Genomic DNA, 144,179 nt, shown 5'->3' on the forward strand with positions numbered 1-144,179 from the left:
TTTTAGAGACGAGGACCAGTGGATTGGAATCCACTCCAGTTTAAACATTGATGAAGAAACAAGTCAAATTTTTTACTTTCAAAATTGGGGTCATCTTGGTGTTACTGAATTATACTGCACTACATCTTTATTTTGACAGTGATACAACATTTTTAAATGTCTCAAGTCTCCAGAATTTCGGATTTGAGATCAAATGTTTGATATGAGGTTACAGTACAGAATGTCACCTTTTTATTTCAGGGTATTTTCAGATTTTTCTGATTTACCGTTTCGAAATGAAAGCACTTTATGTCTAGTTGCAAGTTTTATTAGTCGTATGTACAGGATACTGATGTTAACACGATCCAACGAAATGCTTACTTGCAGGTAGCTTCTCGACAAAGAAAATAAATGCTGGAGTGTAGAGAAAAATTCAACATTTTAGCATCACTGTCCAAATACTTCTGTAGGGGAGTGCAATAACATCCTGGCAGAGCTTTTTCCTCCACATTTCCTTTAATATTAAGCAATCTGCCATTCCACATTATGGAATTAGTCTTACTTGAATTCATTCAAATCCACTATTGGAATGTTTACACATTGTCGTTCCTTTTGTAACCGCCGTCTAATTGTGGAAACTGGAAGCATTTGCCTTTGAGGAGAGTTTACTCTGTAGGCAAAATACACTGTGTACAAAATATTCCTAATATTGACTTGCCCCCCTTAAGCCCTCAGAACAGCCTCAATTTGTCAGGGCATGGACTCCACAAGGTGTCGAAAGCATTCCACAGGGATGCTGGCCCATGTTGACTCAAATGTTTCTCACAGTTGTGTCAATTTGGCTGGATGTCCTTTGGGTGGTGGACCATTCTTGATACACACGACTAAATGTGGATCGTGAAAAACCCAGCCGCGTTGCAGTTCTTGACACAAACCGTTGGACCTGGCACTTACTACCATACCCCTTTCAAAGGCACTTAAATATTTTGTCTTGCCCATTCCCCCTCTGAATGGCACACATACACAATCTGTCTCAATTGTCTCAAGGCTTAAACATCCTCCTTTAAAAATGGCCATACCCGAGCGTCAAACAGAAAACTGCACATTACTAGTGCCTCCCCCGCGTTCAAACCGCCATAAAAAAATATCAAATGAAACGCAGCCTAACGTGATCATTGACAGCTGCCTTGAAGGACACAAATAAAACATGCTTTCTGCTACTAAGATCAGTGAAATGTAGGCTAAACTGACAATGGAGTGAAGAGCAGAAATCTCAGCTAGCAATCGAGTCACAGCAATGAAGAATCGAGTGTGTGCGCATTCACGAGAAGTGGGGATTCTGGCAGGTGGGAGATTTTCGGCACAACAGGCAAGGAGTCGTATAACAGTTAATACTAAAACGAATTGATTAGGTTATACTAATATTAACTCATCTGATGTAATTATTTGATCAGATAAGTTGGCTAATGTTGCTCAACATTTCTCTGGCTAGCTAACGGAGAATTCTATCCAGTTATGCTAACAATACTTGTTCCACCACACTTTCTCCCTCACCTCAAACTTTCCAAATGCCAGTAGTTTTTCGGTTACAGCACATGAAATATGCTTCATCACCTACCGTTAACTATTCGTTATCGTTCAGGCAGTGTTGCCAACTCCTCAGTAAGGATAGTAACTATTGGCTGTCCTAAAAGTCGCTAAATTATGTCATCACCCAATTTGCATAATTGGCCATGTGCATGTAATTGTGATGGACGCTGTAGGAGAGAAGAATAACGTCGTGGGAGAGACAAAAAGTGAGTAAAAAACACCCTAAATATGTTTAGAACTACAAATGAACTTTCTTCTGTCGATTCTTGTTTTTTTTTAATGTCACAATTCCAACCCCCCCCTCCTTTATCCGGCCTTGGGACCGGCGAAAGTGACCCAAAAGAGACACTCTGGCGGAGTAATTTGGTTTGGTTTTTAACCTTATGGTCCACTTAGGAGCCTACAACAAGTCACAGTAAAACACATTTTTAATCATAACATATTTTTGTATACAATCTAAATGGACCAAAAAGAGAAAATAGAAAACTGTCAATGGCAATGTGAGAACTATGGTGACTAGTCTGGCCCTAATTCAGGTTCAAAATATACTTTTTATGTAAGCCAGGGCGGGTTCAGCCAGCTGATTCATTTGCAGTCGGGACACGGAACACGGAGGGGTGAACATCTCCTGCTCTGACTGCAGCTGGGAGGGACTGCTGCACAAGGACTGGGCCGCCTGTGAGTGCTTTGGGACGGGGGTGGGGCCCGCTGCTTGTTGAGAAGAGTAAGAACACGTGCTTTCACGTCAGTCCCCAAAAGTATCCGATAACACCAGAAAAAGTCATTACATTTGTTGCTAGTCGCTTTTTTGAAAATGTGTCATTAGAGGGGTCTGAATACTTACTAAATATAGCGACAAAGTCGCTAACATGGCAACACTGTTCAGGGGACGCGCTGCTGTAACTGAAAATCTGCCTTTCCAGAGCGAGCACTGATGCTGTAAATTGGTTGTCTCTTCAACACCCCCCCCCCCCCCTTTTCTCATCGGATCTCCACGAATCACGTAGAATCATCCTATTTTGGATTCAAAAGGGCGAATTTCACCGAAAGGTGACTAGTTTGCATCCCTGTCCATTGGATTGTTGCAGTGAATTTAAGGCATTCACGGAATTCCAGACAAAATCCACAGTAAGTCTGTGTCAAAATGTAAACTTTAATTCCATGTAAAATGACACGAATATAATTTTTATACATTTCAACTATTGTTCAAAATATGCATGTTGTAAACCTCCAGAATGTATTAAGTCAATTACTGTTTTTTGTCCCCCAGATGACTAAAATCATACCCATTTTAAGTCAGTTAATTTGATTGGCAATCTTTTGTGCATTGTGCATTTGTGCAGAGGTCAGCCATGTAAAAGGCTAGCTGCATTTTTTTTATATTACCTTGGTCCTTGAATGGACTACCGTAACTCCAAAACCAGCATTGAGTCCATTTGAAATTCTTGTTAAGATTCAAGTAAAAATAAATCACATAAAAATTTAAACTTCACATTTGTTGTAGAGTTAAGACAAAAGTTGAAAAAAAAACAACTGATGCTGTCATTGACCACTGTGGTTAATCCAGCATGAAAGTGACCAGATGCTGGATATATACTGAAGAAATACCCTTTGAAATGTAAACATTGGCACAAGTCTCTTAAAGCACCATCTTGAAATGTTTGTATTTCTGAAATGTAAAAAAATAAAACTCCAAGATGAAAAAGGGAAGCCACTCTAAACTCCAGAATACATTAATCTCTCATGCATTTCTTAAATTAGATTTTTCTTCAGGGCTTTCTAAGGGCCAAATCATAACTTGAGATCTGCCTTCAACACTCACATATCCCCCAATGACATCAATGCAAGGTGCACATAGTGTGAGTTATGAGCATGTACCTCAATTTGGGATTTGGCCCAAGCACAGTAGTGAAATCAACTACATAAGGGGGGTGAATCCAGACAAAATGTACAACCTTTTCCACCAAACAAGCCTTCAGCAGCCAGAGTGCTGAAGGCAGGCTTACTGCAATTCAGCCAGATCCAAATATAACCACTGCAGTCTAACCCAAGATCCTCTCTAGCACTCAACAATGACCTACTGCTCCAAGCCACCAAGCAATACCACACCAAACTTACCACAAAACAGTTTGTCAAATGGGAGGAACTGCATATTTTAGCATGGTGTTCAGCAACCATTTATTTAGGCTTGGAGGAGGAATGTTGGGAGAGTTCATTCAGGATCCTGGGGGTGGCTGCTGGAGAGCTCCCCCCATTATCGGACCGTGGAAGGAGTCTGGAACGCATTTGGCATACTCTACGAGCTGGTACGACTCCCTGATGTCTGAGAGGCCGAACCAAAAGACAATCCAGCTGCCGTTGACAAAGCTTCCGTCGCAATGCTTGAAGTACCTGAGGATAGGTGGAGAAAAAGGAAAAATAAATTTAAAAAAAAGAGACAACCCTGTACACAGCAGTGAGTCTTGGTGTTGGTTCAGGCAGGGACAACTAGTACCCAAAACATCTACATTAGAAAGACAGAGCTTGACTTATTTTTAATTCATAGTAAAACAAAAAAACTTTACATAAATTGCCCCGCAGAATTGGAGAGAATCTTCTAGATACTCTCAACTTGACTCTGATACTTCAGCCATTATGTCAGACCAAAACAGCCATAAGTCATGTTTGTGTCCATTGTCATGTTCTTCTCACCAGGGGTTGATGCGGTTGGTGGCGCGGGACCTCCAGAAGAGCTTGCCCAGGTCCTGCCTGATGCACTCCCACAGGATCTGGCTGGTGCCCTCACCCTGCTTGCTGCTGCTCACCACAAACTTGTCCAGATAGGGCGTATCACTGCTCAGAGGCTCCCTGGTGATGATGGCTGCTGCACTGTACCTGCAGGTGATAGAACATTCCATGTTCCATGTTGTGGTTTCTTTGAGACACAGGCTAGGTTCCCGTTCTTTTACCTACCCTTCTCCAGTAGCGTGAACTCGTTCACTCCTCCTCACGCATTGAAAATCAATGAGTTGGTGTAAGCATGGCTGGAGGGAGTTTCCTTCCACCACCATATTCCTCACAAAAAATGTTTTGTTAATCTATGAGAGCGGATTGTACAAGTTTTCACATCTGGAGAAGGGTAGAGAAATCGGAATGTTGCCACAGATCAGGAAAAGACATAAAGGAAAAAAGGATGCCACACAGGAAGATGTGTGTGTGTGTGTGTGGGGCTACCCTTCAGAGAGGTAGATGGAGTGGAGGCGTCCTTTGAGTGACTCAATGTAATCCTCCCTCAGGTTCTTTTCGAAAGACTTGTTTATCAGGGCCAGTAGGCGGTCTAGGTCTATGTCATCCAGAGTGCTGTACCTAGCCAAACAAAAGGAGAGAGAGATGGTAGTTGCACACAGTAGTTGTAGTTGTGATTAACTTTGCATCACTTTTGACACCTGACAAGCTCAACTATCTGTGACAAGATCCTTGGGATTTTATTTATTTATTTATTTCACCTTTATTTAACCAGGTAGGCAAATTGAGAACACGTTCTCATTTACAATTGCGACCTGGCCAAGATAAAGCAAAGCAGTTCGACACATACAACAACACATAGTTACACATGGAGTAAAACAAACATACAGTCAATAATACAGTGAAAAATAAGTCTATATACAATATGAGCAAGTGAGTGACAGGCACACCTGACAAACCCGTCTCAAAGTCAGAATTAATTCAAGACAATTGGCTGACTGGAAAAAGTCACTTTTCCCCATGCCTAATTGCACACATGCAGGGCACAAAAGACTCAAGTCAGAATTGATCTAATCAAACACTATAAATCTGTAGTTGATCTTTTTCTTCCTGCGCAAGTCTTAACTTGCTAATTCTACATTTAGTTAAGGAGTTGTGGTTGTTGGAGCAGTATTTGTTCCAATGTCCTTGTTTCACATCTGATAGCACAACGGCCATCTGCACGGGCTCGTCATGAGGGAGTACTTTGTGCACAGCTTGTGTGCGATTAGAAGTGTTAAATACCACCTGTGATGTGTGAACAGACACTTGTCTCCCTAGACTTGTTGTTCCAGAGCTATCACTGTGACAGGTGAAATTGTTATGGTGCCGATACGAAAGGCTTAATGAGGAAACTAAGCGATATAACGTCAGAAATAAATGGCATGAGCAAGTAGCCTAACTGTTCCTAAATTTCACACACAAATCTTGCACTGACGTCAATGGAAGATTTTTTTTCTCGTAATAGTCAGGTTAAACATGCATGACTCAAGTTAGGACGCTCCGCTCAGTGAACAACACATCCAAGTTGAAAGCAAAATTGCAAGCTAACAGAAGAGTATGATAGAGAACTTACATATTTAGCTGGTTTATTTGATATTAATGGTTAACAATTAATGGTTAACAAATAGTAACACTTTCCTGTTAGTGTCTTGTCTTTTCATAGGCTCCACTAGTTCCCTGCAGCTAATCTGGACGTATGGTCACTAGAGACGGCTTGAGCTGACAAATGAGTTAAAGACCGCATTACATAGACAAGATGTGGTGGGTGTAACAGAGATAGCCAGGAGGAGTTTAGAACAATTCCTCGTTGTCTCTAAATCATCCTTGCACCTGGGAAATAAGCCAGGGAGGGATTAAGACAACAACACAAGTGCAGATAACAACTGGATGAACCCAGAGTGGCTTATGATGCTCCTTGGTCTGCATGAGAGGGGATTGAACCAACCATGGCTGAGCATTGTTAGTGTCAGCTATATATAGTACTCTGCATTTGTGTAAAGGTTAGGTTACCCGGTCAACCAGCCTCATTGCAATAATTATATCGATATTAAATAGACGATTGTTCGAAGAAATGACCAAATCTCTCAGTACTGAAGTTCCACAACAAGAGACTGAAATACTCACTTGTGAATGGGGTCTCCATTCTTGAACAGAGTACCAGAACCTATGAAAACAGAAGGGGTGAAAATGAACAATTGTGTACACAAAGCATGTCAAATCAGGAAGCACACATATCACAATACAATGTTGAGGGCAAGGTGAACTAGCTTGAAAAATGAAATACCCAAGGACTGTTGAGTCTGTCATTTCCTTGTGTCAGTACTTTGAGTGTACAGAATGGGATAAATCTGACCAGTTAGGTCAGTGAAGGATTAATTACCTATCGTGTAGACTTTGCATGCAGTGACTCACATTACATATCGGTGCTGTATGATAAAGAAATGGAGCCACCCAGATCAATGAGTGCATCTTTAAAACCTCTGCTCTGCTAAGGTCACTTCTCAAAATACACATCCTAGGACCTTAACATGACCCTTGGTTGGATTTCAGGTGTCACAGATACACATAGATGCCGTGCACAACATGAGCCACATGCATGGACATGAGGGGGAGGACGGCTCATAATAATGGCCGGAACGGAGCGAATGGAATTAAACTATGCATTTGATACTACAGTGATCCCTCGCCACTTCGCGGTTCACTTATCGCGGATTCGCTATTTCGCGGATTTTCATAATGCATTTTTTTTTTTTTTTGGTGCATTGTGCTCTGCATTCTGATTCGCTAAAAACTCACTCCCGCTTCTTGTATCAAAACATGCTACGAATTGTGCTATCATTTTGTCGTCTCGTGCAGTTATGTGTACGTACATAAAACAGCTTGGCAAATTTACATTAAGTTGGCCAAATTATCTTGTAATTTCGAACATCTCCTAAACCCATAATGGCCACTGAACTTAAGCGAGTAGCTGAGGAATGGGACCCTTTGATGAGCCGTTCATTACAGTTCTCCAACGTAATCGATGGTGGCATGTCGGTGTACAAGGATCTTTTTGCAAAGAAGAAAAAAGAGCGACAACAGCTGCCTATCACTATGTTCTTCTCCCGAACAAACACACCTGCACCGCGGGCTTCAGAAGAAGAGAACACTGCAGAGCGCAGTCAGGATGCAGCGGCCCAGTCTGAAGAGCAGTGAAACGGCCTACACGTGAGTCACTGTATTTGTATACATGTAATAGTTGCTAATTGTAAAAAAAAAAAAAAAGTTTTCTATTTCGCGGATTTCACTTATCGCGGGTCATTTTCGGAACGTAACCCCCGCGATAAACGAGGGATTACTGTATTCATCTCATTCTGCTCCAGCCATTACCGCGTTTCCGTCCTCCCCAATTAAGGTGCCACCAACCTCCTGTGGTCCACTACACCTCGAGGGCCAGAGTGTCTGCTGGGGTCTGTTCTTTACTTCAATTCAGCGAGTGATTAAGAACTGGGACACCGGGAGCCGTATGAAGTGTTTTGGAGCATAATTAATACGATTATATCGACAGGAAGGACCTGATCCTAGATCAGCACTTACACTCTGAGATGTTTGATACATAAAAAGGTCCTGGGAGATAAAAGGGAAGCAGCAGAAAGGGAGAGAGCAGAAACTGACTCCAGAGGACTGAAGTTGCAGAACGCCTATGCCTGCCTTAAGGGGCCCCAAACTCTGCTCAGCAACATGAGAGGTGAGCCCCACGTGCCATCAACAGCAGCGACAGGTGCAGTGTGAGTGAGAGCATCGGTTAGTCAGTGGTGGGGTAACACACATACAGGTCTCCCTCACCCTTGTGGCTGAACAGCTCTGTGAGCAGTGTGCTGGCAGAGGTGATAACTGCAGAGGACTCGCAGGGAAGCTGGTTCAGGAGCTGGGCGATGGTGCCCACCCTCCGACGCTCGGCCAAGCTCAGCCACGGCGCCCCTGACAGGCTGGGAAGATCACCGGGCAGAGACACTAAATCCAGCACCTGATATGTGGACAGGAGAGTGGGACAGAAACACATCAAGGTGAACAACCTTGATAAGGAAGTAAATGAATAACAAATAATACTTGATATACAGGTAACTGACAATATAAAGGGAACACTTGAGTAAATGAAGGTTCTGGTGGCTCGGTTAAGGAGTGGGGTGCATTTTCCTGGCATGGTTTAGGTCCACTCATCCCCTTAAAGGGAAAGGTAAACACCAATAAATACACAGCCAGCCCTTCTGAGTGATCACCTTCAGCCTATGGTGAAGCACTTCTATCCAGATGGGAGTGGCCTCTTCCAGGATGACAATGCCCCCATCCACAGAGCACATGTGGTCACTGAATGGTTTGATGAGCATGAAAACGATATGCCTTGGCCGTCTCAGTCAGCAGATCTCAACCCAATTGAACACTTATGGGAGATTCTGGAGCAGCACCTGAGACAGTGTTTTCCACCACCATCAACAAAACACCAAATTATGGATTTCTCATGTATCCCTCCAATAGAGTTCCAGACACTTGTACAATCTATGCCAAGGCGCATTGAAGATGTTCTGGTGTTCGTGATGGCCCAATGTCTTATTAAGACACTATGTTGGTGTTACCTTTTATTTTGGCAGTTCCCTGTAGTCCTATACTGGAGAGCAGGCAGGTGTTAGGCCTCTTCTTTGATTGGGAGTAAATAGCCTCCTGCTTCTAATGTATAGGAAATGTACGGACTTATCTGCTGTGAAAAGTCTGATGGGCCTACCTTCAAAGAGCAAAGAAGACAGCGACAAGCTCCTTAACTACATAATGTAGGTCAAATACTCGGAATGCACGTGCACTGAGAAAATACTTAACCTCTAGCAATCTGCCACCCAAATAACCCCACCTTGTGACTCTGATTGCGGAGGCCTCCCCAGCTGTTGAGGAACATGACTTTGAGTGGCTGCAGGACTTTGGAGATGGCGGCCGTGACATCCACCGAGTCCAGGGCCACCGAGCGGCCCGTGGTGTCCCGCCCCACAGGGCACACTAGGGGGATGGCCCCGCAGTTCAGGCTCCACTGGAGTAGGCCTTTGTCCACTGCAATGGAAGACCCTGCACTGACAACACATAGGGCTGTTATTCCTCTTAAAAAGAACTCAAAACAAACTAGTAATATCGTAATGCAAAGGAGGATAGGGTAAGTGTGGTAGGGGAAACCTGCTTCCTTGGGGGGGATCCTGCACCAGCAGCAAGGCCTCTGCACTGAAGAAAGGTATGACACTGGCTGAGTGGTGCTGTAGGACCTCTGTTAGGGTCTGGCACCGCTGAACGATATCAGCCCTGGAGTTGTAAGTAAACCCGTCTGGGGCATCGTCATTCTCAGGCCGTGACAGTCCCATCACCACCACTGGCTTCATGTCCATTCGCTGCAGGAACGAGAGCCCAAACGCCAGACTCTGCAGCATCTCTCGGCTCTCGAATACAGATTTGTCCACCTGACATGAAGATAGATTTCAAATGACAGTGAACAAGTGCTAAATATCAATAATTTATCAAAACTTATAAGGGGCCAACCATGACGAGTTTCTTCTTCTTTCGGATTGGCTGATCGCATCCAACTTTTAAGCGCATACACCGCCACCTACTGTATTGGTGTGTGAGGCCTGTCACAGCCCATCTACATTACATTATTGATACAGTAATAATAAAATATGGGAAAAGGTCAATCTTTGCAATCCCAAGTACTTCTCTGCCGCCTCAATCTTTATTTTCTGTGAATCCCAATCCATTTCTGCAGTACAATTGACAATCGTGGCTATGAATGCTAAGAAACCCACCTTACTGAAACACATTATTCCCATTCCTCTCTATTGGTCTCTGCCTACTCACAAGAATCCTCTCAGGATCCCTCACCCTGTAACCATCTTCCTCTACTACTTCTGCATACCACACTTTCTGTACTACTATGACCATGGCAACCTCAACGGACACCTCCGATCTCCAACCCCATGGGCACCCCCACAACTAACCAGTTTCTCCAACGATACTTTACATTCCTCCTGCACACTTCTCACATCAAGGAATCTCCCTCCTACACACTGCTGCAACACGCCCATAAATTTGACACCTAAAACACTGTAGTATTTTCAGAACAGAACCTCTCACGGGATACCTTACACTTCCTAACTTGACCTTATCTGGCAAAGACTGCATCAAAACTCAGCAAGACTGAGTCTTCTCTGTTTCCCCACGCTCTCCTCTGGATCTGCGTCGCACCTGGCATCGCAGACAACAGGAATCTTCCATTTCAACTGATCCCCCTTAACACTTAATGCCTCCCCGTTATCACTCCTTTCAACGGCACCCTGCTCTGGAGAGCAAAGCAAGTCACATTTCTTGTCCCTAATCGCGTGATCCGGAGCACCCGCTCCCTGAAGAAACACAAATCACCACTAGTCCACTCAGTTAATCTCAGCAACTCAACAGTCCCCAACCTCTTCCCCACCCAACCCGACACCACATATGGATCAGCCAAAATGCAATGATCCATTCTCTCCACAAATCTCACTCCCACTGGGCCAGAATCATCCTTTTCGTCCTCGGGATAACGCACAAACTCTGCAGTCCTCACTGCAGGTACTATATCCATACTCTCGTCAGGTTCCATCTCTGACCTACTAGAGCACGTATCCCTCTTTTTGCACTTGACACCAACCTCCCTCACCACACTGCTTCCCTCTACACTCAGCTCCTTCTCGGTGGTCATCACTGCACCTGCCACCACAATTAATTCACCCTCACTCCCTTCATGTTCACTTTCCTTCTCTAGCAAAACTTGTGCGATCCTCAATTCTATATTCCCTCAAAACAATCCAATTTCCTCCTGATCCGCTATCTTCTCCTTTACCAGATCTTCCAGAAGGCTTGTGCAATCCCCCCACTCCATATTTACCCAGAATATGCTCCACTTTCTTCATTTGTGCCATCTTCCCATGGAAGGATTACCAAGCGTTTGCTTGTCTTTTATTAAATATTTATAATAATAATAATAATAATAATAATAATAATAAGGCTCTCGAACTGCCCCACAACCTTCCATGATGAGAGCTACTGGGCGTGTAGCAGGGCCGGACTGCTCATTAGGCAGGATAAGGCAGCAGATTAACTATGGCGGCATTTTCTGAGCCTAACTGACCAAGACGCACCTCCAACAACACATAAAACATTACATAATTCTGCCCAAAAACAATGAAAATTTCTCTCAAGTGGCATATGGGCTTTTTAAGTGAGCGCTGTGATAAGCAGTGCCTACTTTGTCAAAGGCAGGGACGCAAAATATTTATCTTGTCCATTCCCAGTGCACCTCTCCAGGGTGCTGTTGGAGAGACGCATTACTGCGTCGCACCACCAACATTGTGTCCCTAAAAATGATCTAACACAAATCATGTAACAGATATAGCCTGTGGTAGAAAGAGTATGTGGCCTTTTCTGTAGCCTACAGGCTGGAGATAAAAAAATGTATGGCAATGTAATGAGATGGAAACTTTTTACATCATGCAGGTTTCTCCGATCAAATAGCCCAACCTAAATGGTACCCACTCAAAAAATAAAATGCTCTGACATGTTAAACATATCCTAAAAACAGGACAGGTCAAAGTAAAATGGACACTATGGAATCAACAATCAAATGGTTTTATAAAGCCCTTTTTACATCTGCAGATGTCACAAAGTGCTATACAGAAACCCAGCCTAAAACCTCAAACAGCAAGCAATGCAGATGTAGAAGTATGGTGGCTAGGAAAAACTCCCAGCTACTCACAACTGCTATCCAGGAGTTGCATCCAGTGGGCTAAATTGTCATGATCAGTGGCTTCAAGTTTCTAGCCTTACATTTTTTACGAGCTGATCATAGTGAAAAATAAAATTATTCTGCATTTCCCGCTGTGTAAACACATTGCAAATAGGCTCAGAATAACTCCTCCTGATAAAGTTGGGTAGCTGATATAAATTACATATTTTAAACTTTCATTCAGAACCGAAAATGAACCCGATTTCAACATCTGGAAAACACATTTTAGACATCATTTTGATTATTGGGACTATTCTAGTAGAGGCATTTTGATTATTATTGGCAGAATGTCCAGTACCCGCTCTGATGCGCAGTCTTATTCCAGATATACTCTAAAACTGAATCAGTAATCAAGGTCCTGATGTGTGGCTGATTAGAATAAGGTGTTCAAGCAGGGCTAGAACAAAAGCCTGCAGACAGCACACCCCCAGCACTTCAGGAGGAGGGTTGGCCACGCCTGCTCTAAAAGTGGCTGACTGGTGAACCTATCCTGTTCTTGATCTACAGTCACCTCACAATGTCAAGAATTAGATGCAAGCGATACACTCCTCCTGCCCATAAAGCTATGCAGCTCCAGCGATTTTTGTTAGCGACTATTGTTTCTACGGGCTGTGTGTAACACATGAGCATTGCGCAGACCGTAAAACAAAAGTGTTGATATTTGCCTATGAGCCACACGCTACTAGTAACAGTTAGCTATAGCATAATTAGAATACGCAATTGGATAGGTTATCATGAGCTATTTAGCAAAGCTTGTTGGACTGATACCAGGCAGTAGCTAGCTATAAAGATTCTGACAACTGTACACAGCAATGATTAGTTCGCTTCAATCACTTGGTAACGAACGAGTTATTCGGTTTGACAGTTCATTTCATTCATTGTTCCCCTATAATTTTTTTGCAAGTTACGCTGTCATTAGCCTAGCTTGTTAGCCACTTACCTCGAGCACTGCAAACGCTGGCGCTTGTGCCAAACTGGCTCTCTGAAATTGGGTCAACCAGTACCGAGCTTCTCGAGGGTCTCCACCAATTTCATTGAGAAACGCTTTCACATCCCGATAAATTAATGTGCGGTTTGACAGAACGTGGCGGTCAGAGGCTGAGAAAGAGTTAGGGAACTCTTGCTGGGCCAACGCCGGGGTTTTGCCTCCCTGGCCGGCCGCCTTTGAACTCGCCAAGCGTCGCTGAAGTTTTAACATTCGCTGGTGACATGTGCTCGGGACAAGCCCCGGTGAGGGGTTCGTCAAGTATTTACCAGCCATTACCATGACTCTACAACTGGAGGTACCACTGTTAACTTTAGCCATGTTTGCTGGCTAATACAGGTCGTTTAACTAGCTAAGTAACTTAACTGCTTCTACACTTCCAACACGCCTAAAAAATATTACTGACAGACAGGTTTCAGGCAGAGGGAATTAACTAGTGTAGACGACGGAAGGAGGGTACTCAAAAGGCGTGGTTACTCTCGTCAATGTGGTTGCCATAGACACCACTCAGATTCATAAAATGAGGGTCCATTCCAGTTTATCACCCCAACTCCAGTTGTAACGGTGATTCACCGAGGTAAAGTACGTTTTATATCAGACATTCAACGTTAGCTTATTTAAACGTTGACAATGTCCATGCCTCTCTGATCACTACGAAGAATATATATATTTTTTTTTTGACTGGGGTGAATGTTTTTTATTTTTTTAAATGTATTTTATTCATAATACAAAAATCAACTTACATTGCTACATCAAACATGTCTAGCAAGCCAAAGAGAGGTACTCAAACATACAAAAAATATAAAAATAAAATACAAAAAATAAACAATTTAAGTGCAATTATATTCACTCTGAAAATATCTTATTATGATCCATGAAGGTGTTATTCTTGTTGTTATTCACTAGGGTTAGTGTTTTAATAAGATAATTAAATTCAATCAGAAAAATTGGTATAGGATTTTGGAATTTTTGTTTGTGTATAAAGTATTTGGCAACAAGAATTAAAAAAAATAACAACAATTTCAGTGGTTTTGTTATCATTGCAAAAGTAACATATTATATATTTTATGTAAAAATTATAGGCAGTGTTCATAATGGTAAATAAGTACTTTGCATGTTTTTCCCAAAATTCTGACACAAATTTACATTCAAAGAACAAGTGAATGTGCGATCGCTAGGGTCCTTGAGTTTCCCAGTGACGTGGTTAATTCCACCAACTAAATTGTTTATATTTTGTATTTTAAAACAATTATAACCTTTTAACTGAAGTTCATCCTAATTTATTTAATATGTACCGTAGCCTAATAAACTGCATGGTTTCCCGAGTCGTAGTGGGAAGACCACACAACATATCATCGCGTGACTCCAAGTTTACGTCGATATGATGGCTACTATATCAATGTTTGCGCATAAAGGAGTTTCCACCGCAATTGTTTCGCATAATTAATTTTACGACACAAAAAAAATCCCACCCTGTCGAAAGAACAAATTGTCAGTCTGCATTCATCAAATTGTACCGGCATGTCCTATTTCCATCAGCCCAGTCGTGACTTTTTTCAATCAGGTAATTAATCCGCATGAAGTGGTTGGATGGAAACCTCGTTATTTAAACATCAAAACAATTGCACATTATTCTAAAAACATCTGGCCTACTTCTACAACCTTTGATTTGCCTAAAAAGTGAAGTATTCATTTTATAGAAATAATTGATCACAAATTGCATTTAAACCTCTTATCTGCTATAACTTTTCCATGGATTATCATAGAAACATCAAACTAAATCCATATGATTAAAACCAGACACTCAATGGAACTGACCAAAGCCATCACCACCATACACATTTCGGCTGTACAAATTGTGCTACAGAATTACCTGCCGATGACTCTTGGCACACCATCTCACAGCCATCTCTCAGAGACAAACTCTGTAGATTGTTTGCTAGGGACCAGGTGCCTTATTAAGGGACGTTGGGGTCAGCCAATCAAGGGCAGTCATCTTGGGTTCCAGATCCCCAATTCCTTTCCGTCGAATCCAAGCAGTTGCAGAGACCTACATCTCTGCCTTGCCCAACACAACTGGTGTCATTCAGATACAGTGCCTTTCACATGTTGTTGTGTTACAACGTTTTTCCCAATAAAAGACTGGGAGTTTATATATGGACTGTGCGACTCTCTTTATTTTATAGCTTATAGTTTATTCGCCGTTAGTCAGCACCTCTACATAAAATATTTTTTTTCTGGGTGTGTGCCAGCTCATGTTTTTTATTTAAAAGTTGGATTGAAATAGATTTAATTGTAATAGAAATCACATAATACGTTATATAGACTCACTCTGTGTGAAATAATAGTGGTTGACATGATTTTTGAATGTCTACCCCTTCCTCTTTCCCCCATACATACAACATCTGTAAGGTCCCTCAGTCAAGTACTGAAAATCAAGCACAGATTTAACTACAAAGACCAGGGACGGCCTTTGCTGCCTACATACAGACTTGAAATTATTGGCCACTTTAATAAATGGATAACTAGTCACTTTAATAATGGTACTTTAATAATGTTTACATATCTTGCATTACTCATCTCATATGTATATACTGTGTTTTAGGTAGTTGTCGTGGAATTGTTAGATTACATGTTAGATATTGCTGCACTGTCGGAAACAAGAGGCACAAGCATTTCGCTACAGTCGCAATAACATCTGCTAACTATGTGTATGTGACCAATAAAATTTGATTTGATTTTTACAGTGCATTCGGAAAGTATTCAGACCCCTTCCCTTTTCCCACATTTTGTTAAGTTACAGGCTTATTCTAAAATGGATACAATTATTGTTTCCCCGCATCAATCTACACACAGTACCTCATAATGACAAAGCGAAAACACGTCTTTAGGTTATTATTATTATTATTATTATTTTTAAATACCTTATATACGTATAATTTTTTAAATCTAAATAACTGCTTTTGCTTAGTCATTATGGGGTATTGTGTGTAGATTGACGAGGGGGGAAACAATTTAATACATTTTAGAATAAGGCTGTAAGGTAACAAAATGTGTAAAAAGTCAAGGGGTCTGAATACTTTCCGAATGCACTGTATATCAATATTTACGCATAAAGGCGTTTCCACCGCCGTTAACTGCATAATTAATTTTACCGACACAAAAATATCCTACCATGTTGAACGAACAAATTATCTGTTGGCATGTCAAAAATTACACCGAAACTTACTGTTTCCATCACAGCAGTTGTGATTTAATAACAAATATATGATATGACTTTACTTGCATAAAAACTGTGTTTGGAAACGTCTGATTGAAATTTAAAGGCAATGTTCCCCGTTAGTGGAGACTGCATTCACGGTAAATGCTGTAGATTTTTACTCAATTGGACATTACCTTTACATTTCTAGCGCGCTGTCTGTAACGCTTCAGCAATACATATTGAATTGTGGACTTAAACTAATTGGAAAAATAATTATTTTATTTTATAAAACGAATTTACTGAGTTCCAAATTGCACCTCATAGCCCCTAATGCCATGCAGATCTGAAAAGGGTTGAATAGGTTGAAGGAATATGGTAATAGAAAAGGAAGAATATTTTATTGATCCATAATCCTTGCAGTCCACAGAAATACATCTTCTGCTTTGATCCCAACTAACCCGAAAGACACAAGCACACAGGTTGGAGAGTTAGGTCGTTTTCCCATATTGGATAGGCCTACATTTAACCAATCCTCTACCTACATATTGATTTGCAACGTGTGTATCCCTTTCCTCATACAGTACCTGAATCACTGCGTCTAGCCTACAGCTGTTATTTCGGTTTGATGGAGATATCCAAAATCAGGAGTTTGCCTTTCTGTCCCAACCTGTTTGACAAGCATGACAATAAGGTATGAATTACTATGATTTTGTTATACTCTTTGGTGTGGTGAGGGGAAAGGCTCGTGTACTACAGTAGGCCTAGCAGCAAAACATCACTGCAAGGGGCATTACTTTCTTAAATGGTTTATTTTTTAAATTGTATGCACTCAATTTAGTTCTGAAAGATTAGATGCCATTCATCATCAAAATGAATCCCTTTACATATATTTGAAAAATAAGCTGTTGTAACGGTTGTCCTCCTCCTCTTCGTCCGAAGAGGAGGAGTAGGGATTGGACCAAAGCGCAGCGTTGTTATACGACATGATGATATTTATTAAAGTAAAGACGAAACACGAAAATACTTCAACAAACTACAAAACAAATAAACGATGAAGACAGACCTGAACTAGAGAACTTACATATACACGAAGAACGCATGAACAGGTACAGACTACACAAACGAACGAACAAACAAAACAGTCCCGTGTGGTGCACAGACACAGACATGGAAGACAACCACCCACAAACAAACAGTGTGAACAACCTACCTTAATATGGTTCTCAATCCAATTTGTAAGTCGCTCTGGATAAGAGCGTCTGCTAAATGACTTAAATGTAAATGTAAATGCAATCAGAGGAAACGTAAAACACCTGTCCCTGATTGAGAACCATATCAGGCTAAATGACAATGAACCTAAACATAGAAACACATAACATAGAATGCCCACCCCAACTCGCGCCCTGACCAACTAAACACATACAAAAACAAGAGAAAACAGGTCAGGAATGTGACATACCCACCCCCCCCCCCCTCAAGGTGCGAACTCCGGACGCACCACCAAAAGTCTAGGGGAGGGTCTGGGTGGGCATCTGTCCACGGTGGCGGCTCAGGCTCTGGGCGTGGTCCCCATCCCACCATAATCAATCCCCGCTTTTTAGCCTCCTCCCAATGACCACCCGCCAAATTAACCCCACTGGATTTTTTATTTATTTTTATTTTACCGTTATTTTACCAGGTAAGTTGACTGAGAACACGTTCTCATTTGCAGCAACGACCTGGGGAATAGTTACAGGGGAGAGGAGGGGGATGAATGAGCCAATTGTAAACTGACAAGGGATTAAGGGGCAGCACCGGACTAAGGGGCAATACCAGAATGAGGGGCAACACCGGAATGAGGGGCAACACCGGATTGAGGGGCAACACCGGATTGAGGGGCAACACCGGATTGAGGGGCAACACCGGATTGAGGGGCAACACCGGATTGAGGGGCAACACCGGATTGAGGGGCAACTCCGAAGTGAAGGGCAGCTCCGGACTGAGGGGCAGCTCCGGACTGGCTGACGGCTCTGGCTGGTCATGGCTGGCTGACGGCTCTGGCTGGTCATGGCTGGCTGACGGCTCTGGCTGGTCATGGCTGGCGGACGGCTCTGGCTGGTCATGGCTGGCGGACGGCTCTGGCTGGTCATGGCTGGCGGACGGCTCTGGCTGGTCCTGGCTGGCGGACGGCTCTGGCTGATCCTGGCTGGCGGACGGCTCTGGCTGATCCTGTCTGGCGGACGGCTCTGGCTGGTCCTGGCTGGCGGGCGGCTTTGCAGGCTCAGTACAGACGGGCGGCTTTGAAGGCTCAGTACAGACGGGCGGCTTTGAAGGCTCAGTACAGACGGGCAGTTCATGCGGCGCTTGGCAGACGGACAGTTCAGACGGCGTTGGGCAGACGGGCAGTTCAGGCGCCGTTGGGCAGACGGGCATTTCAGGCGCCGTTGGGCAGACGGGCAGTTCAGGCGCCGCTGGGCAGACGGGCAGTTCAGGCGCCGCTGGGCAGACGACAGACTCTGGCCGGCTGAAACGCACTGTAGGCCTGGTGCGTGGTGCCGGAACTGGAGGTACCGGGCTAAAGACACGCACCTTCAGGCTAGTGCGGGGAGCAGCAACAGGGCACACTGGACTCTCAAGGCGTACTATAGGCCTGGTGCGTGGTACCGGCACTGGTGGTACCGGGCTGAGGGCACGCACATCAGGGCGAGTACGGGGAGAAGGAACAGTGCGTACAGGGCTCTGGAGACGCACAGGAGGCTTGATGCGTGGTGCCGGAACTGGAGGCACTGGGCTGGAGACACGCACCACAGGGAGAGTGCGTGGAGGAGGAACAGGGCTCTGGAGACGCACTGGAAGTCTGGTGCGTGGTGTAGGCACTGGTGGTACTGGCCTGGAGCGGGGAGGTGGTGCCGGAAATACCGGACCGTGCAGGCGTACTGGCTCCCTTGAGCACTGAGCCTGCCCAACCTTACCTGGTTGTATGCTCCCCGTCGCCCGACCAGTGCGGGGTGGTGGAATAACCCGCACCGGGCTATGTAGGCGAACCGGGGACACCATGCGTAAGGCTGGTGCCATGTAAGCCAGCCCGAGGAGACGCACTGGTGGCCAGATATGTAGAGCCGGCTTCATGGCACTTGGCTCAATGCTCAAGCTGGCCCGGGAGATACGAGGAGCTGGTATGTACCGCACCGGGCTATGCACACGTACAGGAGACACCATGCGCTCTACTGCGTAACACGGTGTCTGCCCGTACTCTCGCTCTCCACGGTAAGTATAGGGAGTAGGCGCAGGTCTCCTACCTGACTTCGCCACTCTCCCTTTTAGCCTCCCCCCAATACATTTTTGGGGTTAACTTCCGGGTTTCCAGCCACGTCTCCTACCTGCCTCCTCATACCACCGATCCTGGGCTTTCGCTGACTCCATCGCCTCCCGAGAGCGGCGATTCTCTCCCACCTTAGCCCAGGGTCCTTCTCCATTCAATATTTCCTCCCAAGTCCACGAGTCCTGGTTTTTTGGCCGCTGTTGCTTGTTCCTCTCACGCTGCTTGATCCTTGTTAGGTGGGTGGTTCTGTAGCGGTTGTCCTCCTCCTCTTCGTCCGAAGAGGAGGAGTAGGGATTGGACCAAAGCGCAGCGTTGTTATACGACATGATGATATTTATTAAAGTAAAGACGAAACACGAAAATACTTCAACAAACTACAAAACAAATAAACGATGAAGACAGACCTGAACTAGAGAACTTACATATACACGAAGAACGCATGAACAGGTACAGACTACACAAACGAACGAACAAACAAAACAGTCCCGTGTGGTGCACAGACACAGACATGGAAGACAACCACCCACAAACAAACAGTGTGAACAACCTACCTTAATATGGTTCTCAATCAGAGGAAACGTAAAACACCTGTCCCTGATTGAGAACCATATCAGGCTAAATGACAATGAACCTAAACATAGAAACACATAACATAGAATGCCCACCCCAACTCGCGCCCTGACCAACTAAACACATACAAAAACAAGAGAAAACAGGTCAGGAATGTGACATACCCCCCCCCCCCCCTCAAGGTGCGAACTCCGGACGCACCACCAAAAGTCTAGGGGAGGGTCTGGGTGGGCATCTGTCCACGGTGGCGGCTCAGGCTCTGGGCGTGGTCCCCATCCCACCATAATCAATCCCCGCTTTTTAGCCTCCTCCCAATGACCACCCGCCAAATTAACCCCACTGGATTTTTTATTTATTTTTATTTTACCGTTATTTTACCAGGTAAGTTGACTGAGAACACGTTCTCATTTGCAGCAACGACCTGGGGAATAGTTACAGGGGAGAGGAGGGGGATGAATGAGCCAATTGTAAACTGACAAGGGATTAAGGGGCAGCACCGGACTAAGGGGCAATACCAGAATGAGGGGCAACACCGGAATGAGGGGCAACACCGGATTGAGGGGCAACACCGGATTGAGGGGCAACACCGGATTGAGGGGCAACACCGGATTGAGGGGCAACACCGGATTGAGGGGCAACTCCGAAGTGAAGGGCAGCTCCGGACTGAGGGGCAGCTCCGGACTGGCTGACGGCTCTGGCTGGTCATGGCTGGCTGACGGCTCTGGCTGGTCATGGCTGGCTGACGGCTCTGGCTGGTCATGGCTGGCGGACGGCTCTGGCTGGTCATGGCTGGCGGACGGCTCTGGCTGGTCATGGCTGGCGGACGGCTCTGGCTGGTCCTGGCTGGCGGACGGCTCTGGCTGATCCTGGCTGGCGGACGGCTCTGGCTGATCCTGGCTGGCGGACGGCTCTGGCTGGTCCTGGCTGGCGGGCGGCTTTGCAGGCTCAGTACAGACGGGCGGCTTTGAAGGCTCAGTACAGACGGGCGGCTTTGAAGGCTCAGTACAGACGGGCAGTTCATGCGGCGCTTGGCAGACGGACAGTTCAGACGGCGTTGGGCAGACGGGCAGTTCAGGCGCCGTTGGGCAGACGGGCATTTCAGGCGCCGTTGGGCAGACGGGCAGTTCAGGCGCCGCTGGGCAGACGGGCAGTTCAGGCGCCGCTGGGCAGACGACAGACTCTGGCCGGCTGAGACGCACTGTAGGCCTGGTGCGTGGTGCCGGAACTGGAGGTACCGGGCTAAAGACACGCACCTTCAGGCTAGTGCGGGGAGCAGCAACAGGGCACACTGGACTCTCAAGGCGTACTATAGGCCTGGTGCGTGGTACCGGCACTGGTGGTACCGGGCTGAGGGCACGCACATCAGGGCGAGTACGGGGAGAAGGAACAGTGCGTACAGGGCTCTGGAGACGCACAGGAGGCTTGATGCGTGGTGCCGGAACTGGAGGCACTGGGCTGGAGACACGCACCACAGGGAGAGTGCGTGGAGGAGGAACAGGGCTCTGGAGACGCACTGGAAGCCTGGTGCGTGGTGTAGGCACTGGTGGTACTGGCCTGGAGCGGGGAGGTGGTGCCGGAAATACCGGACCGTGCAGGCGTACTGGCTCCCTTGAGCACTGAGCCTGCCCAACCTTACCTGGTTGTATGCTCCCCGTCGCCCGACCAGTGCGGGGTGGTGGAATAACCCGCACCGGGCTATGTAGGCGAACCGGGGACACCATGCGTAAGGCTGGTGCCATGTAAGCCAGCCCGAGGAGATGCACTGGTGGCCAGATATGTAGAGCCGGCTTCATGGCACTTGGCTCAATGCTCAAGCTGGCCCGGGAGATACGAGGAGCTGGTATGTACCGCACCGGGCTATGCACACGTACAGGAGACACCATGCGCTCTACTGCGTAACACGGTGTCTGCCCGTACTCTCGCTCTCCACGGTAAGTATAGGGAGTAGGCGCAGGTCTCCTACCTGACTTCGCCACTCTCCCTTTTAGCCTCCCCCCCAATAAATTTTTGGGGTTAACTTCCGGGTTTCCAGCCACGTCTCCTACCTGCCTCCTCATACCACCGATCCTGGGCTTTCGCTGACTCCATCGCCTCCCGAGAGCGGCGATTCTCTCCCACCTTAGCCCAGGGTCCTTCTCCATTCAATATTTCCTCCCAAGTCCACGAGTCCTGTTTTTTTGGCCGCTGTTGCTTGTTCCTCTCACGCTGCTTGATCCTTGTTAGGTGGGTGGTTCTGTAGCGGTTGTCCTCCTCCTCTTCGCCTGAAGAGGAGGAGTAGGGATTGGACCAAAGCGCAGCGTTGTTATACGACATGATGATATTTATTAAAGTAAAGACGAAACACGAAAATACTTCAACAAACTACAAAACAAATAAACGATGTAGACAGACCTGAACTAGAGAACTTACATATACACGAAGAACGCATGAACAGCTACAGACTACACAAACGAACGAACAAACGAAACAGTCCCGTGTGGTGCACAGGCACAGACACGGAAGACAACCACCCACAAACAAACAGTGTGAACAACCTACCTTAATATGGTTCTCAATCAGAGGAAACGTAAAACACCTGTCCCTGATTGAGAACCATATCAGGCTAAATGACAATGAACCTAAACATAGAAACACATAACATAGAATGCCCACCCCAACTCGCGCCCTGACCAACTAAACACATACAAAAACAAGAGAAAACAGGTCAGGAACGTGACAGCTGTCCTGAGTCTTGCACATATAGGTCAATGCGATGGTCTCTAAGCCACAGGGCAGCACATGGTCAGCACCTGGTTGATCAATTATGAATGAAACAAAGGTAGGCATCTTGAAATAGGCTTGTGGTTTCAAAAGGATAGGCTAAATGCAAGGCTGGCTAACCTGATAATAATATAAATAATATGGTTTGCCATAAAACTATTACAATATTGGTAGGCTCTGTGGTTAGGCTAGCTACTGGTGATAAATAACTAGGCGCATTGTGGATGTTCTTTTTTTACTTGGACAAGTGCTCTGCTGCAACCAGTGATAACGATGACGTCATAGGCCACCTGCACCTGACATGGCATTTCCATTGTTTTGGTTGAATTCGATTGATCTCTTCACCAGATCTACAGATGTAGGATCTTAAATTGAGCCAGTTTGCTCCAGCAGGAAAATCATCCTGCAGCTACAGGAAATGTGAATTATTACGTGAATTATAATTAATGGACATTTTTGTAAGGGTTGATCATTTTTTTTATATGGGAATATCAAGTCAGAAATGTTAAAGTGGAAATTACAAACTTCAGAAGCCTTTTTAAACCTTAAATACACTACAAGTATTAAATGTCCTGCGTTGCAGCAAAGTTCTCCTGCAACAGGGTGATCAAATTAAGATCCTACATCTGTAAGTATTCTGAAAAACTGCTGAATGAATGCAAATGTTATGTTTTTCTTCATCAGGCAATGGAAAATGATCCATGAAATCATGGAAGAAAGACCCTGTAGGTTAATCTGTCAGCGTTTAATTCATTGATAAGACAACTCTGACAGAGCATTGGATTTAGGAGTTAAATAGTAGACCAATGTTACTTTGTTCATTATATAAAACATTTGACATCACAACTTCGAAAAACATATTATGCACTATTTTTGTTTAACACAGATGACCAGAGTGCAGTTTGGCAGACTCTGCCAAAGAGAAATGGTTTCTGTGATAGGATTACACATTCTCCTGCCAGCCCTTGCACACGTTCTTCAGCTTGACCGAAACTTTGAGGAACAGGAGGCTGCTTTTTAACAGAAGAGGGTGGGCTTGATGCAGAACTTCAACCACCTGTCCAGGGAGATGTGAAAGGGTGGCACCGATGCACACTGCTTATAGGTCCCACAAACCCACTTCCATACCTTTATCAAATCAAATCAAATGTATTTATATAGCCCTTCTTACATCAGCTGATATCTCAAAGTGCTGTACAGAAACCCAGCCTAAAACCCCAAACAGCAAGCAATGCAGGTGTAGAAGCATGGTGGCTAGGAAAAACCCCCTAGAAAGGCCAAAACCTAGGAAGAAACCTAGAGAAGAACCAGGCTATGAGGGGTGGCCAGTCCTCTTCTGGCTGTGCCGGGTGGAGATTATAACAGAACATGGCCAAGATGTTCAAATGTTCATAAATGACCAGCATGGTCAAATAATAATAATCACAGTAGTTGTCGAGGGTGCAGCAAGTCAGCACCTCAGGAGTAAATGTCAGTTGGCTTTTCATAGCCGATCATTAAGAGTATCTCTACCGCTCCTGCGGTCTCTAGAGAGTTGAAAACAGCAGGTCTGGGGCAGGTAGCACGTCCGGTGACCAGGTCAGGGTTCCATAGCCGCAGGCAGAACAGTTGAAACTGGAGCAGCAGCACGGCCAGGTGGACTGGGGACAGCAAGGAGTCATCATGCCAGGTAGTCCTGAGGCATAGTCCTAGGGCTCAGGTCCTCCGAGAGAGAGAAAGAAAGAGAGAATTAGAGAGAGCATACTTAAATTCACACAGGACACCGGATAAGACAGGAGAAGTACTCCAGATATAACAAACTGACCCTAGCCCCCCGACACATAAACTAATGCAGCATAAATACTGGAGGCTGAGACAGGAGGGGTCAGGAGACACTGTGGCCCCATCCGATGATACCCCCCGGACAGGGCCAAACAGGAAGGATATAACCCCACCCACATTGCCAAAGCACAGCCCCCACACCACTAGAGTGATATCTTCAACCACCAACTTACCATCCTGAGACAAGGCTGAGTATAGCCCACAAAGATCTCCGCCACGGCACAACCCAAGGGGGGGGGCGCCAACCCAGACAGGAAGATCACGTCAGTGACTCAACCCACTCAAGTGACGCACCCCTCCTAGGGACGGCATGAAAGAGCACCAGTAAGCCAGTGACTCAGCCCCTGGAATAGGGTTAGAGGCAGAGAATCCCAGTGGAGAGAGGGGAACCGGCCAGGCAGAGACAAGAAGGGCGGTTCGTTTCTCCAGAGCCTTTTCGTTCAACTTCACACTCCTGGGCCAGACTACACTCAATCATATGACCCACTGAAGAGATGAGTCTTCAGTAAAGACTTAAAAGTTGAGACCGAGTCTGCGTCTCTCACATGGGTAGGCAGACCATTCCATAAAAATGGAGATCTATAGGAGAAAGCCCTGCCTCCAGCTGTTTGCTTAGAAATTCTAGGGACAATTAGGAGGCCTGCGTCTTGTGACCGTAGCGTACGTGTAGGTATGTACGGCAGGACCAAATCGGAAAGATAGGTAGGAGCAAGCCCATGTAATGCTTTGTAGGTTAGCAGTAAAACCTTGAAATCAGCCCTTACCTTAACAGGAAGCCAGTGTAGGGAGGCTAGCACTGGAGTAATATGATCAAATTTTTTGGTTCTAGTCAGGATTCTAGCAGCCGTATTTAGCACTAACTGAAGTTTATTTAGTGCTTTATCCGGTTAGCCGGAAAGTAGAGCATTGCAGTAGTCTAACCTAGAAGTAACAAAAGCATGGATACATTTTTCTGCATCATTTTTGGACAGAAAGTTTCTGATTTTTGCAATGTTACGTAGATGGAAAAAAGCTGTCCTTGAAACAGTCTTGATATGTTCGTCAAAAGAGAGATCAGCGTCCAGAGTAACGCCGAGGTCCTTCACAGTTTTAATTGAGACGACTTTACAACCATCAAGATTAATTGTCAGATTCAACAGAAGATCTCTTTGTTTCTTGGGACCTAGAACAAGCATCTCTGTTTTGTCCGAGTTTAAAAGTAGAACGTTTTCAGCCATCCACTTCCTTATGTCTGAATCACAGGCTTCTAGCGAGGGCAATTTTGGGGCTTCACCATGTTTTATTGAAATGTACAGCTGTGTGTCATCCGCATAGCAGTGAAAGTTAACATTATGTTTTCGAATGACATCCTCAAGAGGTAAAATATATAGTGAAAACAATAGTGGTCCTAAAACGGAACCTTGAGGAACACCGAAATGTACAGTTGATTTGTCAGAGGACAAACCATTCACAGAGACAAACTGATATCTTTCCGACAGATAAGATCTAAACCAGGCCAGAACTTGTCCGTGTAGACCAATTTGGGTTTCCAATCTCTCCAAAAGAATGTGGTGATCGATGGTATCAAAGGCAGCACTAAGGTCTAGGAGCACGAGGACAGATGCAGAGCCTCGGTCTGACGCCATTAAAAGTTAATTTACCACCTTCACAAGTGCAGTCTCAGTGCTATGATGGGGTCTAAAACCAGACTGAAGCAGTTCGTATACATTGTTTGTCTTCAGGAAGGCAGTGAGTTGCTGCGCAACAGCTTTTTCATTTTTTTTTGAGAGGAATGGAAGATTCGATATAGGCCGATTGTTTTTTATATTTTCTGGGTCAAGGTTTGGCTTTTTCAAGAGAGGCTTTATTACTGCCGCTTTTAGTGAGTTTGGTACACATCCGGTGGATGTACAGTGGTTACTGTATTTACTGTATGACTTGTGTGTGTGTCTATCTCACACATTCTTATCACTTATAATCACATTTCTTAACAAACGTTTTTAATTAAATGTACTGATGAGCCCAAGTTTTCAACTGTGTAAAATGTTTTTTACAAATCATCTTAAATCACATACAAATACTCACTGTATACAAATTCTAAGGGAAAGAAAACGGTCCTCATTTAAATTATTATTACGTCCAGAAAAGGAGATGGTAACCAGAAATATTAACACCGTTTGGAAATTATATTTCATTGTAAAATGAGAGAATTAATCAAAGATCAATGCTTTAAAGTTCCTAGGCCTCGTTGAAAAGGGCGCATGAAGGAGAGGCTCCCATCACTGAGCCCCTAAAATACATATTTGGGTCACAGAGGACACAACTTTGCAGTCACTGGGTGACTTGTAGCTCACCTGAATTGACCAGAGCTCTTGTGCGGGAGGCTGTGCATCAACTTAACTCTGCCCTCTTAGTAGTCATCTCCAATTCACCTTCAGGGAATTCTTCCCCACTGATGAGTGATGGGCAGTATGTCATGGAGGTTGCTGAGAAGATGATGCGTGTGATCTCTGATACGATGCAGAAGATTGAAGAGGCAGTGCCAAAAGGCAAGATCACTCCATGTGAATCCGATCCAGACATTGAGTCATTCCTTGGATCAATGACAGGTAAGGTCCTGGCAGTCATTGTTGACACATTGGGAGGATGCAGCAACACATCTGGAAACAGACAGGGGGCAAGAACTTGCTTCAACTTGCATAAAAAGTCTGCATTTTGTCATCACCAAAGGATCTGGAAGACACATCTGCAGCAGAAAACACCAGCAATAATGTAGGCCCTGACTCTACGGTGGACCAAAACATTACAATACTCTGGCTCTCCTCATTCCTTTAAGACGTCAAGTGCTCTTACTAGCCTAACAAATGTGCGTGACTCTGTGGCTTCCCCATCGGTCCTCACCTCTGTGCAGCGTGTTCATTCTACATCCACTGTGATTATATAGGATTTTGTAGATGATATGGAGTCTTTAACAGAATCCATTCAATGCACTTCAGAGGTCAATGCAAAACCCACTCAATGTCCCCCAACCTGGTCTGAAGTCTTTTAGGAAAAATACATTCTCTGAAGTTTGTCTCCAGTTGAAGGCTGACATTGTTTCTTTTAAGTCAGCTTCTCTTATCTCATGGTAAAGTTGTGAGCAAATCTGCCATCTCTGAACAGCCACAGGATCATTTGCAATCTGCTGAAATGGTTGCAACATCCATCCATGATCTACCAGAACCTAGCCAGAATGAGGCCCAGTTGTCAGAGGTCAGCCCAGTGGAGGATGTAGATTGACGCCTGCACCAAGGAAGTTCTCAGCATGATTCTGACTTCCAATGAATCTGAAGACCAGGAGGAAGAATGCTTCCCTGTCGAGATGCATCATCAGTCCCCAGTGCTATCCAGTATCAGGACAGTTTCATCTCCCAACTGGATGACTTCACTACTTTTCACTTGAGTTATCATCCGATGTGAGTCCACAGGAAAGCGCAACCAGCACCAAAGCCCTTAAATCTTCATTGGGTCTTCCAATCCCAAGCATCAGGAAACGATCCAGTATGCTTGGGTGGTATACCGTATACTGGGGTATTTGAAATAGTTATGGGATGGTTTTTCAATATCGTTGAAACTATTTCTTTGAAGTTTTTACATAAATGTTTATATTGGTAGCTACTTTTTAAAGGTGCAATATGCAGAAATCGCTCCTCCCTTTCCTGGTTGCAAAGAATTTGATTGGTTAGCCTAATTTCAGTTTATGCGACAAAAGAAGCAAGTATAGTGTCGAGAATGATTGTACCATCGAAACCGCTGTAAAATATAGATTCCATAACCGAAAATATTGTATTTTCAGCTGTTTGAAGCTGTGTACAAAACCGAAAGTAAAAGACGCAAAAACTAAACCTAAGAATGGGAGGCATAGAAATATTGAACATAGAACAGATCTACAGCTTCTTAGACTTGCTTTCAATGAGAATGACATATCTATAACTCACATTTCTATATGACTTTGGTCAGATCGCTCAAAAAGTTACATATTGCAGCTTTAAGTAAATACCTGCAGTCAACTTGTGCAATAGGTTAGGAGATAAAGCAGATATAGTTCTTAATATCGCTTACGGTAGTTCCCCAGAACAGTTGAGTCAGTCATGTGTTTGTTTGTAAATAGCACACACCAGGAGAAAGTGGGAGTAGTCTAGTCCAGCTGTGTATTGACAGGGGTCGCATTTTATATTGAAAGTCAACTGTATTTTTTTGCTTCAACAGAGTGATCAGGCATGTGCAACTTTAGTTTTCCATCACAGAAAATACATTAGTGCAACACATTCAGCATAAAATAGCTTAATTTTCATCAGATGACAACAGAAGTGCAATGCTATTTGGCTGGCAGTCACATAAGTAAATGAGCTTACAATGAAAAAGCAAGGTATGTTTTCCAAAAACGATGCACGGCCATAACATTTCTAATGTTTTTTCATAGAAAGAATGTAGCCATCTATATTTCCTAATGTTTGGCTTAAAGTTAATCTTGCATTTTACTGGAGAAAATTGGGCTACACCGAAAAGTACCAGAGAAAAGTAGCTACACATCAGTCAGAGCACTGTCTGCTGATAGAATGCTCTTTCTTGAATGCAACTGAAGCACAAAATTTGTCTGATGCCGAGCAGAAATTACAATAACAAGCATTTTAGATCTGCGTTTACAAATCAGCAAAATATTTCTTATGCATTTGTAAAAAAAAATCTTGGTGTTAGCTTTCTGCCGGGTTTGAGAAATCTGTACAGTTGCCATCTTGATTTCCTTGTGTTTTTTCTCCTCTATGTTCTCGACCTGTCTGCTCCTCCTCCCCTCTTCTCAGAGAAAAGCAGGCAGGCCCCTTGCCCTAGTGACTTTAGACTCCACACAGACACAGCGTGTACACATGCTGTTCTAGAGTCAGCACTGTTCTTCTTTCAGACAAGCATGCGTCAAAACTTTGTACATTTTCACAATGTCCCTCATTCACATGCACTTGTAAATGTCCAAATTTACAGAAATAGCATTCGGTAGATTCTACCTATATATGTATAACTTTATGAGTTGGATTGCCTGTCTTTCACAATTTATTTATTTTTGTTTGCGCTCGATAGCATATTTAGCTAGCCTCATCCATCAAAACGTGTTATTACTTGCGCTAATTGTGTTAGCGTTCTGGTAGTAGACGCCCAATGGGATTTTCTTTTTTTGGCGCCCCCTTGTGTACTTAGCCGGTAATGTCGTAAGCTCGGGATGAGAGAAGGACGGAAGGAATATATGAACATTTGCATATCGCCCAACCGTACTATCCAGTCAGAGAGTCCAGACAAAAGCTCTGGGGGGAGTTTGCGAGGTACTCCTAAGATCTGAGAAAAGTTTAGATCTTGCAAAACCCTCTCAGAACCCTCTTTGCCCTGCAGCAAAGCCGCTAGCCAAACCAAGATGCCCACCATGGTAAAAGACACTGTCTGTGTGTTTTCTGTGAATGTTGATTCAGAGGCATCTAAAATCATTCACACATAGGTGGCGGATGTGGATAACATCGTACAGCCCATTGAAGCTGGTGATAACATGAAGTAGGCTGATATAGATCGGCCAGTAAGCACTTATAGATGCACATCCTCCAATGGATCTGAAATTAGTAACTTGCAAAGTGTACATCGTACCAAGAAACAGAAAATATTGTGGAACAACATGTCAAATGTGGAACAACATGCAGAGCAACCTTGCAGATTTTTTCAGCAATGGGTCAACTACCATTGGAAAGGATTAAGCTTAATTTCCAGAACAAATCGCTCTTCAGGAGTTGAGCTCTGAGGACATTGAGGACCTCCACAGAAGTCAGAGTGACTCTCAGGTAAGCCAGAGTGACCTTGACACCAGTACCAAGGAAGTCCTTGGTGAGATCCTGACCACTTTCAATGCCAAAGTGGCAAAAGCTCAGTCCTTGACCTATTGGAACAAGATCTCCTGACAAGTCCCTTGCAGCTTGTCTGTTCGTGGACTGTGTAAAAACAAATCTGGTGTCACGTTCCTGACCTGTTTTCCATTGTTTTTGTATGTGTTTAGTTGGTCAGGGCGTGAGTTGGGGTGGGCATTCTATGTTATGTGTTTCTATGTTTGGTTAAATGTGTTAAACGTGTTTGTAAACGTTTCCTCTGATTGAGAACCATATTAAGGTAGGCTGTTCTCACTGTTTGTTTGTGGGTGATTGTCTTCCGTGTCTGTGTCTGTCGCACCACACGGGACTGTTTCGTGTTCGTTCGTTCGTTTGTTTGGTTAGTCTGTTCCTGTTCTTCGTGTTATATTGTAAATTCTCAAGTTCAGGTCTGTCTACGTCGTTTGTTATTTTGTAATAATTTCAAGTGTTCTTCGTGTTTCGTCTTGTTTAAATAAATTTTTGGTATGTCTGCATACAACGCTGCGTTTTGGTCCGTCCCTTACTCCTTCTCCTCGTCTGAGGAGGAGGAGGAATTAGACAGCCGTCACATCTGGATGCTTTTTCAATCTCAAGTCCCCCCATACCCTCTGAATTTATGCTATCCAGCTATCTTTGAATTAAGTTAATACATTTGTAAAAAAATACAATTTTAAAAACATAACTATGTTTGTAGTTATAGGTAATCAGATCGTGACTACACTAGTGGATCACTAGTCACTTTTATAACGCCACTTTAATAATGCCACTTTAATAATGTTTACATATCTTGCATTACTCATCTCATATGTATATACTGTACTGTATACCATCTATTGCATCTTGCCTATGCCGCTCTGTCATTGCTCATCTATATATTTATATGTACAGTCGTGGCCAAAAGTTTTGAGAATGACACAAATATAAATTTCCACAAAGTTTGCTGCTTCAGTGTCTTTAGATGTTTTTGTCAGATGTTACTATGGAATACTGAAGTATAATTACAAGCATTTCATAACTGTCAAAGGCTTTTATTGACAAATACATGAAGTTGATGCAAAGAGTCAATATTTGCTGTGTTGACCCTTATTTTTCAAGACCTCTGCAATCTGCTCTGGCATGCTGTCAATTAACTTCTGGGTCACATCCTGACTGATGGCTGCCCATTCTTGCATAATCAATGCTTGGAGTTTGTCAGAATTTGTGGGTTTTTGTTTGTCCACCCGTGTCACGTTCCTGAACTGTTTTCTCTTGTTTTGTATTTATTTAGTATGGTCAGGGCGTGAGTTGGGTGGGTTGTCTATGTGTTGTTTTCTATGTTGGGGTTTTGTGCGTTCGGCCTGGTATGATTCTCAATCAGAGGCAGCTGTCAATCGTTGTCCCTGATTGAGAATCATACTTAGGCAGCCGGGGTTCACGTGTGTTTGTGGGTGTTTGCCTTTCGTGTTAGTATTCGTGCCACACGGGACTGTTTTCGGTTGGATTCTATTTGTTAATTTGTTTCATTGTAGTGTTCAGTTTATTTTATAATAAATTATGGACACTTTCCACTCTGCGTCTTGGTCCGATCCCTACACCTCCTCTTCAGACGAAGAGCAGGAAATCTGCCGTTACAACCCGCCTCTTGAGGATTGACCACAAGTTCTCAATGTGATTAAGGTCTGGGGAGTTTCCTGGCCATGGACCCAAAATATTGATGTTTTGTTCCCCGAGCCACTTAGTTATCACTTTTGCCTTATGGCAAGGTGCTCCATCATGCTGGAAAAGGCATTGTTCGTCACCAAACTGTTCCTGGATGGTTGGGAGAAGTTGCTCTCGGAGGATGTGTTGGTACCATTCTTTATTCATGGCTGTGCTCTTAGGCAAAATTGTGAGTGAGCCCACTCCCTTGGCTGAGAAGCAACCCCACACATGAATGGTCTCAGGATGCTTTACTGTTGGCATGACACAGGACTGATTGTAGCGCTCACCTTGTCTTCTCCGGACAAACTTCTTTACGGATGCCCCAAACAATCGGAAAGGGGATTCATCAGAGAAAATGACTTTACCCCAGTCTTCAGCAGTCCAATCCCTGTACCTTTTGCAGAATATCAGTCTGTCCCTGATGTTTTTCCTGGAGATAAGTGGCTTCTTTGCTGCCCTTCTTGACACCAGGCCATCCTCCAAAAGTCTTCGCCTCACTGTGCATGCAGGTGCACTCTCACACCTGCCTGCTGCCATTCCTGAGCAAGCTCTGTACTGGTGGTGCCCCGATCCTGCAGCTGAATCAACTTTAGGAGATGGTCCTGGCGCTTGCTGGACTTTCTTGGGTGCTCTATATATTCTTATTCCATTAATTTACTTAGATTTGTGTGTATTAGGTAGTTGTTGTGGAATTGTTAGATGACTTGTTAGATATTGCTGCACTGTCAGAACTAGAAGCACACGCATTTCTCTACATTCGCAATAACATCTGCTAACCATATGTATGTGACCAATAAAATGTGATTTGATTACAATTAAGTTACTAAGTCTTTGACCACACTGTGTTGTTACTTTGGTGCATCTTACAAAAAAAAAATCACCAAATATAAATACCAGTGTAGCCAAGATACACAAGCGATAGCCTCCGATGGCGACATATTTCATATCATCCGACAAAATGACACACTGCTCAACTTAGCTCAGCCATAGACCAATGTAGCATCCACAGTTACAACAAATTGGTGACACTAACAAACCAATATATGGACACATTTCATCCGAATAGTTTGCAACGCAAACTCCATAGCCTTTCAAAATGGATTTACAATTGTTCCAATGCACCGCACGCAAACACACACACTAAATAATTATTATGTGAAATATTATTACACACATATACTGAGTGTACAAAACATTAAGAACACCTACTTATTCCATGACATAGACTGACCAGGTGAATCCAGGTGAAAGCTATGATCCCTTATTGATGTCACTTGTTAAATCCACTTCAATCAGTGTAGATGAAGGGGAGGAGACAGGTTAAAGAATGATTTTTAAGCCTTGATACAATTGAGACCACTGCACTGAGGCTAGGAAACACTGTCACCCCCGATAAATCCACGATAATCGAGAATTTCAATAAGCATTTCTCTACGGCTGGCCATGCTTTCCTCCTGGCTACTCCAACCCCGGCCAACAGCGCCGCACCCCCCACAGCTACTTGCCCAAAACTTCCCAGCTTCTCCTTCACCCAAATCCAGATAACAGATGTTCTGACAGAGCTGCAAAACCTGAACTCGTAAAAATCAACTGGGCTAGACTCTCTTTCTTAAATGATCTCCCACCAGTTTTGCAACCCCTATTACTAGTCTGTTCAACCTCTCTTTCGTATAGTCTGAGATTCCTAAAGATTGGAAAGCTGCCGCGGTCATCTCCCTCTTCAAAGAGGGAGACACTCTAGACGCAAACTGTTACAGACCTATATCCATACTGCCCTGCCTTTCTAAAGTCTTCGAAAGCCAAGTCAACAAACAGATCACTGACCATTTCGAATCCCACATACCTTCTCCGCTGTGCAATCCGGTTTCCGAGCTGGTCATGGGTGCACCTTAGCCACGCTGAAGATACTAAACAATATCATAACCGCCATCAATAAAGGATAGTACTGTGCAGCCGTCTTCTTCGACCTGGCCAAGGCTTTCGACTCTGTCAATCACCGTATTCTTATCGGCAGACTCAACAGCCTTGGTTTCTCAAATGACTGCCTTGCCTGGTTCACCAACTACTTCTCAGATAGAGTTCAGTGTGTCAAACTCTTAAACTCTAGTAAAACTAAATGCATGCTCTTCAACCGATTGCTGCCTGCACCCGACTAGCATCACTACTCTGAACGGTTCTGACTTAGAATATGTGGACAACTACAAATAGCGAGGCTAGACTGTAAACTCTCCTTCCAGACTCACATTAAGCATCTCCAATCCAAAATTAAATCTAGAATCGGCTTCCTATTTTGCAACAAAGCCTCCTTCACTCACGCTGCCAAACATACCCTGGTAAAACTGACTATCCTACCGATCCTCGACTTTGGCAATGTCATTGACAAAATAGCCTCCAACACTCTACTCAGCAAACTGGATGCAGTCTATCACAGTGCCATCCGTTTTGTCACCAAAGCCCCACATACCACCCACCACTGCAACCTGTATGCTCTCGTCGGCTGGCCCTTCCTACATATTCGTCGCCAGACCCACTGGCTCCAGGTCATCTACAAGTATTTGCTAGGTAAAGCTCCGCCTTATCTCAGCTCACTGGTCACCATAACAACACCCACTCGTAGCACGCGCTCCAGCAGGTATATCTCACTGGTCATCCCCAAAGCCAACACCCACTTTGGCTGCCTTATCTTCCAGTTCTCTGCTGCCAATGACTGGAACAAATTGCAAAAATCGCTGAAGCTGGAGACTCATATCTCCCTCACTAACTTTAAGCATCATGTCACGATCATCTTCGTGAGAGAGAGAGGACCAAGGCGCAGCGTGTGAAATTAATGAAGGAAAAACAAACACTTACAAAATTAACAAAACAAACGATCGTGAAGCTAAACCTGAACTAAGTGCACACATGCAACATAGAACATAGACATAGACAAATACCCACAAAAGCCTACTGCCTATGGCTGCCTTAAATATGGCTCCCAATCAGAGACAATGAATGACAGCTGTCTCTGATTGAGAACCAATCTAGGCAGCCATAGACATAACTAGACAACTACTCTATTCTCTGCCCCATACACATACAACACCCCTAGACACTACAAAACATATACATTCCCCATGTCACACCCTGACCTAACTAAAAAACATAAAGAAAACAAAGAATACTAAGGCCAGGGCGTGACACATCAGCTATCTGAGCAGCTTACCAATCGCTGCAGCTCTACAACGCCCACCTGTAAATAGCTCACCCAACTACCTACCTCATCCCCATATTGTTTTTATTTACTTTTTTGCTCTTTTGCACACCAGTATTTCTACTTGCACATCATCATCTGCACATCTATCACTTCAGTGTTAATTTGCTAAATTGTAATTTCTTCACTACTATGGCCTATTTATTGCCTTACCTCTTTACTCCAATTGCACACACTGTATATAGATATTTATATTGTGTTATTGACTGTACTTTTGTTTATCCTATGTGTAACTCTGTGTTGTTGTTTGTGTCGCACTGTAACGATCGTCGTAATCCTCCTCCTCGGACGAGGAGGAGAGGCGAGAAGGATCAGACCAATACGCGGAGTGATTAGTGTCCATGATTATTTATTAAATCGAAACTGAACACGAAACAAACGAACACCATGAAACAATCGACAAACAGTCCCGTGTGGCACGAATGCAGACACGCGATACAACCACCCACAAAACACACATGAAACCCCTGCTGCCTTAGTATGATTCTCAATCAGGGACAAACGATCTACAGCTGCCTCTGACTGAGAATCATACCAGGCCGAACACAAAAACCCCAACATAGAAAAACACATAGACCAACCCACCCAACTCACGCCCTGACCAACTAAATGAATACAAGAAAAAAGGAAAACAGGTCAGGAACGTGACACGCACTGCTTTGCTTTATCTTGGCCAGGTCGCAGTTGTAAATGACCTGTTCGGAACTGGCCTACCTGGTTAAATAAAGGTGAAATAAATAATAAGTAAAAAAAAGACACAGATTGCTGAATGGGCAAGACAAACGATTGAAGTGCCTTTGAACGGGATATGGTAGTAGGTGCCATGCGCCACGGTTTGTGTCAGAACTGCAACGCTGCTGGGTTTTTCACGCTCAACAGTTTCCTTTGCGTATCAAGAACGGTCCACCGCTCAGAGAACATCCAGCCAACTTGACACAACTGTGGGAAGCATTGGAGTCAACATGAGCCAGCATCCCTGTGGAATACTTTGGACACCTTGTAGAGTCCACGCCCTGACGATTTGAGGCTGTTCTGATGGCAAAAGGGGGGAAGGTGTTCCTAATGTTTGGTATACTCAGTGTATATAATAAATTAGGTTCTAATGAAATGTCCATATCAAGACTTGAAATGACTGGAACATGCAGCTCAAAACGTCATAAAAGTGCCTCATCAAAACAAAATTTGAGCTTGATAAATCAAATGCTCCAAAGAGATGTTGTATATTCTCATGTTTATTCAACAGTAGCATAAGCCGCAAATTGCAAAGGAAAATGCATTTAGGCCAACATTGACTTGTAAATGTAGTCCATTCATCTGTCCTACAGGGTGAACCTCTCGGTGACAACGTTGTAGAAGTCTTCATTATTCCTTTTGAGTTTGAAAAGTCTGTCTCGATTGACATGAGGAGCAAGGATGACATAATAATCAAACCTGGCTTTCACTTGAACACTGAGATTGTCCAAAATGTTTAAAAAACATTCCTCTCATTGGCTGTCTCCCTCGACTGTCTGACAGTCCAAGTGTGGTCCATTTCTCCTCAAACCGATCATAGAAAGTGTCAAAGTCTTGTCTCAGGCCGTTATTGTGTTGCTGATACGTACACAGAGGAACCCCATGTCCATTATTTTATTCTGGAGAACACGAAAATCTGAAAATCTCCACATAGACCATCAGCAGAAAGCCGGTCGAAGGATTTGACAGTCAGGTATCATATCTGGAGGCCATCAGCAGCGTGTCGTTGTCCCGATCAGATGATTTTCTGTCTCTTCCTCTGATGAAGGTCAGGAAGAGCAGGTGTTGGTCTCCCTCTCTGAATGGTGGACATTCCTGCTTTCAGCATGTCAATTGCATGCTCCCTCAAAACTTGAGGCATCTGTGGCAGTGTGTTGTTTGACAAAACTACACATTTTAGTGGCCTTTTATTGTCCCCAGCACAAGGTACACCTGCTAATGATCATGCTGTTTAATCAGCTTCTTGATATGCCACACCTATCAGGTGGATGGATTATCTTCGCAAAGGAGAAATGCTCACTAAAAGGGATGTGAACTAATTTATGCATAACATTTGAGAGAAATAAGCTTTTTTGTGATACGGAACATTTATGGGATCTTTTATTTCAGCTCATGAAGCATGGGACCAACACTTTAGATGTTGCGTTGATATTTTTGCTCAGTATTTGTAGACACGTCCAAATGTGCAGAGTTTACCCCAGGCTTACCCACACAACATGTTTAGGCAATACACATGCGCAAAATATGAAATTATGATGCGCAAAATTGTCTCAATGCAACAAATGATGTTAGGCAAAGCAGCAAAGCTTATACGGACCTTGTCCATAGACAGTGACTGGATTCATAAACGGTCATGTTTACCCTGGCGCCTTTCCTGAGCTCTTTGATGCAGTTTTAGCACACTTTTTGATTTTTAAGCATAAAAACCACCAGAATCATTGAGAATGTAATTGTATTAGATTACATTATTACAGGGGTGTGCACTGTCTACCCTGCCTACCCTGACTGCACGTCACTGTGTATATCCAATGCCTCAACATGGATACTCAATACGGTAAATGGAAAAGTCGAAGTGGAAAACTTTGATCGACACAAAATCATGTTCATGTCAATCTCACTGTTCTGTCTTCAGCACCCCGCGTCGTTCCGCCATCTGCCACGTCTCCACTAGAGGAGGATCTTTCATCTACCTCTCAACCACGGAAGAAACCACACAAATGCTCCCGGCTTTGTGAGGATGTTTTCCGCCATCAACTAAGGCCCGCAGAACACCTTCAAACAGTTCTCCAACAAGACCGTGTAATTCACTTGACTCTTTAACTAAAGGTCCTTTTATTGCATTCCATTTGACTGTGTTTCTTTCTGATATCTTAGGCATGGACTCAACAACATGTCTCTCAAACGTGATAAGTCAACACTCATAAATGCATATAAAAACATTCATGTGGCTTTTGAGTTTGGGAATTACCTTCCCTTAATACCAGTATAACGTCCCCCTAATATCCATACAAGGTCCCCCAATATCACCATAACATCCCCATATCGTCTCCATAACACCCCTCTAATATTCCCATAATGTCCCCATAATATTACCAACCCCTCGCTACTGTTTCTTAATATAATGCCTTAGCCATGGCCCCTGGATAGTAATGATAAGTGCCAATCAGAAAATGTTTCTGCAATTATAGATCACAGCCACATGAGGGTGCTACCCCCTCATAATTGCCAGGGTCCATGCATTGCAGGTGAATAGAATATCTACGTTCTTTCATCAGTTGGTGACGGAGGGTCAATGGGAACCTCTATAATTCGGTACAAAGTATTGTGAAAGGTGAGGGGTCAACAGCTGTGTTTAGTACTTCCACTTGACTCTTTCCCTCTTACTTTAAAGGTAAGACTAAACATGATTTACTCTTTGCATGACCAGGGATGGGTTGATTAACTTTGAGTAACAACTTGAATAAGAAACGCTTTTGATAATCAACGCTTGCAATACTCATGCTCCGATTTACTTTTGCAGTCAATTATGTGTAAATCACTAGAAACATTTCAAAACGTACTTAGTAATAAATGACCCGTAGGACCTGATGTCATGTACAATGTACAGTGTGAAGCGTATGTGTTGAAGGTAATGGATTTAATTATGGGTGCCGTTCATACTGCATTCCCATGAATGGTGAAAATTAAACGGAAATCAACCCGGATTTTTATTAGCACCCCGAATCAAGTCAACAGGACTAACTGTTCCCACCTACTAACAACCTGCCCCTGTCTCTCCCTGCAACGTGTTCAAAAGGCAAAGGAACAATTATGCAATGATGTCATATGAAGAGCAGGCCTGTTAGTACATCGTTTTTCCTACCCCTGTTGGTATAAGCACATGACCACATGAATTACCCCTGGTGGGATAATAAAGTTGACCTGAATCTAAATCTGGTGGGTTTTCGTTAGTCTGGCTAACTACGATAGGCTACAAGGCTCACATGCTACTTTTAGCACACAACACAACCTGCACATGACACCACGTGGAGTGATCTGGTCCTGGTGCTCTGTTACAGTGTAGCTGTCGGCACAGTGACAAAGTGACGTGCGTCTTTGAGGTCATCGGTGTCCCAGCCCACTGGATGAAAGGGACACATGCTTTGGGTACACCGTTGGCACACCTCGTGGGGCCTTCCAAAAAATTCCCTTGACAAGTTGGTCGAGCGTTACAGTAAACACTTGCCAACAAGCCTTATGTAGAGTGGTGGAAATAATCAGGGAACATCTATTTTCACTGTACTACGTCCTCCCAGTAGCAATGGAAAGATACCTCATAGAATGTCCCCTTATTGACAGCACAGACCTGGTGGTTTCCAGAGATTTTCTTATGTCGAGAGGCAAGTATGGGACCCAACGCTGTATTCCTGGAAACGCTTTGCTTTTGCTGTCAACCTGTCAAGGAAGTGATATTTATGGCACTGTATCTTTGAATCCACCCTGAGGGTTACTTAAATACTATGATAGTGACTTAACATCAAGCTGGCAGGAATATATACTTTAATAGATACTTTTCCTTTAATTGATATGTAAAACTGTGACAGCCAGTGTAATTAAACTGTTACAGCTGTCCTTTTTGGCACATGTCCCAACGGGAAGTGTTAGCCTCATTTGGTATGGACAGTCTTTATCTAAAATCGTCACTTTAAAGCTAAATAATAGGCACGTGAGACATGCCATTACACTCAACAGATATCACCAAAGCAGCCCTCCTTTCTTTCACTGAGCTTGCATATAATTCAATGTTGTTCTAGTCTAGTGCAAAGATTCCTCCAATCAATCCCTTAATCAAAATGGCCTCTATTACGGTTAGTAGGTCGGAGGACTGCACCTACCACTGAAGCTACACAATCTCTTTACAGACAAAAAGGGGATTCATCCTCCCATCTCTGACATAGCTGGTATCTTTTGATAGAGATAAGAAGCCCCATCACCCTGAAAAAGGAAAGGTAGATGTATCATTGCAACATAAATTGGCATAACTTTTGAATAACACAATTGTAAAAAGGATTTGAAGGTATATATTCAAGATGTTAAACCTTATAAATCTAATCAGTACATACATAACATTTTATAAAATGTTGAAGTTTAAAGCAATTCCACTGAAGCTTGTGCCTTCTTCGCCACGGTGAAGGGGCTCACAAGTGGAGCAGTGGTCTAAGACACTGCATCTCAGTGCAAGAGGTGTCACTGCAGTACCTGGTTTGAATCCAGGCTGCATCACATCCGGCCGTGATTTGGAGTCCCATAAGGTGGCACACAATTGGCCCAGCGTCGTCCGTGTTTGGCCGGGGTAGGTCGTCATTGTAAATAAGAATTTGTTCTTAACTGGCTTGCCTAGTTAAATAATGGTTAAATGTAAAAGGTACAGTTTAAACCAAACAACAAGCATGTACAGTTTAAACCCATCTGACTAGGTTTAACTAAGATGGGTTAGCTAGCCCTGCTGTTGACTTATATATCAACACCAACAGCTTCAAGGGAGTTCATTACCTCCTCAACATGGGGCGCCCCACAAGGGTGTGTCCTTACTCCCCTCCTGTAATCCCTGTATACCCACGACTGTGTTGTCTCACACAGTTCCACTCCATCATCAAGTTCACTGACGACAGTAGTAGGCCTGAATACCGACGAGACGGCCTAGAGAGAGGAGGTAGGCACTCTGACTGCGTGGTGCCAGGTAAGCAAGCTCTCCCTCAACGTCAGCAAAACAAATGAGCTGATTGTGGACTTCAGAAGGAACCCGGTTGGGAGATATCCTCATCAAGTGGGCCGGACACCGTGCTGAAAAAGGCACAGCAACGACTCCTCAACCTCAGGAGGCTGAAGAAATTTGGCCTGTTCCCAAGGACCCTCACAGTGTTCCACAGGAGCATACCGGGTTTCCGTACCTGGCTGCATCACGGCAAAAATTGTCAGACTGCCCCCCCGACACCCCCACACTTGCAGCTCCCCATATGGATATCCCCCCCCCCCCCCCCCCCCCCCCCTACATTGCCCTCACACTCCAATGGACCTTTATCATTGTTACAGCTGTAAATATATATTATATTTTTGTATTAATTTTTCATTCACTTCTCACTTTTCATTCACCCCCCCCCACGCTGCTTCCCCTATGGACATTCTACACTGCTACAGTTGTACATTTGTATATATAATTGTATTATTTTCCTCTTTTTTTACATGCATTGTTGGAGCTTGGAGCATAAGAATTTTACTGTACTCTGCGATTACATCTGCGACCCTGTGCACGCGACTAATAAACTCATCTAATCTAATCTAATATGTACAGTATGTGTTTTAGTTATGTCACATTCAGGTCACTAATCACAGGAAGTTGTGTTTTTTGCAATTTACGGATGGATTTCCCTCGGGTTTTCACCTGCCATATCAGTTCTGTTATACTCACAGACATTATTTTAACAGTTTTGGAACAGAGTGTTTTCTATCCAATGCTACCGAGTATATGAATATCCTAGCTTCTGGGCCTGAGTAACAGGCAGTTTACTTTGGGCATGTCAGTCATCCGAAATTCCGAACAAAAACCAGTCTCCAAAACAGGTTCTGTCACATCCAGGTCACTACTCACAGGAAGTTGTGTTTTTTGCAATAATCGGTGTGATGGGCTACTGTAGATAGAAGTCTGGTTGAACTTTGGTTTTAACTAAACAGTGATGCTAGCCCCAATCATGTCCACCACACCCGGTGTATTAAATAGCACGTCTCTTACACTTACAGACTTGGTTACCACCTGGGTACATAGTTAAGCTTCGTGAAGTCAGGTACACAATCATAAACGCTGATACTGATCTTAAAAACCAGATACTCAAGCAGAGAGAACACAAGTGTATATAAACAACGAGATGCAGTTTGTGATGCATGCCATGGTGTGCTTTAGTGTTGAGGAAAAGAAGTCGCTGACACGCACACGCACGCACGCACGCACACACACACACACACAGGCAGCTGAACAGGCAGCTCTTTTCCTTCCCTTTTTGTGTGCGTTCTCAGCAAATAACCTTTGCCGAGTCATCAGTAGCTGACACTAGGCTGCACGGCGCCCCAGATGCAGGTTAGCGTTTTTCGTCATGAATCTTGTTTTGGAGGCAGCTCTTCAGAGTGGTACACAAAGTCATTTATTTTAAACCTCACCTTAACCACACTGATAACCCTAATGACTAACCCTAACCTTAATGGGTGCTGAGGAGCGTTTTTCTCTGCTAATACAGGAGTAATAAAAGCCTAGTTCACTAATTATGTGGAGAAAAACAATACAAAAATGATTGGGCCTATATACAGTGCATTTGGAAAGTATTCAGACCTCTTGACTTTTTCCACATTTTGTTACATTACAGCCTTATTCTAAAATTGATAAAATGTTTTTTTTCCCTCTCATCAATCTACACACAAAACCCTATAATGACAAAACAAAAACAGGTTTTAAGACAATCTTGTTAATTTATGAAAAATAAAACCTGAAATATCACATCTACATAACTATTCAGACCTTTTACTCTGTACTTTGTTGAAGCACCTTTGGCAGCGATTACAGCCTCGAATCTTATTGGGTATGACACTACAAGCTTGGCACATCTGTATTTGGGGAGTTTCTCCCTCTCAAGCTCTGTCAGTTTGGATGGGGAGCATCGCTGTACAGCTATTTTCAGGTCTCTCCAGAGATCTTCGGCAGGGCCACTCAAGGACATTCAGAGACTTGTCCCGAAGCCACTCCTGCGTTGTCTTGGCTGTGTGCTTAGGGTTGTTGTCCTGTTGGAAGATGAACCTTCGTCACAGTCTGAGGTCCTGAGCACTCTGGAGCAGGTTTTCATCAAGTATCTCTCTGTACTTTGTTCTGTTTATCTTTCCCTCAATCCTGACTAGTCTCCCAGTCCCTGCCGCTGAAAAACATCCCCACAGAATGATGCTGCCACCACCATGCTTCACCATAGGGTTGGTGCCAGGTTTCCTCCAGATGTGACACTTGGCATTCAGGCTAAAGAGTTTAATCTTGGTTTCATCAGACCAGTGAATCTTGTTTCTCATGGTCTGAGTGTCCTTTAGGTGCCTTTTGGCAAACTCCAAGCGGTCTGTCATGTGCCTTTTACTGAGGAGTGGTTCTGTTTGACCAATCTACCATAAAAGCCTGATTGGTGGAGTCCTGCAGAGATGGTTGTCCTTCTGGAAGGTTCTCCCATCTCCACAGAGGAACTCTGGAGCTCTGTCAGAGTGACCATTGTGTCCTTGGTCACCTCCCTGACCAAGGCCCTTCTTCCCCGATTGCTCAGTTTGGCCGGGTGGCCAGCTCTAGGAAGAGTCTTGGTGGTTCCAAATTTCTTGCATTTAAGAATGATGGAGGCCACTATGTTCTTGGGGACTTTCAATGCTGCAGAATGTTTTTGGTACCCTTCCACAGATCTGTGCCTCGACACAATCCTTTCATGGAGCTGTACGGACAACTCCTTTGACCTCATGGCTTGGTCTTTGACAAGCCAGGCACTGTCAACCTTATATAGACAGGTGTGTGGCTTTCCAAATCATGTCCAATCAGTGGAATATATCACAGGTGGACTCCAATCAAGTTGTAGAAACATCTCAAGGATGATCAATGGAAACATGATGCACCTGAGATCAATAAAACATTTGCAAATTTTTCTAAAAAACATTTTTTTTTGTCATTATGGGGTCTTGTGTGTAGATTGATGAGGAAAAACATTGATTTAATCAATTTTAGAATAAGGCTATAACGTAACAAAATGTGGAAAAAGTCAAGGGGTCTGAATACTTTCCGAATGCACTGTATATATATATATTTTTTTTTTAAATCAGGTGGTGCATTACTATGGCGTTCTGCATTAGCATCGAACAGCCCCCGTGATATGCAACTTTTCAGGGAAGCCAGAAACCAATATACACAGGCAGTTAGAACAGCCAAGGCTAGCTTTTTCAAGCAGAAATTTGCTTCCTGCAACACAAATTCAAAAAAGTTCTGGGACACCGTAAAGTCCATGGAGAATAAGAACACCTCCTCCCAGCTTCCAACCGCTCTGAAGATAGGAAACACTGTCACCACCGACAAATCCACTATAATTGAGAATTTCAATAAGCATTTTTCTACGGCTGGCCATGCTTTCCACCTGGCTACCCCTACCCCGGACAACAGCACTGCCCTCCCCTCTGCTACTCGCCCAAGCCTTCCCCATTTCTCTTTCTCCCAAATACAGTCAGCTGATGTTCTTAATGAGCTGCAAAATCTGGACCCTTACAAATCAGCCGGGCTAGATAATCTGGACCCTTTCTTTCTAAAACTATCTGCTGAAATTGTTGCCACCCCTATTACTAGCCTCTTCAACCTCTCTTTCGTGTCGTCTGAGATCCCCAAAGATTGGAAAGCAGCTGCGGTTATCCCCCTCTTCAAAGGGGGGGACACCCTTGACCCTAACTGCTACAGACCTATATCTATCCTACCCTGCCTTTCTAAGGTCTTCGAAAGCCAAGTCAACAAACAGATTACCGACCATTTCGAATCACACCACACCTTCTCCGCTATGCAATCTGGTTTCAGAGCTGGTCATGGGTGCACCTCAGCCACGCTCAAGGTCATAAACGATATCGTAACCGCCATCGATAGGAAACAATACTGTGCAGCCGTATTCATTGACCTGGCCAAGGCTTTTGACTCTGTCAATCACCACATCCTCATTGGCAGACTCGACAGCCTTGGTTTCTCTAATGATTGCCTCGCCTGGTTCACCAACTACTTCTCTGATAGAGTTCAGTGTGTCAAATCGGAGGGTCTGTTGTCCGGGCCTCTGGCAGTCTCTATGGGGGTGCCACAGGGTTCAATTCTTGGACCGACTCTCTTCTCTGTTTACATCAATGATGTCGCTCTTGCTGCTGGTGATTCTCTGATCCACCTCTACGCAGACGACACTATTCTGTATACTTCTGGCCCTTCTTTTGACACTGTGTTAACAACCCTCCAGGCGAGCTTCAATGCCATACAACTCTCCTTCCGTGGCCTCCAACTGCTCTTAAATACAAGTAAAACCAAATGCATGCTCTTCAACCGATCGCTGCCTGCTCCTGCCCGCCTGTCCAACATCACTACTTTGGACGGCTCTGACTTAGAATATGTGGACAACTACAAATACCTAGGTGTCTGGTTAGACTGTAAACTCTCCTTCCAGACCCACATCAAACATCTCCAATCCAAAGTCAAATCTAGAATTGGCTTCCTATTCCGCAACAAAGCATCCTTTACTCATGCTGCCAAACATACCCTTGTAAAACTGACCATCCTACCAATCCTCGACTTCGGTAATGTCATTTACAAAATAGCCTCCAAAACCCTACTCAATAAATTGGATGCAGTCTATCACAGTGCCATCCGTTTTGTCACCAAAGCCCCATATACTACCCACCACTGCGACCTGTACACTCTCGTTGGCTGGCCCTCGCTTCATACTCGTCGCCAAACCCACTGGTTCCAGGTCATCTACAAGACCCTGCTAGGTAAAGTCCCCCCTTATCTCAGCTCGCTGGTCACCATAGCAGCACCTACCCGTAGCACGCGCTCCAGCAGGTATATCTCTCTAGTCACCCCCAAAACCAATTCTTCCTTTGGACGCCTCTCCTTCCAGTTCTCTGCTGCCAATGACTGGAACGAACTACAAAAATCTCTGAAACTGGAAACACCTATCTCCCTCACTAGCTTTAAGCACCAGCTGTCAGAGCAGCTCATAGATTACTGCACCTGTACATAACCCATCTACAATTTAGCCCAAACAACTACCTCTTTACCTACTGTACTTATTTATTAATTTATTTTGCTCCTTTGCACCCCATTATTTCTGTCTCTACTTTGCACTTTCTTCCAATGCAAACCAACCATTCCAGTGTTTTTTTTTAGTTTTTATTTTACTTGCTGTGTTGTACTCACTTCGCCTCCATGGCCTTTTTATATTTTTATTTATTTATACATATATCTGTTTGCCTTCACCTCCCTTATCTCACCTCACTTGCTCACATTGTATATAGACTTATTTTTTTTTATTTTTTTCACTGTATTATTGACTATATGTTTGTTTTTACTCCATGTGTAACTATGTGTTGTTGTATGTGTCGAACTGCTTTGCTTTATCTTGGCCAGGTCGCAATTGTAAATGAGAACGTGTTCTCAATTTGCCTACCTGGTTAAATAAAGGTTAAATAAAAATAAATAAAATAAAAAATTACCCTTAGCACCCCTACTTCTATGTCTATGTCCTCACCTTAGAGTCCTATTGCAGTATGGATTGTATATTTATATAAAGCCATCAATGAGATTTTACATGGCATACAGCTGAAAGGGCATACATGTCATTTTGGCGTTTTTGTGATCATAAGTTAGTCAAGATGTTATCGAGATGTGGTCAACTCATTGAAATAGCCTTATGAAACTCAACCTGCTTGGATGCCGTCTTAACCATTTAAATACGAAGCCTTTACTGTCCAGATATGGCTTACTACTTTGGGACACCCACCACTCAGTCATTCTGTAGACAGGTGCTTGGTCCATTCATACAGTACTGATGAACAGGAGCCAGGGGAAATGACATTAACACAGCGGTGCTATGAGCCATTGGCAAAGACTCGGGTGCTTCGCATACCCAACCTTCACCCCAACCAGTCTGCCCACACTAGATTCACCAGGGCTTTATGTAACCTGTCTGTCTGTGCGTCAGAGTTCCTCTATCTCTACCCGTCGGTTCATTTTTCCCTCGTTTCCAGTCTGCCCACTCAGCTCTTATCTCACTGAGGTGTGTCAGTGTACCAGACATGGACACGGGTGGATGTTTGCAGTCATAAAGACCGAATGCTGCCAAAGTCCTCACAAAAACCCTGCATGGTGGGCAAAGTCTCCAGAAAGTCCCCTATGCACCCCACCTCTCTCTAGTCTTCTACTTCATTTTCCTATAGCAGGTCGTAAACAGTGGTGTAAAGTACGTAAGGAAAAATACTTTAAAGTACTACTGAAGTAGTTTTTTTGGGTATCTGTACTTTACTATTAATATTTTTGACAATTTTTACTTTTATTTCAATGCATTTTCACTGACACCCAAAAGTACTCATTACATTTTGAATGCTTAGCAGGACAGGACAATTGTCCTATTCACGCACTTGTCAAGAGAACATCCCTGGCCATCCCTACTGTCTCTGATCTGGCTGACTCACTAAACAAATGCTTCGTTTGTAAATTATTTCTGAGTCTCGGAGTATTCCCCTGTCAATCTGTAAATTAAAAAAAACAAGAAAATGGTGCTGTCTGGAATTTGAAATAATAATTTTACTTTTACTTTTGATACTTAAGAATATTTTGGCAATTACATTTACTTTTGATACTTAAGTATATTTAAAACGAAATACTTTTCTATTGTTACTCAAATAGTATTTTACTGGGTGACTTTCACTTTTACTTGAGTCATTTTCCATTAAGGTATCTTTACTTTTACTCAAGTATGACAACTGGGTACTTTTTCCACCACCGGTCGTAAATACAGGGAGGTGGCAATGTGGAAGATAATTTGGTTGTATATGCTTGTTTTTAGCTAGGTTAGAACACATTAGCCTAGTTATACTATGCATGAGTATAGGCTCCTATGTACGACCATTTTTTTTTGTTTTAATACGTTTTTTGTTACAGTTGTTATGCCAAGTTTGACCCATCTTTTTAGTTTGGATTTCTTGTATCATTCTCATTAGAAAATTGAGAACTATTGTGCTAGAAAAGCATAGAAAAGTGAATGTAGCACGAATTTAACGTCAACTCATCGATCTTACTCCGATGACCGTCTGTGGGACAAGATAGTCCCCGACACTCTTAGAAAAAGGGTTCCAAAAAGACTGCAGAGGTTCATCATATTTTCAATCACTTCTCTGATCGAGCGTCATGGCTGGCGCAGGCATTATGTTCACCGCCGCCTCGTATAACACATAGGCCTGACCAACCACGCTCACAAACGGCTGCTGTACAAAATGTTCTCAAATGAGAGGAGCACAGCAGTTTGACTCGGTGCGCAGACTCGCACACACATATACACAGACAAAGGCACACCCATACACACTTTCCAGGAATGTACTCTTTCCAAGAAAGGGGAAATCAGTTTGACAGTGATGGAACACACATCTGCAGAAGAAAAGCATTATGAAACCATCCCAAGTTACCCAGTGTTGAAATATAAATATTGCATGAAGCAACGGGAAATGTAAAAAAAATATGGTAAGGCGATTTCATTTTGTACTGTACATACGGTACATTTAACTGTATAGTGTATCAGCAACAACTGAAGGCTCAAAATTCAAATTCTGTAGATTTGTAGCGAGTCCCACAAAGGTGCCTTTCAAGGCAGTGGCCGCATCAGAGAAACAGTACTTGACATAACTCAGGTCTATATCTCCATGAATGGTTGGCTCCTGGCTCCTACACTTGTTTTTCTCTCTTGAGGAGACAGTTACATAAAGCTGGGCCGTGCTCTCCTCTCTGATTGGTTACACGGGCGCCACCTGACGGGTCAAGATTGATTGCTTCCTGCAGCAGGCTCTCTCCATACCGGCCCCTTGTTCTCTGATAGTATGCATATGTTTAACTGTTCGCGGAAGAGCAGGCAGTTGAGCTGAAATGCTGAGACTGTCTCTGGATCAGCACAGCAAGTCACAGCGTTGACCTTAACTCAGTCATAAATGCTTACGCTGGCCGAAAGGCTGCTTATTTAGCAGATATGACTGACCTTTGACCTTGGCTGTGAAGTACTGCATCAAACTACTGCCACAGTTGTTGTTCATTCATGCGTTTGTTATTTAATCAAGACGACAAAGAAAAATAACTTCATTATTTGACATCATTTATTTGACATAAATCACTTTATTCCTAAAAAAATAAGACATTTGAAATGTACATTTTGTTCAATTCAAGTATAATACAAACGAAACTAGCGTTTTGGCTTGATTAGAAGATACTCAGTTGACTGGGTCAACTACAACTAGGGATGCGCACACACCTGGACCAATAGTGTTCTAACCATTGCAAAGCAGGACAAACTGTCACTACGGTGGTACCATTAACAAACTTCTATAGTGCAGCCATCCATCTCAAGAAACACATCTCCACATTTCCTTCAACCTCAAGCTATTCACACAGGCAAGGAATTCCATCCAACAATTACAAACTATACATTTGGCTATCTGTACTTGCTCGCGCTTTGGACATTTTTGTTCAAGCTAATGGAAAGAAAACAAAGTTGCATGTACATTTTTCCTCACTGACCAATCCAAACAAAAGTAGGTCCATTACAATAAAGGATTTTTATACCAGGAAAACAATGACCAATTGGCTAATATTTGTGAACAATCTGTTGTCTGCATTCATAAGGCCCTTATCAAGACATTAGGATGTTTGATGTTTGAAATGTAGGCCACTTGGCAATAGGCACTCGTGAAATTTAACACACGTTTCACATACTATGTGATACAGTCGAATAGTTATGATGCTACAACTTCAACCTTCCTAACAGGTTATAACCGGACAGTGTTACACCCCCTTTGTGTCTTCTCCATACTCTGATAAGGATTTGAAATGATGCGACCTCCACTGAAACGACCCTCAAAAATGAAGTGGCTATTCTTCACAGTGAATACCATCATGACCAAGTACTTCACCTAAACCTTCACAACTCTGAAATGGTCGATCCCACGCTCTACCGGAATGACAAGATCTCCCACTTCCGCCTTGGTTTTTTCTCCTTCTCCGACAGGATCTATTTTTCACGCCACCCCCCCTTCACTTTCATGCTCCCCTCCACTGTCAACCCCAAATCCAGGTGTTGTAAGCGGGGCAGGAGGCTCCCGCTAAGGGCCTTGGTGTGGGATGGAACATACAGATCAGACTAATCATATTTGAGGAGCAGTTTAATTTGAGGTCTACAATCACCTGCACTTTGGAAGATGGCCTTTCTAAGGCAACTGGTTCAGTCCTCTCTCCCTGAACCCCCCTTCCTAGGAACACAACTTTAGTGGGGACAGGAAGTGAGTGGGTTTACCCACTTCCTGAAACAGGAAACCACTAGGGGTTTTAAACCTGTGCAAATCAGAAGCTTCTTCTCTTCTAGGCTTCCTCCAGGATTGGTCGCGACGTCTTTCTCCCACCACCACGTCAACATTAGGTCCCATTGAGATTTGGCCCTTTTTCTCTCTCCTTAGGGCTTAAGGTAATTGAAAGGTCAAAGTTCACTTGGCGACTCTGTATATGGCCAGGTCCAGTGGTTCTTTACTGGGAACACACCAGTCATCTGCCTCCAAGTTGACTTTGTAGTGTTTCAGAGCTGTCTTGTTGAACACAGGAAGCCTCTCCACTGAATCCGTGGACAATGCCTGAGGGAGAGAGCAGGGGATAGAAGATAGAGTTAGCGATTAGCATGTCTAGGAATGTGACAACTTGACAGGTTATTCGTTTCTGAGGTGTATAAGGAGGTAGTAGGTAGTTGCCTCTTACCTTCATGTGAATGACAGCGTCGGTACCATGACCCTCCATTGAGTATAACTGTAGGTCTCCCTGGAAGTAACGCGCATAGAGGCGTGAAATGGGAAGCCCATAGCCAAAACCAGCCTGGAGGGACACACAACAGGGGAAATGTTACCGGCGAATGAAAATACATTGACATAGTTGGAACTATTAGCACAAAATAGAATCTTCGGCATCAAGGTACAGAAATGCAGCAAAAAAAAAAAAGGGTTTCTTGTCAAAAGTATGACTTCTGTGCGTTTTTAGGTTCTGTGAGGTGATATAAGTAGATGTGTGTGTATCACGCACCAGTGGGGCCCGATGATTGTCCCCGATGTCAGGTCTGGGAGCTGTGGAGTACATGTAGCTGAAGAGAGTCTCAATCTTTCTTAAGGGGACACCACCACCCTTATCCATCACCTAAAAAGAGAGAGAAAGAGAGCGAGATTACACACAGATTACGCTCAAACCCATTTATTGACCATCTGGGTCCATTTAAATAGAGCTATCACTGATTAACACTCTATGTATTGGGCAAGAATACATGAACAAAAATGCCTATGATATAAACCTGGGATTAGAACATCGGGCCAGAGAGAAGAAAATGCTAAGGTCATTAGGAATTATCAAGGCATCTAGTGCAGAGGTGAGCAGATGGTGAAGGTGGATCGTGAGAGGATTTAGCTCAAATTCATTGAGACAGCCATAGTTTCACATTCACCACTGCTAAGATTCTAATTGGGGGAAAGGTTAACGACATCAACCAATAGCAGCTGTAGTTAATCCCTTACTAAATATGGCTAAACATACTTTGTCCAATCCTGTTAATGAGAGCATGGCTCAAGTGGCTCTGCATTAATCATTGATGAAGGCTGTACTAGGGGGTGAACTAGGCGGAGGGCACAATAGAGGAGAGCTGAGCTGTGGCACAACATTATAGCCAGCATCATCTTTCTCTTACAAACCATTAGGTTGTTTCAAATAAGGATTTGTATAACAGGATTGGGTTTAAGGTTAGAGGTCACACAGGCCTATGTGTTGGTTCTATTTTGGGTTTGTTGTTTTGCTGTTTCATGGAGTTTAACTGGATTAGAAACGTTCACTTTTAGATATTGGTTCACCCGAGTTTCCAACAGCTCTACACTTTGTCCCCAGTCCTCTCATCATCTTGATTCTAATTCCCGCAAGGCTAGATGAGCACTGCGATTGGAAGTCTGCCCTGTCACTCACCTTGATCGACAGATCCTCTCCGCCAAGGGCCACCATGACTCTGATGGGTGGGAGGTTGTTGCTGACGTCATTGGTCTCAATTGTAGCTCTCATGGCATTCTGGGGGACATCAAAAGAGAACGTTCAGGTACTTGTCAACACATAACATCTGACCACACGCCATCATAATGGCAGCCAATGTTCTCCCTATCATCCACTTTGAGTTATAAGACATCGTTATATGGACTCACCTTGAAAAGCTCAAAGAGCATGTGGTAGAGATGGGAGGGGATATAAGAGATCTGGATTGGATCTCTGACATTGTTGGCTGAAAAGGGAAATGATAACAGACTATGAAATCCCCATAAGTGCATCGGTTTATTTCCCTATTAATAGCTACTAACGTACTGCATGTGACGCTATTTAGCTTTTAAGATAATGTGTGAGTTTTTTTTATTTCAAATTCACATTAAGGGTGAGGGTGTGTAGAGGCCTGCTCTGCTTACAGTTCATCTCCCTTAGCTCCAGCTCAGGGGCCCCGAGGTAGTACTGCTCACAGAGCATCTTTGCACTCTCAAACGCATCTGGAGAGAAAGAAAGGAGAAGGAAAGAAAGAAATGTAATTAGCTGTTTCCAGCTGTCACTCCGCAAACAAAAATGAACACGATAGCCAAATGTAGACAGAGCCACTCTTGGTGAGTTATCGGCTTCAAATAAACAAAATAAGCACTTCAAAACTGGGTCATTCTATCACCCTACCACCTAATTTTCACCTTAGACCAATTTAATGAGTAAGCCCCAAAGCTTCTCTAACCTCGAATCACTTCAGTGACATCACACAGGGAGTCAATGCACCCGATGGTGTTGGGATGGGCTGGGTTGGTGTTCCCGTCGAAAACAAGTGCTGCAGAGAAAACGGGGGACAAGGGGAGGAGGAGAGGAAAAAGGGGGGGGGGGGGGGGGGGGGGAGAGCTAGAATGTTACATGTGGTGGACCAAGTCCAACATGTTTCGGTGAATGATTGAAAAAGGCAAAGACTGGGCAGGAGAGTACCGGCAAGGCCCAGTTCTGTTTGAATGACCTTGGACAAATAGTGCTGAGGTGGGTGAAGTGGAAAAAAAGTGGTCCAAACCCTGAGAGCAGTTTGAACCGGTTTTTCCATTGGTTGCATAAGAGCTGACAACACAAAACGCTGTACCCATAGCACAGCATGGACACTACTTATCCTACTATAGTTGGAAAATTCTAGAGGCTACCTGGAAAATTCTCTTAACAACCCTATTTCCTGTCTTATAGTCAGGCCTCCGGGCTGAGACTGTCAAAAAAAATCTACCTCAGCATGTGCAAGCACCTCTGCCAGTCTTTCCATGCCAACCCTTGTATAACTGGTTGCCAGCACAATTAGAACACTACTTGAATGTGTGTCAAGACTAACAGTGTAAGCATTAATCTCGGCTTCAAACGGCTTGCTCAATGCCAGGGCCAAATTGTTGCATTGCCTTCTGCTTGAGTTGCAGGTTCAGTTAAGGGGAACTGGATTGGTCAAGGCCAAACTGATATAGGCCAATCCCTGTCAACCATCAGCAACAGCTATTTTCTAAGAATTGCTCCTCTGGAATTGGTGAGAGGTTGTCCCAAAACCACATCCCCTGAACTATGTTTGAAAATAAACAGAAAGCTTTAACTAGACAAGCTTATTTTGAACTAATCAATGTGGAATGCCTGTGACCTCAGAGGCGGGACTTACTGTGCTGGTTGATGAGCATGCGGATGGAGATACGGCTCATGTAGAATCGGTCCAGGAAGTACTGGATGTTCTGGCTAGTGACCGGGTCCTGGCCGAAGGCGTCTTTGTACTCGATGACGCCCTGCGCCATAGTGGGCACCACATCATTGTGCCTGTTCCTAATGGTCTCCAGGGATTCAACAAACCTGGGGAGAAAGGGGGCTGTCAATATTAGTCTTTAACAATCTCCCCACCCCAATTTTTATTTTTTTTATTTTTTTTAAAAGCACGTTTTTCAGAGTTAGTATTAGATGATTAATATATGCTATTTAGAAGCTGCTTTAATCCAAAGCGCCTTACAGTCATACATTTCATGTACAGATGACCCCAGTGGGAATCAAACCCTTCATCCATCTAGGCATTGCAAATGCCATGCTCCACTGCTCTACTGACTGAGCCACACAGGATCACAATATGGAGGAGTTAGCGGAAGCTGGTGCACACTTACGACTCCAAGACACTGTGGTCGTCTGGGCTCTTGTCAAGGAAGTCCAAGATCTCCATAAGGCTTTGGATGTACCTAGAAGAGAGAGAAGGAAGAGTTAACTTAGTGACCTTAGTATTGCCACGTTACAATCACACAGTTATCATCAACATTTGTTTAAATGCTGAGATGAAAAAAAAAACATTGATTCTCAATAGTAAAGCAAAAGGCTATTGGGTCTCAGGCTCTGTCAATAGAGACTGTTAGTAGATAGGGAAGGTACTTTTGCACTGGTCATTTTCCAGTTGGCTTTTGGACCAGCTAGGTGCCATTCCTGCATCCCTGTTCCTGCGTCGCTCTGATACCAGGACACCCCTCATCCATCTCGCATTGCTAGGCACATTGTGTGTGTGTGTGTGTGTGTGTGTGTGTGTCTCAATATGTCCATGTGATTCCTATACACAGAGCAGTAGTAAATCTACTCCACTGACATTCTCATATGCTGCTTAGGACAGCACAGCGAGCCTCTTCTGTCCAACTAAATCAAGAGTTTTTATTTACTAACTCTATTTTATCAATGTACCAATCGGGCTTCAGGAAGAAGCATAGCACAATTACAGCAGCCATCGAGGTTTTAAATGATATCACTGAAGCCCTTGACAAAAAACAGCACTGTGTCTCACTTTTTATTGATCTCTCTAAGGCTTTTGATACAGTTGATCATGCTATACTAAGGCAGAGATTGTCGAGTGTAGGTCTTTCGGAGCATGCAGTTGCATGGTTTGCTAACTATCTGTCTGATAGAACTCAGTGCACTCAATTTGATGGGCTCGTGTCTGTTAAATTGTCTGTCTGTAATGGTGTGCCCCAAGGCTCTGTACTTGGTCCTCTCTTATTCTCTATTTATATAAATGATTTAGACAAAATTTTCCAAAATGCACAACTTCATTTTTACGCTGATGATACTGTTATTTACTGTTGTGCCTCGTCTCTTCAAAAGCTTTCCAGAACTTGCAAACTGCTTTTTATACTGTTCAATATTCTTTGTGTCAATTGAAGCTTATCCTCAATACTGACAAAACAAAATTAATGGCGTTTTCTAATGCAAGAAATAGACCTCTGAACCTTTTACCTATTACTACCTGTCAAGGCAAGGAGATTGAGGTTGTAACCATATATAAATATCTTGGAATTTTAATTGATGACGGCCTCTTTTAAATTGCATATTCAACAACTTACAAAAGAATTTAAGCTGAAATTGGGATTTTATTTTAGGAATAAGGCCTGTTTTTCTTTTGAAGCCAGAAGGAAGGAGGCTAGTATCAGCTACATTTTTTTCCTTTACTAGACTATGGGGATATTTTATATATGAATGCTTCCGCTCAGTGTTTGAGATCAATTGACACTCTTTACCATGGCACTTTGAGATTAATTTTAAACCGCAAAACCCTTACGCACCACTGCACTTTGTATACCAGGGTTGGCTGGCCTACTCAAGTCACTCATAGGCTCAGTCACTGGTATACTTTTATTTACAAAGCCATTTTGGGTTTACTACCTTTTTATTTGGACATTTTTATTGTTCAGAAATGTGGTGGGTACTCTCTTCGTTCACTGGACTGTATCCTGCTAACTGCTCCAAATGTCCGAACTGAATCTGGTAAAAGGGCTTTTATGTACTCTGCGCCATCGTCTTGGAACACCTTACAAAATACTTTTAAACTGGAAGAACTTGTCCCGATTGGTGTTTTTAAATCACTGATGAAGGATTTTGAGGCTGATTCCCTGACCTGTCAATGTTTTAATTTGCTGTTTTTGATTTTGTTATACTCTTGTGAATTCAATGGTTTTTACTAGATTACTTGTAGTTTTTCATGTTGTCTGTCTGTCATTTTTGTAATGACTTGGTGCTGCCTATCTTGGCCAGGACGCTCTTGAAAAATAGATTTTAAATCTCAATGAGCCCTTCCTGGTTAAATAAAGGTAAAATAAATAATAATAAATAAAAAAATATTTAAAAAGTCAACGTGAGCCTTCATTTCTGCAAAAGCTATGCACACGGCTTTCCTTCCAGCCTACCAGTCCACATTAGAATAGGAGCTGAATGCTAATCAATAAGACGGCAAAACTCGTTATCATTCAACAAGAACAAACCAATAGTCATCTGCAAGAAAGCACATGAGCCTTGTTTGGTTTAAATCAGGAACCTAGGATAACCTTAAGATGCATGTTTACTTGATGTGTATCTGTACTTCCCCCCCTTGTTTCAACTGTTCCTACCAAGACAACCCTTAGTCAAAAACAACGAGGGAAGGGAGGGCGGGAACTGGGACAAAGTTCACAGCGCGAGCGAGTGGCGCACAGCTGGGACACTAGAGCTATGCATTGGCCAAATGACCATAACAACAACGTTGCTTAATCAAACCCCGGGTATGTACGATATGCTGCAAACAATAAAACACTTGTGTGCTGACACTGTGGCACAATATATCCCGATTCTAGTATATATAGGGCGACATTATATGCTACTGTCCCGTTAAAAAGTTGACGTTTTCGGATAGGTTCCTGATCGCTGTAGCTGTTTCTTACCAGCGTTGTACTTGCTGCACCGATGGTGTGGTCAACAAGCGGTCCGGCAAGAGATTGAGCTCTTTCATGATGTTGGACAACCGAACGGGAAGTTCTTGTCTAAGGAAGGCGAAGGACGTCTTCTCGCAGGCATTTGTAGAACCTGGAGATGGTGGGTGTCAAAGTTAGATAAGCTAGAGCAAAAGTGTTTGAGGATATGTCAAAGCAATTGTGTAATAATAATAATAATAATAGCTATTATTTATTCACCCCATCATCATCAACATCACCTGTACATGCCAAACTATGGCCTATGCAGACAGGCTTCTGCCTATTCCAGTATCTCATATCGTTACTGAAAACCATGGTAACGTTGTAGTCTACATTTAAACATTATGATTGGCTAGCTGGAACAACATGAACCAGCCTACATCCGTAGGTCGTATTGTTTGCACATGAGACAAGTCAGTGTAAACATATTGAAAAATTATATCTAATTACCATATTCAGTGTTGTAGTTTAGATTTAGATTATACCCCTATGTCTTGTATGGTTTATTTACCATTTTCTTTACATTTCATACCATGTGTTATTCAGCAAGCCTGCAAAACATACAATGACATCCCTCTATCAGTGTGCACGACATTGAAATTAATATTGAAACATTGTGCGCTCGAATTATTTTCTGAGCAACATTATGGCATTGGTATTCAAAAGGATGCCGTTGAGTTTGTATTCTACTCACCGAAATCCAAGAATTGCTTCATAGACAAAGGTGATGGTGAGAATTTTGAGAAATGGTCAATATGCTTTGGCACGTTGGCCAAAGCAGCGTTCTTCATCAGGAATCTGACAAACTTCATTATGCAAGGCAAATAAAAAATCCTAAAGAAAAATAGTAAAGAAAATCGAAATGTCCGTTCAGAATACAAGATGTATAGCTCCTGTCAGTTTAGGTCTGTCTCGAGTGTTTACGTTCAATGTTGATTTTCTGAAGATTGCGACAGTTGGAGTTGTCTTGAAGTAGACTTCGCCAGCCAATAGCGTTGCTTTATGCGCAGAGCTGGCCAATGAGAGTGGGCGGTCAGTGCGCAGTGCTAGGAAACCCACCCCACGAGACATGGTCAACAACCCAACAGGGGCATGATGACGGTGTTGACAGATTGTGTGTGTCATCTCTAATTTACATAACCTCAATTAACCTACGTCTGTCGCCTGTCTGGAGAAAAATCACTGCTATGCTGTTGACAAGCTCAACAAGGTGACGTTCAGGGATGGTAGCCTACTGCTGTCCCGAAAACAAGTGCTCAATTCGAATGTTACTGTGAATGCAGGGCATAGGTTATTGCATTATAATTGCTAGCTTTAAAAAATAATAATAATACACATTCCTGTGTTAATTTTACTTGGAACCATGGTCACCACGGCAATCAATCCCCAAAAAACATGTTAACTTGTTTGATTTGGATCCCCATTAACAGACAACTAGTCTACATGGGGTCCGACACACCGAAAATACATTACACACAAAAATACTTGACATGTTTACAGTAATGGTATCAATACTTGGTCAAGGAGCACTGAACTTCACACACCTTCCATTCAGGCCAGAGAGGGGTAAACAAAACAAAAAAGTCCAGACCATCACAACAAGCATACATGTCTGGTGAACTAGTCTATGCAAAAAAGATCCAAAGGAATTTCAGTCTTTTGCAACAACAAAAAATAATGAAGTACATAACTGGAAAATTATTGTATTTCTTCCTGCTTGTTACCATCTAGAAAATATATTCCCTTAGACAATACCAGGCAAATACCATCTAAAACAGGACTGTAAAATCAAGTGGTGCTGTTGTATGCTATAGTAGTAAACACGCCACCATAATCCGTTTATGGTGTTCATTCACAACGAGGTGAGAGTTGATGGAATGGGCATGCCACTGTGTTTCCATAACAAGGTTAACAATATAGACATGACAGAGCATGTTTCCATCAACAAGGTGAGGTACAGTACAGAACATAGATAGAGAGAATAGATAGGGAGAGAGAGAACAGGCTTGGGTCGATGGTCAATGACAACAGCAGCAGTGAGGGACGGGAATCAAATGGTTAGAGTGGGCTGCTTATACCAGAGGCAGAGGGTTCGTAGTGAGGACGACTGGCTACTATTCTGAACTTTGTGTGGTGAGCTTTCTGGCATCCAGAGCTGCTGAGGCATCAGCCAAGTGGTGCTACACAGACTGGAAGAGGCTATAAGTGGCGATGTGAGAGAGAGAGAGCAAGAGGTAGACAGAGAGAGAGAGAGAGCACACTGCCAACAAAATGTGGTGGAAACAGCTGTACTTCCTAACCTCCTGCCAAATGTATGACCATAGCAGAGATGCATAATTCCCTCAGATTACACAGATCCACAAAGAATTCAAAAACAAACCCAATTTGGATACACTCCCATATCTACTGGTTGAAATACCACAGTGTGCCATCACAGCAGCAATATTTGTGACCTGTTGCCACAAGAAAAGGGCAACCAGTGAAGAACAAACATCATTTTAAATACAACATACAGTTGAAGTCGGAAGTTTACATATTAGGTTGGTGTCATTAAAACTCATTTTTCAACCACTCCACAAATTTCTTGTTAACAAACTATAGTTTTGGCAAGTCCGTTAGGACATCTACTTTGTGCATGACAAGTCATTTTTCCAACAATTGTTTACAGACAGATTATTTCACTTATAATTCACTGCATCACAATTCCAGTGGGTCAGAAGTGTACATACACTAAGTTGACTGTGCCTTTAAACAGCTTGGAAAATTCCAGAAAATTATGTCATGCCTTTAGAAGCTTCTGATAGGCTAATTGACATAATTTGAGTCAATTGGAGCTTTACCTGTGGATGTATTTCAAGGCCTACCTTCAAACTCAGTGCCTCTTTGCTTGACATCATGGGAAAATCAAAAGAAATTATCCAAGACCTCAGAAAAAAATTGTAGACCTCTACAAGTCTGGTTCATCCTTGGGAGCAATTTCCACACACCTGAAGTTACCACGTTCATCTGTACAAACAATAGTACGCAAGTATAAACACCATGGGACCACGCAGCCGTCATACCACTCAGGAAAGAGATGGGTTCTGTCTCCTAGAGATGAACGTACTTTGATGCGAAAAGTGCAAATCAATCCCAGAACAACAGCAAAGGACCTTGTGGAGATGCTGGAGGAAACAGGTACAAAAGTATCTATATCCAGAGTAAAACGAGTCCTATATCGACATAACCTGAAAGGCCGCTCAGTAAGGAAGAAGCCAATGCTCCAAAACTGTCATAAAAAAGCCAGACTACGGTTTGCAACTGCACATGGGGACAAAGATCATACTTTTTGGAGAAATGTCCTCTGGTCTGATGAAACAAAAATAGAACTGTTTGGCCATAAGGACCATCGTTATGTTTGGAGGAAGAAGGGGGATGCTTGCAAGTGTAACGGATGTGAAATGGCTAGCTAGTTAGCGGGTACGCGCTAGTAGCATTTCAATCAGTTACGTCACTTGCTCTGAGACTTAAGTAGTGTTGCCCCTTGCTCTGCAAGGGCCGTGGCCTTTGTGGAGTGATGGGTAACGATGCTTCGTGGGCAACCGTTGTTGATGTGTGCAGAGGGTCCCTGGTTCGCGCCCGTGTCGGGGCGAGGGGACGACGTAAAGTTATACTGTTACATTGAATCCCTGGTTCGCGCCCGTGTCGGGGCGAGGGGACGGTTTAAAGTTATACTGTTACATTGATGCTGTTGACCCGGATCACTGGTTGCTGCGGAAAAGGAGGAGGTTGAAAGGGGGGTGAGTGTAACGGATGTGAAATGGCTAGCTAGTTAGCGGGTACGCGCTAGTAGCATTTCACTCAGTTACGTCACTTGCTCTGAGACTTAAGTAGTGTTGCCCCTTGCTCTGCAAGGGCCGTGGCCTTTGTGGAGCGATGGGTAACGATGCTTCGTGGGCAACCGTTGTTGATGTGTGCAGAGGGTCCCTGGTTCGCGCCCGTGTCGGGGTGAGGGGACGACGTAAAGTTATACTGTTACACAAGCCGAATAACACCATCCCAACCGTGAAGCAAAGGGGTGGCAGCGTCATGTTGTGGGGGTGCTTTGCTGCAGGAGGGACTGATGCACTTTACAAAATAGATGGCATCATGAGGGAAGGAAAATTATGTGCAAATATTGAAGCAACATCTCAAGACATCAGTCAGGAAGTTAAAGCTTGGTTGCAAATGGGTCTTCCAAATGAACAATGACCCCAAGCATAATTCCAAAGTTGTGGCAAAATGGCATAAGGACAGCAAAGTCAAGGTATTAGGAGTGGCCATCACAAAGCCCGGATCTCAATCCTATAGAAAATGTGTGGGCAGAACTCAAAAAGCGTGCGTGAGCAAGGAGGCCTACAAACCTGACTCAGTTACACCAGCTCTGTCAGGAGGAATCGGCCAAAATTCACCCAACTTATTGCGGGAAGTGTGTGGAAGGCTACCCAAAACATTTGACCCAAGTTAAACAATTTAAAGGCAAAGCTACCAAATACTAATTAAGTGTATGTATACTTCTGACCCACTGGGAATGTGATGAAAGAAATAAAAGCTGAAATAAATCATTCTCTCTATTATTCTGACATTTCACATTTTGAAAATAAAGAGGTGATACTAATTCACCTAAGACAGGGAATTTTTACTAGGATTAAATGTCAGGAATGATGAAAAACTGAGTTTAAATGTATTTGGCTAAGGTGTATGTAAACCTCTGAATTCAACTGTATATTTATGTTTATTTATTTTCTCTTTTTGTACTTTAACTATTCACACATCATTACTACACTATATATATATATATATATATATATATATATATATATATATATATATATACATATTGACACCAACACTTGTAACTGTTGTAAGTGTAATATTTACTGTACATTTTTTATTGTTTATTTTACTTTTGGTTATTATCTATTTCACTTGCTTTGGCAATGTAAATCAAATCAAACTTTTTGGCACATACGTAGTGTAGACCTTACCGTGAAATGCTTACTTACAGGTCGTTAACTCTTCTTGAACTGCTATGTTGGTTAAGAAAATATTTACCAAATAAACTAAAGTAAAAAATTATTAAAAGTGACACAATAAAATAACAATAACGAGGCTATATACAGGGGGTATCGGTACCGAGTCAATGTGTGGGGGTACAGATTAGTCAATGTAATTTGTACATGTAGGTAGGGGTGAAATGGCTATGCATAGATAATAAACAGCAAGAAGCAGCAGTGTACAAAAGAAATGGTGGGTGGTGTCAATGTAAATAGTCCGGTGGCCATTTGATTAATTGTTCAGTTGTCTTATGACTTGGGGGTAGAAGCTGGTAAGGAGCCTTTTGGTCCTAGATTTGGCGCCCCGGCACCGCTTGCCGTGCGGTAGCAGAGAAAACAGTCTATGACTTGGGTGACTGGAGTCTCTGACAATTTTTTGGGCCGTTCTCTGACACCGCCGATTATATAGGTCCTGGATGGCAGGAGGCTTGGCCCCAGTGATGTACTGGGCTGTACAGACTACCCTCTGTAGTGCCTTACGGTCAGATGCCAAGCAGTTGCCATACCAGGCGGCGATGCAACCAGTCAGGGTGATCTCGATGGTGCAGCTGTAGAACTTTTTGAGGATCTGGGGACCCATGCCAAATCTATTCAGTCTCCTGAGGGGGAAAAGGTGTTGTCATGCCCTCTTCACAACTGTCTTGGTGTGTTTGGACCATGATACTTCGTTGGTGATGTAGACACCAAGGACCTTGAAACTCTGGACCCGCTCCACTACAGCCCCGTCGATGTTAATGGGGGCCTGTTCGGCCCGCCTTTTCCTGTAGTCCACGATCAGCTCCTTTGTCACATTAAGGGAGAGGTTGTTGTCCTGGCACCGCACTGCCAGGTCTCTGACCTCCTCCCTATAGGCTGTCTCATCATTGTTTGCGATCAGGCCTACCACTGTTGTGTCGTCAGCAAACTTCATGATGGCGTTGGAGTTGTCTTTGCCACGCAGTCGTGGTTGAACAGGGAGTACAGGAGGGGACTGAGTACACACCCCCGAGGGGCCCCAGTGTTGTGGATCAGCGTGGCAGACGTGTTGTTGCCTACCCTTACCACTTGGGGGCGGCCCGTCAGGAAGTCCAGGATCCAGTTGCAGAGGGAGGTATTTAGTCCCAGGGTCCTCAGCTTAGTGATGAGCTTTGAGGGCACTATGGTGTTGAACGCTGGAGCTGTAGTCAATGAACAGCATTCTCACATAGGTGTTCCTTTTGTCCAGGTGGAAAAGGGCAGTGTGGAGTGCGATTGAGACATCTGTGGATCTGTCGGGGCGGTATGCAAATCGTTTCCCATGCCAATAAAGCCTTTAAATTAAATGTGTGAGATAGAGAGAGTCTGGGGATTCTACCCTCTTATCAGACAGGGTGTGGGCATGATCCTCCAAGGAGATGGTGATGATTCATCCTAATACAGCATGTAGACAAGAGGGCAGTTAATCCAGTTGACCAGCACCTGTCTTTTGATGTAGCTACATACCCATGTTTACTCATTGGCTAGCTTGTGAAGGGACGTGATCGGACAGAGAGACAAGGAGAGGAAGAGTCTGAGTTAAAGGGTCATGTGTAATTTAGAATGATTAGTTGTTGTGGTAGTGTACTGTAAACCCAGGGCAGTGATCCAGTTAATCGGACCAGTAGACATGAGGGACCGTGCTCAAAGTACAGGATTATATAACGATCAGTTGGATTCCATCTTGGTATTGGTGGGGTCAGTGAACCTTGTGCAGGGAATAGTATACTGCCCTGCTGCTTTGACAGTGTTAGCTGTATAGCACACTAGTGTGCTAACCGTATAGCCTGGCCTACAATAGTGTCCTAACCGTCTAAAGTTCACCAGTGGTGTCATATATACACTAAAGGAGGCCAAATTAAAGGAAAAATGCAGTGCAATATACACAATGTTGCTCAATTAGGTTACATTGTTGTGGGCCCAAACAAGAGAGAGAGATAGGAATATGTTGATTACGTAATACAGAATATATCAGTACGGAGAGTGCTAGCTGCCTAATGCCCTCAGACTGAAATGCTGTGTAAGCACATAGCACAATGGCCCACTGCCGGTCAATGGATATTCGCTTTTCCAGGCCAACAAGCAATTCCCCCACGGGGGAAATGACAAAAACATTAGATCTGAGTGAACAGTCGATTGGATAAACAAGGTTGAGTGTATTAACTAGCTTTTCGCTAGCATTAGGCCGATTAGATCACTATGCGTTACACCACAGACCACACAGCGTTCGGGAGAAGCAATGGCTACGTGCGTTGACATCAGACATTCTTTGCTATATACAGTATCGAAATAACATTTTGTACATGGTTATTTCAACCATTTTTAAAGACATCACATAATAATACAGAATACATATATAAATATGAACTGTTTTAAGTAGCAATAGCTAGTACTACGGAGGTTTGATGACCCGTTAGATTAGATCACTTTATTAGTCATGAATGTAAAAAAACACAAACAAAAAAACACATGGGAATCATCTTCCTGGTCCTTCATCATGGTCCTTCATCCTCCTCTTGCTATAGAAACATTGTTGTACTGGACCAGGTTTAACAGGAAATAATGTCAAATGAGATGAGACAGGTCTTGCCCAATTTGTCCAAACGTCTGTTCCTTGGAAAGATCCTTCTCACAGTGCACCCTAGAGCACACATTTCAACACGTTTAATCGTCAAATTAGGTGACGAACAGAAACAGGTATTAATAACCGGTATTAATATATTAATACAATATGAATAACCATGTATTAATAGATTGTAAGTGGCGAACACTTATTAATCACATCTTGCTTGGGAAAGATTGGCCGAGTACCCTGATCTCTCTTCTTAGAAAGCCCCTGTTATTGTGAAGTGGAAACGAACAATGGCTCAGCCGCAAAGTGGTAGGCCACACAAGCTCACAGAATGGGACCGCTGAGTGCTGAAGCGCGTAACGCATAAAAATCTTCTGTGCTTTCTCAGTTGCAACATTCACCACCAATTTCCAAACTGCCTCTGGAAGCAACGTCAGCACAATAACCGTTTGTCGGGAGCTTTATGAAATGGGTTTCCATGGCCGCACACACACCGCAGATCACCACGCGCTATGCAAAGCGTCAGCTGGAGTGGTGTAAAGCTCGCCAACATTGGACTCCGGAGCAGTGAAGACGCAGTCTCTGGAGTGATGAATCACGTTTTACCATCACAACCGTCCGTGATTGGGAGTGCCATAGGGCGGCGCACAATTGGCCCAGCGTCAGCTGGGGTAGGCCATCATTGTAAATAAGAATGTGTTCTTAAATGACTTGCCTAGTTACATAAAGCTTCAAATATTTATATATATTTTTAAATGCCCCTGTGCACAAAGCAAGGTCCATACAGAAATGCTATGTCGAGATCGGTGTGGAAGAACTTGACTGGCCAGCACAGAGCCCTGACCTCAACTCCATCGAACACCTTTGGGATGAATTGGAACGCCGACTGCAAGCCAGTTCTAATCACCCAACATTAGTGCACGACCTCACTAATAACCTTATGGCTGATTGGAAGCAAGTCCCCGCAGCAATGTTCCAACATCTAGTGGAAGCCTTCCCAGAAGAGTGGAGGCTTTTATAGCAGCAAATGGGGGACCAACTCCATATTAATGCCCATGATCTTGGAATGAGATGTTTGACGAGCAGGTGTCCACATACTTTTGGTCATGTCGTGTATATCCTGCATCCACTGTGACTGTAGGCCTAGCTAATGATCAGAGACTCAACAGCTCAGACTAGAAATATTCCATGCATGTCCAATCCAACTCAACAGTTTAATTGAAGTTGCGCAAACATGAAATGATTGGGAGATGTGCTTTGAGAAGTGCATTTGATTAGCACAGCGGTATGTCCTGGATGGAGGAAGTTGACGCTTCATTTAGACACACCGATAGTCCAAATACCCATATACTGTAAATAGATTGTCTGACTGTGAGGTAGGCTATAGTTTCATATTAGGGGATTACGATGGAATTAGATAGTGTGAGACAAGGTTGTGAAGCGTAAAGGGAGGTCCGTGTGTGTGGCACAGGCTCAACTGTGGGAGAGGGTTGATCAAGGCGAGGTGGCATTTTTAACCGTTTTTAACAGTTGGCCAAACATAGAATTGGCATCTATAGAGTAAATACCACACTCTATCATGTGGGTAGGAACCCAGTGTCTGCTCTATCAATTGTGTTTCTTGTTTTGAACATGAAATCTAACAGATTCCGGTGACTTCCAGACAGAGTCAGTATATTAAGTTAACCTACGTGTCGTTTACATGCTATTTCTATATGTGTGTCATTTGCTTTGCTCTTCATGGGGGTTTGATCTTCTAGTAGTGGGTAAGTAGCAGGCTTGTGCAAGCTGGAACATCTCATAGGACCAGGTGCCAATCTCCTGTTTCTGTAGCACGAGGCAGCTTGATGTACAATTACAACCCCTGGACAGTCTATCGCAGGGCCAAACGCCAAATCTCCTTGATGCTGAGTGCGAAGCAGAGACGCATTATTGAGGTTCTCCGCCTTGAGTGTCTGTGCTTGTGAGACAATCTCTCTAGTACTAGCCTTACCATTGCCATCTATACAATCACCTTAGCACTGGATTTCGTACAGGGTTCAGATGGTGTACAATACATGCAATGGTACTATCAACATCGTCGATGACAGGTTTGTGAATTATACAGAACAAAAAATAGAAATGCAACATCAAACAATTTCTAAGATTTTACTGAGTTACAGATCATAGGAGGAAATCAGTCAATTGAAATAAATGCATTAGGCCCTTATCGCTGGATTTCACATGACTGGGAATACAGATATGGTGTCCGTGGCTTATGCCTGCCCATACCATAACCCCACCGCCACCACGGGGCACTCTGTTCACAACTTTAACATCAGCAAAACACTCACCCACACAATGCCATACACCTGGTCTGCGGTTGTGAGGCCGGTTGGTTGTACTGCCAAATTCTCTAAAACGATATTGGAGGCGACTTATGGTAGAGATGAACATTAAATTATGGTGGACATTCCTGGTGGACATTCCTGCAGTCAGCATACCAATTGCACGCTCCCTCAAAACTTGAGACATTTGTGGCGTTGTGTTGTGTGACAAAACTGCACATTTTATAGTGGCCTTTTATTGTCCCCAGCACAAGGTGCACCTGTGTAATGAGCATGCTGTTTAATCAGCTTCTTGATATGTCAAACCTATCAGGTGGATGGATTATCTTGGCAAAGGATAAATGCTCACTAACAGAGATGTAAACAAATTTGTGCACACATTTTGAGAGAAATAACATTTGTGCCTATGGAACATTTTTGGGATCTTTTATTCCAGCTCATGAAACATGGGACCAACACTTTAACTGTTGCTTTTTTATTTTTGTTTGGTGTATTAAACAAGGTTGCCATCTGCTGGCTATGTTATATTTTGCATGTCGGGCATATGCCACTGAGTGGCTGAAACTTTGTAGTGCTGGCAGCTGGGAGAGACAGAGAGGGAGACATAGAGAGAGAAAACATAGAACCAAAAACATAGAGACCCAGAAAACCTGAGTCTACGCCTTCTATGGAAAAAGAAGGAACAGCACGTCAGAAATCAGCTCAATGTAATTGAAGAATCCATAGACTCTAACCACTTCTGGGAAAATTGGAAAACACTATATATATATACAGTTGAAGTCTGAAGTTTACATACACCTTAGCCAAATACATTTAAACTCAGTTTTTTCCAATTCCTGACATTTAATCCCAGTAAAAATTCCCTGTTTTAGGTCAGTTAGGATCACCACTTTATTTACAGAATGTGAAATGTCAGAATAATAGTAGAGAGAATGATTTATTTCAGCTTTTATTTATTTCATCACATTCCCAGTGGTTCAGAAGTTTACATACACTCAATTAGTATTTTGTAGCATTGACTTTAAATTGTTTAACTTGGGTCAAACGTTTCGGGTAGCCTTCCACCAGCTTCCCATAATAAGGTGGGTGAATTTTGGCCCATTCCTCCTAACAGAGCTGGTGTAACTGAGTCAGGTTTGTAGGCCTCCTTGCTCGCACACACTTTTTCAGTTCTGCCCACAAATGTTCTATAGGATTGAGGTCAGGGCTTTGTGATGGCCACTCCAATACCTTGACTTTGTTGTCCTTAAGCCATTTTGCCTAAGCATACTTTGGAAGTATGCTTAGGGTCATTGTCCATTTTGAAGACGAAGCTTTAACTTTCTGACTCGTGTCTTGAGATGTTGCTTAAATATATCCACATAATTTTCCTACCTCATGATGCCATCTATTTTGTAAAGTGCACCAGTCCCTGCTGCAGCAAAGCACCCCCACGCTTGGGATGGTGTTCTTCAGCTTGCAAGACTCCCCCTTTTTCCTCCAAACATAACGACATATCACGGCGACACTGTGCAATCAACAAAAACCATCATCTGCTATGATTACATTCTGTTAGAAGTTCCAATTGGTTCATGCCCTGTGAGCAGGTACATTAAGGACACTGTAGCATGCAATACATTTTCCTCAAAATCCCATATCTATTTTTCCCACCGTTGACACACAAAGAAGATCTAGAACCCCTTTAATTTCAAGACCTGTGCATATCTGGATCAGAGATAATGTATTCTCATATAAATAAGCAATCTCCATCACTCAATGGTGATAGCATAAATAAATAAAAAATTGCCATAATTGAGATAAAATGAATCATCAATCTATTTATACAACAATCTAATCAAGCTTCGAACGTCAGCACTTTGTGTCAGAATATATATATTTTTTTTTTCTGATGCAGGCAGTTATGCAACCAGGGACGCAAAGAGATCCATGAGGCAAAGAATGTGACAACTGAACACAACCTAACCTATATGATATGGGGATGTGATGCTTATTTTTTCCTATCATCTTGTTATATTCTTGGCCATAAACTCTCACATGTCAGTGATCTTCTGATGTGCTACTCTTTGGTCTTTTCTGAACCCTGCTCCAACCTATTTCACCGTCTTCTATTGGTAAAAACGGTTCGGTTCATCACAGAATGGGAGTGTAAAGAGGGGTTGAAGGGGGGGGGGGGCGTCACAAGCATCCACAATCCAACCATTGTCGATGTAAACCGCAAATGAACGGTTTTGACCCCCTTTCTCGCTATGAAATTTTCACAGTATCTCACGAGGATGCGTAAGTATATCGTGGTATTTGTTTGACAGTGTTTATTGTTGTGCCTTTGTAGAGTATTTTTTAATTAAACAGGTGTTAAGTAACGCTCACGGCAACGTTTTTTTTTTTTTTTACATATAAAAAGAGCTCGATATGAGGAAGAAGGGGAAAAGCGCGAGCTCATTTTTTTCGTTGGGAGAGATGGAGAGAGCTGCGTCGCTGTATACAGCCATGTTGTAGACTAGGTTAGCTACTGATTGCACTACAAAGTGAGAATGGCAACGAGCACTAGTGTCTTGCCGCAAGGAGAGAAACGATATAGAAGCCCTATTGTAAGTAATCACAGGAAACGTAGTCTACACAACCACACGTAGCATACGACGTGGTTGTTGCTTACGGAGATATTCATGCACGTGATTGATTGTTGTGTTTTGGTAACTGTCTTGACATAACTATTTTATTGTCCTAATGTTGGTGCATGTGACTTTGAGAGATCATCACTATCGTACACTGCACAGTTCCGGACTGGTTTAGCAGCGTAGACAAACTTGCGCTGTTCACTTGCTAGTGGTGCTGAATGATCAATGTTGACAACGCTTCAGACCAAAATGGTTGTCTCACTTGTAATTTTTTTTTGAGAAATACATAACGTAGCCTACGTGCTAAAAACGAAGTTACCTTGGTAACTATGTCTATGAAACACCACTATATGATAAGTCACTCAATTCATTATACAAAGGTAGGTCAACGGAAGTTTATTCAAAATGAAAATGTCCTTGATCGAACATGGGTGCTTGACATTTTTGTTCAATTGTGTAAACACCATGCCTAGGTCTTTCAAAGACCTACGTTGTTCTGTTTATACGTTGAAATGTCCCTACCATGACCATCGTATATGCGCCATAAAGAAATACAGCTGGACGTGCATTTGTGGAAACAAACAGACAGAATCCATTAAATCAGAGGAATCGATCCCTCTGTGCATGGTGCTAAAGCGCGGCTCGCCGGCCACCGTGAGTAATTGACTGGCCATTAACCACCCAGCGAACCAGTCAGAGGCTATTATCGAGAGGAACAGCTATCCGAACCCGCAGCGAATAGCATCTCCATATGCTTGACATTCGGCTTCGGGGCATGGCCGGTAACAACTGTATCTGGGGGTACTTTGGAGAGTGACGTGTTGACGTCAGAGTTTTTACTCAGTTTAAGTTATGTTACTAGTAATGGTCATGATACTCGTCTTAAGTCAATTTCAGTAAGAAATCAGGGTTGCCTAAAAGTCATGTCTTGATTTTTGTAGTCCCATTTATTCGATGGATTTCAATTATTTATGTTAATACAGCTGTTTATGGAAACGTTCAAGGTTAAGTGTCGGGTGTCTTGCTTAAGGTCTAACGTCACTCAATGACCCTCCTGAAATCAAGTAGGCTATTTGGAACCTTCTGTTCTCAGACCACTAAGGCCTACCATTCCGGCAGCAACAATGTCACAATGATGATTTAAGCATGTGCGCATAGCGATATGGAACATTCCCTCATTGATCTTTCAAACCAATAGCTTTCTGGAGGCATTGTCACCCATTGCCTTTCAGTGTGTAAGTCAAATCCGTTACGGGAGAAGACAGTACAGATACAGCACTTGAGGCATGATGAAGCATGCTCGTGGGCCGTTGACAGTGATAATGATTATGATGTCATCTATTACGTAACCTGCTCCACCAGGTCTACTGTAAGAGAGGTGAAAGGGTTGCGTTCCAAATAGCACCCTATTCCCTTCACAGTGCGATACTTTTGACTAGGGCCCTGGTCAAAAAATAGTGCACTATAGTGAAAAGGGTGCCATTTGGAATTACAATCCTATGTTATGTGGAGGTGAGATGCCTCACCTACCACCAATTACACCCTGTTATCAACAGCTAGTCATGTGCAACAATGCTCCAATGCTACATTATTTGTTGTGCCTTTTGGCTGTATGATCGTGTTGGGTTTATTTTGTTTGGAGCACAGCATTCAATTGGGGTTTGGTGTAATAAGAAGGTTGATGGAAAAGATTAGAACTCAAGTCAAACTGTTTTCCCTTTCCCATTGGTGGCTTTCGGTACGTCACCAGTGTGTGTGTGTGTGTGTGTGTGACGTATAGATGCTTTTCTGCACAGGGCTGCTGTGGATTAGGTCTCTGGCTCGCTGCACCCCACAGGGACAGCTCTGGGATATGCCTCTCTCTCTCTCCACCCCCCCCCCCCCCCTCTCAATCTTTCGCTCTCTGTCCACCTATCATCTCTCTCTGTTTTTATGTCCTGTCAGAACTAGGTTACTCATCTCCCCCTCGCAAAGCGCATAGGCAACATCTATTCAAGCTGTTGACCCCTCCCCCGAGTACTGGCCTCAGTTCTCCCCTCACATATAGGATGGTGCCAATCCTCAAGGACACCCTCTCTCCCGCCATCCTCTTCCTCGCTCTCCCCCCCTTTCCTTTTTTTGCTCCATCTCTTTCCCTGGGTTTGTCCTCTCCTCGCTCCCTCCCTCAAATGATATTCAAATAAGGCAACGCATTCCTTAAGACATATTGTTTTCCTTCCATTTGTTTTGTCTTTGCAAGGACCATGCACATTCTAAGGGCTCGGTTCAATCCGTAGCGCTGAAGACGTGCGCTATGGCGCGATAGAAGTGTAAAGGCAATGTTTCTGCGTTCGCGGAGACTGCATTGATGGTGAATGCCGCAGATGTTAGCTCAATCAGGAAATGGCCTTTAAAGCTAGTCGATGCATCCATTTTTGTTTTTTACTTATAAATTCATTTCATATACCCATTGATTCTTGAAGACTATAACTTGTCTCATGAGCTTAGTTCAACTGTCGTACCCCATCTGAACCCAAAATAGAAGCTTGTTTTACGCCAATGTTTATAAACAATGTAAATGTAGACGAACACTCTATATCCTCAAACCTTGCATCGGTTAGCTCTGTGTATGAATTTGAGAGTGGTTACCTTTCTTCAGGCCCATCCATCAGCTTATTACCAAATCAGAGGCGGGGTGCGTGCTTTGTTATCGTTTAAATTAAGGATTCTAGCTTTAAAAGTCCTGTACCTTTCAAGTGTCAACCTTTGGTGTCATTCTGCATACACTGAAGTGGCCATTATGATAGATGCAGCCATCCCATCTTACAAGTATTTGACCTAAGTACAAGATCATAAGCAGTAAGGATTTAACTAACATTCATCTGGGGAATACGTGTTGGCCTGCCTGAAGTCCAACTCACTGGCCTTGTGGTCAGAGTCCACCCTGAGATTGAAAGAAGGTAAAAATGATACCCGATCTCTGCGTCTGCTTGGCACTCAGCATTAAGGAGATTGTGGCTAAGGCCCAGCCATAGTCTAGCGTCCTGTCCGGTGGGTGTACTTGTACATCAAGCGGCATCACGCTACAGAAACTGGAAATAGGCTCCTGCTCCTATGAGCCGTTCTGGCTCGCTTGTGCAAGGCTACTTACTTACATATAACAAACAAATGCAGCACTGAAGCGTGCTTTGATGCTAAACCATTGCAGTAGCTAGTTTACAGAAGCATTGTTCTAAGCTAAAACTGAACCAAAGCATAGACGCATATTGAATCTCTACAGCACATTGGGCTAAGCTAGTGTTAGCTCGGGGCATCCATTCTGGCTGATATCCGGAACATTAAAATATGAATTAGCCATGTGACATTGACATATGGGCTTGTTCTGATTGGCCCTGGGGTGAATGGGCTCGCTAGCAGCTCGTGTTTCACTGTTGCTACTTTGTCCTCTGCTTTCTGAACAGAGAGATGATGTGTGTGCAGTGTGAGTCAGTGAGTTGATGCATGTGTGGGTTTGTGTGTAGGTGTTAGTAAATGTGTGTGTTTGTGTGTGTGTGTGTGTCAGTGAGTTGATGCATGTGTGGGTGTGTGTGTAGGTGTTAGTAAAGGACAGATGCTCGACCCTTCTCGGCAGAAGTATAACTGTCTTTAGGCTAGGCTACAGTCTAGGTAGAAATGCAAACCACTTGCAACCAAAGCAGACTTGGAAAAGAGAGAATTGTCAGAGGTGCATATTTCAATGGATTCACATGCATAGAGGCACAAACCACATGTACATGAGGGACGGGTCCACAGAAAAGTTTGGATATCCCCGACTTAAAACTTTGCAACTTGCACACTGTCAAGTGTTTTGATATTCTGTATTATAAACAACTCTTTACTCCTGCCTGAGATCAAAAACCTTGAACAAACAACAAAACCCCATTCATAAGACTTTATTGTAAAGCCCTGTTGTACAGTAGCTCTGGTGTACAGTAGATCTAACCGACTCGTTAATCCAGTTGTCATCAGTCTTGCACCCATCCAGCTGTCTCCTCCCTCGGGCGATGAATACGTGATAGAGACTCAAACAGCGGCGGGTTGGCAGGGAGCGTTTGCCGCTTGGTTGCATGTACGTTGTGCTATAGGGGCCAATCTGCCATTGAAACAATAACAAAGTGGGCACCCCGCCTCTGTTTTGGCAAAAGGCTGAAAGATGAGGCTGGTGAAATGTAACCACTCAAAACTGACCATCCATTATATCAAATGTATAGTTTTAACCATGTTTTGGGGCTATACAGTGTTTGTTTACATTTACATTGTTTAAAAACATTGGAGTGAAATAAATTTCGAATTGCTGTTCTACTGGGGTACGACAGTAGAACTAAGCTCACGAGACATTTATTAGTTCTATTCTTCAAGAATCAAGGGGTCTACGCTGAGTGTACAGAACATTAGGAACACCTTCCTAATTTTGAGTTGCACCCCCTTTTGCCCTCAGAACAGCCTCAATTCGTCGGGGCATGGACTCTGCAAGGTGTCGAAAGTGTTCCACAGGGATGCAGGCCCATGTGGACTCCAATGCTTCCCACAGTTGTGTCAAGTTGGCTGGATGTCCTTTTGGTGGTGGACCATTCTTGATAGACACAGGAAACTGTTGAGTGTGAAAAACCCAGCAGCGTTGCAGTTGTTGGCACACTCAAACCGGTGCGCTTGGCACCTACTACCATATCCCGTTCAAAGGCACTTAAATCTTTAGTTCTGCCCATTCACCCTCTGAATGACACACGTACACAATCCATGTGTTAATTGTCTCGAGGCTTAAAAATCCTTCTTTAACCCGTCTCCTCCCCTTTCATCTACACTGATCGAAGTGGATTTAACAAGTGACATCAATAAGCGATCCCACTTGGATTCACCTGGTCACTCTACGTCATGGTAAGAGCCAGTGTTCCTAATGTTTTGTACACCGAGTGTGTATCGTTGATTTCTACGTTCAAAAAAATGCATGTTGCAACTGCAGATTGCCTCTTTAACTGGAAAAGTGGCTCGTCTCCAAACGGGTGAATCTCGTGGGCATTACAGGATGCAACTGCACCACCCACCTGGAGCATTGGGGCAGCTGCAGGTTCCGAGCTCCAGGGACAAGGGTGGTTCGGTGGGGGAAACAACTGGTTTATGTCTGTTAACATGGTTTCAATTTCAATCCAATACAACTTTTATTAGTATTCATCCCAGATAAATTGTGCTGGGTAAGACTTTGTAAAATAAGATCCCAGATTGGTTTCTAGTGGTCTCTTTTTTTGGGGGGGGGGTATACTGATGTTAGAGGAGGGATGTTGACCATGTGGGTACTCAGAAAGTGACTTTAGGGCACTTTGAAACACGTGGTTCACTATGGGACCTGTGTGAAGTCTTAATTGGAGTGCCTTACTTTCATTCGGCGGCTTCCATATCTATTCATGCCTCTGCTATGGAGATGTGGAATGGCGTTGAATCAGAAGCGAGAGATGCAGCTGGCAGAACAAACAACATCAAAAGAGCACCACTCTCTCGGGTCTCCTGTAGTTGTAAATATATGAGACAAATGAGACAAGCTGAGCTTAACAGACTATGATTCAGCCCTGCAGCCCTTGCAGGCCAGGGGATTTCAGCATGATTATATGTATATGTATGCATAATGTATATTTTTTGTATATGTATTTGTTTCTGGAGAGGGGAAGGGGAAAATAGTTCAGGGGAATATACATCCATTTTCGATATGGAGTAGTATGGATACTTTGATATTGAATATATAATCGTTACAGCGTTGACCAACTTCATGTGTTTTGGACTGGGAAACCTTCCATATACACACGCGATGGCTGTCTGCACGTGTGAGAGTTGGTTTGGTCTAGATCTAGGCCACAGCACCCAATGACGCATCTATATATCTCTTTAGTTGAGTATTCCAGGTTTCCCAACTGAGTGGGGAGGGGGAGCACTAGAAGAAACAAGGTGGGTTTTGATGTTTCAGGATGTGGGATGGTATCACATTCATGGCAACAGCCAATCAGATTTAAACGGTGGCAGATGGAGCGAGCAATGTGTAGCCTAGACTGGGGACAGACTCTTCCGGGCAGGTTTGGCACGCGACCCCTATCTATGCCCGTCGACCATGGCTCTCACTCACACCGGAGCTGCGCCAGGGCCCGTCGCTCTGCCATTTGAGCCTCGTTAGCGCCACCTGCTGCGAGAAGGAGAGTGGCTGGCAGAGAGAGGCTAGCGCCGGAACGACCATGGCCTCGGAAGGCCTGGGGACAGTAGTGTGTGGTCACTGAACTGGAAGAGGACTTATGGGTGGTGCAGCTGCCCTCTTGCCGTCATGCTGCTATGAAGTGATATCCTTCCTGTTATCCTAGCCTTCTATGCTAGAGGGCGCTGTGGTCTGTTTACAAGTCAACTAACATTAGTTACAGTGTTTGACGTTGTTGAAGTGGTTGTTCCTCACTCCAAAATCCCAGTTTTATAAGATACTTTGAGACTTGAAATGTGTCAACGCAATCTGTTGTGTTTGTGTAGATCCACCTATATATATATATATATATAATCCCACATGAATGGGAAAGAAGAGAGCATTTTCTGATTAAAAATCCAAAATCGTTTCCAAATGACACCCATTTGGGAAACAGACAAAGATTGTCCTGCTTTGACTGTGGGTATTGCAGTTCATAACATCAGTATTACAGAATGACTGGCTCTAATGACTTACCCTCCTTCCTGTGTCCCCCCCTCAGGTAGCCACTGACCTGCCCGAGGGATGGAGTCTCTCTTCGGGGGCGAGCTGGGCCTCCTGAGCGGTGGCGAGGGGCTGAGGGATGACGGCTGCGGCCTGGGGTCGGGGGTCAACTGGTCGGCCTCACCCATCCAAGACGACATGTACCCCTCCCACTTCGCCCTGGCCGCCGCCTACCACGACATCAAGACGCGATTGGCCAGCCTGGAGCGAGAGAACAGCAGCATCAAGAGGAAGCTGAAGAACTATGAGGTCAAGGTAGGTTGACTGATCTGTTCATGACAGAGGCTACGTCCCAAATGGCACCCTATTCCCTTTATACTGCACTACATTAAAGGGAAGCCCTATGGCCCTATGGGACCTGGTCAAAAAGGCGTCCCCCTTTAAAGGGATAGTTCTGGATTTTGGCCCTTTATCTACATCCCCAGAGTCAGATTAACTATGGATACCATTTTGATGTGTCAGAGTCCAGTATGAAAGAAGTTGGAGGTAGTTTCACAAAGATACTAATAACTAGCCTAGCACAAAGACTAGTTGTTCCCATAGACTTCCAGTCATTGCGCTAATGCTAGTTAATTAAGTGTGATAATGCTAGTTAGCAATTGTGCAAACGCTAGATGGCAACTTTCTTCAAACCGCATGCAGATACATAAAAATGGTATCCACGAGTGCATCCGACTCTGGCGAAGTAGATGGAGCGTCATTGCCAAAATCCCAAACTATCCCTTTAAAAGGCATCACTGATTTTACATGACTGAATTGGTAAAAGCTACTCTGTGGAACCTGTGCTTTCGCCTATGTAATTGAGTTAGATCAGTGATTACTTCCAGGAGAGGAGGAAGGAAGGCTTGAGTTTCAAAGTACTGAAACAATCAGGCATACCTGAATGGGGCCATTATTCAGTTGAAACTCACAGTGGAAAAGCTGATGGTAGAGGAAGGTTCTTTTCTAACCTCTAATAATAATCTGGCCTCGACTTACACTGGTGTACTCTTTTTCTTCTCCTTTTGCTTTTTCCATCTCCTATGTTTTGTGCTGTGACACTCCGTGTCCTATTCTCACTGTCTTCCTTTGATCTCCTTTCTCTCTCACCTACTTCTCTCATTTTCCCCCTCTGTCCTTCTCTTGTACCTCTCCCCTCCTCCCCCTCTCCCTCAGTTCCCTATGATCAGTGAGTTTGAGGAGGAGAGGACTCTACAGTGCTGCTCCTGTGAACCCAAGGAGACCAGCCTACTGCAGTCAGAGACCACCAACCTGCAACAGAGAGTCAACTCCCTCACACAGGAGGTAAGACCTGGAGGAAGAGAGAGGAAGGGGACAGAAGAGAGACGAGTGTGAAGAGGGAGATGAGAAGAGAGGGGAGAGGGAGGAGAGAAGAAGAGAGGGGAGAGGGAGGAGACAAGAGGAGGGAGGGTGGTAAGAGAGAATAGAGGGGGAGTGAGAGGGAGGAGAGGGGAGGGAGGAACTGCACATCGAACACATTTTTCATTCTCCTACACTTTTCCCTTTGAAAATGTCCACCTTTCCCTCAGCTCCAGAAGAGTAAAGAGCGAGAGGAGAGGCTGGAGGATGTGATTCAGGCCTATGAGAAGATCCACATGGAGAAGAGTAACGTTCAGAGAGACCTGGACAAGATGGTGAGAAACAGTAGGAAACAGTGCCCCCTTCTGGACACCATGAGTAGTACTGGTAGAGTGATGGGGAGGGGACAGTATTATGGGCTAAGGCATTGTAATGAAATAGAATCCTTCACATACAAATTAAAGCAAACACTATTTTGATCATCAGTTTTCTATCAGCATTGTGCCTCAGAGGTGTGTGTGTGAGAGAGATTGTACCGCTACCTGCATACACCCTACATCCGTGTGTGTGTGTGTACACACCCTACATCCGTGTGTGTGTGTATACCCACCCTACATCCGTGTGTGTGTGTGTGTGTGTGTATACCCGCCCTACATCCGTGTGTGTGTGTGTGTGTATGCCCGCCCTACATCCGTGTGTGTGTGTGTGTGTGTGTGTGTATACCCGCCCTACATCCGTGTGTGTGTGTGTGTGTGTGTGTATGCCCGCCCTACATCCGTGTGTGTGTGTGTATACACACACCCTACATCCGTGTGTGTGTGTGTATACACACCCTGCATCCGTGTGTGTGTGTGTATACACACCCTACATCCGTGTGTGTGTGTATACACACACCCTACATCCGTGTGTGTGTGTATACACACCCTACATCCGTGTGTGTGTGTATACACACACCCTACATCCGTGTGTGTGTGTGTATACACACACCCTACATCCGTGTGTGTGTGTATACACACCCTACATCCGTGTGTGTGTGTATACACACACCCTACATCCGTGTGTGTGTGTGTATACACACACCCTACATCCGTGTGTGTGTGTGTATACACACACCCTACATCCGTGTGTGTGTGTATACACACACCCTACATCCGTGTGTGTGTATACACACACCCTACATCCGTGTGTGTGTGTATACACACCCTACATCCGTGTGTGTGTGTGTATACACACCCTACATCCGTGTGTGTGTGTATACACACCCTACATCCGTGTGTGTGTGTGTGTGTGTGTGTATAAACTGTGCATTCACGTGTGTGTGCTCTCCATCAGACAACACTAGCAGAGCAGCACATGGAGCGTATCTGTGGTCTGGAGTCAGCTCTGAGGCAGAGGGAGGGGTCCCTGCAGAAACTCAGTGCTCAGCTGCACAGCAAAAACATTCATTACCTACAGCTACACACCAGTCTGGACGTGCCTCGCGGTAAGTGGGTGTCTATGTTTGAGTGAGTGCGGACGTGTGTGTGTGTGTATGTTTCTCACTGTATCTGTATGTGTGCTACAGAGCGGAACGGGCGGGGTCCGACCCTGCAGAGCTCTCGCAGTCTGGACGCCGTGTCCGACCTGAAGCTGCAGCGGTTGGAGGCGGAGCTAGAAGGGGCACGGCAGCAGGCCCAGGGGGCGTGTCAGAGAGAGAAGGAGATGAAGGAGGAGCTACAGAGGCTGCAGGCAGAGATCAGACAGCTGCAGCAGGACGTACAGAGACAGGTAAGATAGTGACACACAGGAGGTTGGTGGGAACTTAATTGGGGAGGACTGTCTCATGATAATGGCTGGAGCAGAATCAGTGGAATGGTATCAAATACATCAAACACATGTGTTTCCATGTGTTTGATACCATTACATTTGCTCCGTTTCAGCCCATTATTATGAGCCGTCCTCCCATCAGCAGCCTCCACTGACACACACGTCTGTCTTTGTCCAGCAGGAGGTGACCACACCCTGTGAGCACTGTGACGTGGAATGGATAAAGAAGGCAGGAGATGAACAGTGAGCGACAGCTGCCCCATCTAATACTATTGTCAGTAGAATAACCAAGTCGATGACCCAAAATGGAACACTATTCCCTATTTAGTGCACTACTTTTGACCAGGGTGTGGTGGCCTATTTATGGAATAGGGAGCCATTTTGGACGCAGCCCTAACATTGAAAGATGATCAACTATTGTCCCTCCTTTGCAGGGTGAACCTGGCGTTGGCCTACACTGAGCTGACAGAGGAGCTGGTGCGTGTGAGAGGTCTGGCTGTCAAACAGACTGAGATCCTCAGGAAGGCATCCCATGAGCAGATGGGTCAGTAGAAAACACAAAAATTGTTCTCCATATTGATGTTAAATGTATAATTGCAAAAATGCCCGATGAGGGTGCCAATAAGGACACTAATGTAATAATAATAATAAATGCGATTTAGCGGATGTGTTTACCCAAAGTGACTTAGTCATGTGTACATAAGTTTTACGTACTGGTGGTCCCGGGAATTGAACCCACTATCCTGGCGTTGCAAGCGGCATACTCTATCCGCTGGGCTACAGAGGTAGCAATGGATTATAATAACCATCCCATTCTCTCTCCTCCAGTCCTGAGACACTCCCCAGCACCCCAGCGTCGCTCCCCGGCCTCCCAACGCCCCTCCCCAGACCGCCTCCACCCTCACCCCTCTCCTCCCCTTTCACCTTCCTCACCCCCTTCTGGCCCCGCATCCTACTCCCCAACTGGCCTCGCTTACTCACCCACCGGCCCAGCCTCCTACTCCTGCCGGCCAACCAGCCAGCGGCTGCGTGCCCGCTTCCAGGGGCGCCGCAGCTACTCGGAGGTGGCCGACTCGTCTGCCCACCAGAGGCCCCCGCCCAGGCTGCTCCGTGACCCAGTCTCCACCCTGCCCAAGCCCAAGAACATGGGGGAGTCTGGGGCTTATTCCCGCCCGCACAGGGTTTCCCTGATGGGGCTTGCCCGGCCGGCCTCGGCCCGTGGAGCTGTAAGTGGTGGTGGAGGGGGAGGAGGTGGTGGCAGCAGCCTGAGCAGTAGTCCCCACCACCATGACCTGGAGCTGGGCTTCCCTCTAGCTGCAGAGGTACACACCACATTTGTATATACACTACCATTCAAAGGTTTGGGGGTCACTTAGAAATGTCCTTGTTTTTGAAAGATAATCATTTTTTGTCCTTTAAAATATCAAATTGATCAAAAATACAGAGTAAATGTTGTAAATGACTATTGTAGCTGGAAACAGCAGATTTTTTATTGAATATCTATGTAGGCGTACAGAAGCCCATTATCAGCAACCATCACTCCTGTGTTCCAATGGCACGTTGTGTTAGTCTTTTAGAATTATAAACTTGGAATAAAAAATGTATCACTAGAAAACCCTTTTGCAATTATGTTAGCACAGCTGAAAACTTTTCTAATTTAAAGAAGCAATGAAACTGGCCTTCTTTAGACTAGTTGAGTATCTGGAGCGTCAGCATTTGTGGATTTGATTACAGGCTCAAAATGGCCAAAAACAAAGACCTTTCTTCTGAAACTTGTCAGTCTCTTCTTGTTCTGAGAAAGGAAGGCTATTCCATGTGAAAAATAGCCAAGAAACTGAAGATATCGTACACCGCTGTGTACTACTCCCTTCACAGAACAGCGCAAACTGGCCCTAACCAGAATAGAAAGAGTGGGAGTCCCGTGGTGCACAACTGAGCAAGAGGACAAGTACATTAGTGTCTAGTTTCAGAAACGGATGCCTCACAAGTCCTCAACTGGCAGCTTCATTAAATTTTACCCGCAAAACGCCAGTCTCAACATCAACAGTGAAAAGGCGATTCCGGGATTTATTTATTTATTTTTATTTTACCGTTATTTTACCAGGTAAGTTGACTGAGAACACGTTCTCATTTGCAGCAACGACCTGGGGAATAGTTACAGGGGAGAGGAGGGGGATGAATGAGCCAATTGTAAACTGGGGATTATTAGGTGACCATGATGGTTTGAGGGCCAGATTGGGAATTTAGCCAGGACACCGGGGTTAACACCCCTACTCTTACGATAAGTGCCATGGGATCTTTAATGACCTCAGAGAGTCAGGACACCCGTTTAACGTCCCATCCGAAAGACGGCACCCTACACAGGGCAGTGTCCCCAATCACTGCCCTGGGGCATTGGGATATTTTTTAGACCAGAGGAAAGAGTGCCTCCTACTGGCCCTCCAACACCACTTCCAGCAGCATCTGGTCTCCCATCCAGGGACTGACCAGGACCAACCCTGCTTAGCTTCAGAAGCAAGCCAGCAGTGGTATGCAGGGTGGTATGCTGCTGGCTATAATGGGATGCTGAACTTCTATGCAGAGTTCCTCTGTCCAGTGTCTGTTCTTTTGCCCGTCTTAATCTTTTCTTTTTAATTGTCCAGTGTGAGATATGGCTTCTTCTTTGCAACTCTTCACTGTTGACGTTGAGGCTGGTGTTTTGCGGGTACTATTTAATGAAGCTGCCAGTTGAGGACTTGTGAGGCGTCTGTTTCTCAAACTAGACACTAATGTACTTGTCCTCTTGCTCAGTTGTCCCCCGGGGCCTCCCACTCTTTATATTCTGGTTAGATCCAGTTTGCGCTGTTCTGTGAAGGGAGTACTACACAGCGTTAAACTTCAGTTTCTTGGCTATTTTTCACATGGAATAGCCTTCATTTCTCAGCACAATAATAGACTGACAAGTTTCAGAAGAAAGGTCTTTGTTTCTGGCCATTTTGAGCCTGTAATCAAATCCACAAATGCTGACGCTCCAGATACTCAACTAGTCTAAAGGAGGCCAGTTTCATTGCTTCTTTAAATTAGAACAGTTTTCAGCTGTGCTAACATAATTGCATAAGGGTTTTCTAATGATCAATTAGCCTTTTAAAATGATAAACTTTGTTAGCTAACAATGTGCCTTAGTGAGGATTGCTGATAATTGACCTATGCAGATATTCCATTACAAATCTGCCGTTTCCAGCTACAATCGTCATTTACATCATCTACACTGTGTTTCTGATCCATTCGATGATATTTTAAAATGGACAAAAGTGCGTTTCTTTCAAAAACAAGGAAATGTCTAAGTGACCCTGAACTTTTGAACGGTAGTGTATTTATTTTAAGATCACCTTATTTTATACATTTTTAACCGCACCACCACCGCCCGTTTTAAATGATGGTTTTATTAGGGAGTAACATTTTAAAACGTTAAAAATAGCATGTATTAATCATCCAGGGGCGCCACTTCTGTCATCTGGAGGATCCCCCGGCCCCCACCCCACAGGTCACCCCGCCCCAGTCGTCTGACGATGAGGAGTGGAGGTGCCCATCCCCAGTCTCCAGTCCTCCCAGGACACTGGGGGCCATGGGGGTAAGCTCACGGGAACCCCCACCCTGCCCTTCCTTCTTGGCCCTAAAGGACCCGGCTACCCTCGCCTGCCACCTTCCAGGGTACCTGAACGCAGACCACGCCCAGTCCTGGCCCTCCATCAATGTGAGTTGTTGCTGCTTCGAGTTCAGAGCTCAGTAGTGTATCCCAATAGCAGTAATAAGAGCTTCCATACGTGACATGCAAATAGAAAACTGGTTATTTTATTACAAATTAGTACATTTACAGTGTTGACCTTCGAGTTGAGCGTTGACGCCGTTTTGTGATTGGCTGCCTGCAGCTGTGGATGGAGACGGAGGAGGACGACGCCCGGAGCTGCCCGCTGTGTCAGCTGACCTTCCCCACTGGCTACCCCGACGACGCCCTCATCAAACACATCGACACGCACCTGGAGAACAGCAAGATCTAACCGCCGTCCCCCCCGCCGCCAAGACACAGATCAACTTACCCTGCCAAATTCTAACCTAAACCATTAGCAGGAAAACCCATTGCAGATCCCCTTTGCAATATGACACTCTAGGGCAGACTGCATCCACTGAATCGCCCAACTACATTTAGATGTGATAGTCATTTTCTAAACTGGAAAGTTTCCTTACCTCTGTATTTGACAATGTTAGTTTAGGGCTATAACAAGGGCCAGTACTGTTTCTGAATGCTCCCCATCTCTCCCATGTTATCAGGTATGGTCTTTGACATGGTTACCTCGCACTGTTTTTAAAACCATCAATAATGGGTCACACCCCAACTACATGCTTTATCATAAAGTTTACACTCTGTCAAAACCAGAATGAACTCTTCACCCAGACTTTAAGGGCATATTCATAACGGAGGTACACAGCACTTTTTTTTTAGAATTTAGTTCTAACGGAATTTGAATAGTTTTCGTCGAGATTCAAGGACAATCTTTAAAAACGTCTCACGTGTCTCTGTAAAATGTAATGAAATAACATGAAGTCAAGGATGACAGAGGGGGTTGGTGATAATAGCTGTAAATAGTTGAGCTATGGCAGTGTGGCGAGGACCCTAAAACAGTGATGGATGGACCACTATAGGTACCTCATAAGAAACTCCTTTGTATATTGACATTCAGGGATTTAAGATATTGTACCATAGCAATTAAAACTAGGGTAGAAACAGTCCGAAGATGTTCTGGTTTGTAGGAGTTGTACAGTGATTCCAGGCTGTTGTTCTCCGTGGATGATTTGTGAATCTCAGAATACTAAAGCTTTATATGCAGTCATCTCCGGTACTTGCCTACAGGTTGTAAACACAGTTCACAGCAACACATTTAAAACCCACCGGACAGGAATTTGACAGATACACAAACACAACATCAGCTGATTTCTCAACTCAGCCAATTCGGGAAATTTGCACAGCAATCAATATGATCCAAAGACACTGGATGGGGATCTACCATCAGTACATTGTCTTACCTCAGAGCTTTTGGTACTCATGAGTCAGTTGAGGGACAAGCGTCGGAAGACGATGCCATTAGTATAGATACCATAGAAGCGAACACTGCAATCAACCGCAATAAAACTTCTGGATCGCTTCTAGAGGAAGACCAAGAGACTCTGCCAATGAGACGGAACAGTACTGAGATACAGGATTGGAATCAGATAAAGGAATGACATTTGAAAATGGACATGAACCCACGTGTTCACATTGCATTCCAAGATTCTACCGTATTCCTTTTCCGAATCTTTTTCCCCTTCCATAGAATCATGGAGGCTTAGTTTACTCTTTATAGTCATCTTTCGGTTTTCTGTAACGCAAATAATAATAAAAAAAACTGAATTTCAAAATGGTATACCTGGTTGAAATCTTAGCTTAACTCAGTCTTCAATGACTGGTCTGTTAAACAGCAACTGGTTGGACTGGGTTCCACATTCAATTCATTATAGACGTAAACTCATAAGGGAATATGTTGTATATCTATAGGGATTTTACATTCCCTGCATTGGGCAATAGTAAAATAGATTATTCCAGTTAAACAACTGCTTACAATAACTGTGATACTCAGTTTCAAAGAACAACATTTTTTTTTTGTTTAGTATTTATTTGATAATAGATTAGAAAACAATTCATTTTGGACGATTCCCGCTATAGCCCTCCAATTGTTTTTTACACTGAAATGTAACAAGGGTTCTCTTTTCCGCAAAACCCACTGTTGAAACATCCATAAAAAGACTTCATAGTATCAACCTAAATCAAGGTCGAAAATATAACCCTCAAAAGCATTAAAACATCAATAAAACTCACTCTAGAGAAATGCAAGGGGGGGGGGGGGGGACTAAAGGGAAGCGGAGGTGAGGAAGCGGGTGAGGAAGGAGACGGATGGGAGGCATGCAGTGACTCATACCAATGTGTCTTTTAAAACAAGTCCAAAGATGTAAAGTACAACTCGACATGATTGTCTAAATATACAAAAACACAATGAGACCATCGAGAGTGCAAGAGGTAGCCCTTTCTTACCCATAAAACCCCATTAATCCACAGCCGTCTTAAAAACAATCCCCTGCCCTGGTTATTTCCCCTTTATAGGAGTGAGCATTTGATATCACAAATTGATTTAAATAAATCTGCATATATACCTAAAAAGTCGACAAGTGCTTAAATATATTAGACATCTTACATTGACAAAAGCTTCATGCATCTCGATAACATGCACGGTAACATTATTCAAAACGCTATGTCGGATCTCCGACCACTAATGCAGATAACATGGCAGTTAAAAATGCATGAACCAATTTCAATCTGGTTATTATCAAGGCAGTTTACATTTTGCGGACACCAGAGGGATTACTGGGGGTGTGGAGGATCGGCATCAACGTGGGAACATCAGACTTGAAGGCAAAGATCCAAAGTAGTCGTCATCTACTCCATGTTGACATTTCCTCTCTCCATGGCAGACAGTCACCCTGGAATGAATCATCCATGCCGCCAAAACTCCCTTCACCTCTCCTCTTCCTTAGTGGAACTTTAGTATCTGCGTTCAGTTGTCTCATTTGGGCTGTAATAGTCTATGATGAAGCCAAAATGACAGGAGGCTCTGCCAGGTCTACTCAACACCACAGATCCAAGTTCTTGGTGTTGGCAAAGCCTGGGTGATCACGGATCTTCCAGTAGGTTCCGTTGCTCAGCCAGCTCTCATTCCCTGCCGCATCCAGCTCTTTCCTGAAGGAGGGAAGAGTATATTTACTTTCTAGTGTGAGGTAACCTTTAAAAAGGGGCATCAATAGAAGCCTTCAAGGAATCACAGACACTGTGCACCAACTCAAATCCTGGAAAAGCTACAGGTGCAGGCTTTTATTCCAACCCTGCCCTAGCACCCGATTCAGCTAATCATAAAGACCCTGAATAGCTGTGTTGGTTACCATTGCCTTGCCCCTTCTACAATAAATGCTCTTTGATTGCCTGAGGCGGGCAGGGACAGTTGGCGAGACTCACCTGAAGAAACGAGGCACGTGCACCTCTCCCTTCTTGGCCAGCTCTTTTCGTCGGTCCCTCTGTTTCTGCTCTACTTCCTCCTTCTTACTGTCAGCCCCAGCTACATCTCCCTCCTCCAGGATCCTACGGGGAAAGAATAGTGGAGAGATGAAGCGCTTCAGCTGCACTCTGCATGAAAGAATCTAAGGCGTTGACAGGGTCAATTGTGTGTACAGTACCATCGCACGCAGCCACATCAATGCACAACACAGCTCCCTGGCATTTGAGGAAGTAAAATGTCACTGAAACGATACCCCCTACTGAACAGGACCCACAGTTTTTCCTGGTCATATCGCATTCAAGAAGTATTCCTAGCCCTACTTCCAGCGCATTTGACAAATCTAATGATGTGCACATGACTAAACATCCTCTATGTACGCATTACTGAGCAGGTCGAACGGTTGTCTCACCTCTGGTCTGGCCTATAGCGGGTGTCTGAGGGAGGCAGGACCTTCTTCAGTTCAGGGGTCAGCTCATTGAGCTCCCTGGCGTAGCGACCGAAGCCGTAGTACTGGAAGTGGTCATCAGGCTGAGGGTCTGGAGATGGAAGAAACGGGGAACTGTGAGGCGATACATAGTGCTGGTACTATAGAGTGGATTACGGACTCGCGGATTGAGGGAAAACATCCATAGTCTTTGCAAAGAGGATCACAAGATAGAATTCACAGAAATAGTATGGGATTCGGGAAAATATAATAGGCACAATGGTGTGGATTACACACTTTTATAGGATAAACTACAATATCAACATTGGATTAGGGATTAGGATTATCGTACATAGCAGATAAGGAATTGTTCAGATAATAGCAGTACTCACTGGGCTTCCAGATGCACTTCGGGTTAGGCAGGGTGTCACAGAAGATGCCCTCGTGCCACAGCCCACCAAACTGGTGGACCACCTCTCCCGCTTGATTCAGAACCTGGCCCTGCACCTCGTTCTTACTCGTCTCTGAGGTCCAGTAGCGGGACTGAGGGCGAGAGCAATGTCAATGGCAACCTAGTAGGTAGTTCCATACGTAAAGCTATGTACATTTCAAAATGTCTAGACCCAATTTTAACTGTTGACCATTTATTTGACTCATTATGGGTCCCATTAGGGGGTTATTCTTCAACTGAGCTTTGTGCTCTATGGGCACCGGTCAGGGGTCTCACCTTGACAAATGAGATCTTGCAGGTGCAGAGGTCACTCTTGGTGTTCCTGATTGTCACCTCTCCGTAGTGCTCCAGCCACCTCTGCTGACTCAGGACGTTGTGGACGCAGGTCACCGCTTTGTTCCACTCGTAGTGATCCCCATTTCTAGAGGGTGGAGGGAGAGAGCCATGGGTTTAAAATTCATGGACACCTGAGCCGGTTTCAATACTATGAACCCATCATTGAATAGCATAGTCAATTATACTTTCGAGCACGTGACAGCTAACAAGTAGAGCATTTGGCAAATGCCTTTTCAAATCTTAAAATCAGCTCAATCAAAACACGGTCCTTGAGCTTGTACTTTGAACAATGGATCAATACATTCAAAACGACGACGTGAAAGTCGGGTTCCATTCCTCCTTTATTTGGTCAAATAATGATGGAATTTGCATCAACGCTCACTTTGCCAACTTGACATTCACTGGACCAGAGGAGATGATCTCCAAAGACTTCCCCCAGAACTTGTTCTTCCATTGCTGGTCTTGCCAGAAGGTGAAGTTCTCAGACTCTGCGTGCACGGCGGAGCAGGGCGGGTGGTGGCTGACCTGGGAACAGAAAGGAAACACCTTAAACAACTGAATCTTCAGTAGAAGACACCCTGGATCAGCTTTAGAGGTTACTTGCCCTTGCAGATGGCATCGAGGATGATTCAGGGTCAAGATCATTCACTGGTCAGGCTTATTCAACTCCTACCTGCTCAGCGACGTAGCGGAAGCCGCGCTCCTTGCGGTGGCTCTCGTAAGTCTCTCCCAGGACGGGGTTGAAGGGCTTGTAGCGGTTCCGCCAGGTGGCCCAGGCATAGCCAGAGATGGAGAAAACTCCAATGTATAGCTTCATGAAAAATAAGATACGGGAAAACAGATGAGTGAAATCACACCCATCAACAATATCAAAATGGCCCCGGAAGCAAACTGCTACCCAAATACACGCAAGAACCACAATATACAGTTTTACATACCAAATCTGCAATTCACATTGACCCCATTCGTTGTTTGTTGTTTTCACCGTTTCTCTAATGCACACACAGCAGACTTTCACATATGCTGCTGCTACTACTGTTGTTTATCATCTATCATGATTGCCTAGTCACTTTTACGCCTACCTACATGTACATACTGTATTACCTCTACCTCATACCCATGCACATTGACTCGGTACTGGTACTCCTTGTATATAGCCTCGTTATTGTGTTACCATTTCCTTTTTTTATTATATGTATTTTTTGGGGTCTTTTTTACTCTGCATTGTTGGGAATGGGCTCGTAAGTAAGCCTTTCATGGTAAACTGGTTGTGTTCGGCACGTGACCAATACCATTTGATTTGAGAAAGCGTAGACCTTGAGACCAATAGCATTTTTGCAGATTTCACCTAAGCAAGTCTACAGGTGTATAAATTCACTTGAAACAGCGCCAACTCTGGCATTGGAGCACAAACCTATACTGGAGCTGCTTCGTTTTAAGGTCAGGCACATGTCGGGCCACCTTACCATCCTTTCGAAGGGGTCCTCTGTGCGGTTGGCGATGTCCAGAAGCTCAGAGTACTCCAGCTCTTCGCACACTCTCTGCAGCAGGCTCAGAGGTTCGTTGAGGCCACAGGGCATGGACACACGTGACAGGTCCTTGCCAATGTTGTTGTACAGGATGGTCATGATGCCAATGTGGCTGTTGTCGACACAGTTGGCGGGCAGGACGGTGCGGCGGCCTGTGTTGGTGGGCACGGTGCTGACCATGTCCGGGGCTCTGGACACGCTGGTGCGGTAGTTCAGGGTGGCAGAGGCTGCCAGGGGGAGAGGGTATATGACAAAAAGGTTAGATGGAATTCTATACATTTTCTATTGAATCTCATGTTTTTTTATGATTACACCCAGCACTTAGGGCTTGAAAGCTTCAATATATATTTAAAAAATAGACATGGTTCACAAGATTCAGCCCTTAAAGGGAAAGTTACAGATTTTCTCCAGGGTTAGATGAACTTGTGATTACACTATGTCTCCGCGTTCAGTTTGAAGGAAGTTGCCAAATAGCATTGGCGCAATTCCTGGAAGTCTATATGGGAATAGCTAGCATGCTAGCTGTTCATGTAGACTTCGTCATTGCGCTAACGCTAGTTAGCATTGGCTTGCAAAACTACAGGTAACTGGCGGCTCTTATGGTGTGGAGTGCATTTTGCTGGCATGGTTTGGGGCCACTCAACCCCTTAGAGGGAAAGGTAACAGACAGTAAATACACAGCCATTCTGAGTGCTCACCTTCGACCCACAAAGTATGAGTGGTCACAATATGGTTTGATGAGCAATAAAAACTGGCCATCTCAGTCACCAGATCTCAACCTAATTGAACAGCCTGGTCTCAGACTAGACATAACATAGTAAAAGTAAATCCAGGACACTCAAATTAGTATGATATGGTTACATAAAGACCAATAGCAAAAGGCAAAAAGTAGGGTGGTGGGTGGGGTTGGATGGGTGGGCGTTTAATGCAAATGTCTAGCAACTCAAAGGTTGCGAGTTCGAATCTCAGACAACTTCAGCATTTTAGCTAACACTTCCACTAACCCTCTAACCTAACCCCTAAACTTAACTAACCTTAACCCTTAGCTTACGTTAGCCGCCTAGCTAGAATTCGGAACATCTATTTTGCAAATTCGTAACATATAATACAAATTGTAATTTGTAACATACCATACGGAATGGGTGATGGAGTCGACAAATACAAAAGCATACGAAATGGAGTGTCTTGGATTTACATACAGAATAACACGAAATGCTCTGAGACCAGGTTGAATTGAACACTTTATGGTAGATTCTGGAGTAGCACTTGAGCCAGCATTTCCTATCACAATCTACCAAACACCAAATTACGGAATTTCTGGTGGAAAAATGGTGTCGCAACCCTCCAAGAGAGTTCCAGACGCTTGTAGAATCTATGCCAAGGCGCATTGAAGCAGTTCTGCCGGCTCATGGTGGCCCAGCGCCCTATTAAGACCTATGTTGGTGTTTCCTTTATTTTGGCAGTTACCTTCATACTGGATGCAGAGACATAAAAACAGTATCCACGAGTTTATCGTGGATAGATAAACGGTAAACAATAGACATTTTTATGATTGAATGTATGCCAGAGGGCCAATGTCTCTTGTTTTGCCTAGCAGACACTTGGCTAACAGGACCACAATGGAAACAAATCTTCAGACTTTGTGCATATAATCCTCAGCAATATGTTGCCTAGTGTGGTTTCTTTATGCATTTTAAATAGTCAAATCAAGGCTTCTTTACCAAAACGCTGAACCATCCCTTTAAAAAGTCTGAAGGCCCAAAGCCGTCAAGGAAAGGAGGATGGTGAGAGGCAAAATTAAGTCTCGATTTCTCCATCTTCCAAATTAGAGTTGGACGTTGGATCGAGGTGGAAGGTATGAAGTTTAAATAATGAAATGTCTATACAGATTAGACAATAATGCATTTGTTAAATTGTCACCAGTCCCACAAAACCAAAGAGACACCTCAGGAGGACAAAGAGGAAGGAGGAGAGTGATGATAAAATCATGGTAATAGAATGACTACTGGGACATTTTCAGGGTCCAATCAGCATGCTTGCGTGTACAACATTGAAAATGTACCATTTTCAAATAAATTATGTGCATCAATGAATTAAAACGATCCCTATGGGACTTCCAATATGGCCGCAATTCACTGATACTTCAGTTTGACCATTCCCAAAATACCTTTTGTTTGCAGTTGGTCCGGGGATACTGCCTCTGCAGGCAAAGTAGAAGCTATATTCAGAAAACGTAATAAAATTACATTTGTACACACATATATATACACAGACATACCCAACGTTGGTGTCAGCCAAGTTTATGAGTATAACTACCTAGATAGAGCTGGGCAATATGGACAAAAATACTGCCCAAAATTACCGGATTATCACGATAACGATAAATTGAAAGACAAGTTAACATTAATGTGGACCAGTTTCTTTTTTATATTACCCTTAAAACTACTCCTTTGAATGTGGGGCCATCAATTGTCCTGTTAATTGCCCACATTTAACAGACTTATTTCATTTCAAACTACACATTCCTCTAGAAAAGTCTACTTATCGTTATAATCGATATCAGTGAAACGTCCTCGATAAATGGTCGGTATCAATCGTTTTCGGTTTATCGTCCCAGGTTTACTAGATACTGCTGAATTTAAAACATGTTGTCATTTATATTTCAAGACGAAAACTTAAATGGACCGAACTGCACTCAAGGTATAATGGGACTGCTCAAACACAATATTACAGAACACATCTTTAGAGTTTCCGCTCTAGTCACTCTACTTCTATGACCACAGTTGAATAGTAATATATAGTCTCCGCTCACCATGGACCTCGTCTGGCTCAGAGTTACTGGTGGTGGTGATGTCACTTAGGCCGGATTCATCAGACTCCTCTTCGCCGTTTTCGGAGTTCTCACAGACGATGACATCTCTGGCGTCATAGTACTCGGCCATGGAGTCGGCCAGCGAGGGGGTGCGCTGCACAGAGCAACCCTTAGAGGGCGTCTTCTCAGCATTCTGAGGAGAAGGGGGAGAGGAAGGGAGGATAAGAGTGAGCGAAGTAGGTAGAGTAAGATTATAGTAAACAGGAAGCGTATAAAATGAAGAACGCCTTAAGATGGATAAGTGATGTCAGTAATGTCTTACAAAATTTAAGTTAAGGAAGAAAACCGTGCTCATTAGAGAATCCCTTACAGGCACAAACAGACGCAGAGACAGGCAGACACACAGTACACCGCTAGACACGCACATGCATTCAGAAACAAGTGGCAGCCTGCCTCTTCCTGAGTGGGGGTTGGCGGCTGAACACACACCTGGTCCTGGCGCACAGTGCTGTAGGACTCATTGGAGCCCCCCGTGGATCCAGAGGAAAGGGACAGGGAATGAACTTTGGTTTGGCAAGACTGCACCTCCAGCTGGAGACACACAAACAGTGACTTATTAGTATACTGTAGAGAAATTGTATGAAAAGCAAGCACAATATTAAGCTCATCTCCCATTGTCACATTATTTATCAACCTTGGCCCACATGCAGGTAAGTTGGACAACATTTACAGTATGAACATTTGGTGGAAGTTTTCCCTCTCCGATTTCCTCAGAACTCTTTCAGCTTTGTCAGATCCATCCAGGACAAAACAATTGATGCAGCATATTCAACCAATACAAACTATCCTAGTTCTGTTTTTATAGTAATTAATGAAGCTCAACGACATCTGGTAACTCGGATCAAATAGATTAGTTTGTGGGAGGTTTTATTTGTTTCACCAATATAAATCTAACAATTTCCCTCTGTGTGAACAAGTGTCTTTACATTTGAAAAGTATTTTGTTGTTGCATCCAGGCAGGCTCGAAACAGGGGAACTGGGAGGAACGATTCTGCCCCTGATGGGCAGTACCTAGATGTCCCAACCCCAAACAGCCCAAACCAGTTCTGTCTGGTTTCACACACTTGAACAACAGCAGGCTGAGACTGAAGTACATTTTGGAAGGAGAAAGCAAGAGAAAGTGAGAGAATAGGTGTGGCCCATAGAAACCTCTGCTGTGTGTGTTTTAAACAGAGACCACAGGTGTTACGGACTAAATGTGAAATCAGGCCTTTCTATTGGTCGCTAGGTCTCTTCCTGTTCTTGTTACTTCCAAAACTCAAAAGAAATGTAGGTCTCTTGTTTGGAGCCATTAACAATGGTCTGTGTTGTCAGTGTATGGCAGGATGTCAGTTTCAGCTTGTGTACTGCAATTATGAGTGTGTGTCCAGGGCGGGCCTCTTACCTCAGACAGTGTGCTACACAGGGTGGCCAGTTGATTGGAGGTGGATGAGCGCAGGTCGGGACCGGTCCAAGCCTGTCGGACCCGCTCACGCTCCAGCGCGAGCACCTCGTGGATGGATTTGAGAGACGCATGAACTGAGAAGATTATGGCAGACCAAAGTCATTTTCATTTGATTTCCTGTTTCATTCATCCATACCAACATACATCCCTAAGTAACTAAGCAAGTCATCACTGGATTGCAGTGGTCTACATAGGTCCTTTTTTTTATGTTGCAGAACCAGCTTCACTCTACCAGCTCTGCACATGGAATTTCCTATGTGGAACTTTATTAACACCCAAATCGAATGAGCCCCAAAACCCTTGTAACCCCCCTCTCATACCCTTATGGGACACGGCACAAATCTCCTGCTGGATCTTCTTGGCTTCGGGGGAGGTTATGAGAGGATTGGAGAGCTGCGAGTACACATAGTCTGGGATGGACGGCACCGAGGAGGCTCCCACACTCAGGGGGTTGGACGATGTGCTCAGGTGGCTGGAGGTAAACTGAGGGAGGAGAGGGGGAAGGAGGGAGGGAGGAGAAGGGAAAGGATGTCTGTAGAGAGCCATTTTTCCCCCCCAGTCACGTTCTAGTGATGCACGCTAGCATCAAAAAGCCCTGTAGCTATAGTATATCAGAAAAGCTTTACACTGACGTCGGGACCTTGACCAACGTAATAGTGAGTGATGACCATGAACACACAAGACGATGGCTATAATTATGCTCAACGAGTACATTATTCTCCTGGCTATATCTAGCTCTATTTGTGATATTTGACCTTGCCTGTTGCTAGATCGTTCCGTAAATCAGTCCTCCGATGACATCTGCCATGTTGTAGACAACCATCTAATTACATGTTTGTTAACTTGCACGAGCTGCCTCAAGCTGGAAGTTGTCTCTTCACTTCAATTTAAACAAGCCACATAGACGCCTAACTGCGCGCACAACTTTTCATGACGCAGGAAGGGAGTTTATACACTGCTCAAAAAAATAAAGGGAACACTTAAACAACACAATGTAACTCCAAGTCAATCACACTTCTGTGAAATCAAACTGTCCACTTAGGAAGCAACACTGATTGACAATAAATTTCACATGCTGTTGTGCAAATGGAATAGACAAAAGGTGTAAATTATAGGCAATTAGCAAGACACCCCCCAAAACAGGAGTGATTCTGCAGGTGGTGACCACAGACCACTTCTCAGTTCCTATGCTTCCTGGCTGATGTTTTGGTCACTTTTGAATGCTGGCGGTGCTCTCACTCTAGTGGTAGCATGAGACGGAGTCTACAACCCACACAAGTGGCTCAGGTAGTGCAGTTCATCCAGGATGGCACATCAATGCGAACTGTGGCAAAAAGGTTTGCTGTGTCTGTCAGCGTAGTGTCCAGAGCATGCAGGCGCTACCAGGAGACAGGCCAGTACATCAGGAGACGTGGAGGAGGCCGTAGGAGGGCAACAACCCAGCAGCAGGACCGGTACCTCCGCCTTAGTGCAAGGAGGTGCACTGCTAGAGCCCTGCAAAATGACCTCCAGCAGGCTACAAATGTGCATGTGTCAGCATATGGTCTCACAAGGGGTCTGAGGATCTCATCTCGGTACCTAATGGCAGTCAGGCTACCTCTGGCGAGCACATGGAGGGCTGTGCGGCCCCACAAAGAAATGCCACCCCACACCATGACTGACCCATCGCCAAAACGGTCATGCTGGAGGATGTTGCAGGCAGCAGAACGTTCTCCACAGCGTCTCCAGACTCTGTCACGTCTGTCACATGTGCTCATGTGCTCAGTGTGAACCTGCTTTCATCTGTGAAGAGCACAGGGCGCCAGTGGCGAATTTGCCAATCTTGGTGTTCTCTGGCAAATGCCAAACGTCCTGCACGGTGTTGGGCTGTAAGCACAACCCCCACCTGTGGACGTCGGGCCCTCATACCACCCTCATGGAGTCTGTTTCTGACCATTTGAGCAGACACATGCACATTTGTGGCCTGCTGGAGGTCATTTTGCAGGGCGCTGGCAGTGCACCTCCTTGCACAAAGGCGGAGGTAACGGTCCTGCTGCTGGGTTGTTGCCCTCCTACGGCCTCCTCCACGTCTCCTGATGTACTGGCCTGTCTCCTGGTAGCGCCTGCATGCTCTGGACACTACGCTGACAGACACAGCAAACCTTTTTGCCACAGTTCGCATTGATGTGCCATCCTGGATGAACTGCACTACCTGAGCCACTTGTGTGGGTTGTAGACTCCGTCTCATGCTACCACTAGAGTGAGAGCACCGCCAGCATTCAAAAGTGACCAAAACATCAGCCAGGAAGCATAGGAACTGAGAAGTGGTCTGTGGTCACCACCTGCAGAATCACTCCTGTTTTGGGGGGTGTCTTGCTAATTGCCTATAATTTCCACCTTTTGTCTATTCCATTTGCACAACAGCATGTGAAATTTATTGTCAATCAGTGTTGCTTCCTAAGTGGACAGTTTGATTTCACAGAAGTATGATTGACTTGGAGTTACATTGTGTTGTTTAAGCGTTCCCTTTATTTTTTTGAGCAGTGTATATTGTATGTTACTAGCGTTACTTCTTTTGTAGAATCTCTGCACTCTATTGCTGCGTTTGTAACTTTTAACCATAAGATTGTTTATTCAATGTGTCAATGTGTTGGTACCGGTCCCTAAATCATAAATGAAAAATGAGGGGTCAGGCAGGAACCGTGGGTGAAAGTGGAAGAGTTAGAGGATTCTGAAAGACCCATGACACGGAAATGTCGAGAAAATGTTCATATCCAATGACTAATGTCTTGTACGGTTGGTATCAAAAATATTCAGCTCCTTGAATTTGTTCACATTTGACTGTGTTACAAAGAGGGATTCAAATGGATTAAATTGTTATTTTTTGTCAACAATAGACAATATTCTAAATGTCAAAGTAGAAGGATTTTTATTTATTTTTTATTAAAAATGAAACACTAATATACCTTGATTAGATAAGTATTCACCCCCAAGTCATTACATGCTTGAAACACTTGGCAGAATTTACAACTTTGAGTCTTCTTGAGTAAGTCTATAAGAGCTTTGCACACATGGATTGTGCAATATTTGCCCATTATTCTTTTCAAAATTCTTCAAGCTCTGTCAAGGTGTTGGGGGATCATAGCTAGACAGCAATTGTCAAGTCTTGCCATAGATTTTCAAGCAGATTTAAGTCAAAACTAACTTCGGTCTTCTTGTTAAGAAACTCCAGTGTAGCTTTGGCCTTGTGTTGTATGTTATTTTATTAATTTAACTAGGCAAGTCAGTTAAGAACAAAGTCTTATTTACAATGATGGCCTACCCCGGCCAAACCTTAACCGGGATGACGCTGGGCCAATTATGCGCCGCCCTATGGGATGTCCTGCTGAAAGTTGAATTCCTCTCCCACTGTCTGGCATAAAGCAGACTAAAGCAGGTTTTCCTCCAAGTTGTGGCCCTGTGTTTAACTCCATCCCATGTATTTTTATCCTGAAACTCCCCAGTATGTTGATGACAAGCATACACATACCATGATGCAGCCGCCACCATGCTTGAAAATAAAGAGGCAGTTACTCAGTCATGTGTTGTTTGACCCAAACATAAGGCTTTGCATTTAGGCAAAAAAGTATGTTCCTTTGCAGTGTTTTTTTTTTACCCCAGGATTACTTCAGGGTTTTGGGATAATTGTATTCTGTATATTTATTGGTATTACAATTTTCAATGTCATTCAGGCCATCATTGTAGAGTCACTACAATGTTGATTCATCCTCAGTTCTCTCCCGTCACAGCCATAGAACTCCATAGTCATTTTAAAAATCGCCAATGGCCTCATGGTGACATCTCTGAGCAGTTTCCTTCCTGTCCTGCAGCTCAGTTCAGAAAGACAAGCATCTTTGATGTGTCTAGGCTACCTGCCACCCCCAAATCACATAATAGTACTAAGTAATACTCCTTTGGGGGTGGCAGGTAGCCTAGTGGTTAGAGCGTTGGGCCAGTAACCGAAACGTTGCTAGATCGAATCCCCGAGCTGACAAGGTAAAAATCTGCCGTTCTGCCCCTGAACAAGGCAGTTCCTAGGCCGTCATTGAAATTAAGAATTTGTTCTTTACTGACTTTCCTAGTTAAATAAAGAATAAATTGTCAAACTACATTTTACTCCTGAACTAATTTAGGCTTGCAGGTGAATACTTATGCAACAACTATATATTTTAGCCATGACATTTTTGTTATATCATTTTATCTTTGACAGAACATTGTGAACAATGACAAAAGACAGTTAAATCTATTTAATCCCACTTTGTAACAACATACACCCACTGTATAGGACATGAGAACTTACCATGCCACAGGTTTCGACTCCAGAATGGGTGCGAGAATGACCAAATATCTTGTTCGTAGTCTTCCTCTCCTTCTTGGCCTTGGGGATATTAAGTGTCAGATTCTGAAAGACAAGTAGAATAGATATGGTCAGAATAAAGACTAGCCAACCACTAAATTAATATTCCAATGTCAAATACATGACAATTTTATTTGGTCACATGCGCCGAATACAACAGGTAGACCTTACAGTGAATTGCTTACTTAAAGCATTGTTGGTTAAGGGCTTGTAAGTAAAACATTTTTTTTTCTCTCAAACTCAGTAAAAAATAGAAAATAAAAGTTACATAATTAAACAGCAGCAGTAAAATAACAATAGTGAGGCTATGTACAGGGGGTACCGGTACAGAGTCATTGTGCGGGGGCACCGGTTAGTCGATGTAATATGTACATGTATTTAGAGTTAAAGGGACTATGCATAGATAATAACAGAGAGTAGCAGCAGTCACCTCAGAAATACAAGTGCACAATTTTTTATATTTTTTTTTATAGAGAACTGCTCATATATGGTTGTGGAGTAGTGGCTAGGGTGGTGACCTTACCTGCAAGTTGATTCGTCGCTCTAGGTCACTGTTGGAGATGGGTTTCTGGCCACTCTCCAGCCAATTGAGCCTCTGAATGAGCTGGGCCAACTCAGTCAAGTCCGCCTGAGAACGTGCTAGCTCTGTGGGGGTCAAAGGTCAGAGAAGATTATTAAGAAAGCTTTGGAGCGAAGGCTTAATTCTGAAAGTAACTGGATATTCATTTAATGCTGAATTGTAAAGTGACAGCCTTGATTCCCTAGCTTCACCATGGCAATACCTTACCTTGGGAGCAGGTATCGGACTGGTGCGTCTGCTGGAGCCATGCTGCCACCTTGCCGTTGACACCTGGGGCTGCTGTGGGCGAAGCCTCCATCTCCGCCTGGTAGACAGAGGCAGAGCTGGCATAGTGAGGGTACTGGAAACCACATGATTTGGGGACAGAGGGAAAGAGAAAGAATAAGTCAAGTGTCAGAGACCATTTTTATAAAGTCCTCTTTGTTCTATTCAGAATATAACTTCATCTATTTTGGTGGGACCAGAATGCACTTGGTTGAAGCACACCGCAATGAGAGTAGCAGACCACACTGCGTCATGCCCGTTTCTCTGTTCACTCACCATGCCTGGCATTGCAGCTTGGTTTCTCTGGGCTAGACTGGCCATGGCTGGCAACAACGTGCTGTTGCCCACGGTGAGGGCATGGAGGACTCCGTGGTGGACGCCCAGGGCCTCGTTCTTCTTGAAGACACGATGGGCACACAGCTTGGTCAGCCATATGTAGAACAAGTCATTGCTCTTGGTCTAACAGGAGAGTGAAGTTTACATTAAATGTGGATATAGATAGATAAGAAACAGATGTGAAAAGGAAACGTGCACAGTTCTTGACACAAACCGGTGTGCATGGCACCGACTATCATACTCCGTTCAAAAGGCACTTAAATATTTTGTCTTGCCCATTCACCCTCTAAATGGCACACATACACAATCCATGTCTCAATTGTCCCAAGACTTAAAAATCTTTCTTTAACCGGTCTCCTAACCTTCTTCTACACTGATTGAAGTGGATTTAACAATTTACATCAATAAGGGATCATAGCTTTCACTTGGATTCACCTGGTCAGTCTGTCATGGAAAGAGCAGGTGCTCTTAATGTTTTGTATACTCAGTGTCACCTTGAGGTGGTATAAATAGTCTCCACTGTCCAGATCGATGCGCTTGGACTTCTTGTTGATGGACATGACAGCGAGGCTAACATCCAGGGAGCCATGGAGCTTTCCTCTTTGGATCTGATGAGTGGAACATTACAATGGATGAAAACCCCTCACTTTATTGTCCAATATGTATATAAAACAAGAACTCCGTAGCCTGTAACGTTTACAATAGGGCGCCGACCGATTTCAGAAAGACTGCACTCATTACTTGAATTTGTGTTTTTAGTAGTGTATTGTGGATACATACATCCTGCTGTGTCTTTGAGTACTTGAGGATTCCTTTTTCCAACAGGAAGTACCTCTGAAAGAAGAGACCGAACCACATCAGACAGGGGTGTATTCATATGTGCACACCAGTAGCAAAACATTGTACAACGTAAAAAATAAAATAAAAAACACTTTGCAATGAAAACAAATTTAATTTGGGAAGCCCTGGATTAGTCCCTTCTAGCTGAGCATCTGCCATTTCCTTCCGTTTGGTTACTAGTGAATCCACCGCAGGAAGTCAGAAGTGATGGTGAAACATAACTAATTGGCTTGCCAACTGCGTTTCGGTTGGCTTGCCAAGTATAGCCTTCACATTACCTTGTGCCAGCCCTTCATTGGGTACTTCCTCCTCTTCATCAGAAAGCCCTCACAGATGCCAGGGACGCTCATGTCCAGCCCTGACCCGATCCCCGAACCCATGTCCATATGGTCGTCCAACACCTCCCAGTGAGTGGAGTGCTATGGGGGGGAAGGAGATCAGTTCCATCAAGAACTTCATACTCAAAGTGGGCTGCATCCATAGAGATATTCATGATGGTTAAATACATCATTGGATGCATTATGGTGTAGAGAGGAGACCCATCATATACAAAGACATGCACACCCAAAACGCACCAAGATCATTTTCATCGAAAGGAACGACTCAGAAACTACCTGTCGGGAGTTGCGTGACGACCCAACGCTGCCGTTCCGCGAGTGGCCCACCTTGGATACTCCAGCGGGAGACTTGTCCAGACTGCTCATCACTGATTGGCTGCTGTTGAGTGAGGGTGGGCACACCCGAGGGTCCATCATCACGATTGGATGAACAACGTCGCTAAAAGTAAGTCTGCTTTTCGGAAAGGTTCCCTCTGAGGAGGAAACGCAGCTCTGTGGAGACAAATTTACAGTAATGTGAGGAGACATGGAGAGAGAAAAAAAAAAAAAAAAAAAAAAAGTGGTGACATTTTACTGGTTTCACATTTGGCAACTTCATAAGCTTTAACTGTCCCATTTGTCAACCATGAGAAATCAGTCTTCAATTCAAGTGTGAGGAACACACACGCGCTGCCCCTGCTGCAGTTGGCCCTTGGATCACGAGTTCAGGAGAAGAATGAGAAAGACAACCTTCATATCATCCACCCCTCAACTTTATGGTTGACTTGGCCTTCTAAAAAGACCATGGTGGACAAACCGGTAGTTGACAAGGTCCAGGAATACTGACCAAAGAATATGACGACGCAACATCAACAATGATTCAAAGATATTACTAGCAATTTTAAAAATTGTCAGTATTTTCAAAAAGACGCTGTTTTTAATTTCAGTAAAAACGCTTTTTCCTGAAAAAGTTTAAATTAGAGACCAAACCTGCAGCATGTGGGATTATCAAAAGTAGCAAACAGACAATCTACAGTAAAAAAATATATAATCCGAAAAGTTTCTAAAAAAAACAAACACTACCGCTCAAGTTTTTAAAACTATTTTCTACATTGTAGAATAATAGTGAAGACATCAAAACTATGAAATAACATATGGACTCAGTGACAATTTATTGAAGGAGTTCCCACATATGCTGAACACTTGTTTGGCTGATTTTCCCTTCACTCTGCGGACAAATTTCTACCAGTTTGATGTCCATTGCTCGTGTTTCTTGGCTCAAGCAAGTCTCTTCTTATTGGTGTCCTTTAGTAGTGTTTTTTTTGCAGCAATTCGACCATGACGGCCTGTTTCACACAATCTCCTCTGAACAGTTGATGTTGAGACGTGTCTGTTATTTGAACTCTGAAGCATTTATTTGGGCTGCAATTTCTGAGTCTGGTAACTCTAATAAACGTATCCTCTGCAGCAGAGGTAACCCTGGGTCTTCCCTTCCTGTGGCGGTCTTCATGAGAGCCAGTTTCATCATAGCGCTTGATGGTTTTTGCAACTGCACTTGAAGAAACTTCCAAAGTTCTTGAAATGTTCCATATTGACTGAGCCACCAATTGTGCAAGTTCTCCCACTTAAAAAGATGAGGCCTGTAATTTTCATCATAGGTACACTTCAACTATGACAGACAAACTGAGAAGAAAAAATAAAAATAAAATCACATTGTAGGATTTTTAATGAATTTATTTGCAAATTATGGTGGAAAATAAGTATTTGGTCACTTACAAACAAGCAAGATTTCTGGCTCTCACAGACCTGTAACTTCTTCTTTAAGAGGCTCCTCTGTCCTCCACTCGTTACCTGTATTAATGGCACCTGTTTGAACTTGTTATCAGTATAAAAGACACCTGTCCCCAACCTCAAACAGTCACACTCCAAACTCCACTATGGCCAAGACCAAAGAGATGTCAAAGGACACCAGAAACAAAATTGTAGACCTGCACCAGGCTGGGAAGACTGAATCTGCAATAGGTAAGCAGCTTGGTTTGAAGAAATCAACTGTGGGAGCAATTATTAGGAAATGGAAGACATACAAGACCACTGATAATCTCCCTCGATCTGGGGCTCCACGCAAGATCTCACCCCGTGGGGTCAAAATGATCACAAGAACGGTGAGCAAAAATCCCAGAACCACACGGGGGGACCTAGTGAATGACCTGCAGAGAGCTGGGACCAAAGTAACAAAGCCTACCATCAGTAACACACTACGCCGCCAGGGACTCAAATCCTGCAGTGCCAGACGTGTCCCCCTGCTTAAGCCAGTACATGTCCAGGCCTGTCTGAAGTTTGCTAGAGAGCATTTGGATGATCCAGAAGAAGATTGGGAGAATGTCATATGGTCAGATGAAACCAAAATAGAACTTTTTGGTAAAAACTCAACTCGTCGTGTTTGGAGGACAAAGAATGCTGAGTTGCATCCAAAGAACACCATACCTACTGTGAAGCACGGGGGTGGAAACATCATGCTTTGGGGCTGTTTTTCTGCAAAGGGACCAGGACGACTGATCCATGTAGAGGAAAGAATGAATGGGGCCATGTATCGTGAGATTTTGAGTGAAAACCTCCTTCCATCAGCAAGGGCATTGAAGATGAAACGTGGCTGGGTCTTTCAGCATGACAATGATCCCAAACACACCGCCCGGGCAACGAAGGAGTGGCTTCGTAAGAAGCATTTCAAGGTCCTGGAGTGGCCTAGCCAGTCTCCAGATCTCAACCCCATAGAAAATCTTTGGAGGGAGTTGAAAGTCTGTGTTGCCCAGCAACAGCCCCAAAACATCACTGCTCTAGAGGAGATCTGCATGGAGGAATGGGCCAAAATACCAGCAACAGTGTGTGAAATCCTTGTGAAGACTTACAGAAAACGTTTGACCTCTGTCATTGCCAACAAAGGGTATATAACAAAGTATTGAGATAAACTTTTGTTATTGACCAAATACTTATTTTCCACCATAATTTGCAAATAAATTCATTAAAAATCCTACAATGTAATTTTCTGGATTTTTTTTCCTCATTTTGTCTGTCATAGTTGAAGTGTACCTATGATGAAAATTACAGGCCTCTCATCTTTTTAAGTGGGAGAACTTGCACAATTGGTGGCTAACTAAATACTTTTTTGCCCCACTGTACATAAAATATAAACAACATGTAAAGTGTTGGTCCCATGTTTCATGAGCTGCAAAAAAAAGATATCAGAAATGTTCCAGATGCACAAAAATATTATTTCTCTCAAATTGTGCACAAATTAGCTTACATCCCTGTTAGTGATCATTTCTCCTTTGTCAAGATAATGCATCCACGTGACACGTGCTGATTCAACGGCATTATCATTACAAAGGTGCACCATGTGTTGGGGACAATAAAAGGCCACTAAAATGTGCAGTTGTCACAACAACGCCACAAGTTTTTAGGGAGTGTACAATTGGCATGCTGACTTCAGGAATGTCCACCAGCGCTGTTGCCAGAGATTGAATGTTCATTTCTCTACCATAATCTTCCTCCAACGTTGCTTTAAAGACTTTAGAGAACAGTACGTCTAACCTGTCTCACAGCCACAGACCAGGTGTATGGCATTGTGTGGGAGAGCGGTCTGCTGATGTCAGTGCTGTGAATAGAGTGCCCCATGGTGGCGGTGGGGTTATGGTATGGGCAGGTATAAGCTATGGACAAGGAACACAATTGCATTTGATCAATTAGCCATTTGAATTCACAAAAATACCGTGATGAGATCCTGAGGCCCATTTTTAAGGTCTCTGTGACCAACAGAAGCATATCTCTATTCCCTGTCATGTGAAATCCATAGATCAGGGCCTAATTAATTTATTGACGATGTCCTCATGTGGAACTATAACGCAATAAAATCTTTGAAATTGTTGCGTTTATATTTGTTCAGCACACACACACTACATTAAACAAAAACATACATAGACAAGTTTGACAACATATACACAGTGCCTTTAGAAAATATTCATACCCCTTAACTTATTCCACATTTTGCTGTGTTACAGCCGGAACTCAAAATTGATTAAATACATTTCTCTCACCCATCTACACACAATGCCCCATAATGACAAACTGGTTGAATACTTAGTCGCAAAAGCTGTATTGTCGTAATTCCCCTTTAACGTTACGTGTGTCAGCAAGTGACAAAAAAAAATTCTAAATGTAATACATTTTAAATTCAGGCTGCAACAGTATGTAGAAAAAGCAAATGGGTGTGAATACTTTGACAAACATCAGCAACACCACACTTGCTGAGACCCATACGTTCCCACCGTATCCACACCCAATGTTTGTAATGCGTGAATGACTCTACCCCATGTGACTTCAAAATTGTGTTTGTCTGTAGCCAGATTTCCCCCCAGTATTTAAATAAAGCATATGATGCCTCAATTCTCTTAACATTATGGTATCATTTGACTTCCTGTATTTAACAATGCTATCAACAAGGCAGGTCTTACAACACCTCATTTTTGCACCTGGACTACTGTCCAGTCTTGTGGTCAGGTGCCACAAAGAGGGACTTAAGAAAATTACACTTTGCCCAGAACAGAGCAGCACGGCTGGCCCACGGAGAGCAAAAATGTATAATACGCATGTCAAATCTCTCCTGGCTCAAAGTTGCATTTGTGAGGAGTATTGACATGTTGAACGCACCGAGCTGTCCGTTTAAACTACTAGCACACAGTTCAGACACCCATGCATACACCATAAGACATGCCTAGAGGTCTCTTCACAGTCCCTAAGTACAGGACAGACTATGGGAGGTGCACAGGACTCCACGGAACTCTATTCCACATCAAGTAACTCGCGCAAGTAGTAAAATCAGATTTGCAAAAAAACCAAAAATTAACTTTACAGGAACAGCGGGGACTGTGAAGAGGCACAGACACACGCACACGATAACATACGTACTATACCAGCAATTCCCAAACTCGGTCTTCGGGACGCCACCGGGTGCACGTTTTGGTTTTTGCCCCAACACTACACAGCTGATTCAAATGATCGCTGATTGATGATTCGTTTATTATTTTAAAATCAGCTGTATAGTGCTAGGGGAAAAAAAGAAAAAAAACATGAACCACTTGGGCTTCGGAGGACAGAGATCGGGAAACTACGCACACACACACGGATTTTGTGTTGTAGATATGTGGTAGTAGAGTAGTGGCCTGTGAGCGCACACTTAATGTGGTTTGAAATGTCATGTTATTAATTGTATATAACTGCCTTTATTTTGCTGGGCCCCAGGAAGAGTAGCTGCTGCCTCGGCAGCAGATAATGGGGATCCATAATAAATTGAAATGTTTCATGTCTGGTAAGACTTGTGCCATTCTGTTGCTTATGGGTTTTGTTATTATTATGTTGCAATATATGAAGTGTATGGGTCTGTAAACTGCAGGGGACTCGTTAGATTTTCATGGTTTTAATATAACTGAAATAACTGGTTCGAAACATGGAACTCGGAAGCCCTGAATTGAGTGACTGGTGTTGTCATTTGAGTAAAACGTTCAATTTTTTTTTTTTTTTTTTTTTTTTAAATGTGCTGATAGTTGCTTCAGGGTTTTTGAGTCCAAGAACGCTGTAGAATCAGTCCAACTTATTTAATTCTGATTGATATAGAATTTCATAGTGACTTTCAAAATTATTATGTACAGCTTTGTTACTAATTAAAGCATTTGTATCCTTCGCATTTAAAATTATAACTTGTTTGGCGTGTATTCATTTTGAGAGCTGCTAGGTTTTCACCAGGTTTATTTACCATTAAATAGTAGGCTTTATTGGAGTTTAATCTGTAGTTGTTGGCGCTCTTCAAAAATAAAATATTATATTCCTGCTTAAATTCTGAAATTGAAATTTTCTTCTTTACCTTGTAAAGATTTGTGGGCTTTTTCTAAGAGAGTGATATACACTGCTCAAAAAAATAAAGGGAACACTTAAACAACACAATGTAACTCCAAGTCAATCACACTTCTGTGAAATCAAACTGTCCACTTAGGAAGCAACACTGATTGACAATAAATTTCACATGCGGTCCTGCTGCTGGGTTGTTGCCCTCCTACGGCCTCCTCCACGTCTCCTGATGTACTGGCCTGTCTCCTGGTAGCGCCTCCATGCTCTGGACACTACGCTGACAGACACAGCAAACCTTTTTGCCACAGCTCGCATTGATGTGCCATCCTGGATGAACTGCACTACCTGAGCCACTTGTGTGGGTTGTAGACTCCGTCTCATGCTACCACTAGAGTGAGAGCACCGCCAGCATTCAAAAGTGACCAAAACATCAGCCAGGAAGCATAGGAACTGAGAAGTGGTCTGTGGTCACCACCTGCAGAATCACTCCTTTTTTGGGGGTGTCTTGCTAATTGCCTATAATTTCCACCTTTTGTCTATTCCAATTGCACAACAGCATGTGAAATTTATTGTCAATCAGTGTTGCTTCCTAAGTGGACAGTTTGATTTCACAGAAGTGTGATTGACTTGGAGTTACATTGTGTTGTTTAAGTGTTCCCTTTATTTTTTTGAGCAGTGTATTTTTCTTTAATTTGAATTTCTAACTCTGATTGAATTTTTTCTGAGTATGAGATTATCATTCCCCTAATGTACGCCTTAAAAGCATCCCAAATTATATTAGGGGTCGGAGTTTCTCCTCTTTGTCTACATGTATAATAGTAAAGGTCTTTATTCTCTCGTTTACGTATTTAATCAAACACGTAAAGTATATAATATATCACAACATAGTCCCGTTACTGTTCTCTTGGATACTTGTGTTGGATGGTTATGAAGGAACTATTATCTGGTTACCAAGCAGGGTTATGTTGCATATCAAAGACGGGAGGGTGATTGGGTGGAGCCAAGACAGAAAGTAGGTTCCACACCCCAATACCATACATACAGAACAGCCCCAGCCACCATGCGTCATCTTCATACTGCTGTTATTTTGAGTGACAACCAAATAAGATGCCTAGATTCAGGCTGGACATCAATAATGAAACAGTCAACTGTAGTAACAAGTGATCGCATTGCGCTGTTTGGGTAATGCAGTTGATGACAGCATGTTTAAGAACAATTTTCACATGAAAGTAAAATGACCAACATTGAAGCCATACAGCCAATAAACAGATCCGTTCTTAGAAAGGACTTCCTTGTTTAGGAGTAGTCCTCTGAAGTTCAGATGACAAACAATTGAAGACATTCCCTGAATGCATTGTATTCAACATCACCTGGCTGGGACCTCATCCTAGTTACAGTAGGCCTACAGGCAAAATACTAAATATCCTTCATTGCCTAGCCTGGTGATAATGTAGATGGTTCTATTGATAGAACCTAGGATAAGATCCTGTTAGTCACTTTGACTTCATTTTGGCAGCCATTTTAGATTTAGTATTAGTTTTTGTCTTAAAATACATTTTAGTCTTAGTCACATTAGTAATATAATCCCTCGTTCGTTTAAGTTATCAGTCGACAACCTCAACATTTTTAGTATAGTTTTAGTCAGTCATTTTAGTTCACATAGTCAGAGCATCTTAAAAAATATAGATGTTTTTTAAACAATTTATATTTACCTCTAACTTCCATCATGTGCACATTCAGATTGCCTTGTCCAAATAGGCCTACTATCCCCTCTTATACCTTAGCTGGCAACATTGCTACTGTGGCAGATTTGGACTTGCATTGGTTAATTACCATATAGGCTATAAAGCCTTGGCTACAGGTTAAATCATTTACAGCTCTGATTTTCTCCCCATAATAACCGTTCAAAGGAGAGAGGCGTGAAGTGACTTCCCAGGAACTGTGTGTGTGGGAGAGCCAGCTTTGGTCAAGCAGCCCGCGCAACAGAAAGACGTGACAAGCAAAGAGGTAATTGCATTAAGTCTTCTGCTAAACCATGCATGCTGATGATTGGACAAAACCGATGAAAAGGAGCTTCATGTCAAATTGAATGTCCATAAATTCCACGTGGAATTCTCGTTTCGATACATTTTGTCAAATAAAATAAATGAATGACTGATGTTTACATTTTTTTATTTAGGGCATCTCATCTTGTTATCGTCAATAGTTTCGTCAGGAAAAATAGGTTGCTGACGAGTATCATTCATGGTAGTTACTGTTGACAAAATTGACTGAGGGGGGCATCATCAAGTACAAAAAAAACAGAAAAACTCCAATATCCCTCAGATTAGATTTAGCTGAGGCGGCCATTGTGATTACAGTAGCTCCAATTGGTGGCGCACACCAACTTTCCATGTAACCGACAATATTTTCTCATTCTATAGGGAGTAACACGAGTTGCTGTTGACGATAATTTCCAATACTATTTACAAATACGGCGTGAAAAATGCAGCGCATACTGTAGTTTACAGTGAGTCAACTGAAACTGCACTCACGCCTTCCTGGGTGGCGTTAAAATCATGTAAAAAATATATTGAAATACTACACCCATCAAAACAACGGCATTCCTGAATCTCTCAGGCCAAATGACTTGAGGCGTATGTCGTCATGATACAGGTCACAACTAGGCTGGAAGGTGAAGAACGTTACAGGGACTGACACACACAATAACCATGTGGAATATGTCGTTCAAACAGAGAGACAAAGTCACTTATTTTGAATACGATGTCAACTATGTTTCTCAGGCCTTTAAAAATAGTCGAACTGAAAATGTGACGTTTGGGAAAAACCGGAGCTTCCTGCCAGCATTGATAAAGACACCAACAAAACATGAGCTTGTTCTGGATGTTTGATTCATTTGGATCAGGATCAAATGATCTATACAGCTCTGTGTACTCTATAACAACCATAGCAACTGCCAAGGAACTCCTAACAACTAAGCCTAAAACAACTACAAACACAATCCAACCACTGTAGCTTACTCCTGACGCAGGCCAGAGTGGCAATCACAACATCAGAGTCTTGGTTGGAAGACGAATGCCTAATATTAGAATGATCTCTGAAGGAGATTATTAGAACACCTAGGAGAAACTGCCAGAAGAGGTAAAGAAAATGACGAGGGAGAAAGACAGCGTCGGGTGCCCGGAGGCGTAGGGTGAACGGACAGGTTCCTGTGCTCTGACAGGAATGTGCCTGAGCTGCATCACCACACGGGTCCCAGGCAGGGCCCCTGACACAGCTGCTGCTACTGGGACAGCCGGGATGTTCCACCTTCTAGACGAGGCAGTTCCAGTGCCATGGATATATAGGCCAACTGAGTTCAAGGTTTACAAATCCTCCATGTGGCATACAATGAAAGTGTCCTGGTGTGAGGGATGGTTTTGGGGAGGGGGGGGGGGGATTTCCAATGTAAACTATGTTGGCACTGCAAGTTCCAAGCCTGGTCCAAGATAAGTCCATCATGGCTGCCATTCTGCAGGATTATGGCTGTGGGACATACTGGCAGCTTTGGTCGAATCACATTTGATGGGCCCACACGCACACCATATTCACTCCCCTTTCTACAACTTGGGTTTATCAGAACCAGAATCAGGGGTAGACATGGCACAACCTAAGCTTTTAAGCTTCAGTAAGGCTGGGATACAACACTCCTAAATGCTCATCCTGGCTGGCCATCTGTAAACCATTATGCAAACCTTAGACATTGATCATCACCCATATCATATGTACTGATGTGTGTTCAGAAGTCTTCATGAGAATAAGCAGTGATGTAAAGTACTTATGTAAAAATACTTTCAAGTACTAAAGCCATTTGAGTATTTGTACTTTATATATTTTTGTCTACTTTTTCTTCACTACATTCCTAAAGAAAATTATGTACTTTTTACTCCATACATTTTCCCTGACAACCTAAAGTACTAGTTACAATTTGAATGCTTAGCAGTAAAGGAAAAAGGTCCAATTCACAGTTCAAGAGAACGTCCCTGGTCCTCCCTACTGCCTCTGATCTGGTGGACTCACTAAACATAAATGCTTCCTTTGTAAATGATGTCAGTGTTGGTGTGTGCATGGCTGTCAAAAAAGGGAATTAAAAAAAAGGAAAATTGTGCCATCTGGTTTGCTAAATGTAAGGAATTCTGTGTGTAGCATTCACTTTTACTTTGTACTTTTACTCTAGTATGAGTACTTTTGAGTACTTTTCCACCACCGTACTTGAGTACATTTAAAATCAGATTATTTTAGACTTGTACTCAAGCAGTATTTAACTGGGTTACTTTCACTTGAGTCATTTTATATAAAGGTATCTTTACTTTCACTCAAGTATGACAATTGAACACTTTTTTTCCCACCTCTGAGATAAGCAACAATGTATAGCAAGAACAAGAAACATTGTGTCACAAGATCCTCACTGTATCCCACTCGTTGATTTAAAAACTAGTTTGGTGCCTCGATTTGAGCACACTCGTCAACACACAAACACTTCAAAGCCATAGATGGCTAATAATGTCATGACCAGGGAGCCAATTGCTGCTCAGAAAATGTAGGACTAATTACAGTACTGTTGTGACTTTTGTGCCTTCGGAAAAGTTTGGCATCAAATGTTCAGAAAGCTGAAAAGGCCAGCCATGTCACCTGTGATACAAGTCAGTATTCGACATCCACGCATGTCTGAGGACGTCGGGAGATGACGTGGCACCCGTCCAATAGGGGCAACAGTGAGCGTTGTGGATGGGGTTGGCGGATGGGCATCTGCCTCTGATTCAAAAGGGTTCAAGTTCAAACCCAGCAATGGAAAGTTGTTTGAGATGTTTGTTTTAAGCCCATCCCAAACCTTAACCATTAGGATTTATTGCCTAAACTTAAACTTGACGTTTGCAACAACTTCGAAATTGGATGTTTAAGAAACATGGGTGAACGTCTAATTCTGATGTGGGACTGAGAGCTGATTGCAGCAGGCAGCAGTCATTTATATTAGATAAATATCCTATGGTGGCACATTTGAAGTTCCAGGTGTCCAATCTCCCACAAAATATGAGTTTTGTTCTACTTTAAAACATAGACCTAAGCAATGTAAAACAAAGGAAACAAAAACACTAGAAATTCGATCCGTAAGTGATCAAACATTGCGTACCGCAGTATCAAACTCAATGGCAATGGAAGCAAAACAAACATTCGTTTTAACCAATTTAATTTACTTGTATCATGTTCATTTATTCCCGATTATCAATAAAATAAGAACGAAAAACTCACCTGACAACCGTGGATAATCCAAGTAGGTGGCCAGCGTGAAAGGAGACTGGTTTTCACATCCCGAAATCTCAAGCAAACTTCCAATTTGCTTCCTCCCATTTGTCAAATCGTAGAACTACGTCACTCAATCGTCGAAATCCGAGTGTCTCAGGTGAGAAAGGTGTGCCCGATCCATATGCCGCGTTCAAAACAACTGTGAACTCGGAACTCGGAAATGTCCTACTTCAGTGCGTTCAAGACAACTGGGACTCGGAAAAAACGAGCTCCGATTTGGAAAAATATTTTGAAGGGTCATCCAACTCGGAATTCCAAGACGGAAACTCGGGCATTTTTCTAGAGCTCCGACTAAGGTCTTGATTTGACATCGTTTTATTCCTACTTCCCAGTTGCCGAACACGCACTAGTTATCAACCCTTACCTCTCCAAACATCTGACACATCAGAGATAGATGACAAGAAATTAATAGGCCATTTTTACATCAATCACATCAATCATCAAGCCACTAGTGCACACATTATTTGATTGACTTTGCATTGATTAGTCAGAACAATTAGCAAATTATTAGGCTTTTGGTTTATTCATTTTATTAATTGTAGATTATATTAGATTTTATTGTTATATAGATTCTTCGATGTTTCTTTTATATTGTGTTATTGACTGTACGTTTGTTTATGTGTAACTCTGTGTTGTTGTTTTTGTCGCACTGCTTTGCTTCATCTTGACAATGTCGCAGTTGTAAATGATAACTTGTTCTCAACTGGCCTACCTGGTTAAATAGAGGTGAAATAAAAATAAATTACAAATGTTCACTAGTAATGTGTTTTAAATTAAAATTGTTTACCAGAATATGCCTAATAAACCACATGTTTACAAAATTAAGTCAGACACAGTTATTTTTTTTACATTTATAAAAAGTTAGCATTTGTTTGGTGTTGTTTTTTGGGGAAAATAAACCACCTAACTTTTCCTCATAAACAAAAAGACACTCCAATCTGGTATTAAATCTAGTGATAGCTACACACAAGATGCACTGTTAATATGATTTATTTATATATATATACATTTTTTTTAAGGGATAAACACGAATTTTATTGCAAATAGCTATAGATATTAATGTTATGACAGGAAAACAATTGCCAAATTATTATAAATGACTTATCAACAGCTGTAACACGTTTTTTAGTGTAGGAAAACCTCACTGGAACTCTAGTTTATAGAAAGAAACATTTGCCTATTCCCGTTAGGGAATAACTTCACTGTGAAGTAAACATATGCAATAACTCATTTCTCCCTTGCACTCCTTGTAAACAACAAAAATTTTGGTAACGGGTCACGTCTACAAAACTCAGTGCATTCTGTTCTTATTATTGTTTTGGGAACCGGGGACCGGTTAATAGGATGCCTGTGCCTTGCTAAACCGGTATGACCGACACCTCAATCATAGGCCCATGTCACTGCCACCAAGCGCAGGGCCTAGAATGGGCCAATGAGAGTTGCCCTGGCAATGTGAAAGAATGTGAGGTATTCTCTCTCTCGGCTGTTGACAAGAGTATCGACATTTAGGATCAGGCTCTGCTGCTTTTGAGAAAATCTAGAGGATGCATATCTTAACTCAGGCACAAACATGTATATAGTGCTGCTGAGTATGTGGTCGCATGTGTTGGCTACATTTGAGTCGTTGAGCAGACACTCTTATCCAGAGCGAGTTGTAATAGTGATGAATGCATTTTCATCCGTACTTGTCCCCCGGGAGAATCAAACCCACTACCCTGGCGCTGCAAGTGCCATGCCCTACCAACTGAGCCACACACAGGCTTTACACACTCGTGGGGGGGGAAAAAATGTATGTATAGACATCTAAATACACACCGATGTACAACTCAATGCCGTACACCGATTATGCGGAAATAAACACTCAGAGCACATTCGCAGAAATTCCCACGCGTGAGTACAGTAGCCAATCTAACAATGCAGGTGAGATAATTGTCCACCCGAGTTAAACATTTCACAATAGGTGATATTAGAAGTTGTATGCATGTATTAAACGTATTTACAGTAATGTTTTGTTGTGAGAGAAATCTGATATTGCTGACGGTTGACGTCTGCCTGTAAGACCCCACTGGGCACACACTGGTTGAACAAACGTTGTTTCCACCGACGTGGAATTCCCGTAGCCAGACAATGACACCTGGTTTAAAAGACGTGAGATCCTCTGGTGAATAACTAAATACAACTAAACAAGTCTAAGGCACGTCCGGTTCTTAAACATCAAGGGTGGAGCATGGGAATAAAAGACAAAACATTTTATTTTCCGTTTCACAAGAAAGGCACGACGTGGAATAGACGTTGAATTGACGTCTGCGCCCAGTGGGACAGTGCGACGGAGCTCCTGGAGCTGAAGAGGCCTGAGTCTGTGTACTGGAATGTATTGACTGTGTTGGCTAGCATGAGTAAGCTAGCTTGATTAAGTTAGCGTGATTAAGCTAGCGTGAGTTGTTACTGTAAACATGCTCAATAATAGGCTAGAATTATCCTGGAATGTGATATGATAGGCTTACATTTTTCATAGCAGCTCCATTTTGTTTTCTTGGAGCTTATGATTGAGGTGTCCGTCATAACGATAAGGTAACATGGGTCAACCCATCCACTCACCTGTGACCTGACCTTGCTTAAGTGGCCTTACAGATAACTACTTGACCTACAGCGTGCATTTTTCTACATCTGACCTAAAAACTCTTGAAAAACGCTTAACTTATACACACACACACACTGCACGTCAAGTACTTTATACATAAACGTGACAACACATCCATTCGGTAACCTCCATACCATAACTTGTTAGTGGAAGGAGAAGGTGAGATGCTTCAGAAGTGTTGGTATTGCCTTAAGGCCAATCACTGATGAATAGCTAGTTAGTTATAGTTACTGAAGAAACACAAAGCCTAATACACATGTCTGTAGAGTTCAGTTGTTAATTAACATGTGTCTTACATCTCTGTCAACTGACAGCATTTTTCTACTCCTCAACTGAAGATAAATAACATGTAGTTGGGTCAGTCATTTGATTTAAATTTTCCACCGGAAGAGTTTGTAGTCCTGACTCAGTTAATGTGGTATCTCTACACCTTGATGTTTAAAACAGCACATGTGAATGGTGCAAAACGGGACTATTAACCACATACCATATTTGCAGGAAGTTTGTGAAGGACCTATGCTCCCCAAAGAGCAAAAGAGTTTAAGTCAAGTCATTTTTTGGGGGTGGAAGTTTCCTTTTGATAAGAGAGCGTACCTGTGTCACCCTCCCGATTGTATGGGGGAGAGTTGGGTTAGTTCAACCATTTTTAACATTCAGCATCACTACATCAAGGAAAATATAGTGTTCTTTCTAACAAAGATATCTACATATATTTCAGGATGTTGTGTATCCTTGGAAATAATCAGAATTCATTTAAACAGAACAGTTTTGAAAATATAGCTTGTCCAAAAAAAGTGGTCTCGTGGCATAACTTCCCCCGGTATGGAGTAAATTGAGCTAAGTTGAGCCGCCTTTTGGTAAGTGGGTGATGGTGTCCTGTGACAGTGGGTGATGATGCTGGTAGGTCAAAGTTTAAATCAAGGAAAGCTTATTTCTCTCAAATGTTGTGCACAAATTTGTTTACATCCCTGTTATTGAGCATTTCTCATTTGCCAAGATAATACATCCACCTGACAGGTGTGGCATATCAAGAAGCTGATGAAACCGCATGATCATTACACAGGTGCACCTTGTGCTGGGGACAATAAAAGGCCACTCTAAAATGTGCAGTTTTGTCACAAAACACAATGCCACAGATGTCTCAAGTTTTGAGGGAGCGTGCAATTGGCATGCTGACTGCATGAATGTCCACCAGAGCTGTTGCCAGAGAACTGAATGTTCATTTCTCTAGCATAAGAAACCCATTGTCGTGCCAATGTTGTTTTAGAGAATTTGGTGGTATGTCCAACCGGCCTCACAACCACAGACCACGTGTCCAGGGGACATTTGGGAGAGCGATTTGTTGATTTGTAAACAGTTTGCCCCATGGTGGCGGTGGGGTTATGATATGGGCAGGCATAAGCTACGGAAAAAGAACACAACTGCATTTTACTGATGGCAATTTGAATAGACAGAGATACCGAGATGCAATCCTGAGGCCCATTGTCGTGCCATTCATCCGCCGCCATCACATAATGTTTCAACTTGATAATGCACCACCCCATGTCACAAGGATCTGAACACAATTCCTGGAAACTGAAAATGTCCCAGTTCTTCCATGGCCTGCATACTCACCAGATATATCACCCATTGAGCATGTTTGGGATGCTCTGGATCAACGTGTACGACAGCGTGTTCCAGTTCCCACCAATATCCAGAAACTTCGTACAGCCCTTAAAGAATTGTGGGACAACATTCCACAGGCCACAATCGACAGCTTGATCGAAGGAGATGTGTCACGCTGCAGGAGGCAAATGGTGGTCCCACCAGATACTGACTGGTTTTATGATCCACGCCCCAACTTTTTTTTTAAGGTATCCGTGACCAACAGATGCATATCTGTATTCCCAGTCATGTGATATCCATAGATTAAGGCCTAAATCATTTATTTCAATTGACTGATTTCCTTATATGAACTGTAACTCAGTAAAGTCTTTGAAATTGTTGCATGTTGCGTTTATATTTCTGTTCAGTATACTGTAGATCTCTCTGTTCAATGTAACTTACCCTTCCATTTCTTGACTATTGTTTGATGTGCCCATTCATAAGCAAGTTCTCTGCATTTGAGGCTACTAAGCCCATTAAACTGGTGCATGAGATTCTTGATATGTTTAGCAAGCTCAGACTCCATGTCATCAGATAAGACCTTGTGTGACACTGCTGTTCCATCATAGCCTCTTTCACACAGGTACACGTTCGTTTTGCTTTTTGTCAATGTGCCTCTTCAGTGTCATTCAGTCTATTTTTTTCATCCCATGTTGTTCCTCAAATGAACTTCTGCCCTTATCTCTGTCTGTTTCTCCTTTCTTTCTTTCTTTCTTTCTTTCTTTCTTTCTTTCTTTCTTTCTTTCTTTCTTTCTTTCTTTCTTTCTTTCTTTCTTTCTTTCTTTCTTTCTTTCTCTCTCTTTATCTCTCTGTCTCTCTCTCTCTCTTTCTCTCAATGTCAAAGGAGTTTTGCGTGTTGCTCTGATTTCTCTGCCTTGTCACTGCTCTCTGGTGGTAGTCGATTGCCACAGCAGACTTGTCAAATGTTGGATCATTGCCAAGTAAGTGCATTCAATTTATGACATGATATTTAATATACAGGATATTCCATCCCCTATAATCCCTAATATAATTTACAAATACAATATTGATCATAGTAGGACTATCTGCACACCTGATAAGCCCAGATATGCAGGTCCAAAAGCATCAAAATGGCATGAATTATTATTTTATAAATGATACATGGTATAAGTTTTGTGTATTGTTTCATGTTCATGAAGGGGTCATGGGAATAAACAGTTTGGGATCCCCTGCCATAATAGACCCTAGCAGGGTTGGGGTGAATTTCATTTGAACTCCAGTCAATTCTGGAAGTACAATTCAAATTCCAAATCTCTTCAATGCTTTTCAATGAGGAAAATGTCGAATTGGAATTGGAATTTTGTTTACTTTCTGAAATGACTGGAATTAAAATGGAATTGACCCCAACCCTGCTGCCTAGATCGAATGTGCCAACTTTGAGATACACATTGGGCTTGTTCCCACTAGAGGGCATCATCCTAGAGGACAATAGAATGAGTCCACAGTAGCACAATAAAGAACCTTAAGCATTTCAATAAAATACGACATATATTTTATTTACAAAACAAGTCTGTATTTATTTTACAAAATTATTCAAAATGTACAGCACAACTTCAATGAAAGGGATTTTTGTCATTAAGTGTAGAGAAGGTGAACATGAAATGAAATGTAATTTTTCAGTCTTGGTAGAGGAGGGATCTCATGAGTAGTTTTAGCGAATATGGTGGATAAATGAAGATGGTTCACTCAGGCCGTTTACCATCGAAAATAAATAGGCAGTTCCAGTCTACTTAACTGGGTGTGTCTACCATAGCCACCAATGCAATAGCAGCTGGGTCTGGTCTACTTCCTTCATTGACTTTCATTGAACCAGAAAAAAAACAGCAAGTGGGGTGTCTCACTTCCTCTTTACATCTCTGGTTTTAGTTTGGCTTCAGTGTCTGCCAGCATCTTCAAAAGACTGTTGTAAACACCAAAGCAACAGCGGAGAAATGCATAGACGTTATGTTGGAGCCTTGCAGTCTATCCATGAAGCAGTCCTTCACTTTTACATTAGAAAGTGCAACTAGAAGAAAAACTGAAACGTTTGTCTAGTTTGAGGTTAAATTCTGAATGGGGTAGAGAGGCCTACCAGTATTTTTTTTTAAAGCTTTAAAAAAAAAAAGATTAAGAAAAAAAAGGACAATATATACTCAGGTTTTAAAACTCAGGTTAGTTTTAGAACAATTGAGGGTGATAATTTTGAGGTGACATGTCTACGAAGGACACGTGACATAGTATTTTGCTATGGAAACCAGTCAACCTCCAACAGCCAGTAACCATGCCCTCTAGGTCATAAAGCTGTTATGCAAACAACAACGTCTGTTTGATACGTTACCTATTTGCTTTTGAACAGACGAGAAACTTAGCAACACCAGTAAAGTACACATTCTGTACCGTACAATGACTGTACAGTGTAACATGCATGACCTGAAACTCCCCCTGTTCCTATGACCTGTTGAATATTTAAAATCGGAGATGACTAATAGCACCTTATTAAAGGTAGTCTGTTTATGTATTCATGGCCTAGGTAGGATGCAGACAGACAGGGGAGAATCAGGTGTCCCATTCGTCCACTGCTCCACTGATTATAGATGGAAGAGACAGAGAGGGTGTGATACTAAGATGCATACAAAGACTCTCAGTCAGTCCCAGATTTCTAGGGAATATAGAACAGAGATCTCTGACTGGATTGACACAACATGTCATGGCCCAATGGGATGCACTGCCTTTCGTCTCTGTGTGTGTCACTGAGTGTGATAGAGGGACCGTGTGAAATGGTGAGACCAGTGTTTGAGGGAGAGGCAGAGAAAGTCTTCTGTGTTTGAGTGTGCACAAATTAGTTTGATAGAGAAAGACATGACGTTTTGGTGTGTTTGCATGTGTGTATGTGAACTCATTTCCCAGCTCAGAGTTTCTCGTCGCTAGGCTCGTGGCCAGGGAACAGATCGGGGGTTTCTGCTAACGTGGCCCTGATCTTCTTCTTCTCTTTAAAACGTCCTGAGTGGGACACTTTGACATGGCGTCCCTTGGTGGCCGTCTTATCCACTATCCTCTCCAGACGGGCGTTCAATTGGCTGTCCTCTGTGGCACCCTCTACTGCCCCGGGGGCTCCACTGTGGGGTGTGGTATTGCTGCCGTACTCCGCTGGGATCTCGTACAGAACCTTGGGCTCCGACTTCTTCTTACGCAGGAAGGTCAGCTTCCACCAGCCAGGCGATGGGTCAGCCATGACCACACACACACACAGAGAGGAGGGAGAGCGGGATGGAAGAATGGAGGGGCCTTGGGTTGATGTAGGGAGAGAAAGAGCGAGAGAAGTTTAGTAATACTTTAGTTAATAACTGTAGCTTTACAGCTCCACAATATTTACAATGAAGATGGATCAGACATGAGTCATGAACTCTCAGAGAGAAGAGTGATTTACGTAAATTCCCCTACTACTCCCTTCCCATTCACCATTCAAACTCCTGCCACACCTCTTACCCTAAGCCCTAACCACAGTAACCTGACTCTAAACACCGCCCAGCTCAGATCGATCTGTGTCAGATATATCCGTGTCAGGGGGAACGGACTGAGCCCTCCTGAATATTTCAGGGGAACTCAATAGGCACCATATGGTGGAGGGATGACAGGGCACCGCTGGTGATTGGGTTACTCCTAGTGTGTGTTGGCCAAGCTAAACGTGTCGGCTGCTAATAGCGCCTCATATTTCAGCCAAACCCTTTCTAGGATGAGATAACACTCACGGGTTGCCCAATCTCTCGTGCTGAGGTGCTGCTCTTTGAATCGCAAGCGCCGCGCTACCATTGTCACTACTTCCGCCGCTACCACTGCCATTGTCAATCCCTCTACCATTGTTGCCACCACCATCACAATAAATATGACTATTACTACTACAACGACGACCACTGCTAACGCAAACCTGAGTGTAGGTTTAGTTCCATTCGGATGCAGTCATTTCTGGTAATTAATTGACTTATTTTCCAGCTGAAATTCCTCTGGCCTGGGTTCAAAACGAACCACTCATTAGAGTAATTCATTCAACCGGGAGTTTCTGTTTAGTGTTTCACTTCAACGGCAGTTTCTCTGTACTTCTAGCGAGAGAGAAGTACCCTAGTGAAAAGCTTTTTAAATTCCAGGTGAACCGTTCTGCAAACAAATATCAAAGGGACTTCCAGAAATCATGTGTTCTGTAGTGCGTCGGTGCAGTTTAAGTGCTCCTGCTCTGCCTGTAACAGTCGTGGGAGAGTTTGGCTGTTCATTGTGTAATACAGGCAGAGCAGGTTGTATTGTCTGTCCTGTGGGTTTCTACACAAGTCCATCTTCCCACATAAGCAAACATGTACTGATTTACCAGCACACATACTATAGCAATACAAACAGACATTTAGAATATAAAGACCAGATTAACTATGTGATGCGCAGACAAAGGCGAACACAGGCATGCAGGCGGAGGGAACACACATGTAGCAAACACATGTAGCAAACGTAAAAATAGACACGTGAACACACGCACACTACTCTGCCCTCGCTGCATACAGATAAAGCCTCGGCTTTGTGCCACTCTCCCCCCAGAAGAAGGGAATAGGCCATTACCCACCGGTCGCCTAGCAACGCGGTGGAAATTTCCATAGAATATGCTAATGTACTTTTGGTGATCTGTTTGGGTGCTGATGACTTTTGGCCTGATAGCTGAGGGTTGGGTTTTGGTCTATAGATGAGCAAACAGAAGCCAAGACTGCTTTTTTTTCTCTCTCATGACAAAACAGCGGCCAACATGTTAATGTTTGAGTTCCTTTGACTGGTTTCCTGCCAGGGTGAAACGTTCAGAGGCAAAGTTAGTCTGGGCATCTTTTTATCTGCCTCAGCATAATAGTCTGTCTAAGATATGTCTGGTCTAATATCTGGTCTATATGTCTTTATGTGCGATCATTTCTTGGCGACAGTTTATTTTTTACTTGTCAATTGCTATTCAACCTAACATATTTGTAATGCTAAATTGCTTATCTTAGTTTACTAATACATGTGTCAGTCACCTGCCTTTGTAGTACTGCCCGATTTGTGGTTGGTTATCGTGCAGTCCAAGTGCAACCCATTTTATGACCCTTCTAAAGCGGGTTTCCTTATTAGTTCTATTGCCCATTGGAATGCCAGTCAGTCGGTGACATTCCACACAGCGCGTTCTCAGGTCATCAACCCTGTCTGTCTCTCCGTCACTCCGTCCACCTCTTGTCCTTTAGCCATCAGTAACCTAGACTTCCCATTTCCACCCTCCTTCAGAGCAGAACATCGGTCAAGTTGCTGGACCACGTCCTAGACTAGTCGTCGGCACAGCCAGTTGTCCAGGTCAGCAGACCCAAGGTAACTTCCAGTAAATTTCCAAGTGCTGAGTTAGTTTACATGATGTCACGAGGAATTCAATAAGGAAACATGAAGTCTCAATTTTAGAGAGTCATTCATTTTATGGCTGTGGCTGCTGCTGCGTGACTATTTGGAATGGCCAAAGGCAATCCCTTCAAAGTAATAAGGATATAATGTCCATGTTGCTCATCCAGAAAATCAATCAAACCAACAAAATCACCCCGTTATTATTCTTTCTGAAAGAAAGTATATCACCGGTACGTCACAGGTAGTAAACCTGCGCTTAGAGCCCCTTACGCTACGGTAAACATCCACCTGTGTGTGCAGACTGGGGTAAACGCCACTGACAGGCAAGTCACCTTTGGTGATAACTGTCTGCGAATAAAGCCGATGGCTCCGTTCCCATGCTAACGTCAGACTCTTATCTGAGAATTCGCACATCGAATATTTTTACGAAATGTGGAGCACGGTCAAATGTGAGGGGAAAGTCCCTTCAAATTACGACCTCACTTCTCATGCATCTGTCAAACTATTGCATTAAGCAGGCTTTGACGCAACAGTGGCCAACATGCTGGCTATTAGGGCTGTGGTCATTCCCTCGAAGGATGTACTATATGTGTTTTGGTATACGTCACAATTGGTGCCGTGACTAAGATCATACAGCTGACAATTATAAGCGAAGAGTAGGATGTCAAGGCGAGTCACACAAATGATGGTGTCACGTTGGTATTTGACAGCCGACGTAGCTAGCGAGAGCCTTGTATTGAATGCACACAAATGTAGACACATATGCATATGGTCACCAAGGCACAGTGCAATCAGTTAGGTGCAGTGTGTGCTAACTGCTTAGTGTTTACCCAGTGTGTGTGTGTGTGGTCAAAAGGCTCAGTGTTCAAAGGTCCTTATTGCTAACTGGTACGAGGGGCCCAAGGAAGCCCGTTCTGTCTGAAGTCCACTTTCTGTCAGTTGAAGAGGTATTCATCTGAATTAGGTATGTTACGGGAAGAGGGTAGTAAGCACGACATTTCACGTTGTGGAGAAATATACAACTAGCTCTTACATTTCGATCGTCAATATTTCATCATTACAATCTTGCTATACATCTGGCAAAATGTTGTACATTGTCAAGGCACAGTTTAGGGTGTGTGTGTGTGTGTGTGTGTGTGTGTGTGTGTGTGTGTGTGTGTGTGTGTGTGTGTGTGTGTGTGTGTGTGTGTTTGTGTGTGTGTCCACAAGAATAGTAAGCAAACAAAAATTTGACCAACTGGGGACATTTTCTTGGTCCCCACAAGCTTAAATGCGGGGTTAGGATTAGGAGCTAGGTTTAGGTTTAGGGTTAGGAGCTAGGGCTAGGTTTAGGGTTAGGATTAAGGTTAGGGTTAGGGTTACGGTGATGGTACGGTTAGCGTTAGGTTAAGGGACAGGGAGAACAGGATTTTGAATGGGACTGAATTGTGTGTCCCCACAAGGTTAGTTGTACAAGACTGTGTGTGTGTGTGTGTGTGTGTGTGTGTGTGTGTGTGTGTGTGTGTGCGTGCGTGCGTGCGTGCGTGCGTGCGTGCGTGCGTGCGCGCGCGCAATAACCTCACCTGTATATATGTAGAGATCTGGAGACGACCTTCCTCCCAAAGCTTAATAGTTTATGGGAGAAACCCTGCTAGGAAAGACCAATTTATCGACTCAAATATCAGATCATTGCCACTCCAATATCCACTCCAAAATCCTCTTCCACTCTTATCCTTTTACTGCTATCCTTCCCTTCGTCTTCTTCGTCCTCCCCTGTACAGCCTATTCTCTCTGCCTCTCTCTCTCTGTCTCTCGCTCTCTGGTAGTCAGGTGTAGAGCTACAGGTGCAACCTTCGTCCCTCCTCCTGTCACACAGATACACACTCAGCTGAGTGGAGCACGACAGACTCCGCCCACTGGGACTTGGGTAAACACAACCAGGGCGACAGCGAGGTGAGGGAAGAGCGTAGATCGACGCTCGATAGATCCGCTCGGCGTGTTACATGTTCTGCCAAATCACTCTGACAACACTTTCGCCGTGTCTGCAATGCAAATGCACTAGTCGGACGGGAGGCTTGCAACTATGTAAAGCCTTGCAGAGGTCAGAGAGGGTGAACCTGACTTTATGGTTATAGATCTGCGCGCCAGTAGATGTTGTATTCATGTTGATTATCATCATGCCCGGCGGTACGGTTTTGAATCGCTCCCTCAGAAGTAGGACGTTGGTTAGTATGTAACCAAACGGCTTAGCCCTGGGATGCATGAAGGAAGTCCATCTCCGTGGCTTCGCTTTTTATTGACCTTCATTGTTGGGCGTCAGCGTGTCGTTTAGACGCACTTGGATACATAAACCACACGTGTGCCAATATTACACGCCTGAATATACAACAGCACAGATTCAGACACACACAGACACCTACAATGACGGGGCAAAAAATAAATATTCCGTATATTTATTCAACGGGTAAGACAGCAGAAGTCTCGTACAACCCTCTTCAACCCACTGGCAATATCCAGGTTCAGGGAAATCGAAACCGACGCAGACACAAACTTCAACTACCCGATAAAGCAATCTCCAAGACAGCTTGTGATAAGCCTTGAAACTGTCCGATCACAAAACAACCTTCAGACCCAAAATGGCTGCCATCAAACCAAAGAGGCCTACATAACCCAGCTCATCTCTCGCTGTAGATTGGTCCTGTCCCCACAAGTCTAGATAGCGTGGTTCCTTGTGTCCATCTCCAAGTAGTCAACCATCTGTTCGCTAAGGCCCATAAACCTATGATCATGTCAAGTGTCTCTAGAAGGGGGATGTGGACAATTAACACAATCAAGGCGTGCCTTTCGGGTGAAAGTGTTATTTGTTTCACACACATGTTTTGCCAGTGACTTTCCCTGGAGCAACATGGGACAGTCGGCACGTACAGTTTTTCTGACTCTATACATTACGTAGGCTACAACTTGAACTGACGCAGATATGAACCCATCGTCCTATATCATAATATCCTGTTATGACAATCTGAACTCCATAATAATGATAATAACACATGTATTTCATATAGCGCTATGAGCAATTTAAAAGATCAGATTGAAGAGGGAGGAAATTGCCTGAGCAGCGCCCCTCTCCTATCAATCTCTGCCACGGGCACATCATGCAAAACTTCCCACAATGCCATCCTTAGATCTCAAGCATATCTCAGCTTCATATCAGTTTGCATGTTCTGGGCAGAAGCGGTCATGTGAGATTTGATCTGGTGATGAGCTCTGAGTTGGAATAAGAGCCACTGCTTTATAGTGAGACCTATGGGCAAGCTTGACAGCACAGTACAGTGAAAAAGCATTATAGCTCAGGGCGGCTTATAAACCTTATTTAAAAGGCTAAGGCCATTTTTATCAGCACAGCACGTGCACCCTTCCCTCGCTCCCTCCCTCCCGCCCTCGCTCCCTCCCTTTGTCTGATCTGATCTGATCTGATCTCTCCCTCTCCCTCTCCCTCTCCCTCTCCTTCTCCTTCTCCTTACATTTAAGTCATTTAGCAGACGCTCTTATCCAGAGCGACTTACAAATCTCCCTCTCCCTCTCCCCCCCTTTCTGGGACAGGCTGGGTGTGTGTGTGTGTCTCAGCATGAGTGTTTTATTGGCAGATGCCTGGCAGATGCCTGAACAACAAACACAATTGAGAAGGGACACACCATCCAACACCCAACAACGCTATCTTTTACCAGCACTGCACAAGAGTTCACATGGTTCTTACACAGTATATAGCCACGCTATTGTTATTTTATTGTGTTACTTTTTATTGTATTTTTTAGTGGGGCTTGTTGTACCACGACTGAAATGACTGATGTCAGGAGAAGAGCCAGGTTGAATATTTTTGACTTTAGTTTATTTAGTCAATATTTTCTTAACTCTATTGAACTGCATTGTTGGTTAAGGGCTTTGCAAGTAAGCATTTCACGGTAAGGTCTACACCAACATTTGATTTGATTTGAACTTCAAGGTGACAGGGACCTTAGACAGACAGCAGCACGTGGCCCTACAAATGGAGCCTTGTTTCTGACGGTCGATTACAGAAAGCACAGAACATTTCTGCTCTGGCCTGTACCTGGGTGGGGAAAATGGGAGTGAACTTTACCTCTTACGACTGGGTCCTAGTTACTGATATTGATTTGGTTTACTTGGTGGATGACAACAAAAAAAGTAGACACCCAATCATTCACTTGAGAGAAGATCGGATTAAATATCATTCGTGATCAACAGTAATGTTACCTTACATCGATGGCAATTTGACATGACTCTTTTCGCTGATACTAGATGATCAACTCTATGTGAAAATTGAGTAAACAAACGAACGAAACGCTCATTCAAAGCAGGCACCCCGTACAGAACTGTAGCGACGTAGATAAGCAAATACGTCCCCGGCATCAATCACAACTGGCTCGGAGATAAAGGAAAGCCGTGCCACGAGCCAAATAGAAGATTCTTTCCTGTCAAACTGATTCTACGTACACTATAATCTACCTGCCAATCTACTAGAGAAACTGGCACTGTCACATCGTACTGTAAAGGCATGTCAATACAATATGCACTGTGTTTTACTCAGATGTCATTCTTGTCGTTTTGTGTGTGTGAGTGTCTGTAGTGTTTTGATGTTGGTATGTTGTTGGTTATGCATGTGTTGTGTTGTTAGGTGTTGTCTGCCAGTAATCAGCCAGTGGGCATAAATTGTTTATTGAGTTGAAGTGGTTTTTTGCAACAGCACCTCCTTGTGGACAGAGACTAGAAATGCACATACACCCAATGACAGGAGAGACATGCAAGGATTCCATCACCTTGCCGCCCCCCCCCCCCCCGAAAAAAAGCTATGTGACATCTCAAAGAAAAACTGTGGTAGTGTCTCTTTATAATCTACTACTGATGCCAAATGAGGCATTTGGGTCAAATATTTCCTTAAAACAATAGAGACTATCAAATAGAGACTATCAAATAGCATGTCACCTGATGTAGTACTCACATTACCCAGCAGAAGGCATCCAACCAGCATTGTACATGACATCACTGGGCACTGCTGGGCTCTCTGACATCAAACACAGGGCTGGCACACTGCCATGGCAGTAACTTCACTCGTGCTGTCCTGCTGGTGGCAGACCTCTAAAGCAATTAGGCCACCCTGCTCTCTGGCACTAGGAAACCTCCATGGCACCTCGGTGCTGCTCTCCCATGTGGCACGTTGGCTGTGGGTCCACTGGGTCAGTCTAGCACAGCTAGAAACTCTGGGTCCTGCTCCAAGTCCTGAGGGGCGTCTGACAGACTTACAGACTACAGTCCACTGGTTGCTAGTGGGGATTGTTGTACCATGACGCCACTGAAATGACTGGTGTCAGGAGAAGAACCAGGTTGAATATGTTGGGGGGTGTTTTTTTAAACTTACCAATAGCTGTTGTCTACGCACATGAGATGGTTGACGTTGTAAGGGAGTCCTAAGTAACACTGCCACCCTGTGGTCTCATCCTATCATTGCAGGGAAGATGATCAGATGGGCACAACGGTTTGAACTTTTTTTTGTAGTCTTTGTTTGCGGTAGTATGGTGATAGGACACCAGGTGGCAGTAGAACATATTGACACTCATTATTGACACTCAAAACCTCGTGATTTCATAATAACAATTGAGAATGTTCTGTATATTTTAGGATTCAGCCACACAGTTTATAAATACAGTATTCTACTCAATCAGAGGAAAGAGCAGTGAAGAACAATGGGTCGATCATTGGTAGAATAATGAAGAGGGAGAGTGGAGGAAAGAGGAGAGTGATGTTTATTTATTTTCCCTTTTGTACTTTAACTATTTGCACATAGTTACAGCACTGTTATAGCCACAATATGACATTTGAAATGTCTCTATTCCTTTTGAACTTTTGTGAGTGTAATCTTTACTGTCAATTTTTTATTATTTGTTTCAGTTTTGTTTATAATCAATTTCACTTGCTTTGGCAATGTAAACGTATGTTTCCCATTCCAATAAATCCCTTTGAATTGAGAGAGAGAGAGAGAGCGAGAGAGAGAGAGAGAGAGGTGCTCTGTAAATGTGATTCTGAAGGAGGGCTGTCCCCTTAAGCACAAGGTAGCCCCCCTTCACCCTCCTCTCTCGCTCTCCTTCCCCTCTCTCGTCTCGCGTGCGACTCCATTTTAATTTCACAGCAGAGAGAGCTTAACTCATGGCAGTGGGGACCCCCGGCCACACCCCCCTCTCTCTCCCTCTCTCTCTTTGTCAAGCAGGACACTCAAAGCACCATTGCATCCTCCTGCTTCCCTCCTTCCCTCTCTTCATGCCCACCCCATCACTCCAGAACCTCGTTACCGAGGGCGGCGGAGGAGGCACAGTGAGTGATGGGAGCCATCCATTAGAACCCCACCACCAGCCTCAGTCCTACACACACACACACACGCATACGCACATACCTGACCCACAAATACACACCCACCCACAACCCAAACACACATGTATGCATACACACACTCACAACAACCACCTCAAACACGCAAGCACTCTCACCCTCTTCCCTCACCCCGGCCATGTCTTCAAAATGCATGGGTGTAACAGATTAGCTGTAACCCGTGCTTTAATGGCCACTTCCTCTCCAGTCAGGTCCAATATGCACCAGCGTTACAGGTTACAATGCGAGTGGCGGATAGAGCGTGCCGGGATGGGGGATAAAGTATTGGACGACAGCCCGGTTTCTATTCTCCTCTTGCAGTGATGGTCATGTCTGTGACATGTTTGACACAACCATTCACGGCATCCTTTATTGATCGGCAGTGGCATATTTTCTCATTTATTGCTGTTCGAGTTACCTTCAGTACCTCCAGGCCCTGCCCTGCGGATCACCCATTCAGTCATACTGTGGTATGGTCCTTCTTTATCCATGTAGCTAAATAGCCACTTCCCGTTTCAAATTGTGGGTAATCGAGCTGCGTCAACGCCGCAATAGCTCATGACGATGATGATGTTCCTGCAGCAACGCCGTTCACGGTCAAAGCTGTGATGACAGACGTATGCGTCTAACACCGACGACTGTGTGAATGTCGGCAATGACCACAGTGACGGTAATGACAACAGTGACGACATTGGAATTGGCAAGATAGTGGATGACACTAGTTGAAAGCATGAAAGTACAAACCATATAGAGTCCCCAGGAGTTTTTTTTCCCTCTTCCTACATCTAACAGGTGAGCTACCCGGTACTTCCTCTTCCTCTCCTCTGATGGACAGATAGGCCAAACATTTGGTTTCAGAAACCAATCTGAGCCTGCTAGAGCTGCTGCTTAATATACAAAGCATTGTCACCCCTCTCAGCTAGTGTCAACATCCCATCACATCTTGACAACTGGGATTGTTTCCAAGATCAACTGACATGGAATGGAAAACGTTCAATTCGGTTCAGCAAAATATGTTCAATTGATACAACAAGGGAGTGACACAGTAGCACGCACGCACGCACGCACGCACACACACACACACACACACTCGCAGAAACACGCCTCTCAAAAATCAAAAACCCTTCTTTTTTAAATAAAATCTCCTCCCTCCAACCCTCCCCCTTCCCTCCTAAGTCTCCCTCCCATTCCCTCCCTCCCTCCCTCCCTCCCTCCCTCCCTCCCTCCCTCCCTCCCTCCCTCCCTCCCTCCCTCCCTCCCTCCCTCCCTCCCTCCCATTCCCTCCCTCCCTCTCATTCCTTCCCTCCCTCCCTCTCATTCCCTCCCTCCCGCGGCTCCATATTTCTCCATTACTGCGATTTTTAAACACCTCTTGTACTCCTATTAAAAAAAAGTTCTGCACTATTTACCACGTCGGCTATCAATCACTGTCCTCACCGCTACCCCTTCCCCGCCTCCACGTCCCCCCCCCCCCCCCCCCCCGGTCCCTCCAGCCCAAAGACAAGCGCTGCGCGGATCCATTTGTCAAAGCGGCTCCGGGGGCTACGCTTGACTGTGTCCGAGGAGGACAACCTGTCTCCGCCGCTACCGGGATGAAGGAAGGCGCTATGCAAATCAGCGGCTAATCTACGGCGGAACACAAGCGTGGCCCGGAGCCTGAGTTCCATTACTCCTCTTTAGCCTCCTGATTATGATTAAACTGATGGCTGCCGATCGGCATTAACTCTCTCCCTTCCGCTTGGTAGTATGTTAAAAGGGTAACTAGACTAAGACTAAGACCCGGGTCTGTAGGTTTAGGGATAGGTGATGGTGTCTTGGTTTCGGGAACAGCACCAACGTTTTTGTAGCCCCATAGAGCGAATGATGATTGGGTGGATGACCATTTGAAATGTAATTAGATGGTGCCTATCTGTCCTTTCATTCCCAATCCTGTAGATGTATGGTATTGCATAATGGGACCTAAAGAACAGATAGAGTGAGATATGGAGTCTTTACGGTCCATACCTAAACTACATTTGAGCTGTGGACGCGTGGGAGAAATGTTTATTTTAGAGTGAACTGTCCCTTTAATTTGCTCTGGACTGGTACACAATGATTGGTACTTATCCCAGTTTTGGACCACGCCAATCTAGTAGTCTCCTACACTTTAGTGATGCTAAGGACTAACCTTTTTCCAGCTCAGGTATATTAATGAATACATGCACCGTTAACACACATCAATTTGATTCTGACGAGGCCCGGGCTGTCTCGAGAGCAGGGGACATGACGTACACTGCACACACTCAGAATTAATGAAGGCGCTTTACATCTCTACTATGGGATCTGTGGATTGCAAGAGGCGTGACAAAATGGTTGTTTCTATGCATTTTGTATTGTCCGTATCCAAATGCTATGGTAAGCGTGCAATCAGTTTCATGGCACTTTTACACACACACACACACACACGTCAGCATGTTCACACCCCTTCCTCTTGCAGAGCACAGATAAACGCTTACTCTCGTCCGCAAAGAGAAATGCAATCGCCGGAACGACAGATTTACACACCTTCAAGACAAAGACAAACACGCGCACGCACACACGTACACACAAACACACACACACACACAAGTACACACAATCACACACACACACGTACACACGAACACACACAAAGGCAACATTACATGCATGTTTTACTTCCCCATAAATGACAAGAAACACGATGCGGGTTTGTAACATACTGTACAAGCTGAAGATACACACATAAATATACACACGCACACACACAAACACACTGCATAAGAGGCACACACATGTAAATCATGTCTGGATCCTTTGCCAGCTTGTCTTTGTAGTTCTATGCAAATGAGATCTTAATAAAGGAATGATAATGAATTCACTGCATGGTATCTGACACCATTTCCATAATAATACTCTGGACAGATCTGGACACATTTTGAGGGGCCTCAAAGCTGGCATTTTCTGAATTGTAGGCTTTCAGTGAGTCTGTAAAGCCTGCATTTGTTTATTTAAAACAGTTCTTTTACATATAATTGAATATAATAAAACTTGTCTTTTAATGTTTTATGGACAGATAATGTGCTACATTACATGGCCAAAAGCACAGTATATTGACAATATTACTACGGTAGTATTATGCTTAGGTGTGTGTGTGTGTGTGTGTGTGTGTGTGTGTGTGTGTGTGTGTGTGTGTGTGTGTGTGTGTGTGTGTGTGTGTGTGTGTGTGTGTGTGTGTGTGTGTGTGTGTGTGTGTGTGTGTGTGTGTGTGTGTGCGTGCGCGTGAAAATGTACAATTATCCATGACCAGATTAATACACAGAGATAAATATGAAGCATTAGAGAGGGAAATAATCGAGTCCATTTCTCCTCCGCTTCATCTTTCAGCCGGGAACGTTTAATAATATGGTTGTCGAGTGGCAGGGTTAACGCACCACCTGAGTTATCAGTGGTAAGTGGCGAGGATCTTTTGGCGCTGCGAAAACACGACATCCGTCATTCCTATTAAAACCCTGTGTCACAGGCTGTTAAAACAATAACATCATACCCCGTCCATAGCTAAGAGACGGACAGGGTCTGTCCCAGTAGATCAAATATGATGTAGATAGCCAATCCGCTGACAGTATTCAATGTGTTACCATGCTTCCCTCTACAGAAGTATCAATTTTAGAGGCCTTTTACAGTGCCTGCTTGCAATTTTTTTTTTATTCGTCTCTAAGATGGGATGCCTCCCATCCATCTGTATGTAGGCTATCCTGGCTAGGGTGTTGATATTTTACATACATTTAAACATAATTAGATGAAAGCTCCTCATAACAAATAATTGCGTTTTTTAAATGAAACATTTCTGAATTGGTTTTTATTTTTATTTTTTATGAATATGTATGAATTGGGTAATATTCGATTGACTTGATTCCTGTTTCATGAACTAAAAAAGAACAAATACTCAACATCAAGCTGGTGGTACAGCAGTATTCAAACGACTGTTCCCAAGTTTTTATTTTATGATGAAAATACCCAGAAATACACTACATGCTATAATTAACAGATGTTCTAGTCTACGAGGGAGAGCCGAGCAAACATCCTCTTCCAGACGGAAGACAGGCTTCATGTTACACCTGGATGGTTCTGGTTCTTACCAGTAGTTGTATTGTGTCAACTGTGACTGGGCCCGGGCTACAACAGCTGTATTAATTAGTTGCTAATTAGAAAACAACACCCCCTGACAGTGGACTTACAGGAGAGACGCTTCAACCTGACAACCATCGAGCTGTCACTAAGTTAGTCTACGTCTTTAACAGCATGAGAGAGAGAGATGGGTCGAGAGAGATGGGGGAGAGTAAGAGAGAGAGAGAGATCAGCATTTTTCAAGAGTACACACACACCAACATACGCACACACAGACACACACTCTGTGTAATGTCATAGCTTTGCCTCATTCATCCAAGTCTGCACACTCCTAGTTGTGTTGACATTAACCCCACTGGTAATAAATGGGCTTGCCAGGCGGCTGGGACGTATGTTTAACATCACACACTGTGGCTGGACAAGACGTTATAGTGGGCCGACCCATATATGTGTGTGTTTGTTTGTGAGTGTGTGAGTGAGTGAGTGAGTGTATGCGGGTGTGCATGCGAGTGCGGGTTCGTGTGTGCGCGAGCATGTGTCTGTGCAGCTGTCACATGGCATCCATTACACCTGGAACGTTGATTACAGACAGGAAGTGTCTGTGGCCCCTGACCCCTCCCCCACCTCCCTCATTGGTCCTAGTCCCCTGAGATCCCAACAGGCCTTGCTGCTCTATAAAGAGACCTATAAAGGATAGGAGGCTGGAGAGCTTTGTGTGTGTGTGTGTGTGTGTGTGTGTGTGTGTGTGTGTGTGTGTGTGTGTGTGTGTGTGTGTGTGTGTGTGTGTGTGTGTGTGTGTGTGTGTGTGTGTGTGTGTGTGTGTGTGTGTGTGTGTGTTTCACACCCTGACACTGTACTACGGGGCCCAATGAAGATTTTGAGAAATACCCAAACCGTCAAACAGATACCTCTTATGTAGTGAGAAGACACTATAAATAGCCAAAGATGAGGGATTGTATTCTGTATGAATGTAGGGATATGTGTTACATACTGTAATTAGACACTGGATACTGTATGTACCGGTATATACCTATGTGCACATCACCCTTCACTCTCCCCATAAGGCCCTTTCATACAATAGGACTCACAAACCCATAAAGGTCTTGGAGCAGAGCCATGGCGTGCTTGCCAAATGGCAACCTATTCCCTTTGAAGTGCACTACTTGTGACCAGGTGCTGTAAACTGGGTGTAATGTCCTGGTCATGTATGTATGTCTGCATACCTGTCTACTGTGCTCGGCAACAACGGAGCATCCCTCCCAGAAGTCTTCCTTCGTGTTCAGACGTTTATGACGGTGCCGGTATGTTCAGGGAGACCATGGATACGTCCCATAGGGCACCCTATTGCTTCACACTTCGCTACTTTTGAACAGGGCCCGTAGAGGTCTGGCCAAAAGTAGTGCACTGTATTAGGGAATAGGATGCCATTGGGACGCGGGCATCGGAGAGAGAGAGAGATAGGCAAGCCGTGTTAGTGTGGAGCTGCTCCTTCACACCTAAACCACTGGCGCAAAGAGAGGAGAGGAGAGGAGAGGTGTGGAGCCTAGGTATGAGGAGTTAGAGAGAGAGAGAGAGACAGGCAAGCCGTGTTAGTGTGGAGCTGCTCCTTACCACCTAAACCACTGGCACAAAGAGAGGAGAGGAGAGGGGTGGAGCCTAGGTATGAGGAGTTAGAGAGAGAGAGAGAGACAGGCAAGCCGTGTTAGTGTGGAGCTGCTCCTTACCACCTAAACCACTGGCACAAAGAGAGGAGAGGAGAGGGGTGGAGCCTAGGTATGAGGAGTTGGAGAGAGAGAGAGATAGGCAAGCCGTGTTAGTGTGGAGCTGCTCCTTAACACCTAAACCACTGGCGCAAAGAGAGGAGAGGAGAGGAGAGGTGTGGAGCCTAGGTATGAGGAGAGAGAGAGAGAGAGAGAGAGAGGAGAGAGAGAGAGAGAGAGAGAGAGAGAGAGAGAGAGAGAGAGAGAGAGAGAGAGAGAGAGAGAGAGAGAGAGAGAGAGAGAGAGAGAGAGAGAGGAAGAGAGAGAGAGACAGAGAGACAGAGAGAGAGAGAGAGAGAGAGAGAGAGAGAGAGAGAGAGAGAGAGAGAGAGAGATAGGCAAGCCGTGTTAGTGTGGAGCTGCTCCTTAACACCTAAACCACTGGCACAAAGAGAGGAGAGGAGAGGGTTGGAGCCTAGGTATGAGGAGTTAGAGAGAGAGAGAGTTGACCAATCACATTCATTACACAAAGAGAGAGTTATCCAATCACATTAATGAGAGAGAGAGAGAGAGAGAGAGAGAGAGAGAGAGAGAGAGAGAGAGAGAGAGAGAGAGAGAGAGAGAGAGAGAGAGAGAGAGATGTTGTCCAATCAGGATTGAGATTGTCAGTTTGATTGACAGGAACAACTTTGTCATCAGTGTAGCTGAGGACGTGGGAAAAAGACATTACTCAGTAAATGGCAGTAGTGGTTTTGGCGCCTAGCCTTGCTATGGGCACGGATACATATAGAATATGTCTATGTGGAGTTAGTGTGAGCATGAATGAAGGGAGTTGTCTAGCCTAATATAAAACACCAACATTAAAAAGAAAGTTAAATTAAGTTCCCAGTTAGGAGTAAAGTTGAGTAATGCAACGCCAATATGCTTCATGACACACTAACTACACAGTACATACACAAGAGTACACTATAACATATATCATTTAACACGTGCAAGAATACATGCACACGCTCGCTCGCACACACACACACACACACACACACACACACACTCACACACACACACACACACGCCAGCAGATGTCGCTCCCCGACCCTGCCCCCCTTCTTTCTCTCGTGGCCTGCGGGACTTTCTGTACAAACAACAGGGGTCAGCCGGCGACCCTCAGTACAGAACCCAGGCAGGGTCAAAGGTCAGGTTCCCAGCCTGCTGATGCCATGGCGACCGCATCTGGAGAAGGAGGTGGCAGCCCCTCGCTCCCCTCTCTTCCCCTCTCCTCTCCTCCTCTCTCTCTCTCTTCTGCCCTTCCTCCATGGCAAACGTCCAGTTTCTTTGCATTGTCCCGAGGCTCATTTCAGAGGAACATCAGCTCTAACACAAGGGGAACTGTGTGTAACAGTAATGATTTGACAGTTATGGATGACATTTATGTTGCCCCTTACAGCTGTGGGTCTCACAGCATGTAATACTACTGCTTGTAGAGGTAACTTGTAACTGGTATTTTTTCAGATGGTATTTATTCACAGTCCTATTTCAGATGAGTTTATCTGGTTTTCACAGAGACATTGTATGGAATGATATGGAACTGTGTACTCATTTGAGACAATCTAAAACCATTGGTACCTAAACTAACACACGTCTTGCCATTGTGTTATTTACTGTAAATGGAAAAGTGGCATCTAATTAACCGGCCCAGCTGATTAACGGTTCAACATAGAAACACATAAATGCCATATATAAGATAGGAGAGGAATACATGAATAGAAATGATCCTCGTTAGTGGTAATGACGACCATAGCTCTGCCTGCATGGACACATCAGTGATTCGACGGCACAGAAGAGGATTTATATGAGGATTTATAGAAGGCTGACGCACTCAGATTCAAGCCACTCATCTGACACGTCTTGGTTACGTCCCAAATGGCAGCCAATTCTCCTTATAGTGCACTACCTTTTTGCACTGCTGGTCAAAAGTAGTGCACTATTTAAGGATTAGGGTGCCATTTTGGACGTAGCCCTCAAATCTGTGTTTGGGTATTTTGTCAATGTGAATCTGAATGATAGCTAACTCTGAAAGTTCCCTCGAAATAGAAGCTACACACACGCGCGCACGCACGCACGCACACACAGTGACAGTAGAGCCCTGCACGGGCATGGATTTTAATTCTGAGCCCTACCCAATGCCCGTGACCTTCGGGTCCTACCCTACCCAGGCCCGATTGCTTCTGACAAATTTAAGGCCCAGCCCCCGGGAACCCGAAACCAGAAATACATTCCCCCGTTAGTAAATCCATTAGCTGCTCCTCTCTGTCTGTCACTCTCTCCCCATGTGCATCTCACTCTGCATGCACTCTGCTCATGGCGGCTCTGGGTCTGTGCGTATCCGTGGCAACGGCGTCGCTTGGGCTGCTCTGCTCAATGGAGAGACATGAGAGAGCAGTTAGCTGTTAGCTACTTCTCGTCACTCTAAAGTCGGACAAAACTCAAGAAACACTGTTCCTTCCTGTTTTATATTTGTAAGTCGCTCTGGATAAGAGCGTCTTCTAAATGACTTAAATGTAAATGTAAATATTTGACCAGGTTGAAGCACGTCTGACACCATGCTGTGATCTTCGTCAGATAGGACTGTACAATGCAGGAGAGCGCAGCTTCAAAATGTTAGGGATCAATTTAGTGCTACCCGAGCCCTTCCTGTACCCTTGTTATTGATGAAAACCAGGCCCTACCCAGCCCTAACCCGTGGTATAATGTCGGGGCCCGTCAGACTCGGGTCGGGTAGCAGAGGTCTAAGGGATAGACACGTAAACCGGGGCCACTGGCTGGCTGTCACCCAGCTACCAGAGGTGCCACCACCTGATGACATCTGCCAGGCACTGTGGCAACAGCACCAGGGACAGGACAGGATAGGATAGAAGGAGAGAATAGATGACACGCCCCAGTGTCCCTCCCCAGTGTCCCTCCCTGTCACCCTGTAGCCAAGCTGTCTGGACCCCTCGTCCACCCCCCCACCCCTCCTCCAACAACGCAAACAGAGGGTCCTTGTGCGTCCATCTCCGAGAGGGTCAATTTACCAGTGCCTTGGGGGTGACATTACGCTAGGGGTCAGAGGTCATGGGAGAGGGAGACAGTGGCACCACAGAGCAGTGAACGACTGGGTGGGCCTGTTTTTACCATGTCAAGTCTGGCTTTTGTTTATCATAGGCTAGAACAGAACACGGACGTATCTCTAACATGATCCATAAAGGACAGTTCCAGAGTCACTCAAACCCAGTAGAGAATAAGCAATAGGATTGCTGTGTGAGGTCCCCATTCAATCAAAACTCCTAGGCAAGATGGTTTTCAATGGTAAAGGCCTATTATTTTATTTTATTTAACTAAAAACATACACATAGACCCCCCCCCAAAAAACATTTAGTATCATTAGTATCTCAAGCTGGTTCGTTGGATGAACAGGGAAAAAGGCAAAACAAAACATGCTGCTCTGTACAGTCAACATTCCGTTTACATTCAAAGTTTAGGTGCAATAGTCCACATGGTTTTACAGTTCAAAAAGGCATTGGCACATCTGAGTTCTCTCTGTTGCGGGTGCATGGCAACAGTTGAATAACATGAGGGGAAAAGGAAGATACCCGCGCTCTGCTGTTGCAGGTCCACATGGTTTTAAACGGATCGGATTAAAAAGAGGTTTCCCAATGAGTTATTCATTCATGTTATGAACAATGAGTTATTCATTCATGTTATTAACAATGAGGTTATTCATTCATGTTATTAACAATGAGGTTATTCATTCATGTTATTAACAATGAGTTATTCATTCATGTTATTAACAATGAGTTATTCATTCATGTTATTAACAATGAGTTATTCATTCATGTTATTAACAATGAGTTATTCATTCATGTTATTAACAATGAGTTATTCATTCATGTTATTAACAATGAGTTATTCATTCATGTTATTAACAATGAGTTATTCATTCATGTTATTAACAATGAGTTATTCATTCATGTTATTAACAATGAGTTATTCATTCATGTTATTAACAATGAGTTATTCATTCATGTTATTAACAATGAGTTATTCATTCATGTTATTAACAATGAGTTATTAATTCATGTTATTAACAATGAGTTATTCATTCATTCAACACAAGTGTTAACAATCGAGTGCTAAATGACATATAATGGTGCTACATTTAATTAATCCCAAAGAAACAAAATAGTAATTATTAGGTAATCATTATGTAATTACCATTTGACCATTTTCTCAACGTGGGTGAATTTGGTAGTAATTGTAGGGCATCACTTAATAATTAATAAGATGCCATTTATAACAAATAACACTTTAGCTGGATTCCAATGTGTCAACAATATTTGGTAATGTTTCTCTTCATATAACAGGAAGGCAGGTAGCATAGTGGTTAGAGCGTTGGGCCAGTAACCAAAAGGTTGCTAGATCGAATCCCCGAGCTGATGAGGTAAAAATCTGTCCGCAGGAGGCAATTAATCCACTGTTCCTAGGCTGTCATTGTAAATTAGAATTTATTCTTAACTGACTTTCCTAGTTTAAAAATAACTTGATGTGTTTTGTACTTTTTTAATTCAGGGGCGAAAATGTGTCATTAGGAACATCCTCGTATAGAATTTGCTCTTCAATAACAAATACACATGTCAACCATGCACGCACACACGCACGCACGCACGCACGCACACACACACACACTAACCCCACTTGTTCTGGATCAAGGGTAACCTCTACTGATTTGCTCCCACACATGGTTTAGAACCCAGATATCCACCTCATTCTCTTTGAGCTGAGTACTATATGAACCAATACTGTATGAACTAGTACTATGTGAACCAGTACTGTACGAACCAGTACAATATGAACCAGTACTATATGAACCAGTACTGTAGGAACCAGTACTATATGAACCAGTACTGTAGGAACCAGTATTGTGTGAACCAGTACTGTACGAACCAGTACAATATGAACCAGTACTATGTGAACCAGTACTGTACGAACCAGTACAATATGAACCAGTACTATATGAACCAGTACTGTAGGAACCAGTACTGTGTGAACTAGTACTGTATGAACCAGTACTGTATGAACCAGTATTGTGTGAATCAGTACTATATTAACTAGTACTATATGAACCAGTACTATATGAACCAGTGCTGTGTGAACCAGTATTGTGTGAATCAGTACTATATTAACTAGTACTATATGAACCAGTACTATATTAACTAGTACTATATGAACCAGTGCTGTGTGAACCAGTATTGTGTGAATCAGTACTATATTAACTAGTACTATATGAACCAGTACTATATGAACCAGTGCTGTGTGAACCAGTACTGTGTGAACCAGCACTGTGTGAACCAGTACTATATGAACCAGTACTATATGAACCAGTACTGTGTGAACCAGTACTATATGAACCAGTACTATATGACCCAGTACTGTGTGAACCAGTACTATATGAACCAGTGCTGTATGAAATAGTATTATATTAACCAGTACTATGCTAATCAGTACTGTAGGAACCAGTACTGTGTGAACCAGTACTATGTGAATCAGTACTGTGTGAACCACCATGTGCATAATATATGAGGTTGTTGGCGGTAGGCCAGTGTTTCACAGAGCAGCATCTGCTTTCATAAACAGGGAAGCAGGCATGAGGAGGGGGGAGGAGGGAGAAGTTAGGGGGTAAGGAGGGGGGAAGTTAAGGGGCGAGGAGGGGGGACGTTAAGGGTTGAGGAGGGCTTCGGCTGTAAAAGCATTGTCATGGATGAGGTGACAGGTAGGAAAGGGGTTAGCGAAGGTGGAGGGGGGACGGGGGAGACAGGGGGGGGAGAGAGTTTGACGAGAGGAGAGGGCAGCATGACGGAGGTCGATGTCAGATCTGTAATTTCGCTAGAAGCTTGTCAGTGACAAACGTTGTAGCGCTTTCGCTGTGTTTAGTGTGTGAGAGAGAAGGAGAGAGAGAGTCTGACTCCTTTTGTTATAATTGTGTGCGTGCGTGTGTTTGTGTGTGTGTGGGCGTGTGTATCACTGTGTGAGTGTGTGAGCGTGCATGCGTGTGTGTTAGCATGCATGTGCGTGTGTCAGTCTGCCTGACCCTGCTGTAATTGCTGTAACCTAACCTTAGATAAATAGCACTCCTGCAGTGGCCCTATCAGATGGCAGCGTGGCCCTGTGAGGCCCCAAAATCCTCTGGTGTGTCTGTGAGTGAGAGCCGTCACTAACCCAGAGAGAGGAGATGAGCCAGCTGTTCGGTTCAGCCCAGCACACACACACACACACACACACACACACACACACACACACACACACACACACACACACACACACACACACACACACACACACACACACACACACACACACACACACACAGATGGGATGAAGAAACGGGTATTTAGTTTGCCAGCCAAATGAACCCCTGCTGTAGATAGTTGCAGCATAGGATCGTACTTTGTACACATTTACAGAACACAGATATATATATCCACAGACATACAAAATCCCCCTCTCAGATGCACTCCAACAACCCAACATCTTTGAGTTCAGAGCTGTCCTCAGTCGCCCACTTTTACATTTACATTTAAGTCATTTAGCAGACGCTCTTATCCAGAGCAACTTACTTTTCCCAGCAAGCTCTCTTCTTCATACCAGAAGAAAAAAAAACTCTTCTTCCTTTGACTCAATCAGGCCGGTAATGTATGGCCTGAGTAACCCCGTTTATATATGGTTCTAACATGCGTCCTTTTTTTGCGTTTATACTTACAAGATCTGATCACAATCAGTTCACAATGCCTCTTTTAATCATCTACACCTGTCTGAAAATGTTAGCACAATCAGAGCGTGGACGTGATCCGTACAACAGGGCTTCTGTGTTGCCGTAGGCCTCTGACGTCGGGATCCCCCGTGTCAGCAGGACAGAGAAATATCTGTTTTTTAATGGCTCTCTCTTTCTCTGCTCAGGCCTCCGAGGTCAGCCCCTGTAGTCATAAAGCATGGTGCTCTCTCAGAGGAAGGCCATCTCTTACAGAGATGTGCAGTATCAGGTAGCGTCCTTTTCTCGCGCTGTTCTCCAGGCCCTTTGTCACGTCACAGATCTATGGCATTCCAAATCTCACATTCGGGTTAGTCAGAGGTTCCGATGGACGCATGTTCCCCCAAAATTATATTTTTTTGGGGGGGTGGGGGGGGGGGGGGTTGCGTGGTTAGGCTTTTGACCCCGTATGTCTGACGGTTAGATATTGAAGAAAGAGCGGTATGTAGACCTACTTTAAGACGGCACATAATGACAGCCACGTTACACAAGCTACAATGCTTCCCTCTTTTTGGCTCTGGGGGAGACATGTAGCTACTTGGGCAAAGAGGGAGAGTGCTGAATGATGTGGGAGCAGGCTCTCTATTGTCCTTTTGTGAAGTTAAAAGCAAGTACTTGGGTGGCCTATTCAATCAAAACCTGAGACAGGGAGTTTGCAGGGCAGGACATATTGGCGCCGCGGCACGTCGGGTTGAGTGGCCAGCGAGTGTTCTCCTGCAGCCCACGCAGCCCATTAGACTCGTACAGTACAATCAAACCGCACGTCACACCGCGGTAACTGAAGAGCACGGCATGGCATGGAGATTCCTTGGTCATAAAAGTAGGAGCCTTGGGGCCATCACTTCCTCACGTTTGAATAGAGTCGCTCCGATCCATTTCTGAAGGAATTCTTGGGTTAAAAGAGAGGGTATTTTTGCAAGAGGGAAAAAACACATTGGTGGTCCCGCCTGTCAAGGATACTGGCGAAGGAAATAGACATTGTTTTGTAACTTTTTGATATGCAGAGCGATTCACAGCAGTCCTCTTAGCATGGCACACACACATGCACGCACGCACGCACGCACGCACGCACGCACACACACACACACACACACACACACACACACACACACACACACACACACACACACACACACACACACACACACAGGCACAGAGACACACACACACAGACACACACACACACACACACACACACACACACACACACACACACACACACACACACACACACACACACACACACACACACACACACACACACACACACACACACACACTCTGCACAGTGCACACACAGAGATATTTGCCAGCAGCACCTGCCACTCGATCATGGTGTTGTCTCCATGCTTCCCCCTGGCGCGGGCGGCACAATCCCACGTCAGAAACACATTACACTCGCAAGATTGAGGAGCCGGCGGCCATTATCTCTCTGCTACAGCGCTGCTCCTGCGGAGAGAACGAAGTAGGGAGGGAGGGAGAGAGAGAGAAGGATTGAGGGAGGGAGGGGGGTAAAATGTTGAGAAGGGGGGGGGGGGAGAGGGGAAATAGAGAGATAGGAAGATGATCTTTGAGGATAGACAGAGGTATGGGATATCAAAGACAGAGAGATGGAATATGAGAGACAGAGAGATGGAATATGAGAGACAGAGGTATGGAATATGAGAGACAGAGAGATGGAATATGAGAGACAGAGAGATGGAATTTGAGAGACAGAGAGATGGAATATGAGAGACAGAGAGATGGAATTTGAGAGACAGAGAGATGGAATATGAGAGACAGAGAGATGGAATATGAGAGACAGAGAGATGGAATATGAGAGAGAGAGAGATGGAATATGAGAGACAGAGAGGTGGAATATGAGAGACAGAGAGATGGAATATGAGAGACAGAGAGATGGAATATGAGAGACAGAGAGGTGGAATATGAGAGACAGAGAGATGGAATATGAGAGACAGTGGTATGGAATATGAGAGACAGAGAGATGGAATATGAGAGAAAGAGAGATGGAATATGAGAGACAGAGATGGAATATGAGAGACAGAGAGATGGAATATGAGAGACAGAGAGGTGGAATATGAGAGACATAGAGGTGGAATATGAGAGACAGAGAGATGGAATATGAGAGACAGAGAGATGGAATATGAGAGACAGTGGTATGGAATATGAGCGACAGAGAGATGGAATATGAGAGACAGAGGTATGGAATATGAGAGACATAGAGGTGGAATATGAGAGACAGAGAGATGGAATATGAGAGACAGAGAGATGGAATATGAGAGACAGAGAGGTGGAATATGAGAGACAGAGAGGTGGAATATGAGAGACAGAGAGATGGAATATGAGAGACAGAGAGGTGGAATATGAGAGACAGAGAGGTGGAATATGAGAGACAGAGAGGTGGAATATGAGAGACAGAGAGATGGAATATGAGAGACAGAGAGGTGGAATATGAGAGACATAGAGGTGGAATATGAGAGACATAGATGGAATATGAGAGACAGAGAGGTGGAATATGAGAGACAGAGAGGTGGAATATGAGAGACAGAGAGATGGAATATGAGAGACAGAGAGGTGGAATATGAGAGACATAGATGGAATATGAGAGACAGAGAGGTGGAATATGAGAGACAGTGGTATGGAATATGAGCGACAGAGAGATGGAATATGAGAGACAGAGGTATGGAATATGAGAGACAGAAAGATGGAATATGAGAGACAGAGAGGTGGAATATGAGAGACAGAGAGATGGAATATGAGAGACAGAGAGATGGAATATGAGAGACAGAGAGATGGAATATGAGAGACAGAGAGATGGAATATGAGAGAGAGAGAGATGGAATATGAGAGACAGAGAGGTGGAATATGAGAGACAGAGAGATGGAATATGAGAGACAGAGAGATGGAATATGAGAGACAGAGAGGTGGAATATGAGAGACAGAGAGGTGGAATATGAGAGACAGAGAGGTGGAATATGAGAGACAGAGAGGTGGAATATGAGAGACAGAGAGGTGGAATATGAGAGACAGAGAGGTGGAATATGAGAGACAGAGAGGTGGAATATGAGAGACAGAGAGGTGGAATATGAGAGACAGAGAGGTGGAATATGAGAGACAGAGAGATGGAATATGAGAGACAGAGAGATGGAATATGAGAGACAGAGAGATGGAATATGAGAGACAGAAAGGTGGAATATGAGAGACAGAGAGATGGAATATGAGAGACAGAGGTATGGAATATGAGAGACAGAGAGATGGATATAGAGACTATTAGAGGGAGAAACAATAAAGGAGGGAGAGCGAGAAAGGAGGAAAGTAAGAAACCATAGAAAGGCAGGTGAGAGACAACGAGGAAATTGAGAGAGGAGAAAGTAAGGGCCATTAAAAACACAATTGTGGCTCTGTGGTAATGTCAGGCAGAGGCTTCAGCTGTTATTAATGTTGTGTGTCTTTGTGTTGGGCTTTTCATTCAAACCAAATCATGTGGCCCGGTGTTCTCATCCTCTGGTGTAAAATACCTTCAAGGATCAAAATGTCGATTTGGATTTTGAGCTATTGATTCTTAACGCCGCTCCATTGACACATTTTAGAATTTTAATCACATACACGTTTTAAAGCTATT

At 43.8% G+C, this 144,179-nt stretch overlaps 5 protein-coding genes across 12 annotated transcripts; 1 reads left to right on the forward strand and 4 right to left on the reverse strand.

Moving 5' to 3' along the window:
- Positions 1-2,702: 2,702 nt before the first annotated feature.
- Positions 2,703-13,625, reverse strand: nags (N-acetylglutamate synthase). Its single transcript, XM_055896997.1, has 8 exons — positions 13,104-13,625; positions 9,532-9,809; positions 9,218-9,431; positions 8,161-8,341; positions 6,460-6,499; positions 4,783-4,914; positions 4,261-4,443; positions 2,703-3,960 (listed from the first exon to the last, which is right to left on the reverse strand). The coding sequence occupies exons 1-8, from the start codon at positions 13,467-13,469 to the stop codon at positions 3,786-3,788; spliced, it is 1,569 nt and encodes a 522-aa protein (XP_055752972.1). The 5' UTR covers positions 13,470-13,625; the 3' UTR covers positions 2,703-3,785.
- A 35,918-nt stretch (positions 13,626-49,543) lies between these two features.
- On the reverse strand, positions 49,544-58,218 carry LOC129832897 (pyruvate dehydrogenase (acetyl-transferring) kinase isozyme 2, mitochondrial-like). Of its 2 annotated transcripts, XM_055896998.1 has the most exons (11): positions 57,948-58,217; positions 57,224-57,365; positions 54,659-54,730; positions 54,172-54,356; positions 53,239-53,328; positions 52,931-53,008; positions 52,676-52,752; positions 52,446-52,544; positions 51,525-51,635; positions 51,207-51,320; positions 49,544-51,085 (listed from the first exon to the last, which is right to left on the reverse strand). In XM_055896998.1, the coding sequence occupies exons 1-11, from the start codon at positions 58,063-58,065 to the stop codon at positions 50,942-50,944; spliced, it is 1,230 nt and encodes a 409-aa protein (XP_055752973.1). In that variant the 5' UTR covers positions 58,066-58,217; the 3' UTR covers positions 49,544-50,941. The 2 variants fall into 2 exon arrangements, with proteins under 2 accessions (XP_055752973.1, XP_055752975.1); XM_055897000.1 differs by lacking the exon at positions 53,239-53,328 and having other exon boundaries at positions 57,948-58,218.
- A 10,904-nt stretch (positions 58,219-69,122) lies between these two features.
- Positions 69,123-85,107, forward strand: LOC129832899 (TANK-binding kinase 1-binding protein 1-like). Of its 2 annotated transcripts, none has more exons than XM_055897006.1 (11): positions 69,123-69,498; positions 76,568-76,824; positions 77,725-77,853; positions 78,099-78,203; positions 79,201-79,351; positions 79,433-79,635; positions 79,856-79,917; positions 80,109-80,218; positions 80,503-80,996; positions 83,150-83,407; positions 83,583-85,107. In XM_055897006.1, the coding sequence occupies exons 2-11, from the start codon at positions 76,591-76,593 to the stop codon at positions 83,709-83,711; spliced, it is 1,875 nt and encodes a 624-aa protein (XP_055752981.1). In that variant the 5' UTR covers positions 69,123-69,498; positions 76,568-76,590; the 3' UTR covers positions 83,712-85,107. The 2 variants fall into 2 exon arrangements, with proteins under 2 accessions (XP_055752981.1, XP_055752982.1); XM_055897007.1 differs by lacking the exon at positions 69,123-69,498 and adding an exon at positions 69,532-69,809.
- A 256-nt stretch (positions 85,108-85,363) lies between these two features.
- On the reverse strand, positions 85,364-111,882 carry LOC129832898 (oxysterol-binding protein-related protein 7-like). Of its 5 annotated transcripts, none has more exons than XM_055897002.1 (22): positions 111,748-111,882; positions 100,858-101,073; positions 100,522-100,662; positions 100,184-100,237; positions 99,898-100,011; positions 99,344-99,526; positions 99,011-99,143; positions 98,747-98,868; positions 98,167-98,268; positions 94,169-94,331; positions 93,789-93,922; positions 92,834-92,935; positions 92,345-92,537; positions 91,700-91,750; positions 89,470-89,759; positions 88,677-88,814; positions 88,386-88,528; positions 87,944-88,088; positions 87,609-87,759; positions 87,202-87,328; positions 86,753-86,875; positions 85,364-86,479 (listed from the first exon to the last, which is right to left on the reverse strand). In XM_055897002.1, exons 1-22 carry the CDS (start codon positions 111,844-111,846, stop codon positions 86,368-86,370), a joined length of 3,036 nt encoding a protein of 1,011 aa, XP_055752977.1. In that variant the 5' UTR covers positions 111,847-111,882; the 3' UTR covers positions 85,364-86,367. The 5 variants fall into 5 exon arrangements, with proteins under 5 accessions (XP_055752977.1, XP_055752978.1, XP_055752976.1 ...); XM_055897003.1 differs by having other exon boundaries at positions 91,700-91,732; positions 100,855-101,073; XM_055897001.1 differs by having other exon boundaries at positions 100,855-101,073.
- Positions 111,883-117,582: 5,700 nt separating this feature from the next.
- On the reverse strand, positions 117,583-126,835 carry LOC129832900 (proline-rich protein 15-like protein A). Of its 2 annotated transcripts, none has more exons than XM_055897010.1 (2): positions 126,471-126,835; positions 117,583-119,371 (listed from the first exon to the last, which is right to left on the reverse strand). In XM_055897010.1, exon 2 carries the CDS (start codon positions 119,316-119,318, stop codon positions 118,995-118,997), a length of 324 nt encoding a protein of 107 aa, XP_055752985.1. In that variant the 5' UTR covers positions 119,319-119,371; positions 126,471-126,835; the 3' UTR covers positions 117,583-118,994. The 2 variants fall into 2 exon arrangements, with proteins under 2 accessions (XP_055752985.1, XP_055752983.1); XM_055897008.1 differs by lacking the exon at positions 126,471-126,835 and adding an exon at positions 123,040-124,385.
- Between the last annotated feature and the right edge of the window lie 17,344 nt (positions 126,836-144,179).

Source organism: Salvelinus fontinalis, chromosome 34, assembly GCF_029448725.1.
Source record: "Salvelinus fontinalis isolate EN_2023a chromosome 34, ASM2944872v1, whole genome shotgun sequence".
NCBI lineage: Eukaryota > Metazoa > Chordata > Actinopteri > Salmoniformes > Salmonidae > Salvelinus > Salvelinus fontinalis.

Coding starts and splice junctions, on each gene's coding strand:
- nags (XM_055896997.1), bottom strand. CDS start 13,469: ATGGCTAAAGTTAACAGTGGTACCTCCAGTTGTAGAGTCATGGTAATG. Junction 4,915..6,459: donor AATGGAGACCCCATTCACAA/GTGAGTATTTCA, acceptor TTGTTTGGCTAG/GTACAGCACTCTGGATGACA. Junction 3,961..4,260: donor ACCAACCGCATCAACCCCTG/GTGAGAAGAACA, acceptor ACCTATCCTCAG/GTACTTCAAGCATTGCGACG.
- LOC129832897 (XM_055896998.1), bottom strand. CDS start 58,065: ATGAAGTTTGTCAGATTCCTGATGAAGAACGCTGCTTTGGCCAACGTG. Junction 51,636..52,445: donor GAGAGGATCTGTCGATCAAG/GTGAGTGACAGG, acceptor CTCTCTTTTTAG/GTGATGGATAAGGGTGGTGG. Junction 51,086..51,206: donor ACGCTGTCATTCACATGAAG/GTAAGAGGCAAC, acceptor TCTCTCCCTCAG/GCATTGTCCACGGATTCAGT.
- LOC129832899 (XM_055897006.1), top strand. CDS start 76,591: ATGGAGTCTCTCTTCGGGGGCGAGCTGGGCCTCCTGAGCGGTGGCGAG. Junction 79,352..79,432: donor CAGTCTGGACGTGCCTCGCG/GTAAGTGGGTGT, acceptor TGTGTGCTACAG/AGCGGAACGGGCGGGGTCCG. Junction 80,997..83,149: donor GCTTCCCTCTAGCTGCAGAG/GTACACACCACA, acceptor TTAATCATCCAG/GGGCGCCACTTCTGTCATCT.
- LOC129832898 (XM_055897001.1), bottom strand. CDS start 111,846: ATGGGAGGAAGCAAATTGGAAGTTTGCTTGAGATTTCGGGATGTGAAA. Junction 93,923..94,168: donor TTGTGCCGTGTCCCATAAGG/GTATGAGAGGGG, acceptor TAATCTTCTCAG/TTCATGCGTCTCTCAAATCC. Junction 92,936..93,788: donor TGTGTAGCACACTGTCTGAG/GTAAGAGGCCCG, acceptor GTGTGTCTCCAG/CTGGAGGTGCAGTCTTGCCA.
- LOC129832900 (XM_055897010.1), bottom strand. CDS start 119,318: ATGGCTGACCCATCGCCTGGCTGGTGGAAGCTGACCTTCCTGCGTAAG.